The sequence below is a fragment of the Miscanthus floridulus genome, chromosome 14 (assembly GCF_019320115.1).
Source record: "Miscanthus floridulus cultivar M001 chromosome 14, ASM1932011v1, whole genome shotgun sequence".
In the NCBI taxonomy this organism is placed as follows: Eukaryota; Viridiplantae; Streptophyta; class Magnoliopsida; order Poales; family Poaceae; genus Miscanthus; species Miscanthus floridulus.
In genome coordinates, this window is record NC_089593.1 from 23,435,659 (window position 1) to 23,579,837 (window position 144,179).

The 144,179-nt window shown below is 46.2% G+C and overlaps 4 protein-coding genes and 3 pseudogenes across 8 annotated transcripts; 4 read left to right on the plus strand and 3 right to left on the minus strand.

The window, feature by feature from the left end:
* Positions 1–6,547: 6,547 nt before the first annotated feature.
* Positions 6,548–8,848, minus strand: LOC136506160 (wall-associated receptor kinase 3-like; annotated as a pseudogene).
* Positions 8,849–45,146: 36,298 nt separating this feature from the next.
* Positions 45,147–48,235, minus strand: LOC136505220 (alpha-(1,4)-fucosyltransferase-like). The gene is made up of 4 exons (XM_066500370.1): positions 47,525–48,235; positions 46,495–46,668; positions 45,410–45,983; positions 45,147–45,321 (listed from the first exon to the last, which is right to left on the minus strand). Exons 1-3 carry the CDS (start codon positions 48,098–48,100, stop codon positions 45,417–45,419), a joined length of 1,317 nt encoding a protein of 438 aa, XP_066356467.1. The 5' UTR covers positions 48,101–48,235; the 3' UTR covers positions 45,147–45,321; positions 45,410–45,416.
* A 5,105-nt stretch (positions 48,236–53,340) lies between these two features.
* On the plus strand, positions 53,341–54,489 carry LOC136504591 (glutathione S-transferase T3-like; annotated as a pseudogene).
* On the minus strand, positions 54,156–59,015 carry LOC136504589 (zinc finger protein STAR3-like). 5 transcript variants are annotated; one of them, XM_066499539.1, is made up of 4 exons: positions 58,861–59,015; positions 56,355–58,272; positions 56,011–56,265; positions 54,156–54,506 (listed from the first exon to the last, which is right to left on the minus strand). In XM_066499539.1, the coding sequence occupies exon 2, from the start codon at positions 58,217–58,219 to the stop codon at positions 56,786–56,788; it is 1,434 nt and encodes a 477-aa protein (XP_066355636.1). In that variant the 5' UTR covers positions 58,220–58,272; positions 58,861–59,015; the 3' UTR covers positions 54,156–54,506; positions 56,011–56,265; positions 56,355–56,785. The 5 variants fall into 5 exon arrangements, with proteins under 5 accessions (XP_066355636.1, XP_066355637.1, XP_066355640.1 ...); XM_066499540.1 differs by having other exon boundaries at positions 56,011–56,270; XM_066499543.1 differs by lacking the exon at positions 54,156–54,506 and adding an exon at positions 55,658–55,899.
* Positions 59,016–60,992: 1,977 nt separating this feature from the next.
* On the plus strand, positions 60,993–71,186 carry LOC136504592 (probable sodium/metabolite cotransporter BASS1, chloroplastic; annotated as a pseudogene).
* Positions 71,187–79,093: 7,907 nt separating this feature from the next.
* LOC136504588 (calcium-dependent protein kinase 28-like) lies at positions 79,094–84,038 on the plus strand. Its single transcript, XM_066499538.1, has 7 exons — positions 79,094–80,080; positions 80,556–80,699; positions 80,814–80,966; positions 81,066–81,181; positions 82,904–83,071; positions 83,181–83,405; positions 83,510–84,038. Exons 1-7 carry the CDS (start codon positions 79,471–79,473, stop codon positions 83,639–83,641), a joined length of 1,548 nt encoding a protein of 515 aa, XP_066355635.1. The 5' UTR covers positions 79,094–79,470; the 3' UTR covers positions 83,642–84,038.
* A 1,223-nt stretch (positions 84,039–85,261) lies between these two features.
* On the plus strand, positions 85,262–87,054 carry LOC136504590 (fructose-bisphosphate aldolase, chloroplastic-like). The gene is made up of 3 exons (XM_066499544.1): positions 85,262–85,563; positions 85,648–86,118; positions 86,202–87,054. Exons 1-3 carry the CDS (start codon positions 85,417–85,419, stop codon positions 86,748–86,750), a joined length of 1,167 nt encoding a protein of 388 aa, XP_066355641.1. The 5' UTR covers positions 85,262–85,416; the 3' UTR covers positions 86,751–87,054.
* The last annotated feature ends 57,125 nt before the right edge of the window (positions 87,055–144,179 follow it).

Consider the following 144,179-nt stretch of genomic DNA (forward strand, 5'->3'; position numbering starts at 1 on the left):
ACAAGAGGGAGCTAGGGCGTAGTGCGTCTCCATCGTCCACCGTGTGCCAGCACCCTTCTCCGGCGTCCTCGTCAGTCGAAGAGGCGAGCACATCGTTCTTGAAAGCATCTAGGCTCCTAGTTAGGTTTCGGTGATTAATGACAATACGTGATTACTGTGACTAACGTGTGTTTTGCAGAAACAATTAAGTCAGATCACGGTAATGGCGATCGATTGGGCAATCAAGGTGGTCATGCCCCTATGATGGAAATCATTTCGGTTTTCAAAGAATGGACGACAAGGTTAAGGATGGACTAGTTCTAAGTGTCGATTGGAGTTGGAGAGACACTTAGAGTAGTTTAGGACTTTATTTTTCCTTTGGCCGTACTATTAAGGGGGTATGAACGGGTAGCTTGACCTAGGTGAGTCTAGTGAGTTAGATGTGGTGCACACTTGTTAAAACTAGCACTAGGTAGCTCCAAAACAGCCCTTTGATCCAATGGAGCAAACTTCATTCACATATAATCGAGAGTTGGAAGTGAATGGAGGGTCAAATACTGATCGAACGCTGGCTCCAGTGTGACCGGACGCTGGTTCAGGGTCCGGTCAGTTCATTTGACCAAGGTGAAAGCGTCTGGAAGTGACCGGACGCTGAGAGGTCAAGTGACCGGACGCTAAGGGCCAGCGTCCGGTCGACATCAGTAAGGTCCCAGAGAGGGAGAATCCTGATCGGACACGTCTGGTCAATGCTGACCGGACGCTGATCAGGTTCCGGCTACTGACCAAACATTGCTCAGCAAGTGATCGGATGCTGGGGGTCCAGCATCCGGTCGACATCAGTAAGGTTCCAGTAAGGGGAAAACGTGACCGGATGCGGCTAACCACTGGAGTTCGGGGTGTACTGACCGGAGCGTCCGGTCACCCTGCAGAAGCACATAACGGTTCATTTTTCAGCCGGTGTTATAAATACCACCTCCACTCGTGTGTGGGGGTACTTTTGCTCATTCCAACAGCTGAGAAACATGTTTGAGAGTGCCAAGAAGAGCAAGGTCCTAGTGAGGTGATTGAGATTTAAGAATCCTAAAGAGAGCCCTCATTAGTGAGATCAAGAATAGCAAAGTGTGCATCCACCCTTCTCATTAGGCTTGTCGTGGTCAAGTGAGAGTTTGTGCTTGTTACTCTTGGTGATCGCCATCACCTAGATGGCTTAGTGGTGATTGAGAGTTTGGTGATCATCCGGCGGAGCTTGTGGGTGACCCAACTCAAGTTATGAGCGGTTGTGGGTGATTCACCGCGACGGAGTGTTGAAGAATCAACCCGTAGAGAGCACTTGATCCTTGCGCGGATCAAGGGGGAGCTACACCCTTGCGTGGGTGCTCCAACGAGGACTAGTGGGGAGTGGTGACTCTCCGATACCTCGGCAAAACATCGCCGCGTTCCTTCTCTTCTCTTTACTTTAAGCATTTACTTTGAGCAATTCATTACTTATCATTTACATTCCTAGAATTGCCATGCTAGAGTAGGATTGAAACTTAGGGTGCTAAACTTTTGTGCGTTAGATCAATAGAAATATTTTCTAGGCACAAGGAGTTAATTGGACTTACCATAGGTTTTGATTATTGCAAAGAAATTTGTAATTAGCCCAATTCACCCCCCTCTTTGGCATCTTGATCCTTTCAGTTCTCAAATTGTAGGGGCCCCAACGAGTGACGATGGTCTCTCATGGTTTAAAGTGGGGTATGTAAGTTTCAAAAATGGGGAAAACGAGCGCTAAGAAGGTTAAGTGTGTCGCGACTGCTGAGCCTATACAGATGGTTCGATGCGTCCAAATAGAAATAGGGCGGCCAGATGCCCGCAACACAGCATTATCGTAATTCAAATTCAGAATTGCTCAAAAGAAGATGGTCTACACCTTATCTATCTATCTCCGATCCTACTATTAAAGTCATTAGACTTTCTTCATGAGTCATAGTTACCTTATCTCTAACATGCAAGCCCAACATATCGAAGCACATTCCGTATATCCACACATGCATGCCGTTGTCCGTCACATCCACCGTTAGCGGCAGTAGCGGAGTTGGTGAATCTCGACGTCTAAAGCCACTATCTAAATGGCTATACTACCTAAGGGCCTATCTGGGATAGTTTATCACCTTCAAATCCACCTAGATCCACCATGGATATGAGATCTCACAAAGTGTTTGGTATAGCTCCAGCCTCCCCTCTATCTCACTGCCACCTAGGGCCCGTGTGTCAGCTCTTAGTCCTCTTCCTCCCTTCTACGGTTTGGTGCATCACATCCTCTTTCCTCCCCTTTGCATCTCACACGTAGAAGGACATGGAGCACGGCGGCATGGGACCGGGCGGGCAGTGTCTGTGTGGCTGGTGGCGGGTCAGCTTCCCATGCATAGGTCGGAGAGTGCTGTGGGGGGGGGCAACTCCTACTCAGAAGCCAGGGTGCACGACGCCAGGGCAAGCACATCGAAGGAGCCGGCCGTGCTTCATGGTTGTGGTTGGTTGGACGACGCATGTGAGCAAAATTGAGCGAGAAAGAGAAAGAAAAAACAAACCATTATTTTTGTGTAACGAGTGGCAGTGGTGGGTAATTTCGCGAACTCTACCGATCTTGCGTTTAGTGGAGCACCCCACCAATTTGGTGGATCTTGGGACAGATTCATGGTTTTGGTGGAGAAGATCCATAGTGGAGCTGCTGGAGCATGAAGTGTTAAAAAATTGAATTTGGATCTGTTTTTGTTGATCTGGAGCTGGTGAAGCTCTGCCAAACAAGACCTAAACCCAACCCACATGCCAATAGTTCATAAAAGTGAGAGATAAAATGCGTAATTAAGCCCAGATCTTAATTTCACGTACTAGTAGAGAAAAGCAGCTTTAGTCCCGGTTCACTGGGAAATCAAGACTAAAGGTCTCCATTTTTAGTTTCTGTTCCTACAACCGGGACTAAAGTTGTTTATTGGGTGAAGAAAGGTGCGTATATAGAGATTTGAACTCAAGACCTCCCACTTTAGCCCATGCACACATTGTCATCTCAACTCAACCATACATCTGACTTAGATAAGATATGTTGTCCTTTTAAATTCACTGTGTCGGTAACTTTCGTCCGAGTTTAAAACACAAACCAAGACTAAAGGAACCTTTAGTCTAGGTTCGTGTCCGAAACAGGGCACTTTTAGTCTGGGTTCGTGTCTCAAATCGGGACTAAAGCTTTCCGCACTGACATGCCTTAGTTTTCGTTATAACTAGGACTAAAGGGTGGAATTGGTCTCAGTCCTTCTTTTAGTCACGGTTGCAATTTTATACCGAGACTAAATACTTTTTGACCACGAATGAAAGGTCGTTTCTCTACTAGTGATACTTATTTTTGTATGACAAACTTGGTAAAAAAAATAATACAAAATTACATGAGATGGTGTTAGAGACACGGTGGAGAAAAATGTACTCACCGGAACTCTCCCATTGGGCACCGGACCTTAGGCTCTTCAACGGTCGACAACGGTCGTCTAATGGCTAGCGGAGCTCTCTTTTGTCTATGGGACAGGCACCGGAGCTCTCTTTTGCTCGCTCCTTTTGTGCAGTTCTAGTCATCCAATGGCTAGTTTTTGAGTTTGCGGCTATATATACCTCTTTGCCCGGTCGTACAAAGTGTGCTAGAGTGTATTGAAGTTGTGAAAAAATTGAGGTTTATATCAAGTGTTTTAGCCACCAAAAGTGCTTAACAAAATATTAGATGATTAGCACTATCACAGAAATTAAAAGATGATCACTGCAGTGGTGATAAAAAGATGGAAAATATTTGGTTTTCAAGATTCGAACTTGAGACCTCAACGTTCTCAAGACCTCACCACATGTGACTATATGGTTGACGTTATTCTTTTAACTACACATTTTTAAATCTTATATCTATATTTGACACTCTAAACAATCTTAAATGAAAAGGTTGTTATCTATAAAGTTATAGATCTCGTCGAATACTATAACTTTGATGTTAACTTTGTTTCCATTCGACATTGTTAATCGTGTAAATTCTGATCTGAGAACTTATATTGAATATTTAGACTTATAAATCATCTGTAATTAAAAAGTTGACAACTATAAAGTTTTAGATCTCTTTAAAATCTATAATCTTGCTATCAAGTTAATCTTAATCCGATCTCATATGAAAAAGTTATCTTTTTTGTTGCAAAACAGCTACCGGTGTCTGACAGTGATACTCTATAACTGTTGGTTCCAATACAACCAGCAGGTGACAGGCCGATAGTGAATATTAGTTCTGTAGTAGTGTAGCTTTATGCTTTTTGAAGTGTTTAGGCTACTTTAGATTACAAATAGCACTTGCTCTAGGCTTAGGCTTAGTGCTTAGTGAGGTTTTGCATACCTCCTTACTACCGATGCTTGCGTGTACCAAATAGCAGTGGCGAATCTAGGATTTTGTCTAAGGGTATGCCGCCCAAAAATTTTCTATACAATTCAGTAAATCTATTTCAGCAATTCGGTAATAATTATAAAATTGACAACATGATTCGATATATATGGACTAAATAACATAATAAGGCTTCAATTCATGGATCAAGTTTAAACCATCCCCTAAGTATAGTATAAATAGTTCAAAAGCCATATTGATAATTGAAATAAGGCATAAAAGAGAACCGAAAACTTACAATGCTATTCTTGTGACTATTTTATTCGACGCTTTCGAAGGGACATAAATGTCTTGATTATATCATCTTCATCAACTTCAAATAAAATACCCCGCTCAATCAATGGCGGATCTGCCACCGGGGGGGCTCAAGCCCCCTACCATGGCTACACCTATGGAGCCCCCCTCAGCCCCCAAGAATTTTTGGACAGTGGACTGGCAATGGAGGAAGAAAAGAAAGGGCAGGAGACTTGAAATACGATGCATCAGGTGTTTCTCCATGTCTTTGTTTCTCCCCACCCAAATAGGCCCAGTAAGGCAGTAACATCAATAGGCCAAGTGGGCCGTGGGCCTTTCTCCTTTCCCCGTTTACCGTTTTCAATTGTATTCTTTTACTTCTTATGAAATATGATGCACTTTCAATTATTTATCAAAGTTATTGTGTTATAAAATGCTTAAAACTGCTATATGTTAGTTATGTATGGGACACAACTGAGTTATAAGTTGGTCTTGCTCTCTTCAGTCCAGCCCCCCTATATATTTTTTCTGGATCTACCACTGCACTCAATCAAGATGGCTAGACAACAATCATAAAAAAGACTCTCTCCCATCTTATTTCTTAACTTTGTTTTTACAATAACCATTGCAGAAAATACCCTTTCAACACTTGTCGTTGCCATAGGTAGAGGCAATACCAATTTGAGGAGCTCATAAACCATATCATATACTTTGTGCCTCTTTGTTTCAACAAGCTTAACTGAGAGATCAACAATATTGTCTAGACCTTTGAAGCTATCATCATGTCTCATGTCATCAATATAATTATGTAGCTGCAGTTCAAGTTTGAGCGATTAGAAATAACAGCGGCTGCCGCTGCCTTCTTCTTTGCTTCATGCTTCTGAAAAAGAGATGCAATGTCCCCGTTTCTCTCCATAACTGCATAAATATTACAAAGAACACAGTGCCAAATAATTAAATAAATTGCGTTTGCACGATTGAACACTCACATGCAATTATGGATCACTCACATGATACGAGTACTAAACAAAAGATCAATCTTTATCGACTCTAATGTTGGGACAAATCCTCGACCTTACTGCGTGATGGATGATTTTATGATTTTAGCGCTAAGTAATTAGCAATTAAAGTACATATGAATTTTCTACAAAAAACCAAAAACAAGGATTGAATCTTACTTGAACGGCTGAACAATTCTGATCACAAATGCCGGTGCGGTCGTAGGGCAGAACGGGACGAGGTTAGGAGGACGACTGGACAATGACGGGCCGCGGGCAACAGCCGACGGTGGCTGACGGCGTGAGTGATCCAGGCGCGCAGCCACGCAGGACGCGTGAATCGTGATGAAGATGATTAGATGAACGAAGTATACGGCGGCGCTGTCTCGATCCGTATTGGGCTATTGGCGTCACCGTCGTTGGCCACATGGGCCGCATGCCCGCATGGGCCTGATGCTCGCTCGCGGCCTGCCTCTCGCTCGTGCTCAACGCTGGGACGCTCGGCCTCAGCTCTCAGGTACGCAGTACGCAGCAGATGAGTGTTTTTTCTTTTATATATATATATATAAATATGTATATATACGTTCTTATTTGCCAGAATCGCAGGGTATGCCAGTGCCAAATAGTCTGAGGGGTTTGTAACCTTACAAGATCACGCCAACCACGTTTCCGGGATTTTAGATAGGCTCCACTACCATTTAAATAGGCTCCACCGGTTGCATTGCATTTCAGCATCAAAGACTCCTCCATCTTGTGTCAACTAAATAAAATATATGCTCCATCCTACGTTTTTCTTTTCGAATTGCTTCATCCTACGTTTTTCTCTTTGAATTGCTCCATCTTACGTTAGATAGAAAATCCAGTAATTAATCTGCCTTTCTTCTGCTCTGCATATATGCCACGATGCATATCTAATGGTTGAGATCAGAAGGACATGTGCCATTGAGGGTAAAGTTTACTTTCTCATTAATCTGATAGTGATAGCGGTACCGGTACTCTGGGCCACTCTTAATTTTGCGTACTGCTGCTGCTGCTGCAAGCGTGGCATCTGATCCTATGGAGTTTGTCGGCGACCTCCTTCATGGTTGGCCTCTCATCGGCGACCATGCTGAGGCACCGCATCAGCAGCTCCGTGGCCTCGTCCAGCACCTCCGCTCCGACCTCCTCCATGACCTGCGGGTCCATGATCTCCCGTGCCGTCCCGCCTGCGCCGCCGTGATGAAGCAGAAAGCGAGGCCGCCTTCCTCTTCCTCTTCCTCGTCCTCCACCGGGACGAACGCCTTCCTCCCGGTGAGGAGCTCCAGCACGACCACCGCGAAGCTGTACACGTCGCTCTTGCTAGTGAGCTGGCTCGTCAGCAGGTACTCCGGGTCCAGGTACCCGAGGGTGCCCTGGACCAGCGTGGCCACCGCCGCCTCGCCCGCCGGGGCCAGCCTCGACGTGCCGAAGTCGGACACCTTCGCCGCGAGGCCGCCGTCGAGGAGGATGTTTGCGGACTTGACGTCGCGGTGGAGGATCGGCGGCGACGCCGACGAGTGCATGTACGCGAGCGCGTCCGCGGACTCGGCCGCGATGCGGAGGCGCGCGCCCGGTGGCAGCTGCACCTTGGCCTCGCCGCCGCCGTGGATGTAGCCGTGGAGGCTGCCGTTGGGGACGTACTCATAGACCAGAATGAGCACCTCGACCTCGAGGCAGCAGCCGAGCAGCTTGACCACGTTCCGGTGGTTGATCTGGGAGAGGATCAGCATCTCCCTGGCGAACTCCTTGACCTGCTTCGCGTCGACGACCCTCGACTTCTTCACGGCCACGGCGGAGCCGTCGGCGAGGACGCCCTTGTACACCACGCCGTGCCCTCCGCGGCCGAGGACCCGCGCCTCCGCGAAGAGCCGTTGGTGGCCCGGCCGATCTCCTCCTCGGAGAAGATCCTGAACGCCACGCCGGAGCTGGCCAGCGAGCCCAGCTGCTGCTGCAGGAGGACGCCGCCGTTCTGCTCGAAGAACCGCAGCTTCGCGTGGAGCAGGCGCCGCTTCTGAACCCACAGGTGCGACGAGAAGCTCGCCAGCAGTAGCAGCAGCAACACGCCCGCGCTGACACCCGTGACGATCTTCAGTGGCAAACCGAAGCCCTGTAGAGTGGCGTTCCCACTGGATCCCTTGGGGCACGTGCAGAGGAAGCTGCCCGGCGTGTTGACACACACGCCGTAGCACGGGAACTCGTCCCCGTGCCGGCACTCGTCGACGTCCGTGCAGCCGTCGGTCACGTACGGGTTGCCCTGGTACCCGGCGGTGCAGTTGCAGACGTACCCGGGGCCGTTGCTGGACTCGAGGCAGAAGCTGTGCGCGCTGCGGCACGCGTACGTGTCGCCGTCCCGCGCCGCGGCGGCGCAGCTCGGGGCGTCCCTGATGGCCCAGTCCAGGACGACGGGCACGGCGAAGTCGCCGGTGCGGTTGAAGTGCGAGCCGGCGAGCCAGAACCACATCGCGTCCACCATGAACGCGTAGGAGCAAGCGGTGGAGTTGGCCAGGAACGTCGCCTCCTGCTCTCTCCCCCGGCCGCCGCCGCGGCGCCGGCGGTCGAAGCTGCCGAGGTAGGGGCGGTAGGAGTTGAGGCCGAGCGGGATGTTGCTCTGGCAGCAGCCGTCGTCGCCGCGGCACGATCCCGGCAGCGCGCGGTCCGAGGGCCGGCACACGGACATGCACCCCGTGACGTAGTACCCGTCGCCGTCGTTGAAGTAGGCGAGGCCGGGGCAGCCGATGGACACGAACTTGCTCTTCATCGACGAGAAGAGGAACGCTCTGCCGTTGAGCGCCATGGGGTGCTCACGCAGGCTGACGACGCGGCCGTCGGGGTCCCCCGGGCGGTCGTAGCACGCGCGGCTCGCGTTGAGGAGCACGGTGGCCTCGGCCATCGCCAGCGAGATGGCCGCGACCTCGTGGCCGTAGCCGGCCACGGTGAGCCGCGGCCGGCGTCCGCGGCCGCTGGCGGCGGCGTCGCACTGGAGCCGGAAGCCCCCCGTGGTCGAGCCGCGGTGGCAGCCCGCGCCGATGCCGAACGGGTAAGGGACGGTCACGTTGCCGCACTGCTGACGGCATCCCCTCGCCGCCGGCTGCTGCGACGCTGCAGGTAGAAGTGGCAGAAGCACTGCTGCCAGTGGCAGCCATGGTAGCAGCCTCAACACTCCGACTGCTTACACCGCCATTCCTGCAGCTATAGTTTTCCAAACGTGCCGGCACGGCACTAGCCCGCCACGGCACGGCATGTCTGGGCACGGCTGATAAACCGTGCCGTGCCGTGCCACCGTGCCCGACTCCAGACCCAGGCACGGCACTATCATTCCTGGAGCGTGCTGTGTCGTGCCGTGCCGACTTCAGACTCAGTGTGCCCGTGCCGGCTCAGGCACTAAACTGGCAAAACCTCTCAATAAACTCAGCACAGCAATTCAAAAAGATCTAAAATGACTAAGTTCACAAAAGATTAAAAACAGATCAGAACACAGCACAGCAAAGAACACAAACTTTTGAAACTAAAACTAATTTAAGTAGGAGTTGTGCAATGGCTGCCTCATTAAAAATCTGTTTAGGTAAAACTCACCCTTGTGAGAAACCCTAAACAGAAAAAGAGTACAGTCAGCTCCTAGATTAATTGTTCATTACATCCATCACCACAAGTCTAAATCTTAGTTATTACAGAACCATTACATAAATGAGAAGTGGACTAGTCGACGTCAAGATAAAGACCAGCAAAGGCTTCTTCCAGCTCCTTGTCCTCCACCATGTGCTGCAGTCTTGTCTCAGTATTCTCCCAATCCTTGATGCAGGTAAGTGCCTCTACAGTTTTAGAGTTCAGCCTCCGCCTCAGAGTTCAGCTTCTGCCGCCGCTCCTCGATGATCTTGCTAGTTAAGGTAAAAGTAGACTCTGAAGAAATAGTTGACACAGGCACTGTCAAAATATCTTTAGCAAGAACAGAAAGTACTAAATAAGTAAGCTTGTGCTCATGACACCACTGCATGATGTCAAACTCATCATCCAACAGGCTTACTGTGTCACAGTCCAGGTAGGATGCACGCTTACTAGAGTTAGAACTAGCAGTTGCTGCCTGCAGCAAGGAAGTGGCAGAAACACTTCTAGAATGATCAAGACTAGAAGGGAGGGAAGAACAGCCAGCTCCAACATCCAACTCATCATCATCATAAATTTCAGCCCAAGCTGTTCTTTTCTTACCGGACAGGGATGGAAGAACAACCCTTTTCAGCCTATTAAAGCCATACATTACATCATACATGTTATACATTTAAACAGAAAAGCTCTGGTGTCTAGCAACTTATTAGTGTAGTCAATATTAAAAAGAGAATGTAACTTCCTAAGCACTTTGGTAAATCCCTTAATTTTAGCTCTTGGATCCAATATGAATGCAATAGAATAAAGATCAGGTATGTTCTTCAAGTACTTATTGTATTTGTCAATCATAGGTTGGATAACAGATCTTAGATGTTCATCATGTTGATACCTATGTAGGTGTATAGCAATCTTAACAAGATGATGAATCATAAGTGGAGAAGTGGGATAGTAAAGACCAGACAAATCAATAGTTGAGTCATAGAACAGTTCAAGAAATTCTAAGATTTTATTTGCCATAGCCCAGTGATCATCAGTCAAAAGGAAACCACTACCTGAACCTCTAGGGTAATTGGCCTCAATAAAAGTACTGAAAGTACTCTTGTGAGGCAGCAAGTGCTTAAGCATTGGTAGGTAGAGTTTTATCTAACATCCATGTCTAATCCAAACTTCCTAGGTCTAACACCACTAGCAATGCAATAACTCTTGTATGCAGCAATTCTTTGATTAGAGGAGTTCATAAAAGAGATTGCTGTTCAAAAATCATCAATGAGAGGATTCACAGCAGCCAGTGCTTCTTTCACAATTAGGTTAATAATATGACAAGCACATCGTTGATGCAAAAATAGATCAGAACCCAAATATTCTATAAGTATATGTTTCAGTTTATCCATAGCATTTTTATTTGCAGATGCATTATCTAAAGTTACAGAAAAAACCTTGTTAAGTATACCATACTCAGCAAGGACAGATGCAACACGCTCAGCAATGTTCTCAGCATTATGGGACACATCAATCAACCTTAAACCAAGTACCCTTTTCTCTAATTGCCAATCAGCATTAATGAAATGAGCCACAACAGATAAATAATCTTCTTTAGCCTTTTCAGACCATATATCAGAGGTAATAGCGACAGATGAAAAAGCATTATCCTTTAAATAGACCATCAGTTTATCACGTTTCTCATTGTAGTATTTAAACAGATCTCTACCAGTGGTTTGCTTAGAGACAGGTGAAAAATTAGGGTTATGAGCAGTTTTAATATAATCTTTAAATGCCTCAGTTTCACCAATCATAAGAGGTAGGTCCAATCTAGCAAGCATACGAATAAGTTCAACATGAGCTACCTCAGCACTGTACTCCCAATGATGAACAGAATCATCAAAATTAAAAGCAATATGAGTCTGAGTCATGCCTCGGGTCTTCTCAAGTTTCTTAGGACACTTAGCAAGATGTCGAGTAAGATGCCCAGTGCCATGAGCAGAATAAGCAGAGTAGCACTTATGGCAATGAAGGCAAGTGGCAGCAAACCTGATCTTTCTACCTTTCTTAGTTTTGTAGTGCTTCTCAAAGTCCTCCCAGACAACAGACGTGGAAGGACGATTAGAACCGACAGGGCTAACCTCGCTCTGGCCACCATCAGCATCAGCCACGTCGACTGGGGGGTCGTAGTCATTGACGAAAAGGGGATCAGCAGTAGAATGGCCGAAGAGCACAGCAGTGTCCTCGCGGACATCATCGTCCTCATCATCTCCGGCCATCCCGCACATACGTAGCTCGTTGTTCTGGGAGTGGTCAAACTCCCTGTCGTTGTGTCGCACGGCGCCTGGGGCCGTCTCTGCCGTCTTCGATTCCTCGATGGCTGCCACAATCAATAGATAAAAGCAGGGTTAGGTTGGGGATTAGGGTTAGGGTTTACCCTTACCTCTATGGCCGGAGCCCCATAAACGACGATGATGAGACGAACCAATTGCACACCCTCGGTACCTCAACGGAGATTGGAGCCCCGGAGGTGGCGGCAGCCAGCGATGTGGACGACGGACAGATGATGGAGATGCAGCGAGGATGCCGAGAACGAGGCTCAATCAACGTTCAGGGATGAAGAATAAGGGAACAGATGGAGATTGAGGGCGGGAACCACCGGATCTGAGGGAGAAGAGGGAGATTGAGGGCGGATAGGGAGAAGAGGGAACCACCGGATCTGAGGGAGAAGAGGGAGATTGAGGGCGGAGAGGGAGAAGAGGGAACCACCGACCACCGGAACTGACTCCTTACCCACCGGAAGACTCCATGGTGACAGAATGAGCTAGGGTTTGGAAAGGCTCCGAGCTCTATGGCCGGAGCACCGGAGACGCCGAAGAGGTCAACGACGCAAAGATCTAGCCCCCTGGTACCTTGATGGCCTCGCCTTGGCAAAAGGCCTATGAAAACAAATAAATCAAACCATTAAAACAGGCTTATAAGTCTCAAAACAACCGGATCTGAGAGAGATTATGGGTGCAACCCACTTACCGGAGCCCTAGAGGTGCCGGTGGCCGACGAGGTTGACGATGGAGAGGAGACTCTGATGTGGCCAAGATGCGGAGGACGAGGCTCAATCGACGTTCAGGGATGAAGATGAGTGGCAAAGATGGCCATGTCGTGTGCCCGTGCCGGCCACCAGTGGCTCAACCAGCCACCGGAGGGCGAGAAAAAAGAGAGAGAGGCTAGGGTTTCCAACGGCAGGAGAGAGGAGAGTGACGAGAGAATGAGCTAGGGTTCTAGCGTCGAGGGAGCAGCCACGACGGGGAGGATTATATAGCCCTCCTGCCCCCACGGGAGGATCCGATGGCTAGGAGCGGGGGGAGGGGATCAACGGCAGGTAGGCACCTGTGCCACCCCCGTGCTGCCCGTTGGAGCAGGCCATGCTCGTGCCGGCACTACGGGCCGGTGTGTAGGCCTAGGCACGGGCACGGTGGCAGGCCAGGCCAGGCACGGGCACAGGCCAAGCCATGCTGCACCGGGCCAGTGCCGTGTTTTTCGCACTGGGCCCGTGTCGGCTCAGCGGGCCTAGCCCGTTTGGAAATCTATACCTGCAGCTCTTGGCCCTCGGCCCTTGACCCTATTCGCTTGTCTCATGATCCACTTTTCAGCTTGTTTTTTAGTTGGAATAGTATTTTCTTCTCACGACAAATCAACCAAAACAGTAAGCGAACAGGCCCTCAGTCTCATGCGGATTGATTGGTCGGCAACGACAATGAAAGATCTACTCCTAGTCCTAGGCCAGGCCAAATTATGTTGCACCAACTATGGGGGTACGACCCCGGAAACCCACGGTAGACCACATGGGCTATGCCCCCAGGGGCGGCCCAGCCCACAAGATGAAGCCTTGCGGGGCATGATTCTGCTCGGCGCCTCCCGCAAGACATGAGGAAGATATTCTAAAGATATTACGATATCTGTTAGGATACGTATGATGCCATGACTCTTGTAATCTGTTATTACTTTCCGGTTATCTCTCAGATCTAACCGACTTGTAACCTTGCCCCCCGAACTATATAAGGCGGGCAGGGACCCCCTCCAAAATCATGGCATATCATACGATAGCTAATACAAACCAACAGACCATAGGAGTAAGGTATTATGTCGTACTGATGGCCTGAACCTGTATAACTCGTGTGTCTCTGTTGCCTTCTTGTTCTTGATTACACGCTCCTCTACCGATCAATCTACCTTTGTGGGATACCCTTGGAGGACTGTCGATGATATTATGTCGACAGTTGGCGTGCCAGGTAGGGGTGTGCGTGCTATTTCCTTGTCGAATAAGATGGCTTTTTCCGCAGGCACTTTGTCCCTCCTACAACCCGGCCAGATCTTCACGGTCAGATCCATCACATGGGTCATCAACGCTGACGGGGTCGAAGAGCTCCTCGAGCCGGTGCAGATCCATTCTGCGCTGACCACCCTCGCACCTACGACTGCCGATCTGATCTTGGAACTACTTCCGAGGTCATCCTCATCAGCTACTCACCACTCGCTTCCTCGTTACCAGAGGAGGCATGTCAATAACAACGATCTGATCGAGTCCACTGATCGGGTCGGCCTAAAGATCACAGATTGCCTCTCTATTGCTGAGTCGGCTCTGGACACCCTTGTTCAGCGCTGACCACCTTCTGATCCCGATCTGTCGAAAGCTGCTCGGCAAGCTTCAGGGGCCATAGCCCTGCCCTTTAGGCTCACCAACACCACTGCTATATATCAAGATGCCCTAAGGGGCAAATTCGCCGACCAGATCACCGACCAGCTCCCGCTGATCATCAACATGCTGCACGCCAGCCGAGGTCCCAAAACGTCCCTCCAAACCATCCTAGAGGAAAATCTAGACTCTGAATCACAAGGCTCCATGGAGACCCTCGTAGAGACCTTCACCGAGCAACCCCCTCTCCCGCCTTTCTAGGGTGGCACGATCTTCAACGTCAGCATTGACAACCCTCCTCGGAACGGCGAAACCGATGAGGAATGCGCCGCTCGTGAAAATAGGAACATCAACCGTGCGCAACACCATGATAATGAGCGCGCCCTTGCGATGGTCGAGGCCGCTCGTGATAAACAGTTTGACTCGCAAGGAAGGCCGCTCCATCGCAACCTCGATGATGAGTTCCTCCACGTTGATGGCCACAACGTCTTCAAGACTCTGAGCGCCAATCTGGCGGTGGCCGCCAATGAGCTCGCATGCCTCCTGCAGATGCCCGAGCTTGCCAAGGTCGCCGCTATGCTAAAAGCGGCGCATTGTCAATTTAATGAGATCTGAGAGGATCAGAGACCTTCATGCTCCACGAGCATGATTTGCCGATCAGCTGTGCCTAGATCCAATCGCCGCCCCAGTCAAAGCCATTTTGCCGACCAGTCAGTACCTCTCCAGGGAGAAGCCAGAGGCCACCGCTCCAAGCACCATCGCCAGCCCGACCAAGAGGTCGAACAGGATGCTCGAGTGCACCTTAGTAACCTCCGGGATGCACGACAGCATATCGATCAACGTCGCTTCGGCTACCATGAAGAAGAAGTACGTCGCCACCAAGAGTACGAGCAAGAGTACGGTAATCCGGACTCAGCTCTAGAGCTGATCGCCGCCGGCAATGCTGCAGACAACGGCGCCGACAACCTAGAAGGGCCCCCAGCGTTCACCAGGGCGCTCAGAACACTCCAGTGGCCCCGTGGTTTCAAAGTCACCGGGGTCGAGCCCTATGAAGGAAGGATGAACCCAACTCAGTGGCTGTAGGCTTATGCCACGGCCATCCGTGCCGTTAGAGGAGACACCAACGTTATGGCAAATTATCTCCCTATCATGCTCACGCCAGCCGCCATGAGCTAGTTCATAAGCCTTGCCCTGGACTCCATCGGATCTTAGGAAGAGCTGAAGAAAGTCTTCATCGACAACTATATGGCTACATGTAGGTAGCCGAGCACCAAGCACGATCTCAACCGCATCGCCCAAAAGCCGTCTGAGCTCCTCCGCAGCTACATCAGACGCTTTTCTGAGCCGAGGAACTCTATTCCCAACATCACAGAAGCTAAGGTCATCAACGCCTTCGTCCAAGGACTTCATCCTCGTGAGCTCCATTCCAAGTTCAACCGAAAGCCACCTACAGGCATCGGCGAGATGATCACGACCGCCAACTAGTACGCTGACGCCGAGGAAGCCGAGGTGCGTTTTAATGAAGATACGGGCACTAATCGCCTGCCTCGCCGCTACGACGACCGCACAGACAACCGATGGCACAATGACTGCCGCTACGACGACCGCAGTTTCCACCGGGACAACGGACGTGATTGGCCAGAAGGGTTCAAGCCTGGTTAGAATCGCCGCCGCTGACTAGACCACTTCATTGCCAACGTCAATGAGCCGCGAGCCAAGCGTAACTACAATGAGCAGTACAAGAAGATCCATGATGGCCCGTGCCCCCTGCACAAGAACGCCAAACACAAGATGAAAGACTGCCTTGGTTTGGCCAAGGAGTTCTAGGAAGTACGACGACGACGCTAATGGTGGGAACGGAGGCCGCCAACCACCTGGGGGTAATAACAATGCCTTCCAGGACCATGACAAGGTGGTCGCCACCATCTTTGGGGGCCTTGCCTCCAATGAGAGCAGAAGAGAGCAGAAGCTCGCCGCCTGACGGGTGCTCATCGTCGCTTCAGAGGAAACCACCATCAACCCTAGCTATCGCCCATGGTCTGAAGTCCCCATCACCTTCAGCAGGGACGACCAGTGGGCGGACATACCCTATACAGGGCGTTTTCCCCTCGTCCTCGATGCGACTGTCTAGAAGGTCCTCTTCAGAAAAGTCCTTGTCGATGGTGGGAGCGCTTTGAATCTACTCTTCGCCGGGGCCCTAAGGGAGCTGGGCCTCGAGGTAATAGATCTCACGCCCTCATACTCCTCCTTCTAGGGCGTGGTACCTGGCAGGGCATCCAAACCGCTTGGAGAGATTACCCTACCAGTACAGTTCAGCACAGCAAGCAACTACCGTGTCGAGCATATCAACTTCTACGTCGCCGACTTCGACACCGCTTACCACGCCATACTTGGTCGGCTGGCTCTGGCCAAGTTCATGTCCATTCCGCACTACGTGTATCTAGTGTTAAAGATGCCTTCGCCCGCAGGGGTCCTGTCTCTATGGGCCAACCTCTCTATCACTTACGCCTACGAGACAGAGAGTCTCGCCCTAGCCGAAGCCACCGACCTCTCCATCTAGATGGCTAGCATGGTCGCCGAAGCCAAGATGGCGTCCGCTGATGACATGGAGATTCCAGAGCCTCCCAGCGCCTCCGCCAAGTCCAAGGAAGTCAAGGAGGTCAGCCTCGGCCTCGCCGACCACTCCAAGACTGCGAGGGTCGGGGCTCATCTTGACCCCAAATAGGAAAGCACGCTCGTCTCCTTCCTACGTGCCAACACCGATGTGTTTGCTTGGAAACCTGCAGACATGCCAGGGGTACCGCGGGAGAAGATCGAGCACTCCTTGAATGTCTCGCCGACCGCTAAACCGATCAAGCAAAAACTTCGCCGATTCGTGCCAGACAAGAAGGAGGCTATTAGGGTAGAAATAAAATGACTCTTAGCTACTGGATTTATAAAAGAAGTGTATCATCTAGATTGGTTAGCTAATCCTGTTCTCGTTCGAAAAAAGAATAAAGAATGGAGAATGTGCGTCGATTATACTGATCTTAACAAACACTGTCCTAAAGACCCCTTTGGCTTGTCTCGGATAGACAAGGTGGTAGATTCCACTGCCGGCTGTGAACTACTCTCCTTTCTTGATTGTTACTCTGGCTATCATCAGATCTCCCTCAAGGAAGAAGACTAGGTCAAGACATCGTTTATCACGCCTTTCGGTGCATACTGCTACACCACTATGTCCTTCAGACTCAAGAATGCTAGGGTGACCTATCAAAGGGCCATCTAGATGTGCCTCGACCAACAGATCAGCCGCAACGTCGAAGCCTACATCGATGACGTGGTTGTCAAGACCAAGACCGCCGACAATCTTATCACCGACCTTGAAAAAACTTTCTCCAACCTAAACAAGTACCAATGGAAGCTGAACCCTTCAAAGTGCATCTTTAGAGTTCCATCCGGTATACTGCTGGGCTACATCGTCAGTGCTCGAGGCATCGAGCCAAACCCTAACAAGGTTTCCGCCATCACTAACATGAAACGGCCAACATGCGTCAAGGATATACAGAAGCTTACAGGCTGCATGGCTACATTAAGCCACTTCATCTCACGCCTCAGTGAAAAAGGGCTGCCTTTCTTCAAGCTCCTCAAGGCCTTTGAGCGTTTTTCCTAGTCGGAAGAGGCAGACACAGCTTTTGAGCAGCTTAAATCATTCTTAACAAGACCTCCGATCATGACTACACCGCAACCAGACGAAACCCTACTGATCTACATTGCCGCTACTTCTCGTGTCGTCAGCACTGCTATTGTCGTCGAGCGCGAGGAAGCTGGACACGCCTACAAGGTGCAACGTTCGGTCTATTTTATCAGCGAGGTTCTTATTGAGCCCAAAACTCGTTATCCTTAGGTACAAAAGCTGTTATATGCAATTCTAATTACGTCACGCAAGCTCCGACATTACTTCGAATACTACAAGATCGCAGTGGTCACCGAGTTCTCTCTGGAGGACATTCTCCGCAATAAAGAGGCCAATGGTCATATCATTAAGTGGGCTGTTGAGCTTGGCGCTTACTCCATTGACTTCAGAAGCAGACCCACCATTAAGTCAAAGGCGCTTGCTAATTTCATCGCTGAGTGGACCGAGATCCAAGAAACCATTGCCGCTACTTGCCCCGAGCACTAGATGATGTACTTCGATGGTGCCCTTAACATCAACGGTGCTGGTGCGGGCATTCTGTTCATTACACCGACCAAGAACAAACTCCAGTATGTTCTCCACATACACTTTCCGGCCTCCAACAACGTCGTGGAATACGAAGCTTGTCTCCATGGTCTCCATATAGCCGTCGAGCTCGGCGTCAAACGCCTCATGGTGTATGGGGACTCTGCGCTGGTTATTAACCATCTCAACAAAGATTGGTCCTATTCCAGTGAGAAGATGGACGCATACTGCGCTGAAATCAGGAAGCTCGAAGGGAAATTATACGGTATTGAGTACCACCACATGGTATGAGATCAAAACCAACCAGCTAACCAGCTCTCAAAGATAGGATCTTCTCATGCCACGGTTCCGCTGGGGGTTTTCATTCAAGACCTCCTAGCACCATCCATTAAAGAAGAGAAGGAAGTTGAAGAAGTTCCCCCTACCGAGCAATTGGTACTTGTGGTACCTTCGTCGGTCGCCGATTGGAGGGAGCAGTTCATCAAATACCTCACCAGTGCTGAAGTACCCGCCGACAAGATCGAAACCGAACGTCTAATTCGCTGAAGTAAGCATTACATGCTGGTAGACGGTAACCTGATGAGGAAGAGTGCCAAGGAAGGGATACTACAGAAATGCATCATCCAAGACGACGGTGTGAAGCTACTTTCTAAAATTCACTCTGGTTCCTATGGCAATCATGCGGCTTCGAGAACCCTAGTCGGCAAAGCTTTTCGAGTAGGTTTTTACTGGCCCACGGCCATCTCCGATGCAGAAGACCTCGTTCGACGATGTGAGGGGTGCTAGTTTTTTGCCAAGCAAATACATGTACCGGCACAAGAACTGCAGACCATCCCAACTTCCTGGCCATTCGCATGCTGGGGACTGGATATGATCGGGCCTTTCAAGCCAGCGCCAGGAGGTTTCTGATATGTATATGTCGCCATTGATAAGTTCTCCAAGTGGATTGAGTACAAACCGCTCGTTTCAGTTACTGCAAAGAAAGCAGTCGAGCTCTTTGAAGATATCATACACAGATTCGGTCTCCCGAACAGCATCATCACCAACCTTGGAACCACTTTTATCGACCATCATTTTTGGGACTTCTACGAAGACCGGTGCATCTTCGTTAAATACGTTTCCATTGCTCATCCTAGAGCTAATGGCTAGGTCGAGCGGGCTAACGGTATGATCCTTGACGCCCTCAAAAAAAGGCTATATTAGAAAGAAGAAAAGCATTCGGGCAGATGGCTCAAAGAACTACCAGCTATGGTCTGGGGACTGCGCACTCAAGCTAGTCATAGTACCGGCGTATCTCCATATTTTTTGGTCTATGGCTCAGAGGCCATACTTCCAGCGGATATTACCTTTTGGGCACCTAGAGTGGAAAATTATGATGAAGAGCAAGCCGCAGCTATTCGGACAGAAGACGTTGATTGGGCTGAGGAAGAATGCCTGATCACCTACGTTCGCATAGCCAAGTATCTAGAAGGTTTGTGGAGGTACTACAACCACAATGTCAAAGGTCGTTCGTTCACGATCGGCGACCTCGTCTTACATGGGAAACAAAAAACTAAAGGGCTGCACAAGCTATCTTCCCCCTGGGAGGGCCCTTACGTCGTCAAAGGTGTCACCCGACTAGGGTCTTATCGCCTATGTGACTTAGATGGAATCGATGTCCCTAACTCCTAGCCCATCGAGCACCTTATACGTTTCTATCCCTGAAACGGCACAGATATGTATTCTTCACTTTCTGATTAATAAAGTTCTGGTCTCCACAATTTGCCTCCATTTTTTCTCCATTATAATTTCCACTTACGATTGATGGGCTATACGCCACTCCATGACAATCTCCAATGGGCTAGCCAAACACGCCCAAATCGTCGAGCACGATAACTCCAAATCAACGAGCATGATAACTCCCAATCCAAATCGCCGAGCACGATAACTCCAAATCGCTGAACACAATTTGTCCAAAAATCGTCAATTATATTTTCTCTAGATCACCACAAATTTTTCTCCTAAAAACGACAATGATTTTGCGCTCCAAATCTCCTAACATAGCCCACCGATCATCGAGCAGCACACGTTTTCTTTTCTGTTTTCTATGGAGAAAACCTAGTCTCCGATCTCTTCCTACACGTGCCAGGGGCTCCGCGCTCTGCGTTATGGTTGGTCGGCTGCGGTTCCTTGGTCATGCCTATTCATCCTACACATGCACGGGCTCCGCACTTGATGTTATGGACTATAGGCTAGCCAAGGCCTAGATTTCAGGCATGAACTAACTGCTCGGACGCCACTTTAACTACTTTTTGTCGCCAAGTTACTCAATTGGCCGCTGAACAGCATGTGTTTTGCTCTGATCTTTATGGAGAAGACCAAGGCTCTAATATCCCCCTACACGTGCTATGGGCTCCGTGCTCTGTGTATTGGGCGGTAGGCTACGGTTCCTTGGTCACGCCTATTTTTCCAACACGTGCACGGGCTCCGCGCTCTGTGTTACGGACTATGGGCTAGATAAGGCATAGAGTTTAGTGAAAACTAACTGCTCGAACGCTGCTTATATTATGCATAATTGCATTGGGTTGTTAATACAATTATTCTTCATCGCCAAATAAAGCAAGTGGTACAGGTGATAATATCCGAGCAGGTCGTTAAGCTTCGCCAACACCGTCTGTTTTGCCAAACAGGTCTATATCGCCGACGAGCATTTTTTCTGCATCTTCAACCTCATCCTCCAGCAGCTGGGTTTCCGTGTTGTTCAACCCATCGGCAAACCCACCCCCTACCAACTAAAGATCGACAGTCGGGTAGTGGGACCGAACCACCGCTAGGGCATGAGTTGCGGCTGTCATGACGGCATCACAGTTGAAGTTCTTGAAATTCTCCCACGCTGCCTTGCACCTCTGGATGATGGTATCTGACCCTTGCCTCCTACCGTCAAGTTGGGGTGCCATTTCTGGGTCGACGCAGTCAAGCACTGGTTTTATTGCGGTAACTACAGCATTGAAGTTGTCTTTTTGGACCTGGGCTTCCTGCACCAGCACATCAAATTATGCCTTGGCTTTACGGCGATAACCTACAAACGTTACAATGTTCCATGATACCAGAAAAATACTTCAGCAGTAATTCTAACCAGGAGGTATTCACCTTTTAGCTCCTCGGCTAGTTTGTTTGCTCGCTCCGACTCTTTTGCTTTCTCTTGTTGGATTTCCTCGACGGTCTTGCGAAGCTGGCTGAGCTCCGCATCTCGCTCTGCAAACAAAATAGTTATCACCCAAAAGATGGTTGTTCAAACAAATACAAAGTATATTCGCCGATAATCATACCTGTGTTCTGATCGGTTAAGCTTTTGAGCTGCTGGTTTTTCTTTTCCAACTGGTCGGAAGCATTTTTTAGTTGTTCTGACGCAACGGCCAGCTGCTCGGATTTCTTCTGCATCTGTTCGGATGCTGCTGCCAGCTGATCGGATTTCCTCTGTAGCTGCTCGGTTGCAGCTGCCAACTGCTCGGACAGAACCCCCTTCTAATGTTCTAGATCCCGCGAATTGGACTCTACAAGGTCTTGCTCACGTCGAGCCCTCTGGATGTTCTTCTCATATAGGTTCATTGCCTCCCGGAGTTTCTTGTTCTCTTTGTCAAGGGGCTCCATCCTCTTTATCAGTTGATGCCGCTGCTCGGCTATACGTGTTATACCCTGTGGATGTACAATGCCAGTGATGAACTTCGATCTCCAACACCATTTATTAATATTATAGTTGCAGTACTAACCTTGATTTGAGTCATTACTCCAGCTACCGCGGATCTCAGCCTCTTCATCTCCTTGGTGGTGTTTTCTTCCTCGATAACTACCACTTCTTCCCTGCGTTTTTGGATAATCCGGACAGACTGGGGTTGAGGTTCGGCTCGCTCGATCTCCTCAACCTCGTCCTCTTCCATCGTCGTTCGAGGCACCACTAGGGGGCTCTGTGGTTGGACAGCGGCTCCGACCATTCCTAGCGTCGCTACGGGTGGTATAATTTGCTCCTCGGCCATCGTCGGAGTTGCTTCCCTAGCCTCCAGCGCATCAACAGCAGCTACAGCTTCCGCTCCCAAAGTACCGATGGTTTCAGTCGTAGCCTTGGTCGCTGTCGCTGATGTGCCTGTTGTTTGTGCCAATGGTTCGCCATTGCTGGGACCACCAGCAGCGGCAGCTGACCTCTCTTCTGGTTGCCGAGCACTCGAGGACTCCAGGACGGGAGCAGTCAGTGTTGTTTCTACCGCGGGTGCAGTCCTCGATGTTGCTCTACATAATGTCGGCTTGTCGGTATTCAAAAGAGGTCAAGGAACAACATTACTACTACAAGACAAATATACTCACGGTTTGGTCTTCCGGTTCAACTTCTTGAACCAGCGATACCTGTCTGATCCTCCAGGTGTAGCTACGTGGTCCACCTTAGTGCTCTGCTGGGGAGGTTCCCGCTCTTCTATAGAAGACCGCCGATCCGTTTGGTGTTCCAGAGCCCTCTCCACATGCTGCTCTGAGGTTACTCCCGTTTGTTGCTCGGGGACTCTGGTCGTCTGCACCACCGCGACTTCCATTGTTGGTTGTGCAAGAATCTCTTTCGCTCTCTGAACAGGGACTTTAGCATGGAGCGGTGGCTCCTTCGTGCTCAGCGGACGTGCTATCAGGTCTTCATCATCGTCAGACCACTCCAACACTACAGTCCTTCACGGTCGAGTAGCCTGGTCATCACCAAGCGAGATGCCGCCCGGGGGCCGTCTTTCTCCTCTTCCGAGCCGGCTCATCTACCGCTGGCCTTTTCCCATGGATTTTCTCTGATACTACGGATGGACTATCCGACGAGGTGCTCAGCCCCTCCTCTTCGGGCTGCGGCGGTCACCGGCTGTCTACTCCCGTCGACCATTCACTCCTCGGTACACCCAAGAAGTATACAGCTCTATCCTGCGAGTGGATCTTTTTATAGGTGAATGAGTCTAGATGTTTGGAAATGACAACATATTAAAAGGATCAGGAACATAATGCTGAGATGTTTACCTGGGGTGGCTGGTTACTGCAGTTAAAGGGTTTTGAATACCCTAGCAAGTTGAACGAGACATGCGAAGTGAACAGCTCTGTAGCTCGCTCTTCGATAACCTCCTTCAATAGCATATCCGATTTCTCTCGGGTACCGTTAGTTTTCCCTTTGAATTCAAAGGCAGCATGGGCTCTCTCCTTGCAGGGTTGAATGCGGCGCGATATAAAACTCACTGCTACCAATCCACCGTTGATATTCACACCCTAGATTAATTCAAGAAGCTCTTTCACTTGGTCCATATCAACATTTCTTGGCATCTCTGACCAGCTCTTTTGGTTCTCTGGGATGTGATCAGGGTCACAGCGGATGGCTGGGTCAGTCTGCCTTATGTAGAACCACCTTGTGTTCTAGTTTTTTAATGACGTGTTCAGTGGCATAGTAAGATATTCCCCTGCCATTCCGTCACGCAGTTGAAGGTATACTCCGCCGACCACCTTGGAACCACCACCGCCTCTCTTCTTTAGCTAGAATAGATAACAGAAAAGGTTAAAGTGGGGAAGGATACCAAGGAATGCCTCACAGAAGTGGATAAAGATAGAGATGTGAAGAATGGTATTTGGGTGGAGATTGCACAAACTGACTACCCATAGCTCCAACAAATCCCTAAGGAATGGATGAACAGGGAATCCCAACCCACGCCAAAAGTAATCTTCAAATACCACAACTTCGTCGGTATGAGGTGTTGGAAAGAGCTCACCGAGGGCCGGCCGCCATCCGACGGTCGCGTGATTAGGAAGAACGCCTGCCTCAACCAGTCTGTTCAGCTCCGCCTCTCCAGTGCACAACGACACCCACTCTTCATCCCTTCAGGCCTCGGTGCCCGCTTTCTTTGGGCTCGTCTTCTTTGATTTCACAGCTCCCTTCTTCGGTGCCATCCTTCAGATTCCGATTAGGGTTTGGCGGTGGAGGAAGATGTGCCTGTGAATCTAGAAATGCGGGAGTATTGGAGAAAGACGAAGTGGCAAGGGTGGGAGTGGGGACTGCGTCGGTGCAGTTATAAAGCACTTTCCCCACCCTTTTTCATCCGAGGGCTTTTGGGAAACCTTTCCCGCGATCTGCGCTGCTCCAAATTCTCAAACGCGGTTTAATGGGATGCAACCTGGTCTTCACGCAACCATAGCCCACGTCATTCATTTATCGCTGCCGTTTGTTGTTACTCGCCGAATAACCGCCGATTTCTCCGCAATTTATCGAAGCTCAGTAACTGTTACTGTACAACCATTACTCCAATTTTTTCTCCACGGTTTGATTTATCCGATATTTTCGCCTGAAACACGGGGCCTGGCTGTCTGCTCGGTTGGTTTTCGTTATTTCTTCATTTCTAACCCTGGCACCACATGACTATGTCATCTACTGTCAGGCTCGGGGACTAAGTGGGCACACTTCACCTTGCGGTGAATGTGCTTTCTCATATTCCAGGGGCTACACCCAGGGACTAGTTGTTTGCTCGGCTGTTTTTCTATTATATTTGCTATGGACCCTGACGCCACATGACAACGTCATCTACCGTCAGGCTCGAGGACTAAGTGGGCATGCTTCACCTTGCGGTGAATGTGTTTATTTTTTCTGAAAGACTCTGTGCCTCTTAAAGCTAAAGAAGGTTATTTTTTCCCTCGTGGTCGGACTCTAAGTGGGCACACTTGGTTCACTATGTAGAAATTTTCAATTCTGGACTTAAGCTCCTTACACCCATATGGCAAGTTGTGCTTGGAACATGCTGCTCGGCGATGGTGCACGCTGTTCGGTAGCTGCTCACAACTGCTCAGCGACTCATTGTGGTGGTCGAACCATGATTGTGGTGGTCGCACCTGCTCGGATAAGCTCAAGACGGCGTTGCACAACGGGTACAAGGCGCTCGAGGACTAGCTGTGGGGGGTACGACCCCGGATACCCATGGCAAACCACATGGGCTACGCCCCCAGGGGTGGCCCAGCCCACAAGATGAAGCCTTATGGGGCACGATTCTGCTCGGCGCCTCCCGCAAGACATGAGGAAGATATTTTGAAGATATTACGATATCTGTTAGGATACATACGATTCCATGATTCTTGTAATCTATTATTACTTTCCGGTTATCTCTCAGATCTAACTAACTTGTAACCTAGCCCCCAAGACTATATAAGGCGGGCAGGGACCCCCTCCAAAATCATGACATATCATACGATAGCTAATACAAACCAACAGCCCACATGAGTAAGGTATTACGTCGTACTGATGGCCTAAACCTGTATAACTCATGTCTCTATTGCCTTCTTATTCTTGATTACATGCTCCTCTGCCGATCAATCTACCTTCGTGGGATACCCCTTGGAGGACTGCCGACGATATTCTATCGACACCAACCTATGAGCCACGTCGTTGCCTAGATGGTTGACTTGACCTTGAAGCAGTCAGTGACTTTTGGCCAGCCATCGAGTCAATCATTGTACTAGGCATCGTGTCACCATGCGGCCATGCCCTTCCATAGGGTAACACAGCATATGGTGACAGCCTGACAGAAGGGATCGACACTGAATATCTGACACTACTGTATTATTTTATTATTTAACATCAAAAGAAAAAACTTGCATTGATGCTCAGGTTCTAGAAATTATCATGTCAAATAAAAGTCTCAATTTAATTATTGATGAAAAGATGAAAAGAACTTACTCCCCCCGTCTAGAAAAGAATGCAACTACGGGTTACGTAACAGAAAAAGTAGTTCATGTTTGACCAAGTTTCTAGTGAATATTACTCACATTTATAACTTTAAAATAATTTATTATGAAAATACATTTCATAATTAATCTGGTGATACTTATTTGAAACCATAAATATTGATATTTTTTTATTTATATTGATCGAACTTAAGATATTAAACCATGACACTGTGCTAGAATTGCATTCTTTCTTGGACGGAGAGTGTCGGTGTTTCGAGTAAACACGAATGAGTAAATTTGTATTATTGCGTGTCTGGCCTGGATGGTGTGCTGAGAAGACACAAGGTTTATACTGGTTCAGGCAGAATGTCCCTATGTCTAGTTCATGGCTGCTACTTGTGTTATTAGCACTAAAAAGTTCATAGTAGGAATTACAAATAGGCGAGAAAGGGACAGGTCCCAAGTCTCTGATGGAAAGATTGAACGGGTGCTGAAAGCTCGGTCGCTGCTCAACTATGTGTTCGAGGTTCGACGCTAGTGGTTCTGCTGTGATGCGGTGCGATGTGCGATGTGGTGAACCGATGCCCCTTAGTGGGATGCACTGCTTTCCCTTTTATAGGCAAGGGAAAGCACATGTTACAAATGGGAGAAGATAGGAGAAGAGAGGCGGAGGAAGTCCTTCAGGGTCACCGGCCTTTCTTTTCCTTCGTGCGGGCCCCACTGACATGGCAGGTGGTGACAGGGATGGCCCCACGCCGGGCGCCTGTCCGCTGACACTGCCATGCCCTGGCGCTTGTCAGCAGGTCATAACATCCCGCTCCGCCCTGACGGGTGGTGCAGTGAACCAGCATGCTGGTTAGCGGCTGTATAGGGACTAGGCGGCACAGTGACCACACATCCATCACTGTGAGCAATGTGAGTCCCCTGGAATGACATGTCGTGGGGACGGGTCAAACTAACACATGACTGCTCCCTGCATGATGCCTAAAGTTTGACCTAGGGTAGTACCTTCTGGCCCGTAGTGGTTGGCGGCGGCGTGAGCTTCTGTTAGGAACCATATCCGAAGGATCAGGCGAGGTGGAGCCAGCCCTCAGATGTTAGGTGAGGTGGAGCCTACCCTCGAGGGTCGAACGAGGCGAAACCAATCCTCGCGGGTTGGACAAGGCAGAGTCAACCCTTAGACATTTGGCGAGGCGGAGCCAGCCCTCCGACGTCAGGGGAGGCGGAGCCATCCCTCAGGGGTCAGACGAGGCGGAGCCAACCCTTGGGGGTCGGGCAAGGCAGAGCCCATAGCCTTAGTGTCTACCGAGGTGGAGCCAACCCTCGGGGGTTGGACAAGGCGGAGCCCACGGCCTCGGTGGTTGGACGAGGCGAAGCCCAGCAAGAGGTGTAGTCGCGCTCTTGTCTATTCAGATGAATCGACATTGATGGTTATTAGCTCCTCCTCTTCGGGTACCCTAGTATTGGTCCCTGACAGTAGCCCCCGAGCCCCCAGGTGATTCGGGTAGAATCGCCTGGGGGATTTTTCAACTTGCCAGTGGGTGCGCACAAGCGCACTCGGTGGGTGTAGCCCCCAGGTGATTTGGGTAGAATCGTCTGGGGGGTTTTTGACCTGCCAGTGGGTGCACGTGAGCGCACCCGATGGGTGTAGCCCTCGAGCCTGCGGAGGGGTAGAATACTCCTTTGGAGGTTTTTCTGAGAGGGAGGACTCTAAAGGCCCTGGCCTTCCTTTGTCGCCCACGGCGTGTCCTAGGGAACGGTGATTCCCTCTTACTGAGGTCGGACCCTTCATGGGTTTGACCATGAGATTCGGTGGTTTGTTAGCTGGATAGTTCGATCAGGGTCCTGGCATCCTGTTCGTGAGGATCCGGCTAGGGTCAGCCTAGCTGAGACTTGATCGTGGGCCGAGATACCCATGGCGCTTGTGCGCCTAGAGACTGGCCGCTTGCGGGGCCCATCCCTTTCCATCCCTTATCGTAGGGGTGATTGGAGTGGCTGTCGAACCCATTGATGGGCCAACCGTCGAACTCCTAGGCCTAGACGGACCATAGAGGCATTTTTTATCCGTATTTAATGAGTCATGGTCTGCCTGGGGAGGCAAAACGTTCGGTGAGTCTTTCAAAGGAAAGGATAGGGATTGCGTGCGCATATCCCGTGGCATGACGTTGTGACAGATCGTGGTAGGTATGGAGATCTTGGCGTACGATTGGTTTCCTCGCATCCATCGCCCCTATAAAACCAAAGGGTTTGTCCCCAGGGTTTCATACCTTGCCTCCTTTCCTTCACATCTACAACCTCCGCAACCAATTGCCTAGGCTTACTGCATCCGTGTCTCAACCGTCGTCAAGCTCGCATCCACCCATCCCCATCTTCCAATGGATCCGTGGTGCTACTCTGACATCACCTTCCAGCGCTTGGAGGGCTTTGTCCAATGTGGTCTGCTCTGTGCGCGGACCATGGCCGAGGAGTGGCTATTGTCTAGTGAGGAGGACGTCTAGTTGCCGCTCGACGGCTATGTCGTCTTGTTCGCACACTTCCTTGAGCGGGGGTTTGCTACCCCTGCTCATAGATTTCTTCGGGGGCTGCTGCACTACTACCAGATCGGGTTGCAGCACCTCAATCCCAATGGAGTCCAACACATGGTGGCGTTTGTCACCCTGTGTGAGGGATTCCTAGGGACAAGTCCCCACTTTGATCTATGGCGGCACTTCTTCCCCATCACCCTCTAGAAGAAGACAGAGAAGAAGCAGGAGATGAACATGCTAATGGGATGCGCCGGCATCCACCTCCAGAACAACATGGTCGGTGAGTACCCATTGATGCGTCTGTCAACCTCCAACAAGGGGTGGCATTCGCATTGGTTTTATCTCAAGAACGACGTAGCCACCCCCTGTCAGAGTTCACCGGGCGCCTAATCGAAGAGGCCTCGGATTCATGGAGGAAGTGGGGTGTCCTAGAGAAGGACAAGAAGAAGATCCAGGACCACCTTGCCGCCCTTCGCATCCTGAAGGAGAGGGGCCTAAAGGGGTTAGGTATCATCGGGTCCTACCACACGAGGAGGGTGGCGCCGCTGATGAGGCGCGCACTTCCATTGTACGCGATGGTGCCCGAGGCATCATTCGATGGGACGGCGCTTGCCGAGGGAGCGCTTTCCCCTCCAAAGTCGCACAACGCATCAAGGAGGCGATAGAGCCTTCACGGGACAACGCGGGTGCTCCCCTTGATTTCATGTACCCGGTGCCAGGGCACCCTTCGATGCGGTCGGAACCGGGCTACATCGTCTTTGTAAGTTTCCTTTCCTCCTGCCTCCTCTTCAATTGATCTCCTGACCCCTTGACACTAACATTGAGATGGGGGGACCAGCTGAGGAACCTCATCCTTATGGATCACCTAGCTCCGCAGCCAAGGGATCCGTCCGTGAGGGCAGCGAATCGTGCCAAGGCCGAGCGGCAGAGAAAGGAGAAGGAGGACAAGAGGAAGAAGAGGTAGCAGAAACTACGGGCACGGGAGTGAGGGGAAGACCTTGACAGCGATGACGACGATGATGAGGTAGTTGATGACACCGAGCGTGATGACCTAGAGAGCGAGGATATGCTGACACGTATCCGCTCATCCCTACAGGGGTTGGGACCCTTCCTGTTTCATGGAGAGGAAGGTGTGTCCATGAGGCCGACAGAGACGAGGCAAACCGTCGGCCTGCCCTAGGAGCCAGCAGAGGTGGGTGGATCTGCCGCTATGCCCGAGGTGCTAGCGGAGGAGGTTGGCTCTACCGCCATGCCCCAAGATGTAAGGGGAGCGAGCCCCTCTGTCCAGGAGCAGGGGTAGGCTCAAAATGGCCCTGCCCCGATGAGGCAGAGCAGGGGTCTAGGGGTTCGCCCCCCAAACATGTCTGCCGCCCAACAACGCCGATATAAGTCACTAGCTCCTCTATTTTTCTCTATTTTAATCGTGACTTATAATTTTGTTTCTTGCAGCGTCTTGAGGCGGCATAATCATTTGGCGTTGGCGCCAAAGAAAAGCGTTGCCCTCCGAGCAGGGTGGCAACCGTCGGTTGGCATCATGCTTATTTCGGGTGGGAGTGACACCGGTGTGACTACCTTGCCGGCCGGTCATGCGCCACCCATGGTGGCGCCTGTGCCCCTGGCAAAACAAGCGGGCGCTGGGGCTTGAGGGACGCCCTCGAAGGTCACTAAGCAGCCAGCGATGGAGGTGATACAGCTGCCGATGATGGGGCAGATAGAGCTACCGACTATGCTCATGGTGATGACCACGGCGGGCGCGACGCAGCTGGATGAGGCCCTGCCAACGTAGGCGGAGGTGGCGGTGGCTGTGATGGGTGGGCCACAGACAGACACTACCATGGCGGCGCTAAAGAAGAACTAGGACCTCCTCATCAAGGAGGCATGGCTGCATGGGGATGCAACCACCCAGCTTGTTGCCGCCTAGCAGAGGGTGGCTGAGCTGACTCCCCTTGTTGAGGAGGCAGGCAATCTCTAGCTACGGGAGGCTGAGGCCCATTAGCACACACACAAGGCCGAGAGGGTGTTTGAGGCCCTATCGGTGAGGGCGTGGTAGGATGATGAGGAGGCCGCCAAAGTCAGGAGGGAGCGAGACGAGCTGCTCTAGAGGGACACCGATACCCGCCAATGAATCCTCGACCTTCTGGCCGAGGCTGAAGCTAGGAGCCAAGGAGAAGCTCACGGACCTGGAGAGGAGGGCGAGTCTAGATGCCGAGGCGATTGCCCGGCTATGCAAGGAGTGGGATGAGCTGCTCCAAACCACGGCGAGGCTCCGCTCAGAGCATGGCGCAGCCCGCGGGGAGCACGACCAGGCCGTCCGAGAGCACGACGAGGCACAGCAGAAGATCAGCTCCCTCCAGGCCAAGCTAGGAATCATGACAACCAGAGGCTGGAGGCCCAGGGCGTCTCTGTCGGGCTGGCCATGGACCTCGCTGAGGTGAGGAAGAACCTTCAGGTGGAGAGTGATGAGCTCGGTATCCTGAGCGTCACCCTCGGAGTGGTCGGCAATGACCTGGAGGTGGTGCGGTCGGAGGGGACCAGTTCGCTCACGGCTCGTGCTATCGAGATCATGGCGTGGGTGCGCCGGCTCGAGAGGGACGCCCTTCATGCCAGGGTCAACCAAGCCTTCATGATTGCTCATTCTCATTACGCAGACAGCATCGACATGGAGACGATGAGCCTCGGCTTTGCTCCTGGCTATGAAGCCTATGAGCTGGATAAGATAGACATAGTAGTGGCTCCTCTTTCGTAGGACCTGGCGAACAGAATAGAAGACATAGTTCTCCCACAGAGGGTCTAGTTAGTCAAGTAGGTCGGATGATCATCATTGTAATTAGCGGACAAGTGCTGACCCTTGTGTATCCTAAAAACAAGCTCGTTATTTCATTCCATTTGATTGAAATTGTTTTCCTCCCTTTTTGTATGTGAAAAGGGGCTTACGCATTCTGACCCTTCTATACATTAAGACCGTAGGGCCCAAGGTGTAGGAGAGAAACTCTGTTTACGCTGGTGAGCAAAGATACCATAGCCGCCGAGGTGTAGGTTTCTTGTAGTCCAACCAGGCCTATTCAGTTGTTCGTTTCCGCAATCCTTGCCACTAGCTTTAACGTGAGGAAGAGGCCAGGCACGGTGACTATTTCAAAAAAGGGTGTATTTATACCCTTATCAGCCTCAGAGTGAGATCCAACCCCTTGCCATTGCTAGGGACAAATGTCACTGAAGATCAAGGAGATGATAGCGAAACTAGTGGGAAAAAGAATCCCTTGTACTCTCACGTACCCCCTCCCTAGGATATGAGCTATCATTCTATGGCTGCATGTTTGGTCTCCTTGCAAGTCCAACTTTCCTTGAGCCCCCATGTGTAGCAGGGGTTCAGTCGAGGGTTGGTTTGTCTTTGTGATTGTCGCCCCGTCCGAGGTTTCCACAACCAAAGGGGTTGAGCTAAAGTCACTTGTCCCGATGGCTTGAGTGACGCGCTCGGTGAGCTCGCTAACGGGCATGTTCAAGTGGAATCTGGGTCCATCGTTCATGATAAGATCAGCAAAGCCCTTATGTGGTATTCCACCGCTCCTTAACCCGCCTTCCAACAGATGCCCCCTCAATGGGGATTCTATGGGCTCGGGTAGAGGTTAGGATCGAACGAGAAGGTTGAGACAACCATATTCGCTTTTAGGTGGGGTGGGCAAAGGCCACTAGGGCTCATCTACATTTTCTCCCTAGGCTCTTGTTCGACACGAGGCGGCCTCGGGCCCTCCATGGGCCAGCCTTCGAACCCTGGTCTCCCAATTTAGAGTTGGGCGGATCGAGCCCCCGAGCCTCAGGGGTCTTGGTAGGGGTCGGTTGTGTTTCATGCATCACCTCATCCTCAGTTTCCGCAACTAGAGGGGCTGAGCTAACGACGCTTGCCTCGATGGCTCGAGTATCGCGCTCGGTGAGCTCGCTAACAGGCATGTTCGAGTGGGGTCTGGGTCCGTCATCCACTAACAGGGTTGGTAGAGCCCTCTGTGGCACTCCACTACTTCTTAACCCACCTTCTGGTAGATGCCCAAGCCATTTGATAGGCTCGGGTGGCCCATTGGCCTCTCCTTAATGGAGATTCTATGGGCTTGGCCCAAGGTTAGAATCAAATGAGAAAGGTCGAGATGTTTCTGTCCGCTTCTGAGCGGGGTTGGGCAAGGCCACTAGGGCTCATCTTGGTTTTTCTCCCCTGGCTCTTTTTGATGCGAGGCGGCCTCGAGCCCCTCGTAGGCTGGCCTTCAAACCTTGGTTGGTCACCCCTCATATCGAATGAAATGACTACCGCTTCATGACGTGACGTGAAGCGTTGTGATGTAGCAATTGCATATGCAATGCTTGGATGTATGGGATGAATGGATGAATGAATGAATGAATATATGAATGCGTGCATGAGAATGGATGAATGAATGATTATGTGATGGAAAAAAAAAGGTGGGGATCGGTAAAGTTACCTCAATGGCTCGAGTGACAGGTTTGGGGAACTCTTACCGGATTTGTCCATGTTGGGTTCGGGTCCGACATTTGTGATAGAGCTATCATAACATGCAAGGGACATCCCACAACTCCCTATCTGTCTCTCGATAGTGACCCAAGCCATTCGATCGACCTAGGCGACCTGCCGGCCTCTCCTCGATGGAGATTCCATAGGTAAGCCCCTCCAAACCCTTCCCAAGAAGGTGGAGGTTAAAGCTTAGGGTGCGGGGATAAAGACTCTGATCACGCTGGTGAGCAAAGACGCCGTAGCTGCCGGGGCATAGGGTCCTAGCAGTCTGACTAGGTTTACTCAGAGTTCGTGCCCATACACCCTACCTCTAGTTTTTTAACGTAAGGAGGGGTTGAGCCTAGAAAATGTCTACCGAATAGACACTCTAGCTAGCCCCCGAGCAATGTCTGACCCCTTGCCATTGTTGGGGTCAGAGACTCGATAGCGAGATTAATGCGTAAAGTAAGGGTACTTGTCTCTCGGCAGCGGCTTTGAGCCATTCGATCGACCTAGGCATCGGTTTTACCTCGATGATAAGAGTGATGGGTTTAGGAAGCCTCCATCGGATATGAGTGGGATCCTGTCTGCTCCCTACTAGTTTCTCGGCAGTGGTTAAGCCATCTGGTCGACTTGTGTTACCTACTAAGACAAGACTTTCCTATGGAGATAAAGGATGAGAACATCTCATGTAGGAATTTAGTTAGGTAGATAAGCCAGGTGGAGAAACTTGTAACAAATGGGCAAGCTTTCAAATTTCGTTATAGCAAACAGCTTTTTAGCTCTTCTCCCCTTTTTGTACAAAAAGGTTAGCGCGCTCTGACCCTTTCTGTCATTAAGGTCATAAAAGCTCGGAGTGCGGGTGAGCCAATTCTAATCACACTGGTGAGCAAAGACACCATAGCCGCTGGGGCGTAGGTTTCCCATAGTCTGGCCAGTTATACTCAGAGCTTGTTTCCGTAAACCTATCTCCTAGGTCTTAACATGAAAAGGGGGATAGACATAGAGAATGTTTGCCAGATAGATACACTCATATCAGCCCCCAAGTGAGGCCTGACCCTTTACCATTGCTGGGGTCAGATGTCATGAAAGATCGAGGAGTTTGATAACAAAACTAATAAGAGAAATTGTGCGTTTATTAGAGGTAAAAGTGACGTAGCTGCTCGATGTTCTAGGCATTGGTGAAGACCTCGCCGTCAATGGTCTTGAGCTTGTAAGCGCTTGGCCGGAGCACTTCTGTGATGACGTATGGTCCCTCCCATGGCGAGGAGGGCTTGTGGCAGTCCTTGCTGCTCTGAACGAGGTGGAGGACCAGGTCTCCGATGTTGAAGGCCCGACCCTACACCCGTCGGCTGTGGTACCATCATAACACCTACTAGCACTTGGCCACGTAGAGGAGGGCAACATCGCGCGCTTCATCTAGCTGGTCCATGGCATCCTCGAGGGATGCCTTGGCTCTCTGTTCATCATACGCCCTGATCCTTGGTGCTCCATAGTCGAGGTTGGTCGGGAAGATGGCCTCAGAACCATAGACCATGAAGAAGGGTGTGTAGCCGGTGGCTCAACTGGGGGTTGTCCTCAGGCTCCAGAGCACCATGGGAAGCTCGGCGACCCACCGTGCACCGAACTTGTTCAACCAGTTGAAGATCCTGGGCTTGAGGCCTTGCAGGACCATGTCATTTACACGCTCGACCTGCCTATTCGTTTGGGGGTGCGCTACAGAAGCTCAGTCGACATGAATGTGATATTCATCGTAGAATCAGAGGAACTTCTTTTCGGTGAACTGTGTGTCATTGTTCGTGATGATGGAGTTTGGGACTCTGAAGCGATGGATGATGTCAAGGAAGAATAGCACGGCCTACTTAGACTTGATCGCAGAGATTGGCCGAGCTTCTATCCACTTTGTAAACTTGTCTATGGTGACAAGCAAGTGGATGTAGCCCCCGGGAGCTTTTTTGAGAGGTCCAACCAGATCGAGCCCCTAGACCATGAATGGCCAAGTGATGGGGATCGTTTGGAGCACTTGGGCCCATAGGTGAGTCTACCGAGCATAGTACTGGCACCCTTCGTAGGTGCGTATGATCTACTCGGCATCGGCTACCGCGGTAGGCCAGTAGAAGCCTTGTCAGAACGCTTTTTCGACCAGGGTTCTAGGCGCGCCATGGTGACCGCAAGCCCCACCATGAATATCACTCAGCAAACACTTCCCCTGTTCGGTGGGGAAGCAACGCTGCAAGATCCCGGTGTGGCTCCGCTTGTAGAGTTCACCCTCCACAAGGATGAAGGACTTGGCGCGACACGCGAGCTGTCGAGCCTTCGTTTTGTCCATTGATAGCGCATCATGAAGGAGGTAGTCGAGGTAGAGCGTCCTCCAATTGACCAGAGGGTCAGGCTTTGTTGCTGGGTCCTCTTCGAGCTCTATGACTTCGGGGCCGGATGGAGCCGACAATTGGTCAGCCCCCGAGCCCAGAATGGATGGACCATCACCGGCTTGTTCCAACCCCTCTAAGCGAACCAAGGGCTTGTACTGGTCACTGGCAAAGACGCCTGCTAGCACCGGCTCTCATCTAGACGCCACTTTTGCCAACACGTCGGTCGCCTCGTTGAGATGCCTCAGGATGTGGTTGAGCTCGAGGCCGTTGAACCTGTCCTCCAGCTAGCAGACTTCTCAGCAGTATGCAACCATCTTGGCATCGTGGCAGCTCAACTCCTTTATGACTTGGTCGATGACTAGCTAGGAGTCGCCCTGGACATCAAGGCGTCGGATGCCCAGCTCGATGGCGATATGCAAGCCATTGACGAGCGCCTCATATTTGGCCACATTCTTAGAGGAAGGGAAATGGAGACATACCATGTACCTCATGCGTACCCTGAGGGGTGAGACGAAGACCAGCCCTACACCGACGCCTTTCTTCATCAGCGATCCATCGAAGTACATCGTCTAGTAGTCTTGGTCAACGACCGCTGGTGACATTTAGACCTCAGTACACTCTGCAAGGAAATCAGCCAACACTTGGGACTTGATGGCCATCCGAGAGGCATATGCAATGCTCTGACCCATCTGCTCGAGTGCCCACTTTGTGATTCTTCTCATGGCATCCTAGTTTTGGACGACCTCGCTGAGGGGGAAGGATGTCACGACTGTCACCGGATGTGACTCGAAGTAGTGGTGTAGTTTCCTCTTGGCGATGAGGATGGCATACAAGAGCTTCTGGATTTGGGGGTAGCAAATCTTAGAGTTGGATAGGACCTCGCTAATGAAGTACATAGGATGTTGCACTTTGAGGGCATGCCCCTCTTCTTCTCACTCCACTACTAGGGCGGCGCTGACCACTTGCGTAGTGGCCGCATTGTAGAGCAAAAGGGATTCCCCATTGGTAGGAGGAACTAGGATCGGGGCCTTCATCATAAGTTGCTTGACCATGTCAAGTGCCTCTTGGGCCTCAGACGTCCATTCGAAGTGGTTGGCCTTCTTCAGAAGTCAATAAAGGGGGAGACCTCGTTCGCCGAGGCGCGAGATGAAGCAGCTGAGCGTGGTGAGGCACCCTATAACTCGTTGTACCCCCTTCATGTTCTGAATCAGGCCCATCCTCAAGATGGTTGAGATCTTTTCCGGGTTGGCTTCGATGTCGCACTCAGAGACGATGAAACCGAGCAGCATACCACTCGGGACCCCAAAAACGCACTTCTCGGGATTGAGTTTGATGCCGTTTGCTCAGAGTTTTGCGAAGATCTGCTCAAGATTGGCTATGAGGTGGTGAGCCTATTTGGACTTGACCATGATGTCGTCCACGTTGGCCTCCATGGTCCGCCAGATGAGGTCCCTGAAACACTTGAGCATACAACGCTGGTACGTAGCCCCAGCATTCTTCAGACCAAACGACATTGTGATGTAGCAGAACGATCCGATGGGGGTGATGAAAGATGTCACGAGTTGGTTGGACTCTTTCATTATGATTTGATGGTACCCGGAGTAGATATCTAGGAAGCAGAGGGTTTCACACCTTGAGATAGAGTCGACTATTTGGTCTATGCATGGCAAAGGAAATGGATCCTTTGGGCATGCTTTGTTGAGACCCATGTAGTCAACACACATCCTCCATTTCCCACTCTTCTTTCATACAAGAACGGGATTGGCTAACCATTCTGGGTGGTACACTTCCTTGATGAATCCGGCCGCCAAAAGCTTTGTGGTCTCCTCACCGATGGTCCTACGTTTTCCCTCATCGAAGCGACATAGGCGCTGTTTCATCAGCTTGGAGCTCGATCGGATTTTCAAGGCATGCTCGGTGACTTCCCTTAGAATGCTTGGCATGTCTGAGGGTTTCCACGCAAAGATGTCTTTATTGGCGCGGAGGAAGTTGATGAGCGCGCTTTCCTATTTAGAGGAGAGTGTGGTGCCAATGCACACCGCCTTGCCATCAGGGCTGTCGAGATCTATGAGGACCTCCTTGGAGCCCTTTGCTAGCTCAAAAGACCCAGTCGACCTCTTGGGGTCAGGTGCTTCTTCGGTGACCTTCTTCCTGATGGCCACGAGCTCTCTAGAGGTGACGATTGCCGTGGTGTCATCGCAGCACTCGGCCTCGCACTCGTAGGTGCGCTAGAAGGAGGTGCCGACGGTGATGACCCCACCAGGGCCCGGCATCTTCAGCTTGAGGTAGGTGTAGTTGGGGACGGCCATGAACTTCGCGTAGCATGGTCGTCCCAGGATGACATGGTAGGTTCCGTGGAACCCAACCACTTCAAAGGTGAGGGTCTCTGTCCTGTAGTTGGATAGACCCCTGAAGATGATGGGCAGATCGATCTACCCAAGCGACATGGCCTGCTTTCTAGGCACGATGCCATGGAAAGGCGCTCTGGTTGGTCGGATGCATGCTCGGTCGACGCCCATAGCATCGAGCGTCTCGGCATACATGATGTTGAGGCAGCCGCCTCTATCCATTAGTACCTTGGTGTGCTGCTTCGTGCAAATGATTGGGTCGACCATAAGCGGGTACCTCCCCGGTTGCGAGGCGCTCTCCGGGTGATCGGTCTAATCAAAGGTTATGGCGGACTCTGACCATCAGAGGAAGGTAGGCATGGCCGGTTCAGTCGTATAGACCTTGCGGCTTGTGACCTTCTAGCGGCGCTTGGAGTCATAGGCCGCCGACCCTCCAAAGATCATGAGGCAGCCATCCGACATCAGAAAGCCCCCCACCATCCTTCCCCTCGGCGTCGTCCATGGTTGGGTTAGGGTCCTTCCCGTGCTCCCCTTTGTTGGAGCCTCCGGACAAGAACCGCTTCATGAGGCCACAGTCCTTATACAGATGCTTGATGAGGAAGGCATGGTTCGGGCATGGTCCCTCGAGTAGCTTTTTCGTAGTGGTTTGGAGTGCCCTCCATAGGCTTCTAACCACCCCTACGGTCGACGGTGGCCACGAGCGAGCCCTCGCGCCGCTGTTTGTTCTTCTTCTTAGCGGGATGATTGGAGGCGCCTTCGCCGGTGTCCTCGTCCTGCCTTGCCTTGCCCTTGAGGTGGTCGAATATCGCTTCGACCGCTTCTTTGCTTGAGGCATGGCTAGCGGCGATGTCAAGGAGTTCCTTGGTGGTTCACGGGCCCTTGTGTTCTAGCTTGTGAACAAGGGACTCATAGGTGGTCCCAGACAAGAAAGCTCCTATAACGTCGGCGTCGACGACGTTAGGTAGCTTGTCGCACTGCCGAGAGAAGCGCCGAATGTACCCACAGAGGGTTTCTCTAGCCTTCTGTCGACAGTTCTTGAGGTCCCATGGGTTTCTAGGGTGCTTGTATGTGCCCTAGAAGTTTCTCACAAAGATCTCCTTTAGGTCCACCCACCTTTGGACTCTGTTGGACGGAAGGTGTTCCAACCATGTTCGTGTCGAATCGGCCCAGAACAATGGGAGGTTGTGGATAATGAAATCATCATTATCCACACCACCGGCTTGGCAGGCAAGCCGATAATCCTCGAGCCATAGTCTGAGGTTCATTTCCCTAGAGTACTTCAGGATGTTGGTTGGTGGTCGGTACCTTAGCGGGAATGCAGCATTGAGGATGTGTCAGCCGAACGCCTGAGGCCCCGGTAGGCCGAGGCTCAGGCTTTGGTCCTCGCTGCTGTCGTAGCGTCCACCACGACGAGGGTGATAACCGTGGCTAGCTCCCTCTCTTGGGTCATCGTAGGTACGCCTACGAGCGTCGAGGGTGTTGCATGGGTCACGGTTGCGCCCAAGACGCTGATGCACTAGGACCACGGTGCGTTGCCTACCACCTTGTGGCACCTGGTGGACTGATGCATCCTTGACGGGGTGCTCTAAGGGCGTGCGCTGGCTGGCATCGAGCTCATGTCGCCGAGACAATGAGCTCTCGACTTGCAGTGCCGCTGCCCGCTCAAGCAGCGTGCGAATCTCATGGTGGGCCTGACAATCCTTGGGCGTTGCGGCCTCTAGAAGACCACGGAGCAAGACCGTCATAGCGGTGATGTTCTGGCTTGCCTAGGCTAAGCGAGGGAGGACTTCATCGTCCGTGATGATCCTCTGGTTCACGTCGTGGGCCATGGCACGTGCGCGCCCACTGTCTTCGTGGTGCACGATCTCCCAATCCAGCTCCGTGTGTTCCTGCTCGAGCTAGAGTCGTGCTTCCTCGAGCTCTTGGTGTCGGGCTTTCAGCTACTCCACCCGCATGCGAGGTGGGGCCATTGTCTCCCCCTCGGCCTCATTGTCGAGGTCATTCGTTGGGGTAGCCTCCTCCTCATGGATGCTTTCGACGTGTCCCTCAGGGGTACCTATCATGAAGCATTCACGAGAGGGGTGATGGCTCCCCTTGCTGGAGTCAGAGCCAGAGGGCGACCCCGGCTCCTCTACGAGGAGGTCATGGAAAGACTCCATGACGTGTTCGATCACCCCCACAAACTTGTCGTTCGCGGGGGATGGAATCATGCGTTGCGCCACAAGGTGCCCAACGGTCTCTGTGGCGTAGCGAAGACCGAACGGGAGCACTATCGGGGTGCTCCAGATGAGGTATTCCAAGGAGAGTGGCTCTCCCCTAGTGAGTCACGCCATGACATTGGTGAACGAGAAAGTGAGGTAGCGCAGGTCCTCCTAGGACGGTTGGGGTCCCGGGAATACACCGAGCTGACGCTCCAACCTCTCATAGTTGAAGTTGAGGAGCTAGCTGCTTCCGGGGGCGTGGGCCTCCAGCGCATGCAGCCGCAGCTCCTCGAGCATCTCGGTGATCGTGTCGAGGCTAGTGGAGTGGAAGGGTTGAACGACGACAGGCGCCCGCGCCAGCTCTCCCTCCATCGTGATGATGAAGTCCATGTCCCCGAAGCGCATGTGTGCGCCCGGAACCTAGCTGATGCTGTGACTAGCCATACGTGGCCTGATGTTAATGTTGGAACGCGCAAAGGCCCCCTACCTGGCACGCCAACTGTCAGTGTTTCGAGTAAACACCAACGAGTAAATTTGTATTATTGCGCGTCTGGCCCGGATGGTGTGCTAAGAAGACACAAGGTTTATACTGGTTCAGGCAGAATGTCCCGACGTCCAGTTCGTGGCTGCTGCTTGTGTTATTAGCACTGAAAAGTTCATAGTAGGGGTTACAAACAGGCGAGAAAGGGACAGGTCCCAAGTCTCTGATGGAAAGATCGAACAGGTGCAGAGAGCTCGGTCGCTGCTCAGCTATGTGTTCGAGATTCGATGCTAGTGGTTCTGTTGTGATGCGGTGCGATGTGCGATGTGGTGAACCGATGCCCCTTAGTGGGATGCCCTGCTTTCCCTTTTATAGGCCAAGGGAAAGCACAGGGTACAAATGGGAGAAGATAGGAGAAGAGAGGCGAAGGAAGTCCTTTAGGGTCGCCGGCCTTTATTTTTCTTCGTGCGGGCCCCGCTGACATGGCAGGCGGTGACAGGGACGGCCCCACATTGGGTGCCTGTCCGCTGACACTGCCATGCCCTGGCACTTGTCAGCAGGTCTTAACGTCCCGCTCTGCCCCGGCGGGTGCTGCGGCGAACTAGCATGTTGGTCAGTGGCCGTACAGGGAGTGGGCGGCACAGTGACCACGCGTCCGTCACTGTGTGCGATGTGAGTCCCCTGGAAAGACAAGTCATGGGGATGGGTCATGCTGAGACGTGACCGCTCCCTGCACGATGCTAGAAGTTTGACCTTGGGTAGTACCTTCTGGCCCGTAGTGGTTGGCGGCAGCATGAGCTTCCGTTAGGAACCGTGTCCGAGGGATCAGACGAGGCGGAGCCAGCCCTCAGATGTCGGGCAAGGCAGAGCCAACCCTCAGACGTCGGGTGAGGCAGAGCCAGCCCTCAGAGGTCAGACGAGGCGGAGCCAATCCTCGGGGATCGGACGAGGCGGAGCCAACCCTCAGACGTCGGGTGAGGCGAAGCCAACCCTCAGACGTCGGGGGAGGCGGAGCCATCCCTCAGGGGTCGGACGAGGCAGAGCCAACCCTTGGGGGTCGGGCGAGGCGGAGCCCGCGGCCTCAGTGTCTACCGAGGCTAAGCCAACCCTCGGGGGTCGGACGAGGCGGAGCCCACGGCCTCGGTGGTTGGACGAGGCGAAGCCCAGCAAGAGGTGTAGTCGCACTCTTGTCTATTCGGATGAATCAACGTTGATGGTTATTAGCTCCTCCTCTTCGGGTACCCTAGTATTGGTCCCCAACAGAGAGAGTATATTTTTAGGACGCCCTTAGCTACAGCGAACTACTTGATTGTAAGTTGGGCCATATATATTTAGTTTCAACTACTTGAATGCAGATTGGAACAACAAGAGGATTATGATAGAACAGATGCTTGCTAAGCACACCAAATTTGCATGGATTTTTGTTATAGAATTTTTTCAGAGAATTATTGTAGAAGTACTTCAAGCTCTCTACGTTCCAAACTGTGAAATGATGTAGGGGAGACGAGCCACACTTCAACGACTGTACTATCTTGTGTGAAATGATGTAGGAGAGACGTGCTACAACTTCTTCTATAGCTCCGCTAGCTGTTTTGTACGAAAGGAGATAAAATAGTTTCACATGTGAACTCCTTAAATCCTACTCTCACAAGGGATTAGTGTAGGACAAATGACGCCGTGTTTAGTTTCAGAAAGTTGGAATTTTGGGCTACTGCAGTACTTTCGTTTTTATTTGGCAATTAGTGTTTAAATATGGACTAATTAGGTTCAAAACGTTTGTCTCGCAATTTCCCACCAAACTGTGCAATTAGTTTTTTTTTCATCTACATTTAATGCTCTATGTACGGGCTGTAAACATTCGATGTGATGGCTACTGTAGCACTTTTTAGGATTTTGGGTTGGAACTAACATGTAACATGGGCTTAAGCTAAAACTAGCAGCTTCAACTTGCATGAGAGGGCCCCAATGCATGTGGAAGACGGATTTGCCCAAAGGAAGGATGACGGCACGCTGACGCGGAGAGCCGCCAAGCTGGGGCAGTCGGACTCTCCTCGGGACGAGCGCAAACTGCTGGGACACACGCGGGCGTAGTTGTCGACATCAGGAGGGAGAAAGAAAGAAGTGAGAGAAATAGGAGTGGAGGAGAAGAAAAGATAATGATATTTTAGACATTTTATCATTCCTATCTACTACAAGGAGCTATTATGTCAAATGTCCACTAAAACAACTTCAGCTTCACTAATAGAGCTACTAAAAAAACTACTTCATCAGTGAAGTAAAGTTGAGCTATGCCTAACGAGACATAGATGACGTATTCAGAAACATAACTTCAAATTAAACTACTAACTTTTGCCGTAACGTAACAATCATGGTGCAACTATACATTATGAAGCTATATATATTTTTCGGTAAAACAAACGCATGTCGTCATTTTGAAATATCCAAACTCAACGTATAGAAAGCAAACTTGATTAAAGATATGAATTCTTGGCTCTAGACATCTCAAAAATGTAACCGGAGGTGGCACCTAATCATTCTTGTGAGGAATAAATAGCATTATTCGATCACGCATTAGCTTTCTTGTTTGTAGCCTACGAGAATGACACAGTAATCATTTTTGTGAGAAATATCATTATGAGCTCACGCATTTGCCTTCTTTTTTTTTTTTAGCCTACGAGAAGAGTACGTGTCTGTATCGTGATTCGGAAGAAGAAGAAGAAAAGAATCAACTAACTGATGCCCATATAGGCCATAGCGTTGCTCGATCGATTGGGCGTTGCATGCAAGTCGATGAATGCAACGGCACGCATGGAACCCGGCCAACAAAGCGCATCAGCGATCGATCAGCCAACAGCTAGCCATGCCGTACATGTTCGTTGCCGCCCCGGTCAGCAACCGCCCGCGCGCACTGAGCCGGCGAGGATAACGCCGCCGCATCGAAAGCCTGACCGATCACCCGCACGCATCCATGCATCGTCTCAGGGCAGGCTATAAATGCGACAGCAGGGGCACGACGCAAAGTCAGGCCATGCCGCTGCAGGTCACGCGAGCGAGCATGGAGCTCACCACGTAGCTCGATCGAGGGGCGGTCTACTCCCCGACGAGCACGACAACGGAAACAACGTCGCCGCGCCGTCCACGTCCACCGGCGAGGACAGCCCAGGGAGGACAGGGCGCCGCCCTCCTCCGTGGCGCCGCCTTTGGCCGGCCGCCAACGCTGCTTATTCCGGATTGGTCTAAGCCTGTCGCCGCTCGTGTGGAAGAACGGATGAGAGCACCCACCCCCTGCTTTTCCTTCTCTGCTTCTCCTAAACCCCTCCAGTCCTCTTCTTCTAGCTGCAAGCCGTTGCCTCAGGAAATGACGCTAAGCTCGGTGTCATGTTCGACAAATATTACACCTCACATCTAGTTACTGCCAGCACAACACTGTAGACCATAGATGGGAAGTGTTCCCATATGGAACACTAACAGAGAAGGCCTATCAAGCTGAAAAGATAGCAGCTTCAATCACCATTCTTTCATCAAGCTACTTCGCAAGCCAGTTCAATATACAACACATGGTATCAATAATCACTGCAAAGCACGTAAAAGAAAGATAGAAATAGAAGATGCCATATCATCCAACACAATGAATGCCACGATTTGGAGGCTTCGGAAATTGACATCCAATTCGTGAGCGACCCCACATGTCAATGTGATGTCAAATCTTGAAAGTCTCACGAACTGGGTGTCAAATATCAAAATCTCTCAATGTTTTAATGCTGAGCTACTCTTGTGTCTATGTTGTTTTCCTTTGCCATAGTGAAACAAAACAATCAACTTTGTCCTAAGTCAAGCTTGTCTAACTTTGACCAAGTTTTTATCAAAGTTAGACAAGTTTGACTTATGACAAAACTAAAACGACTTACAATTTAAAACAGATAGAGTAGTTTTTTTTTTTTGAAAATTGAGAGAGTAGTTATATACACAGATTCTATGGAAGCTAAACAGTCCAGTAAGGTTTAGAGTAGCACATATCATCCTTCATTTTTTTTTAAAGATTGCTCTAGTACCAAACACAATAGCTGACTGAGCTAGACAGGACCCAGACCATATTTTAGTTTCAAGTTTCGGTCATAACATGGGAGATTCTTGTAATGGCCTGTTTGTTTCCATGGAATCAAATTTTATTTTAAGAATCAAGAATCACATTCCATTTCAGATGTTAATTGAAGTGTTGCCGCCTGTGAAAGCTTCATGGTAGCAGTGAGGATCCCCTGTAAGGAGTTTTCTTGTGTCCAGACTCAGAGCGAGAGAGAGTAAAGGCGATAGGGTCACGGAGGTTGATGAATCTCACTTTCTGTTTCTTACCATCTCTCTTTCCATTTTTTACCCTCTATAAATTCAACACAGGTCTGTACTTCAAATTTGGAAAGTGGTGGAATATCAAATTCTAAGCCAAATAGCCTAGTTCATGAAGTAGATTCCAATTCAACCCAAATGGAAGGAACCAAACGGGCCCTAAGTGTTTGACAAGGGGTTCACACTGTTACAATTTGCATGTCCAGAACTCCAGATTCCAGACTTCTTGTTACTTAATTGACTAATAGTTATGGTGCTTATGTAAAATGCAATAAAGCTTACAAAGAACAAATAGACAGCCATGGTATCTACACAAATTTAAGTGCAGAGCTCACACATGCAAAAGGACAGGAAACATCTAGAATTTTGAGATGGCATCATTTCTTTGTACCCATTATTTTCCTCAAAGGGATGTATATTAATGTACGACAGATGGTTATAGGGTTACCAACAACAGGAAAGTCCATTTGTATGCTTTTCTTCTACCTAAAAACATGAACTCTCTAGTCCAAAACTGTACACACCTCTTAATTCAAAAGATAAAAGAGAGATGGTGTCAAAAAATAATAAAGAAATAACTGCGCTATTTCTTTCGACAATGTGAGTGTTTGATCTCCACATGAATAGCAGTAGGCACTATTTTCTGAACTGAATAGCATGAGCTCTTCGACATACCATTTACATCTATTATGTCCGGATCAAGGTATATAAGCCATACAAAATCACCTAGAATCAAGAAAAGAAAAGGTTATATCAGACAGTGTTAGCAGTAAAGTACAAGTCGAGGGTCTAAGTCAGGAGTCAGGACACTGACCGATCAATCACAATGCATCTGCGCTCTTACCACCTCTCTTGCTAACTACTTCACAGAGTCGGCAAGGCAGTGTGTCGAGGCTCATCTCACGTGCCCTACCAAAGTTACCCAATACACCACAACGCCTCCATGCATGGTATTCAGCATAGGCTACAGGGTCATTTGCCAGCATTTTCACATATGATGCCAGTTCTTTGAGTGAGCTGAATTTTGAGGCATCTATGATAGAATTAGGAGGAACAAAATCCCAAACATTGGGTGCCCCAAAGTATATTGGCACTGACCCAGCCTCCAAAGCATAGAACAACTTCTCAGTCACATAACTTTCAGTCTTGGTGTTCTCAATTGCAAGAACAAACTTGTAATGTGACATTGCACAATGGAGGTGATCCCACCAGTGTGGTGTGCCATTATCATTGGAGCAAACTGGATACATGGATAAGGCCATGTCAGGACCACCAACATTGTTCAAACATCTTCCAAAGGAATGGTGAGGCACCAATGAGAGGAAGTCTTTCGCGAGCTTATCTCTATGAGGAAGACATCTTGAAGATGACCAGTAAATAAGTGCATCCTGGTACCAGACAGGAAATCAGCAGTTAAGAAGGTTAAACCGGCACAAGGGAGTATTACTACAGCAGAACTTACTATAGCTGAAACTGTACGACATTGATATGACAGAAGATATGCACAATTTCATCTCTGACAGCAAAAACATAAATTACACACAAATGAAAAGGTTTGATGTTGTGAACTGTTAATCATGGCATGTGACCACTCTTCTTTGCATGCAGAATTCAAAGCATTTCCCTATCTTGTGATCACTCTGGTAAGAATAAATTAAAACAATGTATACCATGTAAGAATATCCTGCCATACTTTTACATTTTGTATCAAACTATCAATTCTGTTCCAAATAATGATGGAAAGCAACCATAGAATGATAGAATCATGTGCCATACTCATGTTAAGAGAAACATAGTTGGAGCTAGGTAGCGCACAGAGCATCTAATTGATCAGGCATGCAAAATGTTGCCTTGTTATTATAATGCTATGGAATTTATAATTTGAGATTTTACACTTACATTTCTCTTCTCAGTTGATATATGGTAGCTACGGCTGGTGTGAAATGATTTTCCAGCATATGTTACTTGCAAGTCATCATTGGCATGGTAACCGATAAAAATGTCCTCAAAACCAGTTGGCTTCCTACTAGCCTCCAGATCCAGATAAACACGAAGAGGCAGACCTTTCATTCTCTGCAAAACATATTACAAAACACTTGAAAGTGAGAATGGAGATAGAGAATACAATGAAGTAAAAAACATTATTATTGAAAAGAAGGATAGTATTTGATTCGTAGGCAAGTCCAATGAAAGCTGGCAAAGTTTGCAAAGCCGTAGCTATGCCACTAACCTAATGCTTAGCTACCAAAATCAAATGTCCAATCAGAACAGCCAAATGAACTGACAGAACATTCAGCACTAGTAGTCTAAGTAAGGTGCAATTGGAAAAGGAGGCAAGCAATCTACAATACAGTAACCCCCCAATGGCCGAATTTTTATACAGACAGGTTAGAGGACCCAACTAACAATCAGACTTCTGGATTTTTCATTAATGAATTGAGGCAATGGGAAGCAACTTCTTCAGTGTTGTTTAGGAGAACTTGGATAACGAATGCATCCCTCATTTCAACAAGAAACCTAATATCCGATCCAAAAAAAAATTGCTGAACAGTATTATCAAGCATACACATGACATTTCAAAAACATTTTGTAACCTAACCAACATTTTGAAAAAGGTGAAAGAAGGTACCATCGACATTCGGTAGATACTCCTACCTCGTTCACCAAACAGAAATGCTCCCCCAACCAACCCACCTTTTTCATCATTTTTTTGGGTATACCAATTCTCTGGTTCCACCACACAAGCATTACTGCGCAAGGATCTGAATTCATGGCCAATTCGATCTCTCTGAGTGTTGAGGTACCCCAAATCTACCAGCTATCAGTTCATCACAAACAGCCACCTCGCAGCTATCGCCTCATTTCAACAACAGAAAAGATGATATTCTCATACTGCCAGGACCATAAAACAGGGAAAGAAGTCCGGTACCTGCGGCGGCGGCGTGGCGCCCTCAAAGAGCAGCGCATCGGGGCGGTCGACGGCGGCGGCAGATTTGCTCCAGACGCAGCTGACCCCGCACCGGCAGGTGTAGACGCCGTCGAGCGCGTCGGGGACCCACGTCCACCCCTTGACGAGCACGCCGACGTGGCGCGCCGCCAGGTCCTCGCACCTCGCGGTCGCGGCGCCCCGCCACGCGGCGCCGCCGGTGACGGACGCCGCCGCCGCCGCAGGGTCCTCCGCCGCGGTGTCGTTAGCGCCGGCGCTCGGCGGCGGCGGCCCCAGCCCCGCGGCGGCGGCCGCGGCGAGCTTGGCGCGGATGCGGGGGCAGCCGACGGCGGCGTCCCAGGAGGCGAAGGCCTCGAGGAGGGAGGTGAAGGGGTCGCGGTCGCGGGAGCCGACGGAGTCGAGCGCGGTGGGGAAGCGCGCGGCGAGGAGGGGTACTGGCGTGGAGAGCGAGGTGGAGGAGATGGAAGGGAGCTCGAAGTAGCCCGAGAGGAGGAGCAGCAGGATGGCGGCGGAGGCGAGCATCGGGGCCACGTAGTTGATGCGCTTCCGGAAGAGCATCGGGGTCGGGGGTGGGCACTTCGCGACCCTTGGAGCGAGGTGCCTACCTCCACCGGAGCGCGAGATCTCGGAGAGGTGGGGACGAGGCTGGTCGGAACTCGGTGGAGGGGAGTCGGAAAAAGGGGGCTTGTCTGCAAAACTGCCAGGGGCTTCTTCCGTTTCATCTTCGGGGGTGCGCCGTTGTTACCATTTTTCTCGTGACTTCCGTTTCGTCTCGTGTCGTATCCAACTGACCATTCTTCTTCTTTTTCTTTTTTTAATTTCATTTCAGGAACTGACTGGACTTTGACTTTCCGATATAAAAATGACCATGGAGATTAATTAAAGTTGTATAACAGGTTTTCGCGTCCATTTGTCATTTCTTCTGGACAGAGTTTGCAAACAGCCAAAGTGTCAAACAAACATGTTCACACAAGTTACAAATGTCACTCTCTCCGTGGCTTACATGGTGTCTGACAAAAGCTAATTAACATAGAACTACCAAATCGATTCTAAATAAAATACTCCCACCGATAAATTGTATGTCGTTGTAAATTTTTTTTTTTTAGTAAAGTGCACCGACGCTCCCTAAACTTACCGCTGTGTCATCTCGGTCCCTAAACTCATAAATCGACTGTTTAGGTCCTCATCTTTGTCATCTTGGTCCCTAAACTTGTTCGGCTGTGTTATCCTGGGCTCTAAACTTGCAAATCACCCGTTTAGGTCATCGAACTTGTTCAGTTGTGTAATCTCAGTCCCTAAACTTGGTTTTGAGTCAAATCTGGATCAAAACAGAGTGATCTAAAAACTTTATATCAAAAAATAATTCATAACTTTTTCATATGAATCCGAACGAAGACAAACTTTATATCAAAATTGTAGCCCTCGATGCGATCTACGACTTTGTAGTTGAAAAGTTTTTGAATTAAAATTGTTTAGGGTCCCAAAATATTATTGTATGTTTATAGATTTTGAAATTTAAAATTTAAAATTACCAAACAATCTTAGATATTGATATGGTCTATATGAAAGTTATAGTTCTCAATACTATCTACAACTTTATAGTTGAAATGTTTTTTGTTTGAAGTCATTTAGTGTCCTAAAATATAATTTTAAATTTCAAAATCTATAAACATATAATAATATTTTAGGACCATAAACAGTTTTAATTTAAAAACTTTTCAACTACAAAGTCGTAGATCACGTCGAGGGTTACAATTTTAATATAAAGTTTATCTTCATTCGAGTTCATATGAAAAAGTTATGAATTATTTTTTAATATAAAGTTTTTAGATCATCTTGTTTTGACCCAGATGAGACTCAAAACCAAGTTTAGGGACTGAGATTAAACAACTGAAAAAGTTTGAGGACCTAAACGAGCGATTTGCAAGTTTAGGGACCGGGATGACACAGTCGAACAAGTTTAGGGAACGAGATGACACAGATGAACAAGTTTGAGGACCTAAACGGTTGATTTGCGAGTTTAGGAGCCGGAAAACGATGTATCTTCAAAAGTGAACGTCTTATAATTTGAAATGTCTGAAATAGAAGTATTTTTTCTTGTTATAAATATTTATTATACAACTAAGGCTATGTTTGGCTTACCCCATATTTGACTTGTTCAGCTTCTTTTTTCAGCCGGAATAATATTTTTCTCTAACAGTAATTCAGCTGGAACAGTATTTTTCAGCCAGTTTCAGAGTTTCAGACCAGCGAACGGGACCTAAAAGAGATGGAGAAAAATCTGGTTATTGCTTATCAAAGATAGAACGAACTCAAATGCACCCTGCCATCATCTTTTTTGTCCTCTAGTAGTTAATGTCTTGGTATTGTAAGCTTTTTAGAGGGGCATAATGTTAATAGTTTTAAAGTTTGTAATGTAAATTTTACCGTAACGGAGGGGTAGGATTTAGCATTGATTTGTGAAATGGGAATTCTAGGTTTGCTCGTGTTTTGTGCACATGCAGGGCATGCCCCTCGCCTTTTCAACTTGAATGAAAAGCCTTTTGTTTATTTTATATTCGGGGTCAGTTTGGACGTTTGCCATATACTTAGGGTCTGTCACATCGAATGTTTGGCACATGTATGGAGTATTTAATATAGACTAATTACGAAACTAATTGCACAACTTGTGACTAATTTGCAAGACGAATCTTTTAAGCCTAATTAGTCCATAATTTGACAACATGGTGCTACAGTAAACATATACTAATGATAGATTAATTAGGTTTAAAAAATCGTCTCGCAAATTAGCCTCTATCTATGTAATTGTTTTATAATTAATCTATATTTAATGTTCCTTATTAACATCTAAATATTTAATATGATATGAATTTTAGAAGCGACTAAACAACCAAACACGCTCCGCCCAAGCACGTGGACTCGTGGAGCAGCTGCCCCGCCGCAGCCCGCAGCCGCAGGTGAGGACGACGAGTCATCCGCCTGCCAACTACACTCTTCGCGTGCTGTACTGAGAAAAATGAACTGCGGCGGGCGGCGCCTCTGGCAAGTTCTGGCGGCGCCGTATCTCCAAGACTCCAACAGCCAGCCATTAGTCTGTCTAAACTAGGGCGTCCAAATCGTCCCACAGTTTAGCAATGAACCAAATAGAAGAGAGCATGTTTGGTTGATGTCGTGGCTTGATAGTTGTTTAGTCTAACCTTAGCCAAACCGTGGTTGTCACAGTAAAACGTAAAAGACACACTTATGGTAAGTTTGTACAAAAATGAGTATACAACGCGAACATGGTGCTAAAAAAGTGTGGCGTATCGGATTTTTGGCAATGAACCAAGCGGCTACCGAAAAAACAGTAACGTGACTAACTTTTGGCGTAACAAGTTTTGGTCGAGAACCAAATAGGCCCAATTAATCGTGCTTGTTTAAGATTTTCAATGATATGACTATATGCCATCACGTTAGCTTTAAAGATACCAATTTTTAAAGATGCTCTTACAGAAATTCTAGCAATTACCTTGGATGGAATACAAACACTAAGATCTTATTTTGATACCTCAATACATGTGTATTGAAGTGGCAATACATGTGTGATGAAGTGGGTTAAGTTGTCTAACAATTAGCCATACGCATTTAAACAAACCGGCTATTTCATTTCCTAGTAAGCATAATAAGTCATAATTAGCCTTGGGCAAGTGTGTCAAACCATAAAATGTGTGGCTAGAAAATCTAGATCCACACTTTACCATGTCTAAGCATATTTTGTCACACTTTTTTATTCTATATGGCATGTGGAGTTTAAAAAATCTTGTTTAAAATTACTTGCCAACCAAACACTTAGGGGCTGTTTGGATCTCTTCATTTTGGAGGAATTGAAATCTACATAATGGATTAGCCTATTTGACTTGAAATTTGAAATTCCATGACTTTTCCAAACTCACAGATAAGCCTATCTCAAATTCATATGGTGGAGATGGAAATGGATTCTAGAGATTACCATGCTATAATTCTATTCTCCAACTTATAGCATACTCTTCAATTCACTTCCCTATAATAGAAATACAACATATAAGTATGTCTCTTGTATGCCTAATATATAAATATATTCCATATACAACTATATTAGCTTAACTGATCTATGCCTAAATTGTAATTATTAGAATGAATTCAATTCTAAGGATCAAACGGGCCCTTTACTAACTTTGGTCAAACTAGTATAGTTGAGCGAGCAGAGAGCTTTTCAGCCATGCATGATCAGCAATCCTAATAGCTACATACATTTGTCATCCGCTTTGTGCATCTTATTACTCATACTATGATTATGCTCGTATGTTGCAACGGGAATGAAGTAATGCCACGATTATTTTGAGAGTTGCTCTTGTACCAATAAAGTTTTTTTTAACCTTTGCGCCCAACGTTATTTATTCTAGGGTCGGGCCTGATCACCTATTTTTGGGCTAAAAACAAGATGGACTTTTTTTCGGCCTGCTTAGCCCATGCTTCAGATCAAGCAATCTCCTCATGGGCACAGGCGCACAGCAGACCCTATCTCCCAGTAGGAAACATCAACGGCCCACCCCGCCCCGCCGGCTCGACGCAACCCCCGTTCGCTTCGGGGGAGGCCCCTAGCTCCGGGGCCTGCCATCGCGGCGGCTCACCGGCTGCGGCGGTTCCAGGCCGGTGTTGCCCAACCCGGAGTCGCGCAACCAGCAGTTGGCGGTGCGGTGCCTTGTTCTTCCGTCTCTGGTCGCGGCCTGCGCGAACCCCTCGCTGCGGGAGGTTGAAACCGTTCCCCTCCCGCGCGCTAACCGTGGTACAGCTATTACTGCGTTTCCTTATAATGTAACTTCTCACGTTAGTTTGTACAACTTATTTACTATCTCCTGTTACTAGTCCTTTTTTTGTTACAGCAACTGCATCTTTGTTTGACAATTCACTTGTTCTCCAGGGGTGTGAAATCTGCATATACAGAATTACTAGCAATATTACTGCTAGCATTGATATACTGTGGTCTAGGAGAACATCAAGTGTGAAACTTTTTACTGTCCAAGATAGGGTCCAACGGCAGTGAAAACTAAAGAGGTGAAAGACAGCCTTGGCAAATTTGCCATTGGATACAAAAATGTCTTGATGGAAGTATCTGCAGAATATAAGTTGTGACAGTTGCTCCCTTCGTTCACCTTGGATTCCTCAATCTTTTGATCACATCAAATTCACACAACTCGTAGCATTTTTCTTTAATTTGGAATGTATCCTTGCCCTCCTAGCGGTCTCAAATCGTAAGGGTTATCCAAGTGAACCATAGGGAACTCCTGCTCCTATGAACTTCCACCACCCATAGTTTTCACACCATCTGTCATTTTCGCAACCATCGTATACCATGACTTTCCCCCAGCAACAACTTCCGCAGAAACACCTATACCCACAGCATGTCCAATATCTTGTTGTTCAACCACAATATGCTACTTCTACCACGTTCACCAACTCCAGCTTCTAAGGTTGTGTCAACACGACCACCAGCTGGAGCTCCGCCGTTACCAGGACCGCATATCCCACCTCCACCTGCTAGAGTGGTACCATTTATGCCAGTGTCAGAGTCGGTCAGCCCACATTCAGTAACTGGTCTGGATGAACAAGACATTATTAGTGTAGACAATGATGGGAATGCTGAATTTGATAGGACTGCTAGGTGATTGAATTGGACAAAAGTGGAGGACTTAAGATTGGTATGAGATTTTTTATGCGTAATTTCATCTAATGTTGCTCAGACCTTATATTTTCGACCTTAATATATTTTTTTCCGGAATATGCAGATTAGTGCTTGGTTGAACAGTTCCAGGTTGAGTAGTTCCAAGAAGAATGAGGTGTACTGGGCGAATGTTACGGGTGTGTACAACAGAGGCACCCCAAAAGATCGGAAAAGGGCACGGGTGCAATTGGAGTACCACTGGCAGAAGATTAATAAGAAGGTTGCCCACTTCTATGATTGCTGGTGCTGAGTCCTGGCAAAACATTCCAGTGCTCAGTCTGAGAAAGTGCAAATGATGGACAAAACATGGGCGATGTACAATGAGGAAGCACGAGAGATGTGCCTTGAGGAGACGAAATCACGAAACATCATTTCACCTTCGGAAAGCTGGAAAAGATACATCTGCTCCAACCAAACCAAGTTGTTTGAGTCTGGGGATTGCACGTCATCCTCTGAAGATGCGCCTGAAATAGAAACAGGTGAACAAGAGCATGTCTGCTAAGAAGAAACAGGAAGGTAAAGGTCCTTCATCACCTTGTTCAGAGTTGGAAGAAGACATTCAGTGCCCAGGGGATCCTCAAAACATGGTTGAGAAGAATCATGAGGAGACAACAGATGTAGTGTTTCAGTGCTCAGACCAAAAGCTTCAGCTGACCAGATTGAATCAGCTGGAAACAGTAACATCAGGAAAGCAAACAGATACGTTGATGGCTGACACGTCCAGGTTCCAGGAATTTCAGCATGGGCAAGCAGCAGTGAGGGAAGATGGACCCAGCAAGGCACTAGAGAACGCAAGGAGAGTGAGAAGTGGTCTTCCTGAAAAAGAAACAAACCCACAAGGTTCCAAGACGTCGAAGTCCAAGCACAAATGTTAAGGGAACACATCAACCTCTTCCTCAGAGGTGCAGGAAGATATTACGTGCAGTGATTCTGCAGACCATGGTCCAGAAGGACTGTGAGAAGATGTCGGAGATACAGCTTCGCCTCTCGAAAGTTGAAAGAGAAGCTCAAGCTAGCCAGGCTGAAGCAACAGGAGGCTAAGGACCAGAAGGAAACAACGCTCTATGAGAAGTACACGGAGCTGTTGACGGCCGACACCCAGAGGTTTGATGAGTTTCAGAAGGAAGAGTATCGGAATGCAGTGAAGCGCATAGGGGAGATGTTTGGTAAAGATGGCACGCCACTTTCTTCTAATAGTCCACCTTAAGCGCATGTAGTGAATGCCTGAAATTGGTAGTATAGGAAATGTTAGTACTGCTATATCTCAAGCACTTACACTTGACTCAAAACAATATTCAATTATTATTATTATTATTATTCATACATGATGCCACATTTCCAAGCTCTTAGACCAGTCTCAGCGGGGGATTCATGTCACTATTTTCAAGACTCCTATGTGTTTGTAGAAGTTTCATCCCTATGAATCCCATTTCATTTTATAAAGCTTTAATACTATGTCACATCTGATTATTCAATGCTCATGAAACTGCATTGAGATTGGCCTTAAGATAACATTTCGCTACAGATGCTTAATGGCCCCGTTCGCGTGCCCTTAAATCCGGCTTGATCCGCTTCTTCTCCGGAACAGTGTTTTCCTCTCACAAATTCCTTCAGATTCCTTCAAAATTCTTCCAAGCGAACGGGGTGACACCTATCCGTAACCCTGTTTCTTCTGGCACACTGAAAAATGTGCACGCATCAACAGATCACAGGCTGGAGGAGCAGACCAAAACCAAGTGCTTGTGCTTCCGTAGTGCTTAGTGCTTGCTGCTTATCATCATGGATGACAGCAGGCAGACGCCACATGTTCTATTTGTCTGTTTCTCAGAAGAACATGCAAACACCTTGTTCATTTCTATTAACGAAAAAGAAGACTGTTCATATCATTTTTCGTCCGTTTTTTCAGCTCGCAGAACGCTATGGCAGCTCACAGCCACACCAGACAAGCGTTTGCGACTCACACGGCTCAAAAACAATTAGGATTAATCTTGTCATATATGCATATATTAGTGCTAAACATGCGTGTATAGGTCCAGAACTCCAGATGACTCCTGAATGGGAGCTACATGAAGACAACTTTTGAAGTCTCTAGTACTAGCTAGTTTTTTTTTTTTTTTTTTGAAAGCCTCTTATCTGGGTATAGTTATACTATCTGTTCATTAGTACTAGCTAGTTGTTAGTTCAGCTAATCAACTTAAAGTTTACCATTGCAAGAAGCAAGTAGCTAGGTTGAAAATGGAGCATAACTGCATATTGGTTTTTACTTCTAAAAACGTGCCACGGCACGGTCGCGAAAAGATTGGTTTTTACTTCTAGCTGTACCTTCAAAATCCGAGAAAGTTTTGTAATAACTTTTTTGGTGCAATGAAAATTGATACCTAGAACAAAGCCATGCTCTATTATGATATGATATTAACTTGGATCTGATTATACAATGATCCTGCAGGTCATAGGTATGCAAAGCTCCTCCAGCTTAGAGGTCAGAGCTACGCGTGGAGTAGACGATCATGCTCCTGCAGGTAGGAGTACATTTACTCTGGTCTCTTAGCAAATACTACGGAGCTGCTTGTTGCCCGTGGGCTCCGCAAAGGCCCAGAACCAGAGTGTGAATCACAGCCTGACTGACACAAGATCATGTGTCATTGATCGACCCATAAACCCCGATAATTTGCACGCAGATCGACAGATGGCATGTGATTCCGTGGTTACTTAACATGATAGTACTTACTTGTGTGGTCCCTTCTCTCACTAGCATGGTGATCCCTGAGTCCTTGATCTTGTCTGTCAGTCAGTGACTAGCAGAATCCCAGACGGAGGTCAACAAATTGCAGTGATCAGATCATACCGAAGGAAACTGCAGACTAGCTGCATAGTGCCTATCATGCTTTCCAACTCCAGCATCAGCATGTGCTTCCCAGCCAGTTTCTCAGCAAAGAGATGCTTCATGTGACCATGTCCCCCCGTAATGGTTCGCATGAAGGTACTGTCCTTCCAGCCATGAAAGTACAACGTAGTAAGTGCTTATACCTGTTGAAATAAAGAAAATTACTTATCACCTTTCTGCACACATACCTTTGAAGATATCAGCAGTTATTTCATGGACTGATACTATTTTAGTTTGTGCAAACTGATGACATGGGGATGCCATCACCAATCACCATCACTGTAGCTGCTACCTTAAACACAATATAGCCACACTGTTGTATCTAGCACCAGAATACAGGTAGCAATCCATTGATCACTCACTCACAATGAGGTTGAGGCAACACAGGAGAAGCTCAATAGTAGGCTTCCAACAATAAAGGTGTACGTAGGATGCAACAATCTCAAGCTGGGACAACTCAAGCAGAACTTCCCAGCAAAGTACAATGCAATGGAAACAAAGGCGATGGGTGCTATACTACAGAGAGAGGAATTGAACAAAGAACAGAGATGATGGTGCATCTGAAGCTGCCCAAGATCGACCCAGCGATACATCTAAAGCTGACTGAGATTATCTATATTCAGTTCTGCCCCTTCTTTTGAGCACTCTGAAAGTGCTCAGAAGGTAACATCGAGAACGAACCACCAGAAGGCTCTCCTGTAAATCCATCAGCTGGCCCAAAACTGAGATTGAAGGAACCAAAGTTCGCTGTCGACAGGAAGTCATCATTACAGCCATCAAACCCTTTGATATCCAGCGCATTGTTATCCCCTGAGGAGGCACCCCACATGAAGCTGCTTCCCATGGAGTTTGGGACTTTTGTTGATTCCTGATGGCTCCCTGCATGACTGCTCTGGTCTGAGCAAGTCTTTGGCTCTTCTGGTGGCAATGCCGGCGTATGGCCTTGGAACAGAGCTACATGTGCGAAAAGCTTGTCCTTCCTTGAAAAACTTGTTCCACACGAGCACAGCCACTTGTCCCGGCCACAGTGCTTCTCATGCGTCTTGAGGTCAGCCATGATGGAGAACTTCTTGGTGTGGCACCGGCTGCAGGTGTAGCTCTTCTCGCAGTGGCTCCGCTTGTAGTGGTTCTTCACGCACAGGATGGTCTTGAGGGGCTGGAAGTTCTTGTGCAGCTTGTTCCGCTTGCAGCCGACAGACGGGCACGAGTACCTCTTCACCAGTTCATGCTCCGCGCTTGCGTCTCTTGGTGGCTTGGCTAGTGCAGCTGGGCTCTTGTACTCATCGCCATGCCCTCTCATGTGCATCCGCAGATTCGCATCCCTCTTGAAACCCTTTCCACAGATGGAGCAGAAGTGTGTGTGCGGAGCCAATATCTCATCCTTCTCCAGCTGCAGTAACTCGTACGAACCTGGCGGTAGGTTCTCTCCATCTATGCCTTCATCGCCATCCTTCATATCCTGCTCCTCGACAAGAACATTGTCGATTTCAATGCCTTCTTCGATAGCACCATCAGTCCATCCCTTGAAAAGTTCCTCATAGTCTTCAGGGCTACACATGTCCTCCTTGTTCTCTTCAGAAACGGTCATCGCATTAGGAACTAAGCCTGAGCTTGGGCCAACATGGTTAGCCATGTCCATGTGCCCAGCAGCAGGATGGCTCAGAAAGGACGAGTTCTTCAGTGACGGGAGAAGGCTCCCGGCGGTAGAGATGAGCTGAACTATAAGGCATGTCAGGTCTGCATTAACCACCGGCTGCTTCTGAGCGAGCTCGCCTTGGTGGCACGAAAGCTGCCCCCCACTGTCCACCATTGTACGGATGACATCCTTCACTTGCCGTATCTTCTCCTCGATGAAGGTGAGGTTGTCTAGCATCGTAGCAGGGTTCCAATCCATGTGTGGGATATTGGTGGATGGAGAAGCATCGAACGGCGGCGAGGTGAATGGTGGAAACTGCTGCTGTGTCCCCATGCTGGGGAAAGGATTGTCTGAACCGAACTGGTAGTAGAGGTTGGCCGCAAATTGATTGTGGATGTGGTTCTGACTGAGATCCATTGTTGATGAACTTCCAAAAATCCACGTGTTTGAATTCAGACGAAGACTCTAGTCTGCAAAAGAAGAGTTGAAACCCAACGGTTCATCAGAACCTGCAGATCTGAATATTCATCGTTTGCAGATATTTGGGTGCATATAAAAGCACGAGTCATTAGTTGATTAATAATGGATGTAAAATAGCACCGCAGAGAAAATTTCAACATATTCCAGCCTTCCAGGAGGTTTTTTCAAGCATGACACTAGGATTTGGGCACTGCTGTCACGAAGCAGATCAACCTTTTGCCCTATAGTGTAAAACAAGCATGACCTTATATTATGATAAAAAAAAGTAGTGTAATCTTTAGGTAAAGGGACTATGTTTGGTGTTGAGAGAACAGAGCAGCCACAAATTTGACAGGATTTGACGCAAATACAAATAACCATGGATGATAAAATAGGGGGAGAAAAAGGCCATTATCGCTCACGTTTGGATGAGTCTCTCACGTTTGTTTGACCCAAGAACGCCCGTCCCCTTTCCCTTCTCGAGAGATCTCAAAGAAGAACGCCCTCGATCCCCGTCAACAGTACGATGATGCGATATCCAGACAGAAACTAAATTCTTAACGGCTTTATTCAAGAAAATCTAGCAAGAGGGCACATACCAGAGAGGAGGAGGAGGAACCGGCGGCGGCGGAGGTCGCCACCATGCGGCGGGCAGGAGGAGGACGGCGGAGGAAGGAGCGGGGAAGCAGGCAGGAACCAAGAAGCATACTAGACCATGGAAGGAGGGGGTGGGTGGGTGAGGGTCAAACTTATGGGAGGGAGGAGACGGAGCTCCCCAATCCAAGAACCAATCAGTCGCGAGTATACCACTAGTTTACTCGGTGGCCTGTGAATAATAGCGTAAACTATTGGTTCCTGCGTGCGCCCCCTGCCTCGAGTTCCGATCCATCCTCGGAGCCTGCTGCCTGCCCCGCTGAACGCTGATGCTCATCGCCCGCGTGTCATGGACTCGTGCGCTCTGTTCTCTTGGCTTAGTATTTTTTTCAGTCAATGACCCTCCGCTTTGTTCGGTTTATTCTATATTTGATTTATTTAGTTTTTTTTAAGTTAAAATAATATTTTTTTTTCTTACAATAATTTAGTCAAAATAATATTTTTCAATCAAATTCAATTAAAATTCTATTAACCGAACGGAGCCAATAAATCAGTCGATAGAACCAGACGGGGAGAGACTAGACCATGCCCATGACCATTGGCATTGGCGGCAGCATAACAGGCATCACATCACATGATTGATTATACTTTTTTTATCATACATGATCGGTTATACTACTAGTGCTAATCCAGCAGTACAGTATTAGTGATACGGTTTATCAAGCCCCACTCTGCTTTTTATATAATAATATAAAGAAGTATTGCTACGTACGTACAACTCTTTTGATAAGAAAATTTTAACATCTCAACCAATGGAGAAGGCAAGGTAACTGCCTGATTGGTTGATAGCCAAATTTTGATTACCAAAACTCAAGCCAAAATTTTGGCAGCCATTTGATTTGCTACTAAAGTTTGCCAATATTTTAGGATTAACATACTAAATCTATGGCAAAAAGAATTTGCCTAGTCTTGGCAACTTTTTTTTTGCCAAATCTTTAGCATGACAATTTTTTGTAGTCAACCAAGTAGGCCCTATAGACCAAAGGTGACTATGACCTCCCTAGTATTTGAGATTACTTTTGGAGTAAACAGTGTCTATTAATGTCAAATATTAATACCCTTTTTGCATGGTTAGCGCTATTGACCCCTCCTAGATCTCACATCAAGCTCTATTTGTGGACTTGAGAATCACGTACGTTAACAACAGTTTATGTCGTTGTAGTAATTAAAATGCACTATTATCCGTATTTTCAATAAATACAAAAGGAGAGTTTTGAGTAAAGTGCAATATAATAAGCATAGAGTTCCAACTTAATTTGAGAAAAATAGCTGAAAAAATTAATAAGATTTGAAAGTTAGAATCTAGATTCATGACGTAATGAAACATGGGCTACCACAAAGAGCCGCCATAATAATTTAACTAAATTGGATTTAGTTAAATTATTCTATGATTTACTCATATGGAGTTCAACAAAATTAGATTTTTTATTTTATAAATTTTCTATGATTTTTCAAAGATTTAGCGGAAATAAATAAAAAAAGGCAAAATCACCGTCGCTGTAGCAAAACCACCATCCAAAACTAGATTTGGGGGGTTATTTGACCGGTTTTGAAAAGTTCATGGGTATAAGCATATATAGAGTTGCAACGGGCCTAATACGCATAGGAATTGGACTCCGTATCAACGGTATACGCGTGTTGTTCTATAGCTTGTATGAGCGCGGATCATGAGTCCAGCACACGACCCAATTTATATTGGAATCGGACTCTATATCTATGATTGTTAGACGCGGGTCGTTCTAACTTTATAAGTGTGGGTCATAACTCAAGTAAGAAAACGGGTCGGAAGAACTCGTCACTGTCTGGATAGTCAGGGGTAGATGGAAAAATGGAATGAAATTTTGACACTTAATATTATTATTAGGTAATAGATAAAAAAGCCAAGAAACCAGCCTTCTTCTTTTGAACAAAATAAACCTGCCTTCGATAGGTGAAGGCGTATTTTTTTGGAACTCCGCCTTACAACGGTAACCGCCAAAAAGATCTGCTCTACGACACTTCACTCTACAGTACTCGTGCGCGCACGCGACAAAAACCAACCACCGCGCGCCGGGAGCCGGCCACGCCATCGCCCGCCATGGCTCCACTCCTCCTCCCCCTCCCCCTCTGCCTCAGCCCCGTCCCCGCCACGGTCCCCTCGTCCCTTCCCCAGGCGGCGCCTGCGTCTTCCGGCCCTCCTCCAAGTCCAATGCCTCGCGGCCCCCGCGCCCGCGCCCGCGCCGCGGTGGCACGCGGCGGGGATCTACCCGGCCCCTACGCGGCCGGCGCCTCCGTGGCCGTCGCGCGGCCCGAGGTGTTCCGGTGGTTCGTGGCGCTGGCGCCGGGGTCCTACACCGCCACGCTCGGCTTCATCATGCTCGCCATGGGCCTCACGCTCCAGCTCAGGGACTTCGACGCCCTCCTCCGCGACAGGCCCCTCGCCGTACGTGACCGGACCCGGATCCGGATCCTTTCTCACTCGATCTGCAGATTCAACAAGGTGTTTTCCTACTGCAGATTTTGTTCGGGTGTGCCGCGCAGTACACCATAATGCCTGCGTAGCCACGCGCTGGGGCTTCCCCCGCTCCTCTCAGCTGGACTCATCCTGCTGGGATGCTGTCCTGGAGGAACTGCATCCAACGTGGTAAGACTGTCAACGGAACCCAGCTTGTCACACTCCCAATTTCTTTTACAGAGTGGGGATTTTTTGTCCCCTTCTCTTTTATTCCTATGGCCAAAATCACTTTGCTGGATATGTACTGAAACTGAAGTGAACTGAAAGCTTCAAGGGCCAAACTAAGAATAGCTATGCAGTTCAGAGTTCACACTCTTGTGTTCATTGAACAATGGAATTGAGATGCCAATAGTAGTAGACTACTTGGTGGTTTTTTTTTTAACTTCTGGAGAAGCTAGCTGCTTTTGATGTTCCTATACGCACTAAACGCAGAAATGTACACGTCTGAGCTATTTACATGACAATGCTACACAACGTTTTATATTTTGGAGAAGAAAAAAACTGTTGCACGTTGTTAACAATTATAAGCAGTTCTGTTTTCCTGCTTCATGAGTCTTTTTTTATCCACAGATGTATTGGTAGTCTATTGGACACACATGGTCAGCCGTCAGGCAGCATTTTTTTTTTGGATTTTTTTCCCAGGATTCTCTCTTACTTAACTGTTTCATATAGTGGTTCAGGTGACTTTAGTTGCTCAAGGTGATGTTCCATTATCCATCGTGATGACTGTCTGCAGCACTCTTGCTGCAGTGTTCCTTACTCCTCTGTTAACGAAAATTCTTGCCGGTGCTTATATTCCTGTGGATGCTGTGAAGCTCTCTCTCAGTACTTTGCAGGTGAAATTTCTGATGCTGTCATTGCATAACAAAAATTACTCCTATTTTATCTAACCTTTTTCCCCTTCAGGTGGTGGTTGCCCCAATTCTATTAGGTTCATCGATACAAACTGCATTCCCATCAGTAGTTCAATTCGTGACTCCTTCTGCACCTCTGATTGCAGTCTTGGCTTCATCCCTTCTGGCATGCAGGTTCAGATCTTTCAAATTTACCATGTCATATTGGCTTGGGAATTGCAGAAATTCTGCATCCTTTTACCCTTTTATTAATGTTACAGTGTCTTCTCTGAGAACTTTGTGCGCCTAAGATCGACAATTGCTTATGCATCCTCTGTGAATGGAAACTTCTTCTCTGAGGATATCAGGGTTGTCATGCTCTCTGTCTTCTTGCTGCATTTTTCTGGTTTCTTTGTTGGGTGAGCACTAGAATGCTTACTATACCCTTTATGTGTAATGTGATTCACAAATTTTGTGTCAGAAGTTGTGGCCACTTGTCATAGATTTCTAAATGTTTACATGATTCTGACAAACAGGTATGCAGCAGCAGCTCTAGGTGGTTTCAAAGAAAAACAAAGGAGAGCAATATCTATTGAGGTATGGATCCTGACCAGATCTAACTACATTTCCCAATCAATATGGCCAGTAAAACGGAGGATTTATATATCCAGTTTTGAAACCATGTATAGAATACTAAAGTAGGACAAGACTGCATTTTTGCAGATCATATGTTGTCTGAAAACAACACTTATTTGTGACTTCCCTCAAAAAAACAGGTGGGGAGCCTCCCCCTCCCCCGGTTGACAATAAAAATAAAACTTCCCTAAAAAAACACTTATTTGTGACCATAGAGATTAGTACCTGTAGACTATTATATTGTATGTAGTGAGTGAAGCTCATAAATTCCAAGCATGGATAAGAAACCTTGCAACAATAATTATGTCTCTTTGACCATGTTTTTGGTACAATGCTTTCTACTTGATTGTCTTTCAGAACTGCAATAAAAGGGCGTACCCAGTGCAGAGTGTTAGACTGTAAATGTATATATGCGTGTGTATATGGGCCTGGGCCTTGGTATAGCCGACCAGTCCTCTATTTGGTTAGAGAGATATGAGGAGGTCTCGGTTTGGTCATGTTTCTATAAACCATGAGATCTCCTCTCCCCTATATATATGTACATAGGCCTCTCCAATCAATCAATCTATTATTCCACACAATCATTATTGCTTTCATGGTATCACGAGCTTAGTTTTTTTTCCTTCCTTTCCTGGCTGTCGCCCGCCGCCTCCCTGCCATGGCCGGCGCCACCCCCACCACCGCTTCCTCCACTGTTGCTGTCGTCGATCCCGACGCCGCTGCTGCCGAGTCCAGGGAGGAGCGCGGCCGCGCAGGCCGGCCCCGCTGCCGCTGCCCTCTAGTCCACGGAGATGCTCGTCCGCGCGGCCGAGCAGGCCGCTGCTGCCGCTGCCCTCCAGTCCACGGAGGCGCGCGCCTGGGCGGCCGAGCAGGCCGCTGCGGCTCGACTCGCCAAGGAGGAGCGCGCCCGAGCGGCTCAGGCCGCTCGCGACGCCGCCGCTGCTTGTGCGGCTGACGCCGAGCGCGAAGCCGCCGTTGCTCAGCAGGAGTGGGACGCGGCTGATGCGCGACTTCAGGCCGCCCTTGACCGCACGGCTCATGAGCACGCCGCGGCCGCTCCGCCTCTGGAAGACGACGCTGCCACTGACGACGCCGAGGATGCTGAGGATTTCGCCTCTGCCAACGGCGGCGATCCCCATCTTCGCGCCGTTCTGCTTCAAGACGAGGCCGCAGCCCTCCTTAACCTGCACGCCCAGGCTGTGGCCGTGTAGAACATCCGGCTGCTCGTCCTGCTTGTCCTCGACGTCGCCTCCGCCTTCTATGGCCGCTGGCGTCAGTCGTTCCTCCTCGTCGTCGGCCGCTACTCCTTGGAGAGCCATGTCCTCTCCGACGCTGCCGCCCCCAACTCTCCGGATTGGGCGCGCATGGACTGCGTCGTGCAAACTTGGATCACTGGCACCATCACCGATGCCCTCGCCGAGGCCGTGATCGAGTTCTGCACCACCACCCGCGCCTCCTGGCTCGCCATCGAGTCACAGTTCCGCGACAATCGCGAAACTCGTGCTCTCCACCTTGACGCCGCCTTCCGCAACTTCAAGCAAGGTGACCTCGACATCACTACGTACTGCCGAAAAGTCAAGGGCATGGCAGGACGCCCTCCGTGACCTCGGCGAGCCCGTCAACGACATGACTCTTGTCCTCAATCTCCTGCGCGGTCTCAATGGCCGTTTCGAAGGCATTGGGCTTCACCTTCACCGCGGACGTTCGTTTCCCACCTTTTTGCAGGCCCGCAATGATTTGCTCCTAGAGGAACTCACTATGGCGGAGTCTGCTCCGCCTCCTTCGGCTACGGCCCTGACTGCCACCTTCGGCAGTGCTCGGCCGCCTGCGCCCGCGTCCGTCACTCCACTAGCAGCTCCCCAGCAGCTGCTGCCGAACCAGCAGCAGCAGTCCGGGGGAGGCAAGCGCGGCGGGGGCGGGGGCAGCAACTCCAACAGCGCCTTCCCCAACGGCAGCGGCGCCCAACAGCAGCAGCAGTGGCCTAATCTTCATCAGCCATGGACCGGATCCATCAACATGTGGCCTAGACCTCAGCCCTCGACGCTGCCACACCCACACGCACTTCTCGCTGGTGTACAGCAGGGGCCCGGTGGACCGCAACAGCTCCCTCAGGCGCTTCTGACTGGCGCTCAGCAAGGCTGGGGCGTCAATCCTAGCGTCCAGCAGTGGGCGCTTCCTCCGGTTGGTCTGTACAGCCCAGCCATCGCGTCACCCGGCTGGGACGCTTCCAGCCTCGCCGTGAACTTTCAGACCATGTCGCTCCAGCAGCCTACATCGAGCAACTGGTACTTTGACTCTGGAGCCTCCAACCACATGACTTCAGACACTGGTATAATCACCATGCCTTCCCCTCCATATACTTCATCTCCATCCCATATTGTTGTCAGTAATGGGAACCTTCTTCCTGTTACCTCCACTGGCGTGACATCTTTTCCACATAATCTTCGTCTTAATAATGTCCTTGTTTCACTTGGCCTTATTAAGAACCTTGTTTCAGTACGCCAGTTTACCTCTGACAACAATTGTTCTGTGGAGTTTGACCATTTTGGCTGTTCTGTGAAGGATCTTCCCTCTCAGAGAGAGATCGTCAGCTGTGACAGCTCCGGTCCTCTCTATCCGCTACAGTCCCCGGAGTCTGCGTCTGCTCTCCTCGCCACTACCAACCCTTCACTTTGGCACCTGCGTCTTGGTCATCCTGGCCATGAAGTTTTGTCTAAGTTAGCACAGTCATCCGCTATTCCATGTAATAATAGTGCTAGCCAAACATTGTGTCATGCTTGCCAGTTGGGTCATCATACTCGTTTACCCTTTCATGCGTCCTCTTCCGGAACCACTCATAATTTTCAGTTAATACATTGTGATTTGTGGACATCACCTATACCTAGTGTTTCTGGTTGCAAGTATTATCTTGTCATACTTGATGATTTTTCGTATTATCTCTGGACCTTTTCGCTTCGGCTAAAGTCTGACACTTTTCCTACCCTGTCTAATTTCTTTGCCTATGTGGCTACGCAGTTTGGTGTCCCCATTCAGGGTATTCAATGCGATAATGGACGCGAGTTCGACAATCATACTTCCCGCGCCTTCTTCCTCTCCCACGGCGTCCAACTCCGGATGTCCTGCCCTTATACCTCGCCTCAAAACGATAAAACTGAACGCATTATTCATACCATCAATAATGTTGTTCGCTCCCTCCTATTTCAGGCCAGTGTCCCCCCAGCCTATTGGGTTGAGGCTCTTTCCACCACAACCCTCCTCCTTAACATTCTTCCCACCAAGACACTCAACTTCTCCACCCCACACATGGTGCTCTACAAGTCTCCACCCTCTTATGACCACCTCCGTGTCTTCGGGTGTCGCTGCTACCCCAATCTCTCCGCCACTGCTCCCCACAAACTCGCCCCTCGATCTTCCTTGTGTGTCTTTCTTGGGTATTCCCCTCATCACAAAGGCTACTGCTGCCTTGACCGGTCATCCAATCGGATCATCATCTCCCGACATGTGGTCTTTGATGAGGCGTCCTTCCCGTTCTCTGAGGATCCTGGTCGTCCCTTACCCCAGGATTTTGAGTTTTTGAGCTCCATTGACCCTGTGATGGCTCCCCCAGCACCGTCATTTTTTTACCTGCAGGCACTCCCGGTGACTCCGCACAGCCACGTGCGGCCCTTCTTCCAGGGAGCAGCGCCCCTTAGGTCATTGCTGCTCCCTTGGACTCCGGCGGCCTGCCAGCCAGCCATGTCTCGCTTGCAGCTGCCTCGCCGTCACCAGCAACTGGCCTGGCTGCTCCCCCGACGGCTAGCAGCAGCTCCCTGTCGTGGCACCCAGCGGCCGGCAGCACCTCCCCAGGGTGCCCGATGACCGGCTGCTCACCACCTCCAGCCGGTCGTGTCGCGCCCACCCCGGTCGGACCACCACCTGGCTTTCAGCGCTGGGCTGGCCTCGTCTACCATCGACGCCCACAGCCTCCTCCGCCCGATTTGGCTGTCCTGGCGCCGGTCCCTCCGGTTCGGCTGACGTACAGCCGACGTCCGCGATCTGCTTCTACGCTGCCAGTCGCTCCAGCTACTGCGTCTCCGGTCGTTGCACCACCATCACCACAAGTTCCTCCTGTTCGCCTCCCCACCGGGTGAAAGCTCTAGTTTGGTTTTGGTGAATTGATGAAGCCCTAAGTGCTAACCTAGTTTATCAAGTGATCATGAGATAGGTAGCACATTCTAAGTGGTGAAGCAAATGAAGATCATGACATGATAATGGTGATGCCATGGTGATGATCAAGTGCTTGGACTTGAAAAGAAGAAAGAGAAAAACAAAAGGCTCAAGGCAAAGGTATAAATGGTAGGAGCCATTTTATTTTGGAGATCGAGACACTTAGCGAGTGTGATCATATTTAGGTTCGATAGTCGTACTATTAAGAGGGGAGAAACTCGTATCGAAATGCGGCTATCAAAGTGCCACTAGATGCTCTAACTCATTGCATATGCATTTAGGATCTAGTGGAGTGCTAACACCCTTGAAAAATGTTTGTGAAAATATGTTAACACATGTGCACAAGGTGATACACTTGGTGGTTGGCACATTTGAGCAAGGGTTAGGAACTTCACCGGCGGAGTATCGGCCTGTAGAGTGTGGACAGTCCGGCGGTGCCACCAGCGCCCTAGACAAAAAAGACGGAGGTCACTGTAAGTGACCAGATGCTGGTCTCGATTGGACCGGCGCGTCCGGTCAGTGGCAGCAGAGGGCGCGCAGCGTTGGTCTCTGACCGGACACTGGGTCACTCAGTGATCGGATGCTGACAGGGTGCGTCCGTTCCTGCTGACGTGGTAGTGGACAGAGGAGTCATCAAGTGACCGGACGCTGGGTGTGTCCGGTCGAGCATGGCCGGACGCGTCCGATCGTGAAAAGTCATCTCTAGATGCTTACTGGAAACGACCGGACGCTGGGGTTCAGCGTCTGGTCACTTTGAGCTGCTGCGTCCGGTCGTCACTTGACCATTGAGATCGGGCGGTCAACATTTGAAGAGAGGGGACACGTGGCCCGGTTAATATGACCGGAGCGTCCGGTCACCCCATGTTGTGCCCAGTGAAGAGGTACAACGGCTCTATTTCGTGGAGGCTTCTATTTAAGCCCCATGGTCGGCTCAAGCTCATCCTCTTGGCCATTTACATTGACATAGCAACCTTGTGAGCTTAGCTAAAGTCCTCCCACTCATCTTCATCATTGATTCATCATCTTTGTGAGATTGGGAGAGAATCCAAGTGTATTGCTTGAGTGTTTGTATCTAGAGGCACTTGGTGTTCGTGTTTTGCTGCGGGATTCGCTTGTTACTCTTGGTGGTTGCCGCCACCTAGACGGCTTGGAGCAGCGAGGATCGTCGAGTAGAGAGTGGTGATTGTCTCTGGCTTCGATCGTAATGATTGTGAGGGGTTCTTGACCTTTTCCCGGCGGAGAGCTAAAAGGTACTCTAGTGGATTGCTCGTGACTTGTGTGATCCTCATCTTGTGTTGGTTGTGCGGCACCCTATTGAGGGTTTGGCGAGTGAAGCCAATTAGCGCGTGAACCTCCAAGTGAGTGAATCGCCACAACAAGGAGTAGCTTGCCGGCTAGCAAGTGAACCTCGGTAAAAAATCATTGTGTTCATCATTTGATTCCGAGGCGATTGGTCTTCATTGGTATTCATTCTTGTGATTGATTGGTTCTTTCCTCGACACGGCGGTATAAACAAATTACTCACTCTCTTTACTTTACCGTAAACTAGTTGTCAAGCTCTTTAGTGTAGCTAGTTGTGAGAGCTTGTTAGTTTGGTTATTGTGGCTCTTTAGTTAGCCATTAAGAGCACATTAACTTAGTGTAGTGTCATAGCTTTTGTGTGGATAGAAACTATACAAACTAGAATTGTGGTAGGTGGCTTGCTATTTTAGTAGGCTAGCGCAACACTTGCTTTGTCTCATAATTATCTAACCGATTTGTTAAGTGTTGTTGTAGAAATTTTTAATAGGCTATTCACCCTCCTATAGCCATTAGGACCTTTCACCGGGGCGGTTCCCATTGTCCCTGTGGTTAACCAGCATTCCATGCGGACACGTGGGAAGGCCGGTTTCCAACAACCGGTCACTCTTCAGGCGGTTTCCCTATAGCCTCTTCCGTGGACTTATCGCGCCGCACTTGCTGATCCAAATTAGCGTGCCGCTTTGCAGGACGAGTTTTCAGGACTGCTTTCCAACCACAATAGGGATCTTGTACCACGCCCATCTAGATCCAATGTGGTGACGGGCAAGTTTGTCTTCAAGCATAAATTCAAGGCAGATGGTTCTCTCGAGCGCTACAAGGCGCGCTGGGTTCTTCGTGGCTTTACTCAGCGCACTGGCATTGACTATGATGAAACTTTCAGCCCTGTTGTGAAGCCTGCTACCGTCCGGACAGTTCTGTCTCTGGCTATTTCTCGCAAGTGGCCGGTACACCAGCTCGATGTGAAGAATGCTTTTCTTCATGGGCATCTCTCAGAGACAGTGTATTGCGCTCAGCCTTCAGGTTTTGAGGACTCCTCTCTCCCAGATTATGTGTGTCGTCTGAATCGCTCTCTGTATGGACTCAAACAGGCGCCACGTGCATGGTACAGTCGTTTCGCCAGTTTCCTTCTTCAGTTGGGTTTTGTGGAAGCCAAGACAGATACATCACTCTTTGTATATTGTCGTGGCTCTGAGACTGCTTATCTTCTGCTGTATGTGGATGATATTGTGCTGACAGCTTCTTCTCCAGACTTGCGTCATCGCATTATTGCAGTCCTACAACGTGAGTTTTCTATGAAGGATTTAGGCGAACTTCATCATTTTTTGGGCATGCAAGTTCAGCGCAATGCTTCTGGGTTATTCTTGTCACAACACTAGTACATGTTGGACATCTTGGAACGTGCTGGTATGGCTGATTGCAAGCCGTGTGCCACTCCAGTTGATATCAACCCGAAGCTCTCTGTCGATGGTGATCCTATTTCTGATGCTACAGATTACCGCAGTCTTGTCGGCGCATTGCAGTATCTCACCTTCACATGGCCTGATCTTGCTTATGCAGTATAGCAGGTGTGTCTACACATGCACGACCCGCGGGAACCTCATCTTGCAGCTCTGAAGCGAATTCTTCGCTATGTTCGTGGTACTTTGGACTTGGGCCTTCATATCCGTGCCTCCAGTCAGTCTGATCTTGTGGTCTACTCAGCTACAGATTGGGCTGGTTGTCCTGACACTCGTAAGTCCACCTTGGGCTACGCTGTGTTCCTCGTGACAACTTGGTCTCCTGGTCCTCCAAGCGCCAGAACATTGTCTCCCGCTCCAGTGCTGAAGCTAAGTACCGTGCTGTAGCTAATGCAGTTGCAGAGGCTTCCTGGTTGCGCCAGCTATTGTCCAAGCTACATACATCTCTATGTCAAGCAACATTGGTGTATTGTGACAACATCAGTATAGTTTACATGTCTTCCAACCCCGTTCAGCATCAGCGTACCAAGCATATTGAGATCGATCTTCACTTCGTTCGAGAACGAGTGGCTCTTGGTGCTGTCCGCGTTCTTCACGTCCCGACGACGTCCCAGTTCGCCAACATCTTCACCAAAGGCTTGCCTTCTTCTGTCTTCACGGAGTTTCGGTCCAGTCTCAACGTTCGCAAACACGACGCTGTGATTGCGGGAGGGTGTTAGACTGTAAATGTATATATGCGTGTGTATATGAGCCTGGGCCTTGGTATAACCGGCCGGTCCTCTATTTGGTTAGAGAGATATGAGGAGATCTTGGTTTGGTCTTGTTTCTATAAACCACGAGATCTCCTCTCCCCTATATATATATGTACATAGGTCTCTCCAATCAATCAATCTATTATTCCACGCAATAATTATTGCTTTCACAGAGAGCTCCCGTTCTGTGCGGGGTCTAGGAAAGGGTGTCAGTGGCAAGCCGTACCCTCGCCTGTGCAATGCGAGGAGACCGTGACTCGAACCCGGGACCTTCCGGTCACAGGCGGTAAGACTCTACCGCTTGCACCAGACCCGCCCTTTCTTTCAGAACTACAATGAAGAGAATTAATTTGTGCATGGTGTTATGATAAATGTTTAATAGGTTTTCTTCTTGGATTGCAGCTAGGAATGCAAAACTCATCCTTAGGGGTAGTTTTAGCAACTGCACATTTCTCCTCACCCTTGGTCGCCCTGCCTCCTGCACTCTCAGCTGTTGTCATGAACATGATGGGTAGCACACTAGGTCCCATATGGCAATCTATCAGCCCTTCTGTTTCAGAGAACAAAACCACTGACATAACCAATGCATGATCTACTCTTACTGTCGTGTGCTTAATCTCCTCTGCATATCTACTACTCAAATATGTGCAGCGTTGAAACCCTGAACGTATACCTTTTGAGTACTTTTGATCGTTTTGGGGAACTGGGGTCACACTGATGACTCTGGAATGTTGGCTTTGTGAGCCTCGGAACAATCTTGCTATCTTAATCATTGGAGGACCCAGGTCTGGTCTACAGACATCCTGTCTGAATTATATGAGTGATTTGTTAAAAAAAAAGAATTATTTGAGTGAATGCCCAGCTCTGGTCTACGGATGGCGAGGCGGTACCTTCAGCCTCGTGCACTTCCTTGGAGGTATCGCTTTGGAGTTCCTATCTTGTGTTGGATGGCCATTCCAGCATAAATCAAATGGTGGCAACGATGAGGCCTAGTTTGAGCTAGGTAGCTTGTCATTTGCGGTCATTTCTTTAGCCCAGTTTCCCCAAATTTACTGAGCATATTAGGGTTTTTCCATGTCTTCCCAAAAAATGACGTTGCATTAATTTAGTCAGGAAAACATTGTAGAATAGTTCAGTAGTCAATAACTTGAGAAGGTATGCTGTCATATAGTATCACCCCAAGCTAGAAGTCCAGAAACTGCATTATGCGTATCTACAAGGTAAGTGGAGAAATAACTCGCATTATGTTTGTAAATTGATGTGCAGTGTCTCATGAAATTACTCTAATGTGCCCTGTCAAAAAAAACCCCTCCAATTATCAATTGGAAGGTAGGCTAAAGCCACTGTTTTCCATAACCATGTTTCTGAAACAAGCTATGGTGGTGTTCGCTGGTCTGAAGCCGTTCAGCCAGCTGGTTGGTTTCAGGCATGCGGTACTGTTCATCAAACCAGCCGAACAGTGTTTTTCTCTCACAACAAACCAGCCGGAACAGTGTTTTTCAGCCAAGTTTCAGACCAGCGAACAGGGCCTATATGTTTCTGTTGACATACGCCTAGCTTAAGGAAAATTGACTTGCAAATTTAGTACTTTACTTAAAAAAGGTTCGTTCTAAAACGGCAAGCTTAGTCTGGGATCGTTGCATCCACCAATATTAGATATTATTTAGAGCCCAAGAACCTCTTTCTTAAATTGGATATCTCCAAAGCTTTTGATTCGGTGTCGTGGCCGTTTCTCTTAGAAGTGCTGCAACATTTGGGTTTTGGAAATTCTTGGCGCAATTTGGTGGCCAATCTTTTATCCTCTTCATCAACTCAAATCTTGTTGAATGGAGAACCGGGAGATCTAATACATCATCAGCGAGGTCTTCGACAAGGGGACCCTTTATCCCCCATGCTCTTTATTTTAGTGATGGATGTGTTGAACATTTTATTTGTAAAGGCAGCAAGTGAGGGGTTGTTGCAGCTGCTATCCCCAAGGGTGGTTGGACAAAGACTTTCTCTGTATGCTGATGATGTTGCCATATTTATTAAGCCAATTGAAGAGGAGTTGCTGGTCACTAGAGATATTCTCAAGGTATTTGGTGACGCTTTAGGGTTGCATACCAATATTCAGAAAAGTAACATCATCCCCATCGGTTGTGCAGGAGAGTCCTTGACAGCTATTCATGATATTCTGCCATGTACTATCTCGGTGTTCCCATGCAAGTATTTGGGCTTACCACTGTCAAACAAAAAGCTTCTTAAGAGGGACCTTATGCCATGGATTGAGAAAATAGCTGATAAACTCCCGTGCTGGAAGGCAGCTCTCAAGAACAGGGCTGGTCGTGCCACATTAGTCTGGTGTGTTCTTTCTGCCATGCCTATTCATTTGTTAATTGCCATCAGCGTCCCGAAATGGTTCATCAAGGCAGTAGACAAAATCAGAAGGGGCTTCTTATGGCAAGGAAAGGATAAGGCTAATGGAGGTTGTTGTCTGGTGGCTTGGGAGAAGGTCATGAGACCATTGAATCTTGGTGGCTTGGGCATACCCAACTTGGAGGTGATGGCCTGGGCTTTACAAATCAGGTGGCAATGGTTTAAAAAGACTAAAGCTGATCGTCCATGGTCTGATCTGGAACTGCTTTCGCACTCTAACTCGCTAACCCTTTTTGCCATTGCAGTCATGACTGAGGTTGGGAATGGTCAGAATACTCTTTTCTGGACTGATCGGTGGCTTCACGGGTGTTCGATTGAAAATCTTGCGCCATCTGTGTATGCTTGTGTTTCTCCTAGAATTCGCAATAGCCGGACTGTGGCTGCAGCTCTCACCAATGTGCAATGGCCAAGAGATATTCGAGGAGGCCTTTCCTAGATTGGTATTAGAGAATTCTTGCAGCTATGGGATGGCCTCTTGGGATTTACCTTAACTGACCAAGAGGATCGTCACACATGGAGGCTAGATTCAAGTGGTTGCTACTTTTCCAAATCTGCCTATAAAGCGTTTTTTCTGTGGTGCTGTGACCTTTGAACCTTGGCATCGGTTATGGAAGTCCTGGGCCCCAAGCAAATGCAAAATGTTTCTGTGGTTGGCAATCCGTAATAGATGTTGGACGACAGACAGGCTCGTTAAGAGGGGCCTCTCTCATCCGGATAAATGCCCCCTATGCGATCAAGAAGATGAGACAATACAACATCTGTTAACATCTTGTGTGGTGGCAAGACAAGTTTGGTTTAGATTATTTTCTATTTTGAACCTAGCAGATTGTGTCCCCCACCATAACGAACTAAGCTTTGCTGATTGGTGGCGCAAGACTATTAACAGAGTTAACAAGGAGCACAGGAAAGGAGTGAATTCTCTAATTATTCTTGGGGCCTGGATTATTTGGAAACATAGAAATGCATGTGTATTTGAGGGGGCCTCACCTTCGATTAACTTGATTTGGAGTGAGCTGAAGAATGAGCACAGCCTTTGGTGTTTGGCTGGTGCGAAAAAGCTAGAAGGGCTAGGTTTGTTCAGACTAGGTCCTTCTAGTTAAGGTCGTGTCGGGTTTGTTTTTATGGGTCTTATTCTTGTGTATGTGTAATCGCCTCATTCATATTTGGTCCCCGTATGAGTGAGGATCCTGTTGGGGACCCCCCATTTTTCATTCTCTATAATACAATAAAACGCAGCTCTCCTGCGTTTTCAAAAAACAAGAAGAGCTTCTTTAGCTCTATTCTGATATTTCTTAGAGCTCATGATGAGCCTATTTACCTCTATTTTTTGTTTGTTTGAACGAGGCCCATTTCAGTTCAGGGGTCCAGCACCAACATATATGGGTCCCTTTTCAGTACTGAAAATAGAGAAATAATTTTGCATGTGACCTGGTACAACGATGTGCCTGCAAACAAAGCCCTGTGCTGTGCCACTGCTTCGATCTGTATGTTGTTCTCGCTTGTCAGTGCACTAGGAGGCACGGTGCAACGGCATCAGTCAAGGACATGTACCATTTGCATCCATGCACTTGTGCGGCTGTGCTAGTGCTAAGGATTAATGATGACCAAAGCTTGCCACTGCCCCACAGAGAGGTGTGTTGGTTGGTGAGATTCATGGAACCATGAGAGCAGAGCAGAAAGGCAGATCTCATCCATCCACACATGACACAGGAAAAATCTGATGACTCAGAGCAACATAAATCTGTTGCACAGCTGTGGAATCATGATAATCACTTGCTGTTATAAATTCTGGGAGCTGAATCATGCTGTTCTGGAATGCTTACTTTAAAGGTCTGATCAACAATAAACCAATGTTGTAGGATCATGGGCAACACTATTTACCAGCTTTTCTTCTTCTTCTTGGAGTTCAACAATGATGACCTGGAATGTTTAGCTTTGAGTTTGAATGGTCAGCACTGTAGCATGTCCAGATCAGGCCTCGTTTTTTTCTGAATCTTGGTTAGTGGCTATCACCTTAGTATGATATGGTCAAAGGAAGCTATCATGTGAATGAGTCGTCAAGCATATAACAAGTCAAGTTTGTATTAAAATCCTCCACTTGGATTGCTCAAGAAAAATAAGAGCATCCTCCACTTGGCCATTATTATGCTGAATGCTTATCTGATGGCAAACTGCATTGTCAAAACATATGAAAGATATATGAATGAACATGCATAAGGTTGCAAACTGCCCGCTCAAATTTGCGATGTTTCTCTTTGTTGTACTGTTGAGGCATGTGCCCGAAGGAATTTGTCATTGATATGGTTTGGCATATGATTCCTGAGGGACAAAGAGATGCATGGCAATCTTTCTTTTGCAGTGCCTCGTAAATCCCTGAGACCATTCATATGGCCTGCTGCGAGCTCCAGTAAGAAATAGAATACAGAAGAGGTTGCGTAGGATAGGAGTGGGTGCTGACTTGGCTTCCCTTTGTCTATGTTACTTTGCCGAGGCTGATGTCTCCCATCCTTGTTCAAGTGGAGATTAATAAAGTTACTCACACTGATCGGGGAGGGATCAAGTATATATTTAATTTGGTCATATGGTCTGTGAATCATGTGCTGACTGTGATTTAACTAGTATCTGCCTCCCAGTTGCGGGTGATGCTTCCCAAGATCAAAGAGAACAGAACTGGTAATACTTAAATTCTACTGTTCTTACGTACAAATCAGCTAGCGTCTTCCTACTAATTGTTCAGTCATGGCTTTAGCAGTGATTACTTTCTTATGTTCTGAAAAAAAAAATGTCAACAACAATCATACTCCTTATTTGTATGATCACAGCAACAATATCAGTACCAACCATACTGATGAACAAAGCGATAGATTGTGTGTGAGACAGAGAGGGTAGTACAATTTACTCTTGAAGAGACAGTGATCAAGATGAGGTCCAAATGTCCGGCATCAAGATTCATTATTTGCCCATGCCGCTTGACTATGTAATAATGATGGAAATAAATGAAATCATGACTAATGGAACATGGAAAACCAAAACACGGTGGATATGAACAAAACAGAAATAATGTGCTCTGCCCTTTTCTTTATATATATGCTTATTCTCGCTATTTGGCATTAGAGTTTAATTTTCAGGGTTAAAACAGAAAAAAGGCATATTACAAATGAATAAGAAGGCAACGGCAGGAATTTCAGATTCTCAAAAAAAAAAAAAAAAAACAGGAATTTCAGAAACACAGTTCCGACACCTTAATTAGTGGAAGAACAAGAAAGCAACGGCGGCAGTTTCAGAGAGCCATGAAACACTAGAAACTTTTTCTACGATTTGTTTTTGTTGATGTTGAGGAGAATCTAATGCTTTTGGGTTCATCGTAAGACTTGCCCATAGTTTGGTGCAAGAAGTCAAAGATGACAAGGAGACGTGAACGTGATTAGTGGGGACGCACGTTCTCTTTGAAAAATTAACGGCTTTCACTGTCATTTCCTATTTTATTTATTTTTATAAGCTTCCATCGTGTCCTTGTTTAGTATTATTGTTCATTCCATTGCACATCTTGACACATCTTCCTCCTCATGCATCTTTGCAAAACTTCTTTTATTATTTTTGAGCATATATGTCAAGAAAGCTGGTAGGCTCACCCTGTGTTGCAAAAAAAAAAAAAAAAAAAACATAAATGAACCCATCAAACGCGTAAATGGGGATATCAAATCATTTTATGTAAGTCACAAGAAAAATATATAGTATCGTACCTATCGAAGTAAAATTTTGATGTAATTCAGGACTTACCATTGGTATGACACATATGCTTTCTCTTTTACACAACTCACACAAGTAGCTTCCATTTTTCTTATAAAAAAAGTAGCTTCCATTTTCAAAAGTAACAATAATAAAAATAAGAATTTAAAGACATTGTTGAAAACTTTATTTACTTAACTGGCCAACAAGATTATTGTTGTTTATTACCCAACCACTTCCCTCTTCCCCTCCTCCACCCCAACCACAAGAAAAATACAATTTATGGTGTCCATAGAGCATCTCCAAGAGTCATTCTCATATAGGGTGCATCCTAACTCAAAACATTTCCCCTAAATATTTCTCCTCCAACGGTTTCCTTATCTCAAATAAATACGAAAGACAACATGTTCTCTCAAACTTGAGAGAGAGGGAGTATGATTTAGGATAGCACTAAATGTAGGATGTTGAATATGGGACCTTTGGGGGGGGGGGGGGGGGGGGTGAATTTTGTTGACAAACCTTAATTTGACTTAAAATTGGATAGGGGAACTCTTGAAGATGCTCTTACATATTAAAAAACAATAAATGATCATAAAAAAGTTCCATTTTATAAGGCTTCTACCAGCTCTAGCTTCTTCATTGTAGTGGACCTAGAGCAAAAAGAAGATAAGTAGCTTCACTAGATTTCAATTCATTTTAGAGGGCCAGAGAAATAGCATTACTATAGTAGGATAATAGCATCGCAAATACGGGCGACAGGTAAAGCTGGACCTTAGTAGGTGAATAAGATGTAATTGAAGATGTTAGTATAATTAAAAGAAATGTCCATATTATAGCACTAGTTTGGGCGCAGAAAAACCAATAATTGATTGATGGAATATTGCATTTGAATAACTTGTAAATGGAGAACGGTATCTATTAGACAAAAATGCACATATTAAGGCACTACATTACCATCATCAATCAGGAGACAAAATTATGGGCCCCGAATTGCGGAATTGGCATGATTTTAACATTGTGTTCTCAATTTAATTTAACATAGAAAATTATCCAATCTGGATAGTGGCTTGCAACGATGGCTCCTAGCAATAGTCCATGAGCCTCGAATTGTATAAGCTAATGAATGAAGGGAATTAGTTGATCGATGCCTACCATCATTTATTAACTGTTCATACCAGTTCACACTAGAATTGGATTAGGGTGCCAATTTATCACCTTAGCTTTGTAAACAAATTATTTGAGAATATATAGATTTGAACTTTCCCATGACGTGCCAATATTAGTTTGTCAAGGCATCGCAATTAGATTAAAATGTGGCTCTTGTGTTCTTACCCTTGCTTTAAAGTCTAATTGTGATTTTGCTCCTATCGTATCAAAACAAAGGAGAGCTTAGGCTTGTTCTGTTTAGTGCCATTTTGCCTTCAAAAACTACCTTTTCCATGTGAATTTGCCCCCATGTGTTTTGAGTTCTCTGTGATTTTAACCTCTATTTTAATATGAAAATTTGGACAATATTTTTGAAACATTTTTTTTACAAAAGAGCTCCTTCAGGGATTGATGTTGGACGGGAGTTGACTCAACATGAAATCGATTTACAGATATTCCAAATCTAAGTAAACTTTAACTAGTTACACATGCGTAATTAAGCATTGACGAAAGCCAGGAGAGTTAGAATAAAATCATGGGTTCGTATAGTCTTTTATTTCTTTAATTATTTATTTGCTTTTAGCTAACTAAGTGTGAACTATGGCAAACGGTGGCTACAAATTAAAAAAAAATCAACGGTAAAATCACAAAAACAAACAAGAGTAAAATTGCGGTTAGTCTTAAAGCAAAGGGTAAGAACACTAATATCCTAATTAAATAGTGAGGTAAATAGACCATGAGTTTCAAAGTTAGTCTTTATTAATACTTCTAGATTGAATGGGTAATAAAAAAAACTACAAAGCCATCTCATCATAAAGGATATGCAGTTAAAAGTTTTATATAGGAGGAGTATATATATTTATTTAACAGATCCAGTAAGTGAGTGGCAAGAGATACTAGTTGGATAATAAAGGAAGGAAAACAAATTAAATAATAATTAAAAAATAGGAAAGGGAAGTTTCCGACCACGTTGTCTTCCTCCTGTCTCCTCCCCTCTCCTCCGCCTCTCGCCAAGGAGGCGAAGACGATAACCACCGACGTGCTCCCCCACATGCCCTAGCGATCCGTTCCCATTTGCAGACCCAATCCAAGCTCCGAGCAATCACCAAACCTGGCCGATTAGATTTCCACCCTCACATGGAGGAAAAATCCAACCTTCGCATGTGACCTCTCTTTAAATCCCCGCAAGAATCGATCAATCAATCCAAAAGGGAACAGGAAAACAGAGCAACCCCGTTGCTTAGCGTCTTCGCCTTGCCGTTGTTGGCTTCTCGCCTCCGTTCCTCGGCACGCGTAGGCCCATAAACCTCCGCTAAAGCTCCTTTGTCGCGCCCAATTCGTCAGCCATTCCCCCAGATTCCCCATAGGCGAGGGTTCCCCGCGCCGAGATCCAATCTTTTCAGTCGCTCGGTTTGAATCGGTGTAAATCCCTCTGGAAAGTAACCAGGAATCGTCCCCCGGAGTTGGAAAAGGTTTCCGTTTCTGACCGGTGGTAGAGCCTTGCCACACGTTTTGCCGAGGAAAGCCAGGGCGTCCGTTCGGTTACGGTTCTTGATCCGGGGAGGGACCGCCGCCGCCGAAGGCAATGCAACCGGACCCGCAAGGCCCGGGCAGGGGCAAGGCGGGCGGCGCCAATGCGCACGTGCGGCTGCCGCCGCCGGTGACGGCGGGGTCGGGTGGGCGGCCGGCGTCGGTGCTGCCGCACAAGACGGACAACGTGCGCGACCACTACCGCATCGGGAAGAAGCTGGGGCAGGGGCAGTTCGGCACCACGTACCAGTGCGTGGGCAAGGCGGACGGCGCCGAGTACGCGTGCAAGTCCATCCCCAAGCGCAAGCTGCTGTGCCGCGAGGACTACGAGGACGTGTGGCGCGAGATCCAGATCATGCACCACCTCTCCGAGCACCCCAACGTCGTTCGCATCCGCGGCGCGTACGAGGACGCGCTCTTCGTCCACCTCGTCATGGAGCTCTGCGCCGGCGGCGAGCTCTTCGACCGCATCGTCGCCAAGGGCCACTACTCAGAGCGCGCCGCCGCGCAGCTCATCAGGACGATTGTCGGGGTGGTGCAGGGGTGCCACTCGCTCGGCGTCATGCACCGGGACCTCAAGCCGGAGAATTTCCTCTTCGCGAGCACCGCCGAGGATGCCCCGCTCAAGGCCACTGATTTTGGGCTCTCCGTGTTCTACAAACCCGGTGCGTATCTATGCAATGTTTGTGGCTCTATTTGGTTTGAAATTTGTGCTTTATAGTGTTGCTATTTGGTCCCTCATGCTCTAGTGATATGTGGGCAAACGGCTAGCATTGCGTTTGGTAGGGAGTAGTGCTCTTATTAGTTGTTTTTGCCTTTCTGGTACATCAGCAAGCCTATTAAGTATTAGTGTCATTTGCATAACATCTTATTTTGCTAGCATAAAAAAAATCTATCACAGACATCGAAACTATAATAACATCTCATACTTAATCCTTGTTAATAGTAATAAGGCTTTCAAGGTTGATAGCAAGAGCTGTCTTTTCTTGTACACATCTAATACAGTTTGTGTTAAACGTCAGCTGCTATTAACATAGTGCATAGTGATTAATGAAGTTTTCAGTTGATTTATTGTTCTCTTCTGCTTGCTTAAGTGATTAACAGAACACACACTGAAAGCTATCCCTTTCCATTCTCCAGGTGATAAATTTGCTGACGTTGTTGGGAGCCCCTATTATGTTGCCCCAGAGGTGCTTCAAAAATGCTATGGCCCAGAAGCTGATGTATGGAGTGCTGGAGTGATTTTGTACATTTTGCTATGTGGTGTACCCCCATTCTGGGCAGGTAAACTGTTTGTTATTCCAACCATCAAATTGCTAGGTCGTGATCCATTTCTGTTTATCGATATTTGCATGTTTACATGTGTAGTTTTTTTTCCTATTTTTCCCCTCCCTTCAGAGAGTGAAGCAGGGATCTTCAGGCAGATTTTACGAGGCAAACTTGATTTGGAATCTGAACCATGGCCAAGTATCTCTGATAGCGCTAAAGATCTAGTCCGTAAGATGCTTACCCGGGATCCTACGAAGAGATTGACTGCTCATGAGGTTCTATGTAAGTTTTCTGCCTTCATGCCTTCCCTCCCTCTCTGTCTTAGATTTCATATGCATGCTTGTGCTCCTGTGCCATTTTTATTGACATTGACTATGCCAGGTCATCCATGGATTGTTGATGATGCTGTTGCACCTGATAAGCCTATTGATTCTGCTGTTTTGTCAAGGCTGAAAAACTTTTCTGCAATGAACAAGCTCAAGAAGATGGCATTGAGGGTAAGATCTTTTTATCCCATTGTCGATATGTAATTATGTTGCAAATGAAATTCAGAACTTTGTTTAGTGGCGATGTTAGGTTCATGCTTCATTTCTGTTATAACACTCCCTTGCAACCTACTACTAGTTTTGTGCAATAAGTTAACTTCGCATGTATTTTTCCTTTCTCTTTCTCCTTGTTTTCCATGTTAACTAGATTTTTTTGTGAACATGTAAATCTATATTACTCCCCTTTATTTTTCAGAAAGGCCAATGTATACACATCTGCTTAAAAACTGAAACTTTTGAAGCAAGGCCATTTAACCTCCTATTGTTATTTTTTATGGTGGGTTGGTGGTTCTGCCAAAAAGCTGGCCTCCATGCCACCTGCACCTCTCTTTCATAATTCATGGAACCTTTTTTCTTTCCAAAAGAACAGTCCCCGCGTACCCAAACCCTGCTGTCTCCAATCCCTTCAGCTGCACTATGGCCAGACCTGGATGCCAGCCACGGTAATCTATGACTACCGATCAGCAAAAGCTATTGAACCCATGATTAAAGGCCACCTAACACTAGCAGCAGGATGCCACGAATGCCAGCAATGGTAACTTTCAAAACAGAGGTTCAGAAAAAGGAAAAAGTCTACATAACCCCCTGCTGCCTGCCTCTCTCTGTAACTTCTTTTTTCTTTTCTTCTTATTACTCTTGTTTATTGGTGGTTTGGCCTCACAGGCTGTGTGTGAAAGAGCTAACATCTGTATGTCGTGTATGCACTCTGCGAGTTCGGCAAGATTGGTAGGTACTAATGTACTATCCCTTGTTGAGCGCTGCTGCTGGACCCCTGGGGAGTAGTCATAGACGACGAGCATCTCGCCGTGGTCCGTGCACCACCCACGCAGCTGCACGAGGTTCTTGTGCCGGGGCTTGGCCAGGTTGTAGAGCTCCGTGGCGAACCGGACGTGCATCCGGAGTCGATGGGGCCGCAATTGGTGCGACGGTGTTTGCCCTGCCGCCACCGCCTGGGGCCAGCACCACCACTGCTGCCGCAGGGGCTGATCCACCGAAGGACTGCCCGCAGCCGTCACCCGTCGCAGCCCGCCACCCAGCCCCTGGCCGCGGCCGCCGCCTGCCGCCCCCGACCTCAGCTGCTGTGTGCCGCAGCAACCAACCGTCGCAGCTGGCTGCTGCCACAAGGAAAGATGCGCAGCCGCTGGCCGCCGCACAATACGCCGTCGCCGCTCATGCTCTGCCACCGCCTGCCTCTCACGGTCCCGCCCAGAAACGAAAAACAGAGGAAATTTTCCATCCCGCACGCTGCCAGGAGCCTAGAGGCCTCGTCATCAAAGGTAGACAGCGTGGAGCGCCACATATGCAAAACCACCCAGGGGGTTATTTGTCCGGTTTTACAAAGTTTAATGTGTACAATACCTGGTTTTATAGTTCAGGGGGTTATGTAGACCACCCTCAATACGTGAGGGGGTTATGTTGACTTCTTCCTTCAGAAAAATGTGTTGTCCTTTCTTTTTTCTTTGAAGAGAAGGGTGCTTTTGCTTAATTGTCTGACACATACTAGAACAAGTAATGCTCAGGTTCCCACTATGGGTTGTGCAATATTGTCTGACACAATAAGCATGTCATGAAGTTGCAAAAATGCTTGGTAAATGATAAGTGACAGACAGCATGTGCAACATGCAATGTCCATCGAAATTGATCTTTTCAGAGGCATTTCTTTGGTTCGTGCAGGTGATTGCTGAAAGTCTATCTGAGGAGGAGATTGGGGGTTTAAAGGAGTTGTTCAAAATGATCGATACTGACAACAGCGGGACGATAACTTATGATGAACTGAAGGATGGTCTGAAAAGGGTGGGCTCAGATCTGATGGAACCTGAAATCCAGGCTTTGATGGATGCAGTAAGTGCTACTATTATATCAAGTGTTTCCAAATAAAATAGTTCTACTGGAGCATCCTTTGGTTGGATGAATCATTGAGATTGTAATCTGGGCTTGGCCTCTGTATCAGGCTGATATTGACAACAGTGGAACCATTGATTATGGAGAGTTCTTAGCGGCTACATTGCACATGAATAAACTGGAGAGGGAGGAAAGCTTGGTGTCGGCATTTGCATTCTTCGATAAGGACGGGAGTGGCTTCATAACAATTGATGAGCTCTCACAAGCATGCGAGCAGTTCGGTCTTTCTGATGTTCATCTTGAGGATATGATCAAAGATGTGGACCAGAACAATGTTAGTCTTCTTCATCCTTCTTGTTTTTCGTCTCCATCTCCGTACTTGTCTGTTGTCTCATCTTCATTTAATTGGGTGCTGTCAAATTATACATCACTTTCCAGGATGGGCAAATTGATTATAGTGAGTTTGCTGCGATGATGAGAAAGGGCAATGCTGGTGGAGCAGGAAGGCGAACCATGAGGAACAGCTTGCATGTGAATCTTGGTGAACTCTTGAAGCCCGCTGAGACCTAGTTTTTATCAGAGGATTCTGCTTTCCAGATGCTTCCATCTGAAGTTCAGCGTGGCTCATCAACTTTCACAGATTGATTAGTTAATCTAGTACCAGTGCCACAGAAAAAGCTGTTTAAATTTTCTCAGTGGTACTAGTAGTTAGTGGAAAGCATTCTGTGGTATCAGTGACAAATTTTAGGTGCTGAAGATGACATGCTATGCTACTCTGTTGTCTTGTCATGATTGTTGTTGGTAATTTCAGGTTTGTACCATTACTGATCTTTGTTGTCAGTGTAAAATGGGCTGTTGTCCCATAATGTAGGCACCTAGGTCTCCATTTGAAGTATCGACGGATTTGTAAACATGTTCTCATGAACCTATTTCTTATTGATGATTTGACAAAACTCATTGTTTTTTCCTCGTCACAGTATTAGGAATGGTTACATCATTTGTCTCCCTTCATCCTTGCCAGCTGCTGTTCACGTATCACTTGCTTTTCCATCTTTCTGAACTCTCAACTGATGAGGAAAGGCGCTTCATATATATGCTGTGGATGATACTATGGCAAATTATGTGTGTGTTTTTTCTGTGTGCTCCTATGTTTGGCAGTATTTTCATGTGGTGAAGGAACATGATAGGGATTCAGAATCTGATGATACCATGTGCAGAGCATTTGTTCAGACATGGTTAAACCAGTGTTGTGCTCCAGGTTCTTGCAGAGATATTTACTCTTGTCTTGTTGCCAGGAGCAAGTTGTATGTGTTGCCATCCAGTGATCTCTTGGATGTAATGTAATCAATGATCAAAGATAGGAACAGTTCGGCTTCGGCCTCTCCCCGTACATGAAGATCACTGAATCATTTGTCGTGACCGATGATCTGCAGGCAGGAGTCAGGACCGCAATCGGACTGCCCTGAATGTCCATTCTTGTTCTTCAGTTAAGCACCACAAGAAGCCGCACGCAGCCTGGTGCGAGAGAGAGGCCGTCCGTCCGTCCCTGAGTGAGTGAGTCACATGAAGCACAGGGCATGGCAACAAACAACTCGCAGCAGCAGGCGTTGCCATCGTCACAAGCCCCCAAGAGACCCTCATTATTCGACGAAAACTACGGCGGCGGCCATTGCCAAGCGTGCGAATCGATCCACGGACGATGGGAGATCACCGCCGGCACCTACGTACGGGTGACACTGGCTGGCGAGGTGCGTCCACAGAACTTGCTGCAGGTCTCTGTCCGTCCCGGCGATCCTTTTTTAGGTGAGCAACTCCCATGGTTGAGCTGCATGCAGCAGGGTCCGTCGTTGCAGCTTTATTTAACCTTTTTGGTTTAACCATACAAGGCACAGATGGAAATGGATAATGGGGATGGAAATTACAGAAAAGAAAAGATGGTGTGCCAGCAGCTGCCCCAGAGCATGAGGAATCAGGACAAAGGAAAAGCTGGTGATTGGTGATGGCTACAGGATTGGATTGGAGCCAAGGCAGTGTGAGAGGCAGCCAAGCATGACGCGTCAGCCACCGAAATCCAGAGCGCAACCTCGGCCTCACAACTCATATCCCCTTGTGCTCTTGTGCACCCTGGTTACCCCGGTGTGCTGCTGGCTTTTTTCTTGTTTAAATATGGGAGATGATTGCAGCTCTCATCACTAAGGAAGCAGAAGAAGCTAAGACGGCTGTGAAGTGTGAACCTGAACCTTGTCTGAGGTCAGTGAGCTAGTAGCTGAGTTCCGATCCTAGGCAGCTAGGATACCGCCATACCAGTAGTCTTCTTCACAAGTTAAGAGAGACAGCAACACGAGATGGTCGCTGCTAGCCTGCTCAAGTCCTCCTTCCTTCCCAAGAAGTCCGAATGGGGCGCCACCCGGCAGGCCGCCGCCGCGCCCAGGCCCACCGTCTCCATGGTCGTCCGCGCCTCCGCCTACGCCGATGAGCTCGTCAAGACCGCGGTACGTACGCTCCGTCATAGCACTGGTCAATCTCTTCTTCTTCCTCCTGGCTCCTGCTGCTGAAGTGCATGCATGGATGCTCAGAAAACGATCGCGTCGCCGGGGCGTGGCATCCTGGCGATGGACGAGTCGAACGCGACGTGCGGGAAGCGGCTGGCGTCCATCGGGCTGGAGAATACGGAGGCGAACCGGCAGGCGTACCGCACGCTGCTGGTGACGGCGCCGGGGCTGGGCCAGTACATCTCCGGCGCCATCCTCTTCGAGGAGACGCTGTACCAGTCCGCCGTTGACGGCCGCAAGATCGTCGACATCCTGGTGGAGCAAGGGATCGTGCCGGGGATCAAGGTGGACAAGGGCCTCGTCCCGCTCGCCGGCTCCAACAACGAGTCCTGGTGCCAGGGCCTCGACGGCCTCGCCTCCCGCGAGGCCGCCTACTACCAGCAGGGCGCCCGGTTCGCCAAGTGGCGCACCGTCGTCAGCATCCCCAACGGCCCCTCCGAGCTAGCCGTCAAGGAGGCCGCCTGGGGCCTCGCCCGCTACGCCGCCATCTCACAGGTTGGTTGGTTGGTTCTTTATTTGCTGCCATTATCGGCTGCATGCATCGCATGACCAGCTGCTGCATGACGACCTTCCTGCAGGACAACGGGCTGGTGCCGATCGTGGAGCCGGAGATCTTGCTGGACGGGGAGCACGGGATCGAGCGCACGTTCGAGGTGGCGCAGAAGGTGTGGGCGGAGACCTTCTACGCGATGGCGGAGAACAACGTGATGTTCGAGGGCATCCTGCTGAAGCCGTCCATGGTGACCCCGGGCGCGGAGGCCAAGGACCGGGCGACGCCGGAGAAGGTGGCCGAGTACACGCTGAAGCTGCTCCACCGCCGGATCCCGCCCGCCGTGCCCGGGATCATGTTCCTCTCGGGGGGCCAGTCGGAGGTGGAGGCGACGCAGAACCTCAACGCCATGAACCAGGGGACCAACCCGTGGCACGTGTCCTTCTCCTACGCCCGCGCGCTGCAGAACACCTGCCTCAAGACCTGGGGCGGCCAGCCCGAGAAGGTCAAGGCGGCGCAGGACGCGCTGCTGCTCCGCGCCAAGGCTAACTCCCTCGCGCAGCTCGGCAAGTACACCTCCGACGGCGAGGCCGCCGAGGCCAAGGAGGGCATGTTCGTCAAGAACTACAGCTACTAATCAGCCGGCCGGCCGGCCATCACCGGGATACCGACGACCCTCCGAGATATGTGTACTGATCATGCATGGTTATGCACCTACACCGATCCATCCCCGTGAAGCCATGATATGATCCATGGACGACCATGCATCATGGTGCTGATCGATGCAGTGTCCTGTTACATAATACATACTAGCAGTACTGCTAGTTACTGCAAGGATCAAGCTCGCCACTGCAAAGTCTGGGATAATGTATGCGTGGCGCCGAGATCCGAGAGAAAATAATAATAATAAGTTTTGAGATGGCTCCTTAATTAATTAATTACCGTGTGCTGATTTCTTCTAAATATAATGAAGAAGTGCAGTTCTGCTACGTTTCCGAGAAAAAAATTACTGTGCACTAGAGTACTGAGATACTCCCTCTGTCCCAGTTTATTTGTCGTTTTTGGTTTTCGTGTCACAAGTTTAACTCGATTTATAGAAAATACTAGCAACATTTGTATCTCCAAATAAATTTATTAAAAAAACTAGATTCAAAGATCTTTCCGATGATACCAATTATGTATTATAAATATTATTATTTTTTAATATATATTTTGTTAAAATTATTTCTCGGGAAGCAAAAGCGACAGATATTTTGGGACGGAGAGAGTATGTTAGTAGATTTTATATAAATGCTATGGCTGCAAAAAGAACGAACAAGACCTGAGAAAAAAAATGAAACCACAAGAAGCACCAAACCAAGTTCGCAGTGAACACCGGCTGATATACGGTGAAGTGAGTAACTTGACGTTTCAAGCTTTCTATAAAAGCTGGGTTTACCTCTGTCACAAAAAATATATGGTGGAGTGAGGATAAATCCACTTGATCACACGATGATAACCAGTGAGTGACTTGTACGAGTTATAAAATTGGGTGAACAAAGTCACGGGATCGTTCGCCGAAGAGAGAAGAGAAGACCACTGGATTATACAATGACAATTAGAGAGTGGCAATGCCAACCGTCCGATACTGTGAAGGGAATAGGAGACCTGTTGTATCATCCGACAATGATTAGTCATTTTCTATCACTACAACAGGAACAATTTCAGAGGTGTCTCATTTTTCCCTAGTCGTGTTGTTATTAGATAAAAGAATGACCCTAAAAGTGGTCTAAGAGACGGTTCATCTCTAAAATTTCCAGAGGCGATTGGTGTTTCTAGACGCCCTAGAAATGTTGTCCACTTTTAGGAGCACTAACCGACTATACTAGATTTGAAATTGTTATTGGCTGAAATATTTAATATAAAACTTATAGTAGTTTATATTATGGCACCTAGCCTGGAATTACTTGAATCTCATATGGTCTTCTTTTGTTTCTTATTTGCTAGTGAAAACGCTCGTTATTTGTTATAATTGGTCTACATTGACTACCCAAGTTCAAGTGACTTTGATGGCTACATAAGTTTCATGTAAACATCTTATACTTGATCCTATTTAGTATAGATACAAACTCGACACCAGAAGATGGATATAGCTATAGCATTTTCTAGTTTGGTTGGGAAATAAACAATCTAGCTACCTGGTTGATGTAGACTCGATCAACGTATTGCAAAGAAACATCTTATACCTAGTTCATGCTTTCTGTTTCTTGTTTATACAAACATGTAAATGAATTTAGTTTGGTGAACTTTGAATTACTAGCACAAAATTGACACATGAGGTTTGTGTGCTTGTGTTCATACTAAATAAGATCGAGTGTATGAGGTAGTTACATGTCACTTGGAGTTGTGGCCGGTGTCCTCGAAGTCACATAAACTCTTACATAGTCTAGGTCATAATTATAGTCTAATTATAACAGAAAAACAAGAGCATGCACGGGAAAAAAAGACACCAAAAGACCATATAATAAAGATAAAATAATTCTAAACCAGACCAACCACAAGATAGAGCATGATTTAATTAAGAAAAGATCTTAAACTTGTTTCATATTTCTCTGAGCTAAAACAAATTTTCTAAAAATTAGGGTTTTAGTTGCATAACTTTTCTGAAGTATTTGGATTTTGTTTTGATAGAAAAAAATGTATCCATACGTTTTTATTAATAAGTACAGTCAGCTGTCAAATTATCGATCTAGTCCAATCTACTTCTCTTGTGACTGAGGTTGAAGAGATCAAAAGATATGGTTTTTTTCCATGAAAAATCGAGCTTTTGAGCAAAGTTGACGAGAGTTTTTTTTTAATTAAAAAAAATCCCGCTAAGGACTTTAGGACCTGGCGTAGACAGCCGAGGAAGGCTCGGCCCGGCCAATGCTCGGGTTTAAAGGTGTGGCACCGAGCCACTGCTGACCTGACGATGTTTCTCAGGCTCGTGATCGTCCGGTACTGCGGGTGGGATCGCCACGTGCTCCTGATTCCTGAAGCCCTGCTCCCTTGTCGTGTCGTCGCTTGGCCGTGAAGATTTTTGTCCCATCCTCTCCTGTCGTTGCTGTGAGACTGTGCCTGACACAGCAAGCAAATAGCATGCATGCCCGGACGGGGATGGCACCGCGGTGGCACCAGAGCCACCCGTGTGCCCGTGTGTTCCGTTTCTTGGACGGGGCCCCACACACATGCACGAGCACGAAGTTGCCACTCATCCCGCATCCGACGGCCGGTGGGCGATCGAGTGGCGAGTTGTTGACCTCCATTCATCTCAATTCTTCTACTTAATACAATAATGCTTTGCGTGTTCGAGAAAAAAAGAAAAAAAAAACTGCGAGGACCCGGTGCACCGTCACGTACGTGTGTGCGAACCTGTGTCACGTGAGTGCATGAATATTCCCTGAAACAGTACCGATTTGGTTGCATGTTATAGAAAGTGATCACCTTTGCACTAAAAAAAAAATTCCAATATTCCATTTTGGACAAGAAAAAAAGTCAATAATCTTTCCATCCAACTTACTTTACTTCCCATAAATTGAGTAGCATAATCCTAGCAACACCTCCTCAATCTTCCTTCCGCTAAATCAAGTTCGGTACGATCATAAAAGAAACCAAGAACATAATAGTTGCTGCGGCAAAAATAGAGGAACGTCGTGGTCTCGATCCTAATCAACTAAGGGCCTGTTTGGTTGCGTTATGGTGGTGGGTAAAAGCTGCTCTGGGCCTTGAGCTATGTGTAAGGAAAATGGACCTCGACCCATTAAAATTGGATTTTGGTATTTGTGATCAACATAACTAAATTGGACTAATAAATTTGCGAGTGTTTATTTTGTAGTCCAATAGTGTGCAAACGTCACACGAAGGCAATGAGATGATCCGAAGATCAACACCTCAAGCAAAGACCTTAGAAGCACAATGGCAGACCTAAGAAATCAAGCAAAGTCCAAGCACGAAGATAAGAACCAAGATGGATGCAAAAGTCACGAAGAAACGAAGGAAAGGAAGGGTTAAAATGAACCGGACCCCATGAATAGTGATCAACAGGACCATGCTTTCCACCAGTTCAAGGCTGTATAGCTTTTCATTAGCTTTCCAAAAAAATCCAAGACCATTAAAATCAGAGTTCAGAGCTAAAAGTTATGCCCAAAATACGAGCACCGGACCCTATGAATAGTGTCGGTCCGGTTGCATCCAGAGAGCGCTGATTCAACGGGGCCAAGTCCGGTTGGGTGAACATGACCATCAATGGTGTAACACCCCAGTATTAAGCATTGCATTTGACATCTACATTCATGAGCACAAGCATCATCCGAGCATTCATGAACAAGAGCATATGAAATTTCATATCATTCCTATACCTTGTCACATGAAATGTTGATATATATATATATATATATATATATATATATATATATATATATATATATATATATATATATATATATATATGCTTGTAATCATGTATGACCAATGTATGAGATGGTGGTGAGGTCATGAAATCACCATAGTCACATCTAGGATGGTAAATGGAATAATGTTTGTATTCATGACCTAGACCAATTTTGCTCCTAAGTGTTGGTTTCATTGGAAATGCTATTTTCATGATGCCAGTTTGACTAAAGTTGAACAGTAGCTTAGAGTGTTTGCATGGTTGCGTGACCTAAATAAACGTTGTAGTACTTGACTAGGGTAACAACTTTTATTTTTGGGTCAATGCCTAATTCAGTGCATAGCATGTTCAAAAATAGCTCACAAGTATCAACAAAATGCTGTGTTTGAGACTTGCAAAAATTTCTAAGTATTGAAACGATTTTTAGTTTCAAAGTATCTTACTTTGGAGCAATGTAGTTTGTTGGCCAGTGAGAATTAGATGTTTGTTCTTAAAGCAAAGTTGGAGATCTCATGTAGCTCTACAACTTTTATTAAGGAAGCTTTTGCTAATTCACAACAGACTAGGACACATGTAGAGATGTTCTAGTTTGTAAGTATCGTACGTGACAACGTGCACGAAATCTTCTGAAATTTTTATCATAGCCTCCACATACGATATCACGACATCTCAACAAGTTTCATGATTTTCGGACTTCGTTTGCTTTTTATAGAATTTAAAAACACTTCGCACGCAAGTTCACGGTCATGTTTCGTGAACAAGATGTCCAAAATTTCAGGTCCGTTCCTGGATACGGCCTTACACTACACTCAGTAACATGACTATCATTTTTTGAATCTTTAAATTCCATTATTCGTACCACATGTAGTTCAAATTTATATTTTTCGAAAAATTCAAGTAAACAAAATAAAGTAACTAAATATATCAAAAAGCCAAAAAAATCCCCAAATTCTAACGAGGAGTTCCTAGTACTTTAAAAGAGCTGCACAAAAAATTTGGAGGCCAAAAACAAAAAAAACTTTGCCGAGCGCCGGGGCATGGCACTCGGCAAAGGGGGTCTTTACCGAGTGCCAAGAATAAGGCGCTCGACAAAGAGGATTTTTGATTTTTTTAGAAATTTTCTCTTTGCCGAGTGCCTTCATAGGGGCACTCGGCAAAGGTATTTAAAAAAAAGTAATTTTTTAAATTCATATCTTTGCCGAGTGCCGAATCAGTGGGCACTCAGCAAAGACATTTCAAAAAAAATATTGAATCTTTGCCGAGCGCCGTGTCAGGGGCACTCGGCAAAGTATTTTCCAAAAAAAAACTTTGTCGAGTGCCAGATCTAGGACACTCGGCAAAGAATTTTTTTTTAAAAAAAATCTTCTTTGTCGAGTGCTAGGCCAGGTGACACTCGGCAAAGAGGTGGTTAAAAAAATTAAAAAAACCTTTACCGAGTGCCAGATCGGGGGCACTCGACAAAGGGGGGATTTAACCCCGCCGGCTGGGCCGGCCCACACACCCCGCACACATGCACGCGCCGCCTGCGTGCCCACGCCACCGTGACGCCAGGCCGCCCGCGCGCTCGCGCCGCCACCGCCCGCGCCGCCCGTGTGCCCACGCCTCCACGACGCCAGGCCGCCCGCGAGCCCGCCAGCCACCGGGCCGCCGCCGCCACCCATCCCCGCGCCGTGCGCCACCCGCCGCAGCCCCTCCCCGCGTGTGGCCCTGCCCCCGCGCCCGCGTGTGGCCGAGCATGGCCAGCTCGCCCAGGCTGGCCCACCAACACCGGCAGGTGGAGGAGGGGAGGAGGAGGAGGAGGAGGAGGGGGAGGAGGCGAGTTGGAGGCGAGGAGGAGGAGGAGGAGGGGGGGAGGAGGGGAGGAGGAGGAATAGGAGCTGGCCCTGCCCCCGGCCGTGCACCGTGGTCCGCCCGCCCCGACGCCGCCCGTGCCCGACCCCGTTCCCAACTCTGGTGACCCCGACCCCGACCCCGACCCCGACGCCGCCCGCCCCTACCCCCAACGCCCATCAGGTATGCCCTCTCTCTTGTTGTTGTCATGGTTGTGATAGTTGTAGTAGTATTAGTTGTAGTAGTAGTGCTAGTGGTAGTAGTAGTATTAGAAGTAGTGGTGGTAGTAGTAGAACTAGTGGTAGTAGTAGTAGCAATAGTGGAAGTAGTAGTAGAAGTAGTGGTACTACTTAGATATATTCTTCTGTATGGATTGATATCCAAACTACATGGCTTCTCTTAAGACATATGTGCTTGTCGGCCATCGTGCCGTTGTTTTTTGCAGGTTTTGGAAACCTCACCGTGCAGGGGAGGTTCTACCGTTTTTTTAAATGACAGTTTTTTGTTCCATTTTTGTAGAGAAGAGCCCGTCGGAGCCGAGTCGGAGTTCCCATCGCCGTGCTGGTCTACCTGCACCGCGTCGCCTCACCACTGCACCGACCCACCATGGCCCTGCTAGCCTGACTCCGCCGCCACCCTAGGTATAACCCCTCTTTCCGTATCATGGTCATAAATCGCGTAACTCAGTTAGGCGTCTCCCGTTCGAAAGAGATACGGTTGGAGGTATGCAGATCTTTGCATATCTATGACCGTATCTGTTTCGGATTGTCCACGGTTTTTGGATAGCCCACAAATGCGTAGACGGGTTAGTTTCCATGGTCTGCTCTGGTCCGAGACAGAGTTTTGGCATCACCTCCCTATTGTTCTCCGGATACGCACTCTTCTTTGGTAGGACGTGTATCTGGAGAACAATGGGGAGGTGCTGCTAAAATTCTATCTCAGATAGGAGTAGAGCATGGAAACTAACCTCATCTACGCATCCGTGGGTGGGATTAGGACCTATCCTCACCTATTAGACAGTAGGAACACCATATAGATGCAATTGATGGTTACATTACTCGCTGATACATATGTTAGAGGATGGATGACCGTCAGTGGATGCACACGGGCTGGAGAAGTCAGAGTGATTACACCACGGATGGATGAACAAGACCGATGCTTTCTTGAATAGTGCATTTGGCAAGGCTGCTAAAGGACATTGCCTAGTTTTGTGTCCCTGCAGCAAATGTGGAAATAGGAGAAGGGTAAACAAGGTGGAAATGGGTAAACATCTTGTGAAGAATGGATTTACGCCGGACTACACCCAGTGGGTCCACCATGGTGAAGCCCATCGTATGAGAGAGGAGGTGGTGAGGCCATGGGTGGAGGCTTTTGATGCTGATGCCGGGGTAGCAGACATGTTAGATGACTTTCACAAAGGATAGTTCGATGAGGAACGTGAGAAGGAGGAGATGGAGGCAGCCGCACAGACGTTCTACGACATGATGGACTTGGCACAGAAACCCCTTCACGATAGGTCAACGGTCTCAACTGGATGCCATTGGACGCTTAATGGGGTTGAAGTCCGAGTTAAACTTGAGTCGAGAAGGCTTTGATAAGATGTTGGCCATGATTGGCACCCTGCTTCTAGAGGGCCACATTCTACCAAAGAGCATGTACGAGTCATAGAAACTCCTTCGTGCACTTAAGATGCCGTATGAGCAGATACATGCTTGTCCGAAGGGGTGCGTTCTATTTAGGAAAGAACATGAGCATGCAAAGTTCTGTCCAAAGTGTAAATCCTCCAGGTACCTAGAGGTAGACTCTGATGATGGCCAGAAGAGGCAACTTACAATCCCCGTGAAAATCCTACGGTACCTTCCATTCCTACCGAGGATCCAACGGCTATACATGACCGAGGAATCTACGGAACAGATGACATGGCACAAAAATAGCAAACGACACAATCCTGACAAGATGGTACATCCATCCGATGGTGAAGCTTGGATCCGCTTTAATGACAAACATCGTGACAAAGCAGATGAGGCTCGTAATGTACGTGTCGCGCTGGCAACAGATGGGTTCAATCCTTATGGAATGATGGCTGCCCCATACACATGTTGGTCCATCTTCGTTATCCCCCTTAATCTCCCCCCCGGTGTCTCCTTTCAATGACATAACGTATTCTTGTCATTGATAATTCCTGGACACCCAGGGAGTAATATGGGTGTGTTCATGGAGCCCGTGTTTGATGAATTGGTCTGTGCTTGGGACGAAGGGGTATGGATATATGATCGAGCTACAAAGACAACCTTTAAAATGCATGTTTGGTACCACTACTCCCTGCATGACTTCCTAGCATATGGGATATTCTGCGCCTGGTGTGTTCATGGGAAGTTCCCATGCCCAATATGCAAGGAAGGTGTGAGGTTCATTTGGTTGCAGAAGGGTGGCAAGTATTCATCGTTTGAAAACATTATCAATTCCTACCTCTTGACCATCCATTCAGACAAGACATCAAGAACTTTACGAAAGGTGTCAAAGTGATAAACCCTGCACCGTGGATGATGACTGGTGTCGAGGTTCATGCTTAGATAGATGCTCTCGTGGCCAATGAAGAAGGTGGTTTTGTGGGATATGGTGAGCAACATATGTGGACACATATCTCGGGCATGACGAGGCTCCCCTATTTCAATGACCTTCTTCTGCCACATAATATTGATGTAATGCACACTAAAAAGAATGTCGCCGAGGCACTTTGGGCAACACTCATGGACGCTGAAAAGTCTAAGGACAACCCTATGGCTAGAGTGGACCTGGCAATGTTGTGCGATAGACCAAATCAAGAGATGTAGCCTCCTAGTCGTGGCAAGACCTAGAGAAGGCCTAAGGCTGATTTCATCTTAAAAAAGGACCAAAGGAGGGAAGTACTTGAATGGATCAAGACGCTAATGTTCCCTGATGGGTATGCAGCGAATCTAAAGAGGGGAGTGAACTTAGGCACTCTGCGAGTCAACGGGATGAAGAGTCATAACTACCACATATGGATTGAGCGGCTTCTTCCAGCGATGGTTCGAGGCTATGTCCTAAAGCATGTCTAGCAAGTGCTAGTAGAGTTGAGCTACTTATTCTGCCAGCTTTGTGCCAAAGAGCTCTCTTGGACCGTCATTGATGACTTGGAAAAAGCGGCACCCGTGTTTCTCTGTAAGTTGGAGAAGATCTTTCCACCCGGTTGCTTCTTGCTGATGCAGCATTTGATTGTGCACCTCCTGTATGAGGCACGGATGGGGGGCATGTAGAACCGTTGGTGCTATCTAATCGAGAGATGTCTGAAGACTCTTCGCAAAAAAAATGTAGAAATAAAGCCAAAATTGAGGCTTCCATTGTAGAGGCATACATTCTAGAGGAGGTGTCGAACTTCACAAAGAAATACTACACTGAGAACCTTCCTAGCGTTTATAATCCATCCCTCGTTACAATGCTGGCGAAAATGAATCGAACCTCAGCCCTTTTCCAAGGGCAACTTGGAAGCGCAAGTGCATCGACCACTAAGCAATTGAAAAATGAAGAGTGGCACAGTATCATGCTATATGTGTTGACCAACCTTATCGAGGTGCAACCGTTCATTGGGTAAGTTCTAAACGAACTTGTTTTATTTCGCCGTATGTCCTTGTTTCTTCATCCAACCCCCTTGTTTCTCGTTGGTACTAGGAATTTCTTTGTCAATCCTAGCATGGATCAAGGCAACCTACCCCGCAAGAAAATGATACCCTTCTTTCATAGGGTGCGGGACCAGAGAGCCTCGATTTCATTTGTTGGTTCAAACAAAAAGACCAAACTGATGCGCCTATAAGTGACGAGCTAAGACAGGTTGCAAATGGCTGTTCCATTAGGGTCAAGTCATTTACCGGTTATGACGTGAATGGATATCATTTTCACACAGCAAGCTACGAGCAGAGTCGGCCCAATCGAAAAACCACAAACAACGAAGTTGTTACGCCCGGCACTAATGGACTCGACTATTATGGAAGAATTGAAGAAATCTATGAACTATCATTCTATGGTTCCAAACCTCTTACTCCTATCATATTCAAATGCTACTGGTTTCATCCTGGAGTAACGAGACGGACCCCTAAGCTTGGGCTAGTCGAGATTCGATAGGATTCCATCTATCCAAGAAAAGATGTCTACATTGTGGCTCAATAGTCCGTCCAAGTTTATTATACGTCATATGCATGCAAAGATGCCAAGCATCTTAAGGGTTGGTCTATTGTGCACAAGGTATTACCACACGGTAAACTACATGTCCCAAATGATGAAGATTACAACTTCAACCCAAACACATATGATGGAGAGTTCTATCAAGAAGAGGGGCTACAAGGGAGGTTTGACATAGACTTAACCAAAGAGATAGGAATGGAAGTAGACAATGAAAGGGATGATGACAAGGACGCTGGAGATGAGGTGCGAAATCTGAAGGACATACAAATGCTTGAGCAATTACGTTTAGGCAATGACAATGAAGACAACATTCCTCCTTCGGATAGTGTTGATGAGTTGGACAATGTTGATAGTGATGACGAGACCTATGATCCAGCTAATCTCAATCATGAAGGTTATTTCTAATACATGTAATACTATGTTTTTTGTAATTATGTTTTGTTCATTTTTGCATATATTTCTAATACATGTATTACTATGTTTTTTGTAATTATGTTTTGTTCATTTTTGCTCCTATTTCTAATTATGTCTTGTTTTTCTTTTTTATTGTAGGTGATTGAACAAAGATGGCGGGCGACCATCATAGGTCTGTGAACTCAATTTACCAAAGACCACGCCGGCTACAGGAGGAGGTGGAGGGGGCAGCGGAGGGATCATATAGGAGGATGAGGAGGAGGAGGACCGCCAGCCACTGGAGGGGGCCATCTCCTCCCATGCCGCGTGAGGAGGAGCTAGAGGAGGAGGTGGCACCCATGGACGAGTCAGATGAGGAGCTGGTTCAGTAGACGAACGAGGAGGAGGAGGAGGAGGAGGGGGAGGCGATAGTCATGGGTTCTGCTTCCTCTGACTCCTCTTCGAGTGTCTACTTGCGAGGTCCCATGAGCCTCCCACATGTTTCGCTTCCTCACCAACGCCTAGTGATTCGCCCCGAAGGGCAAAAGTAAGTAACTTTATATGTTATCACCACTACTTCATATGATATGATGAAAAAACTAATAATTTTTCTTAATCACTTGTGCAGGAACTGGGTGGTTGTGTTGGGTGGTAGTGCACGGCTAGTCAACGGCATCCTAGGTCTTCTGTGCAGGCAACACTTCCCCAACATTGTCATGTACGCATCGAAGACAGAGCCAGCCTACTCGTTTGACCACTATGCCGTTGCCCTCGATGCAGAGTACAACAAGGCGGCGCGGGTGAAGGCAGAGTTTTGGGTAAGTCTCCCTCGCACAACATTGCTCAATACGTTGCATTCATTGGACTTTTCTTGAAATAATGAATGGATACATTGCTTTTGTATGCAGACTTATTACAGATGCGAGGAGGGATTTGAGGCTAGGGCGAAGCAGGTGACTACCAAAGCCTGTAAAAAACTCATCACCGACATGAATCACGAGGTGCGCATCTAGGCCATCGTAACCTACTATGGGTCAAAGCTTGGAGAGAGGAAAACCAAGAAAGACGCAAGAGAGATGCAGCTGACCCAGGAGCAGTACCTTGAGGTAAATGAAGAACATCAATATTGATTCGTTTTGAGATTAAGTTGGTTGAATTTGATCTTCTTATACGTCCAATACTTGATGACATATAGATGATTCCCTGGTGGTGCGAAGCATATCCCGAGTGCTGGGCAATGATGGTGGAGAGGTGGTTCACGGAGGAGTACCTCAAGATGCACAGGGATGCCCAGAACCATCGTTTGCAGATGCAAGGTCCAGCACACCATCAAGGTAGCCGTAGCCTCACCGAATACAAACAAGTATGGGTACGCAAATTCATTTATCTATTTTGAGGCCCAGTTCTGCCTAATTTCTAATCATCATGCTATCTTTCTCACAGTTGGCGTCACATAGTGGCCAGGCTTGCTTAGACTTCTAGGCATGGTGTATGGCCCACAAGGGCAAGGCGACGTCTGACATCTCCTTCAACCTAGAGGACTCACCCGAGGTATACATGAACCCAAGTGTCCACTCCCGCATCAGTTAGTACACTGAGGTGGCAAGGTTGCTCCATGGGTCAAACCATGATCCGAGCACCCAGGACTTCGATGGAGAGGCCATCATGAGGATAGGGCAAGGCAAGAAGCATGGGCGGTTCTGGCTTGGCGACGGCATCATCGACGTGGCCTCTACTCCCTCTCTCTCCCAGATCTGAGCACGGAGCATGAGCGAGAGCCTGACCATTCACACACGGCTGACCACTGCACAACACTGGGTCGACGCACTCGAGGTTGTTCCTATTTTACTCATCATACATTGATCTTTACACACCTTAATTAGCTTTGCATTACTGAAACATTGGAGTGAAATATTGCAGGCCCGGCTAGAACAAGAAATGAGGCAACGTCAGGAGCTGGAGGCCAAGTAGCAGAGGATGGTGGCCCAGCTGGAGGCCGAGCGGGCCGAGCGGTAGGCCTAGGCATAGAGGCTAATGAACATTACGGAGTTCCTACAAGGGCTTGGGCAACATGTGGGCTTCTCTCTACCAGCTAGGCTATTGGTTCCACCTCCGCCTCCGCGTCCTGCAGCTGTAGCTACTCCTGTGAGTATGAAAGTTTTTTACTTTCACTTGTGCTTTGCTTGTATGGCCTCTACCTTCCTAGATTAGCTATCCAAATAATCTTGTCTCACATGCAATCTTTTCTCCTTTGTGCAGTCTCCATCTGACGGTGGTTCGAATAATCCACCTCATGCACCTCCGAATGATGGAGCTGGGTCTTCACCACAGTCGTAGTGGCCAAGATGAGTGCACGTTGTATTTTTTTCATTTGTTGTTCACTTGGTGATGGACTTGTGATATACTTGTGATGCACTTGTGGACTTTGATGGACTTGTGGATTTATTTGGATGGACCTGAGCACTTATTATTATATATGTTATATATATTGTGATGGATGTGATATGTGCGAATGGATGAGATATATATGTGATGGATGAGATATATATGTGATGAATGAGATATATATGTGATGGATGAGATATATATGTGATATATGTTTGTATGAATTTATTTGTCATGATGGAATGTAAAAAAATTTTAAAAATTGTCGTTTTGGGACACTTTGCCGAGTGTTGCACTCGGCAAAGGACCCTGTTGCCGAGTGCCATGGTCACAGCACTCGGCAAAGCTGGAAAAATGGGCGCTCGGAAAACCATTTTTCTAGCTTTGCCGGCAAAGATTTTTTTTAAAAAAATTCAAACTTTGCCGAGTGCCGGCCAGAGGGCACTCGCAAAGAATTTTTTTTAAAAAATTCAAACTTTGCTGAGCGCCGACCAGGGGCACCCGGCAAAGAATTTTTAGAAAACAAAATAAAACATCTTTGCCGAGGGCCGGATAGAGGGCACTCGGCAAAGAATTTTTTAAAAAAAAAATAAAATTTTTTTTGCCAAGTGCCTGCAGGGTTGGCACTCGGCAAAGCGACCGTCAATGGGGCCGGCGCTGTGACGGTCGCTTTTCTTTGCCGAGTGCCCCCGGGGCTCTCGGCAAAGCTTTTGCCGAGTGCCCGAGAAAAGACACTCGGCAAAGAGGGCTTTGCCAATCAATTTTTGTCGTGTGTTCTTTGCCGAGTGCCGCACTCGGCAAAGAACCTGAATCTAGTTGTGCGGTGGGCGATCGAGTGGCGAGTGGTTGACCTCCGTTCATCTACATTCTTCTACTTAATACAATGATGCTTTGCGTATACGAGAAAAAAAGAAAAAAAAGCTACGAGGACCCGGTGCACCGTCACGTACGTGTGTGCAAACCTATGTCACATGAGTGCATGAATATTCCCTGAAATAGTACCGATTTGGTTCCATGTTATAGAAAGTGATCACCATTGCACTACAAAAAAATTCCAATATTCCATTTTGGACAAGAAAAAAAGTCAATAATCTTTCCATCCAACTTACTTTACTTCCCATAAATTGAGTAGCATAATCCTGGCAACACCTCCTCAATCTTCCTTCCGCTAAATCAAGTTTGGTATGATCATAAAAGAAACCAAGAACATAGTAGTTACTGCGGCAAAAATAGAGGAACATCATGGTCTCGATCCTAATCAACTAAGGGCCTGTTTGGTTGCGTTGTGGTGGTGGGTAAAAGCTACTCTGGGCCTTGAGCTATGTGTAAGGAAAATGGACCTCGACCCAGTAAAATTGGATTTTGGTATTTGTGATCAACATAACTAAATTGGACTAATAAATTTGCGAGTGTTTATTTTGTAGTCCAATAGTGTGCAAACGTGACTTGGACGAAGGCAATGAGATGATCCGAAGATCAACACCTCAAGCAAAGACCTTAGAAGCACAATGGAAGACCCAAGAAATCAAGCAAAGTCTAAGCACGAAGATAAGAACCAAGATGGATGCAAAAGTCACGAAGAAACGAAGGAAAGGAAGGGTTAAAATGAACCGGACCCCATGAATAGTGATCAATAGGACCATGCTTTCCTAGTCCGGTTGCTAGGATTTGCTCCAACTTGATTTCCATCCGTTCAAGGCTATATAGCTTTTCATTAGCTTTCCAAAAAAAATCCAAGATCATCAAAATTGGAGTTCAGAGATAAAAGTTATGCCCAAAATAGGAGCACCGGACCTTATGAATAGTGTTGGTCTAGTTGCATCCAGAGAGCGCTGATTCAATGGGGCCAAGTCCGGTTGGGTGAACATGACCATCAATGGTGTAACACCCTAGTGTTAAGCATTGCATTTGACATCTGCATTCATGAGCACAAGCATCATCCAAGCATTCATGAACAAGAGCATATGAAATTTCATATCATTCCTATACCTTGTCACATGAAATGTTGATTTATATATATATATATATATATATATATATATATATATATATATATATATATGTGTGTGTGTGTGTGTGTGTGTGTGTGTGTGTGTGTGTGTGTGTGTGTGTGTGTGTGTGTGTTTATGCTTGTAATCATGTATGACCAATGTATGAGATGGTGGTGAGGTCATGAAATCACCATAGACACATCTAGGATGATAAATGGAACAATGTTTGTATTCATGACCTAGGCCAATTTTGCTTCTAAGTGTTGGTTTCATTTGAAATGCTATTTTCATGATGCCAGTTTGACTAAAGTTGAACAGTAGCTTAGAGTGTTTGAATGGTTTTGTGACCTAAATAAAAGTTGTAGTACTTGACTAGGGTAATAACTTTTATTTTTGGGTCAAGGTCTAATTCAGTGCATAGCATGTTCAAAAACAGCACACAAGTATCAACAAAATGTTGTTTTGAGACTTGCAAAAATTTCTAAGTATTGAAACGATTTTTAGTTTCAAAATATCTCACTTTGGGGCAATGTAGTTTGTTAGCCAGTGAGAATTAGATGTTTGTTCTCAAAGCAAAGTTGGAGATCTCATGTAGCTCTACAACTTTTATTAAGGAATCTTTTCTAATTCACAACAGATTAGGACGCCACGTGGTGGTGGCACGCCAGCGTTAGCCCAGCTAGTCAGGCCAGTGCATGTGCATAAATGTTGTGCCCCTGCTGCTCACTTCACTCACCTGCCCTCGCCTTCTCCCTTTCGCTCTGCCTCTCCGCAGTGTCGTGCCGAGCTCACTGCAGCACCACCGTAGCTCCACCGCAGCCGCTCGCCACCGACACAACCTTGCTGGCCGATTCATCTCGGCCACAGCTGCTATGCCATCACTTCCACCTCCTTGAGCCCACAGCACCACCTACCAACCTCGGGTAGTGTGGCATTTCGCCTTGCTGCGGCCGCCGCCATCACCAGAGCGCCACCGCACTCGTGGCTCCACCGTTCCGCCACACCGCATGCCTTTGTTTTCTTTGGTCCAACACCGCACTAGAGTCTAGCAGCTTAGGTTGGAGTTAGGGATGACATTACCATGTGACGGCACTGGAACAAGTCGCCGCACCACGCTCGCCCGCCATGGCCGCTATGGCATTTGAGCTCGCCGCCGTCGAGTTGGTTCGCCGTCTCACTCCTTTCTCGTGCACCTTAGGTCGAGTAACCCTAGGCCTCGCTAGTGGCATGACGGAGACCCACCTTTCACCGCCATTTATCCAGAATAGCGTGAGCATCGTTGTGCTCCGTGCGCCGCCGCACAGCCATGCACGCGATCGAGCTCACCGACGCCACCCGAGCCCTCAACTGCGACATGTAGCTTCAATAGGTCACTAGGATGGAGTAGCCATCCTTGCCTGAGTGTGTCATAGCCAGACATGGTTGGCATACTGCCGCCAACCTTCATCGTCTGCCATGGCCGCCGTCGAGCTTACTCCGGCGAGTCTCTAGACCAACCAAGTGCACCCATCGATGTGGGACATCGAGGTGAAGCTATCGGTGGTGACCTTACCACCGGTGACCTCATCGGTGATGAGCTATGGCCGGTCAGTGCCGTGTTCTGCTCTGTGTGTCTGACGTGTGGGTCCCCGTTGACCGCGGGCCCCAGCTGTCAGTCTGTATGATGTTGATTTTTTGATTTATTTTTCCAGATTTGAATGCATGTTTCAAAAATTCATATCTAGAGCTAGGAGTGTCCAAATGGGGTGAACCAAATTTTTTTAGTTTCATATTGAAGTGTAGTATTTGATAAAAATATGAGATGCATTGTTTCTAGTATTTTTCTAGGAGAATAAAATGTAGCTAGATAAATGCTTTTTAAATAGTTTCTATCTTGTAAATTGCATTACTTGAGCTAGATAGGTGATAAAATTATGATTCCAATTTTGATGGTCTTGTGTTGACATGCTCTAGCTAGGAAAAATATTAAACATATAGTAAACATACTTTTAATATGGTCTTCATATTTAATCCTAATTAATTGCTAGTTTCTAGTGAAATTAATTGAGGTAAAAATACATAACGTATGATCATGCAGATTTTTACACAGTATTCTTATGCTTGAAGGAATGTAATAAAAATGTTGAATCTATTGTTTGACATGTTTCACTTTGCTAAACTATTTTTGCTAAAATGAGCCTATGTAACTAGTCATTTTTAGAGGTAGTTGTGCTTATCCAAATAGCATGAAATTTATACAGTAGACTATTGAGGTCATTTGGAGGCTATTGTAATTTTCTCAGAATTTATGAGCTTTAGAAATATTTATCCTTTAGATCACCTTATTATCTAAGGAAATTAATAATTGATATAAATAATTTAGTTATGTTTAACCACAATATTTTCTATGGTGATTGAGATGCATATGATCTGTTTATGTTATTGGTTAGGCTTAAAAGCAATGGGTTGTATGCAACTAGTCAATTATTGCTTTATAATTCAACTAGATGACTGCATATATAGTTTCAGTTGAGTTGATAATTTCATGATGATAATGGTCTTTTCTGTAAAACTTGTCAATAACAAAGTTGTAGATAACTTACTGATCTACCTTGTGTTAAATTGTCATAGTCATAGGACTTATGATTTAAGAATTATAGCTGTTAGAAGTCTACTATTAGAAATGCTTGCTCTCCAGACAGATTTGAATGATTGAATTGTTTGACCTAGTTAGCTGCGGAATCACATTAAGGGTATTAAAATAAAGTTTTAGGCAATTTTTTAAACTTTCCATAATGTCCACAACCATATTATTTTGATGCGTATAACTCTAGTTATGGTTAAAACAAGTAGCTACTGTCTTGTAGTCCAGAAAATGATTTATAGAAGTGTTTGCTTAAGTAGTAGAGAAGAGATATGCGCTTACTCTGTAAAATAAGATGCAACTTGTTATTACTTTAATGCAAAGCTATTGAAAACACTTATGAGGATGCATTCATTACATCATATCATATTATACATGTCATCATATATGCATTCATGATATCTTAATTCATGCTCATGCATATAGGACCGTCTGAAGAAATAACTCTGTTGGAGTTCAACAAAGAAGAGGAGGAGGATCAGCATGAGACGCCTCAGGCCGTAGCTCTAGGAGAAGAGGAGTAGACTCTCAAAGATCTCCCTGAGTGCCTAGATCATTGGCCAATCTCTTTCCTCAAAGGCAAGCCCCGGAGCATTCTAAGTCTCCCATGTTTTTACAAAATATTACTTGAGTCCTTTATATTGGATGCATTAGGTTATAAGAGTTGATTGGAAACACTTGATGCATAGAACTACCTTGTCTAGTTACATATACCTTTAACCCTGTGTAGGTCTAGGATCGAATATATGCTTACCCATGCTTAGACCGGTAGAAGTCGGGTGATTTCCTATCACCTGTGAGATATATGTGGATACTAAAGCACAGTTGGCTATATTTGCTATCATAGAAAAGAACCATGGGATAATGTAAATAGAGGCTAGGCGAAGTCTATGTGTAGGTTGACTCATGTGATCCTGTCTGTGCCAATTAAGGACCGTACCGTTGTTAGGCGCTTTTGACAAGATTGAATGCATGCCTATTACTTAGCTGGCCGGATAACTCGTTCTGACCGCAAAGCTGAGTAGCTCAACTTAGCACAGGCCTCGTTCTATAAAAGTGCGCCCTCTGGATGGTAGTAAGGATGTGCGGGGAGCCAGACATGAGCCCAAGGGTAGGCCGGGCCTGAACGTCCTAGCTTTTGGTTGTCTTTGATTGTGCGACGCTGGGCGAACCAGTGAAATGTGGATCTGAGTTGTACCAAAGGTGATCGTTGATCTGGTCTGCCTAGGTTTGTGTTAGGAATAAATTCCTAGCTGGTTGAAATCAATTTGAATCGCCGTCTCTCCCAGACAGTGAGAAACTTGGCTAGTACCAACATCATAGTAACTGTGATATGGAACATGATGGTTCGGATGAACATAGAATTACTACACCGGCTATGATTACTATTGTATGCTACACCGGATGAACATGGAATTTGCGGGAGGGTGATCACGAGTTGGCACTGTATCTGAATTATGATGGCAAAAGTTAGCTTCAAACTTTAATTTGCTTCTGCTACTATTTACTAAACTTGGTTTGTAATAACCTTAATTAGTACTTTGATGAATGAACTATATTTATGAACCTTATGTAACATGTGATATGTATGTTGAATCATGTATGATCTTGGTTGTATGTTGATGGTTAATCGAGACCCATCGTGGTACTCGACGGACTACCGGATTTATATGGGTTCAAGTATGACTGTGCAACCACTTGCGGGCTGCCATTGTACTTGTGCTCTTATAAATTAGTCGGTTCTGCTATAGCTAGTATCAAAGCAAGATTCAACATTAATTATCATATGTGTATTTAAAACAAAGGTTTTTGTTTTCCAAAACCAATTTTTAGCAACTTATAGCTATATATATATATGTGTGTGTGTGTGTTTTGAAACCTAGAGTTTGAATCTAAAGTGTGCCAGTGATCACTTCCTTTATGCCCAATTAAGGACTTTAGATGGCTAATTAAGTACTAACTTTGGGGTTTTTTTTTTTATTTTCATCGTCTATACGGCGTGCTATTGTATGGATGCCATTCACTTGAGTGGTAATGTATGGATCAAATGCCTCTACGCCCAACATAAGATGCCAATCATCATCATAGTGGCATGATCGCAAGTTGTGGGCGTGCGGTCTATGGGGAGAGCTAGCTTTGATACTAAAGTATATATATATATATATATATATATATATATATATATATATATATATATATATATGTCTCATATATATACGAAGGTATTTAATTATATATATATATATGTCTCATATATATACGAAGGTATTTAATTATGGGTTAGCTTTGATGCGACTGTGTATGCATATTTATATGTATATATAGGACATATTTACTTTTGGGTAGCTTTGATATGGAAGTATATATATATATATATATATATATATATATATATATATATATATATATATATATATATATATATATATATATATGGGTATATATATATGGAAGTATTTAGATTGTAACTTAGAGCCTAGATTTACATTCTGCATATATAATTGTGGGGTTGGGCTGAAATGAAATTCTTGTGCAGGTGCACTAACAACGAAACGTGTAGCCCGACTAGTTACACTATATATGAGAGAACATATGTATGCCACCATGTATGCCATTAGAAATAATTTTCTTAAGTTTGTAAGGACGTACGAAATGTGCATGCATCATGATAAATCATTATTTCATACTTGCATTGTTCTTCTCCTTATAAATCTCATACTCAGTTATGTAACTCTTATCTATTATGACTTTGTCTCTAGAGAGTTGCACCATGTTGTTGGTACAGATGGCAGCACCGGCTGGAAGTGAGAATTTCCTGTTGATGTTTGGAACTCCTGCCCTACTTTGGAGAGTCTTGCATTATGCGGGGTATAACAAACCGTCCCTCTTTTACTGGAATGAAGTATACCTAGAGGGACAACCATGGTATGAAGTACAACTAACCATACCAGCTCATAACCAAGCACCCTTCTGCCAGGAGTCCTATACCAATTGCATGGATAAGCTCATGAGAGCTAAAGCTGCACAGCGTAAGCTAAAGAAGCGTGTGCGCAAGCACAAAAAGACAGCAAGTGAGGCTCGATGGGAAACTGATCAAGCATATCTAGCTCTAGGAAATCTTCACACCCAAATGGAGCAAGTTGATCAGCAGAGAGCTATTGCCCAAGAGGTAAGAGCGGATGATTAGGCCATGTTAGCAGGACTGCGGGAGCAGCTAGAGGTCGCCCGTGTTGAGGCATTCACAGCTATGCGCCAGCGGATCCTAGCAAACAACCATGCAGCTATGGCAGAAGCAGAGCGAGACAGGACCCAAGCCTTGAGCGTACAGCAAGACCGTGTCGAGAGAGACTTGCGCCAGCAGCTTGCACAAACCCAGAATGTGGTGGTTGATCTTCAGCATGAGGTGCATTTCCTGAACAACCAATTGCACCCGATCCTTAATGAGGAAGAAGAAGATCTAGAGATGTTGATCGAGGATGATAGTTGGGAGAAAGAAGAAGTAGAACTAGATGATGAGGACGATCCTATCTCCGACCTCGACAGTGAGCACGTAGAGGATTAGAGTCGCCTAGTGACTAGTTAAAGCGCTAGATGTATCCCTGTTATTTATGTAATGAACTTGTAACTTAAAGTTTGGTAGTAGTGGTTTGACTTCCATGTAATATTGGCACTCTGCATGTTGTTTCACTATGGGATGAATTTTAATGAAATTCTAGTTTTGTTTTACTAGTGATTATGACATGCATGTTAACGCTCTGTGAGCACGATAAGTGATCAAATTGGTGATGTCATATTGCGAGAATGAATTATTATGCCTCTATTTTATTGTATGAATTTAAGATTCTCTCCAGTAATTTTAGTATGGTATCATTATACAATTCATTTGCAATCTCTTGACATCATCCAATAATCACTTATTGTTGCAACTTTGTAGATGACTCGCACTCGCGCCAAAGCCGGCAACAGCCAGGGTGGCAATGACAGTGACTTACCACCACCACCACCACTGTCTGCGAATGAATTCTTTGCATAGTTCTTGGGTAGTCAGAGAACAATGGAGGAAACCCTGCACCTCATTGCGTAGAATATTGCGCGCCCATCAGCAACAATAGGGGCCTGAGCCAAATGAATACAGCTCTTTTAAGGATTTCCTAGACACCAAGCCTCCTATCTTCAAGGTTGCCAAAGAATCACTCTAGGCGGATGAATGGCTTAACACAATCGAGCAAAAGTTCCATCTATTGAGGGTTATGGAGCATTAGAAGGCAAAATATGTGTCTCATCAGCTGCAGGGACCGACCAGGATATGGTGGACCCATTTCCTGTCCTCTTTACTTGCCAACACATAGGTCACATGGGAGCAATTTAAGTTAGCCTTTAGGGGACATAACATTCCCCTAGGGCTAATGCACATGAAAGCAGCCAAGTTCATGCGACTCACACAAGGGACCAAGACTCTTACGGAGTACATACATGCATTCAACAATTTGTTTTGTTATGCCCCAGATTTCATTGATACAGAAGAAAAGAAGATTGAAAGCTTCAAGAGAGGCCTTAGTACTAAGCTAATGAAAACTATGGCCAACTCGAGGTGCACCACATACAATGAGTTCATCAGTGATGCCTTGACTCAAGAGAACCAGAACAATCTGCATGCAGTAGCAAAAGGCCACAAGAGAGCAGTTGAGGCAGGTGCCTTAGGATCTTTCTAGTCCAGAACTCTAGTGGTGGATCAACCATAGTTTTGACCGCCAATGCCCAAGTTCAGGCCTCCTCCACCAAAAGCCTAGGCCAACCAAACTTAGAAGGTGTTTCATAAGGCATTAACCATTGCCCTACCTAAGGGAAATGGCTGGCAAGGAGGCTCAGCAGGACCCAGGAGCAATTAGCCATGCTTCAACTATAATCAGTTGGGTCATTGGGCCAAGAAATGCCCCTATCCTATGAAGAACAACAATCAAAACTAGGGAAATTAGAGACAGGCAAATCCTAAAGCACGTCCTGGATACGTACATTATACCGCTGTTGAAGAAGTTCCTATGGGAGAGGTTGTCACCGCTTGTATGTTTCTTGTTAACAAACATCTCGCCATTGCTTTATTTGATTTTGGAACTTCTCATTCATTTATGAGCCAAGCATTTGCATCTAAGTATGATGAAAAAGTAATTGAGGTAAACAAGGGAGGTTATAGTCTAAGTTTGGCTAGGGCTACTATCTCTACAAATAAGATAGTCAGAGATGTGCTCATGTCTATACAAGAGAGGGAGTACATGTTGGATCTGATAGTATTGCCCGGATTAGCCATAGATGTGATCTTAGGCATGAAATGAATGAGTGACCATGGTGTTCTCATTAACACCTCCACTCGAACAATTATGTTGAGAGAACCAAAGGGAGGTAATGCTTTTCTAGTATCACTTCCCCAAAGTTTTGATCTCCAAAACTTGCCTTGCGCTATCCAAGCCACTACCCTTTGTGATATTCCAGTGGTTTGTGAGTTTCCTGATGTATTTCTAGATGAGTTGCTAGGTTTATCGCCTGATAGGGATGTGGAATTCAAGATTGAGTTAGTGCCAGGTACGGCACCTATCTCAAGAAGACCCTATAGGATGCCACCAAATGAGTTAGCTGAACTTAAAATTCAGTTACAGGAACTGTTGGACAAAGGTCTCATTCAACCTAGTTTGTCTCCATGGGGATGTTTAGCTTTGTTTGTAAAGAAGAAGGACAAGTCCTTGAGAATGTGTGTAGATTATAAGCCGCTTAATGTTGTGACCATTAAGAACAAGTATCCTTTGCCTCGTATCGATATCTTATTCGATCAGTTGGCAAAAGCAAAGGTATTCTCTAAGATTGACTTGAGATCAAGCTATCATCAGATTAAGATCAGGACAGAGGATATTCCTAAAATAGCTTTCTCCACTAGGTATGGCTTGTATGAGTATTTGGTCATGTCTTTTGGACTGATGAAAGCTCCTGCCTACTTCATGTACTTGATGAATTCTGTATTCATGCCTGAGTTTGACAAGTTCGAGGTTGTGTTTATCAATAATATCTTGATTGTGGGGGTATGGCCCCTCGGTATCCACAAGACAAGACATGGGCTGCACCATCAGAGGTGGTCCAGCCCATAAGATCAAGGCGTGCACGGCGCTGCTCGGTGTGCACCGCAAGCTATTGTATACTACCAAATAGGATACTTTCCTTGTAACCCTGCCCCTCCAGACTATATAAGGAGAGGCAGGGGTCCCCTAGTGGACACGATTGATACATCTCAATGCAATACATCAGAACACATGATGTAGGTATTACATCATACTGACGGCCAAACCTGTCTAAATCTTGTGTCTTGGTGCTTGTATTACCATCTCGCTCCTAATCTCGCTCACCACTACAACAAATCTACAATCATGGGATACCCCTTAGTGGACTACCGAGCATGTTTTGTCGATAGTTGGTGCGCCAGGTAGGGGTGTGTGCTTGATCCCATGGCGAGCCAGATGGGCCTCAAATCAACAACGCGTTCTCATCGTCAATCTCATGGAGATCCATGTCGGTCCACAATGCCGATTCATTGCTGGCTACACCAGCCCCTGAGATAGCAGATCTGATCTCAAAACCACATCTGAGGCCAACAGCTCACCACCTGCCAGGTGCTCACCATCAACGCCAACCAGATAACACCATACATCACCGACCAGACTTTCTGTCTAAAGCTAATTCATGTTTTAATATTCTTCTAAATATTCTACAATCTCCATATATCGCCATGACGTTTCTCCAAGCTATTTTCTCCATGTTTGCTCTCCAAACGATTTTCTGAACCTCTGAACAGTCCTGTTGATGCTCGGACGCCTCCAGAGATGGCCCTGTCTCTGGCTCCTCCATACACGTGCACGGGCGTCTACCCTCTGTGTTATGGGTGGTCGGCAACAGCTCCTTAGCAACGCTTGTTCCTCCTACACGTGCACGGGCCCCGCGCTCTACGTTATGGTTAACAGGCTAGCTAGGGCTGGAGACTCAGCTACACACTAACTGTTCAGGCGGTTTATATTAAATACATCTTCGCTCCAACTGATCGCCAAGCTACATATGCTATTTTTTTCTCTGGAGTTCGTATATTTTTACATCATATACTACCTGTTCTACATGTTTGTATTGTAGGATCATCGTACAGGTGATTGGACCACCTAGTGCTCAGACTTCTCCACCGATCAACTGGTCGAACCGCTAGGTTCATGGACTTCGTCATCGACCAATTGATCAGACTGCTCGCCGGTTGCTTCTACTCAATGCTCACTTTGTTACCGACCAGTTGACCAGACTATTCATCGCACGTGCTTCATCACCAGCTACATCAATTACTCCTTGATGCTCAGATTCTTCATGCTCGAGGACTAAGTGGGCACACTTCACCGCACAGAATCGCTAGCTACACCAGGGACTCCTCGGTGCTCGGACCTCACTAGCTACGCTGAGGACTCCTCATTCCTCGGTGCTCAAACATCGCCAGTGACGCCGGGGACTCCTCACTCCTCGGTGCTCGGTCATCGCCAGCGATGTCGGGGACTCCTCGCTCCTCAGTGCTCGGACATCGCCAGCGACACCGAGGACTCCTTGCTCCTTGGTGCTCGGACATCGCCAGTGACACCGGGGACTCCTCGCTCCTCGGTGCTCAGTCATCGCCAGCGACGCTGGGAACTCCTCGCTGCTCAGATGTCGCCAACTGTGCTAAGGACTCCTCGGTGGTCGGACGTCGCCAGCTACACTAGGAACTCCTCACTGCTTGGACGTCACCAGCTGTGCCGAAGACTCCTTGGTGCTTAGACCTCGCTAGCGACGCCGGGGACTCCTCGCTCCTTGGTGCTCGGTCATCGCCAGCGATGCCGGGGACTTCTCGCTCCTCGGTGCTCGGTCATCGCCAGCGACGCCTAGAACTCCTTGCTCCTCGGTGCTCGGTCATCACTAGTGACGCTAGAGACTCCTGGCTCCTTGATGCTCGGTCATCGCCAGCAACGCCTGGGACTCCTCACTCCTCGGTGCTCGGTCATCACCAGCGACACCGGGGACTCCTCGCTCCTCGGTGCTCAAACATCGCCAGCGACGCCGGGGACTCCTTGCTCCTCGGTGCTCGGCCATCACCAGCGATGTTGGGAACTCCTCGGTGCTCGGACATCGCCAGTGATGCCGGGGACTCCTTGCTCCTCGGTGCTTGGACATCGCTAGTGACGTCAGGGACTCCTCGCTCCTCGGTGCTCGAATATCACCAGCGACTTCAGGGACTCCTCGATGCTCCCTTGGTGGTTGAATCTTGCTACGTCTCGTCGGTGTGCTATCAAGCTGCTCCATGTTGTTCGGATCAGGGTGCTGATCTTGGGCAGCATGTCTGGGGTCATGATACACGCATGTCAGATGATGTCAGCAAGCTTTCAAACTTCTTTTTCTTTGACCTTGCTACAAGATTCATTCTTCATCTTCCAGCAGGCTTGGGGACTAAGTGGCCACACTTCACCTTATGGTGAATGTGCTTGTTCTCATCTCGATGCTATGCCTGGGGATTGGCTGTCTGCTCGGCTGGTCTTCTACTTTTTGACCCTAGCACCACATGACTACGTCACCTACTATCAGGCTCAGGGACTAGCTATGGGGGTATGGCCCTCGGTATCCACAAGACAAGACATGAGCCGCACCATCAGAGGTGGTCCAGCCCACAAGATCAAGGCATGTACGGCGCTGCTCGGCGTGCACCGCAAGCTATTGTATACTACCAAATATGATACTTTCCTTGTAACCCTGCCCCTCCAGACTATATAAGGAGAGGCAGGGGTCCCCTAGTGGACACGATCGATACATCTCAATGCAATACATCAGAGCACATGATGTAGGTATTACGTCATACTGATGGCCAAACCTGTCTAAATCTTATGTCTTGGTGCTTGTATTACCATCTCGCTCCTGATCTCGCTCACCTCTATGACAAATCTACCATCGTGGGATACCCCTCGGTGGACTACCGAGCATCTTTTGTCGACATTGATTTATTTGGAGAATGAGGCAGATCATGCAGAGCATCTAAGAATTGTTTTGTCCAGATTGAGGGAACATAAGTTATATGCTAAATTTAGCAAGTGTGAATTCTGGTTGAGCAAAGTACCTTTCTTGGGTCACATCTTATCTAAATATGGAATTTATGTAGACCGATCTAAAGTACAAGAGGTCATGGATTGGAAGGCCCCGACTTCGGTTCATGAAGTTCAGAGTTTTCTAGGGTTAGTAGGCTACTATCGCCGTTTCATTCCTGATTTCTCCAAGATAGCTAAACCCATGACCATACTACTTCAGAAAGATGAAAGGTTGGACACTAGAGTGTGAAGCAACTTTTCAAACCCTAAGGACCCTGTTAACTACAGCTCTTGTTTTAGCACAACCCAACATTGAAAAGCCTTTTGATATGTTCTATGATGCATCGGGTATAGGTTTGGGGTGTGTGCTCATGCAAGGTCAAGTTTTTGCCTATGCTTCTCGATAGTTGAGAAAGCATGAAGTCAATTACCATACGCACGATTTAGAGCTTGTAGCAGTTGTTCATGCATTGAAGATATGGAGACATTTTTTGTTGGGAAACATGTGTCACATATATATACTAACCACAAAAGTCTCAAATATATCTTCTCTCAACCTAAGCTGAACATGAGGCAGCAAAGATGGTTAGAGCTGATCAAGGACTGCAATTTAGAAGTGCACTACTATTCAGGAAAGACCAATGTTATAGCAGATGCACTTAGTCGGAAATCTTATTGCAACACTTTGGAAGCATTGTTGGAAGATGGATTTAATCTGTGACATCCTGTTATGCTGCATAATATCACTGTCAGTTGCTCACTTGAGAGCAAAATCATAGAACTGCAAAAGACAAATGTAGGTGTATTTCACATCAAGAGAAAGATGAAAGAACAAGAAACCAAGCATTTCTAGTTAGATGAAAGAGGTGTGCTATGGTTTAAGGACCGACTTGTGGTCTCGAAAGACCACGAGCTTAGGAATGAAATTTTAGATGAAGCTCATTTATCCAAGTTGTCTATCCATCTAGGTAGTAGCAAAATATATCAAGATTTGAAAACCCATTTTTGGTGGACCAAGATGAAGAAAGAGATCGCCGCCTATGTCGCTAGATGTGATAATTGTAGTAGAGTAAAGGTCATTCATTTGAAATCTGCTGGATTACTTCAGCCTTTGCCTATTCTAGGCTAGAAATGGGAGAAAATAAGTATGGACTTTATTACAGGCCTTCCAATGACACAACAAGGTCATGATTTCATATGGGTCATTGTAGATTGCCTCACCAAGTCAGCACATTTTGTACCAGTTAAAACAACACATCTAGTTGGAAAGTACGCCGAACTATATGTTTCTCAGATTGTGAGACTACATGGAGTACCAAGGACCATAATCTCAGATAGGGGACCACAGTATATAGCTCATTTTTGGGAGAACTTGCACCAGGCCTTGGGAACTAAACTAATCAGAAGTTTAGCATACCATCCACAAACTTCTAGATAGACTGAGCGAGTAAACTAGATCTTAGAAGATATGTTGAGAGCTTGTGTTATATCTTCCAAGGGTTCATGGGAGAAATGACTACTGTTAGCTAAGTTCTCCTACAATAATAGTTATCAAGCGAGCATCAAGATGGCTCCTTTTGAAGCCTTGTACGGTCGGAAATGTAGAACTCCATTGAATTGGATTGAGCCCAGCGAAAGAAGATACTTTGGCATTGACTTTGTCACTGAAGCTAAAGAGCAGGTATGCATTATCCAACAACATATGAAAGCGGCTCAATCAAGATAAAAGAGTTATGCTGATAAAAGAAGAAGACCACTAACTTTTAAAGTGGGAGATTATGTATATTTAAAAGTGTCACCCATGAAAGGAGTGTAGAAATTTGGAGTAAAAAAAAGCTTGCGCCTAGATATGTAGGGCCATACAAGATTATTGAATAGAAAGGAAATATCACCTACAAGTTACAACTTCCTCCAGAAATGAGTTTCTCAATTGAAAAGATGTCTTCGTATACCTGAGGAAGTCATTGCACCCACCAATATTAAGCTCCAATCGGATTTGATGTATAATGAGAAACCAATCCGAGTGTTAGAAAAGATGGAAAGAGTAACATGGAACAAGGTCATTAAATTCTATAAAGTTGTGTGGAATAACCATAGTAAACAAGATGTCACGTGGGAACGGGAGGATTACTTACGTGAGGTTTATCCCATCTTTCACGAAGAATTATAGGTCTTGCAAATCTTGGGATGAGATTTCTATAAGGGGGAGGGGCTATATGTAACACCTCTAGTGTTACAAGCTCGTTTAACCCTGAGATTTAGGCCTAAGAAAAGTTTATGGAACGAGTTTCTCAGATTTTAAAATTTAAAATAATTGAGCTTATGTTTAAAATGCTATTTTTGGCAAACTATATTGAGCAAAGTAATTAAATAGTGCTTAAATATTTTGTCTCTATGGGTTAGTGTGAAGTATGAACTTTTGCATGAAATAATTATTGGTGGAAGTTAATTGGGTTAAAACTTAAAATAAAATAAATAGGAATGAGAGTGATATGTGGAGGAAATATTTTTGTGTGTAAGGTGGGGCACGCTTCTTGGCTTTTTGCTCGGCACAGGAATACCCAGCAGCCCACGCCCTACTACTGTCCTTGCCTCACTGCCTTCAGGCCACTTGAATATGATGGTGCACCCCCTGCTCTGAATCCGTCAGTCATCCAATATATTTGGGTCGCACCGCATTGTCGAGTCATTGTTTGCTCTTTCTTTTTCTCTGCTTGTCTACGTCGGCTTGTCTCTTCTCTGTGTACTGGACGAGCACAGTAGCTCCATTTACTTTTCCTAGCGTGGCGTACTACGTACTTGCCTTGCGTTGCAATTATTCACAATCTCGTCTCTCATCATGGCTCTGCATTTCTCTGCATTGCAAAGTCTTCCCCATCCACCCGCATCCGAACTAGTCCACTGCGCCGGGCGTCAGGAAGGGGAGCACGTGGTCCTACCCCTGCCCATGCCATGTCTTTTCACTTCCTGTGTGTGCATAGGCACGTTGCTACCGGCCAAGCTACGCTGTCCCATCCTATCTCTCCCAATTGTCGTGCTTATGTGGTTGGTGGCGATGCGCACACGGCTCCATCCACTTTCCCTTTTATCTGCTACCAACCACTGACGCTGCTGCCCGGCCACTGCACACATAGGTGCACCTAGGCCCATGCGTGGCTCCTCGCTCTTCCCTCGCGCCTATCCTTCTCTCCTGCCTGCTTGTCCATAGTGCCCTGCCACGCTAGCCGAGCCATCTAGTGGCAACAGTCACCTTCTCCCTCGCCTACTACTACCACGCTCGACGCCTTGGTGTCTGCGCCCCTTGTCCCTGCACGCCCGCCACTAACATTACCACACCATACGTGTCCGCCCGCTGCGCTGCCGCATGACCCATGGCCTCGCGCTGCATCCTTCCCTGCTCCTCCACCGCTCGTAGCTTTGCCTCACCTCACTCCTTCGTGCCCACCGTGGCCGCATCCATCGCCGCCACTACGCATGAGCGCGTCAGGCCCGCCCGAAGCCATGGAGCCGCCCTGCTAGTGCCACCCTTCTGTGCTCCCTTCCTAGCCCTGCTACGCCCCATAGCGCCGCAGCCACCGTGTACCGCATCGCTCCGCAATAGCACCACCGCCGACCGGTTCCCTGCCTCTGTGCAACTCTATTTTAAGGTAGAAAAAGGACTCATGCGCTAATAGTAATTTTTACCATGTTCACTTTGCAAAAGCGCTAGACTCGTTGATTCGCAAAAAGGGGCTTAGTTGATTTAGAGAAAACTCAAGGGCCTCATCACTAAAGTGCTGTCGCTGCACCGCACGTGGTTGGCTTGCTAGGCCACCGGCCACACGTCCCGCTTGGGCTATCCACTGGCTGCGCGCCTGTGGGTTGTCCTGGCTGCACGCCTCACCTGGGCCTCTAGCCGCACGCGCACTGTGCCCCGCCTGGGCTGCCTTGCCGCTCGACCAGGCCGAGCGGGCCGCTGGCCTTTAGTTTCTAAAGCAATTGCTAAATTAGTTTAGAAATAAATTGTAAAATCAAAATAAATTTGTGTAGTTGTCCAAAAATTATGAAACTAATTTTGTTAAGTTTCTAAAATCATGATCTATCTAATAGTGTATTTTGTTCGCATAGGTTCTGTATGTTTTTAGGATTTCTCTAATTATTTTAACAGGCTTAATATTGTTAAAATGAGAACTTATAGGAATTTCCGTGATAAATCAGTGATAGTGTTAGCTCTATAAATGTTACAGTAAATTACTAATATTATTAGCTACTCACTGTAATTTTTGTAGCTCTAGAATAATTAGTTTGATAGGTAGATAATGATGCCCTATTTTGGATAAAGATTAAATTGGTAGGATGGAATAACGAAACAACGGGGTTTGTATAACTGAAATACTATTTGGGAAATGACGCCTTTCTCGATGATGTTGATATGTAGATTAGTACGTTAGTCATTAGAGCTAGCTTGTTAGTTCGCAGTATGTACTCTGTTTAAGAGTTGATGTTGTCGTGTTAATTAACTATTGCATCATCTTTGCATCGCATTGCATATCATAATAGGAACAACAATGGGTCGTGGAGATGACCGAAGTATCAGAAAAGATGATGCTTTGATGATCATGTCATGAAGATGGAATGCTAACTTTTGGTTATATTTTACCTAGGCAAGCCCCGGTGCATAATCCCTACTTTTCTACACTTTAAACTTTATTTGTGCATTAAGTTCTAAGGAGTTGAATGAAACCCACTTGTATATATATATATATATATATCTTTATCCTAGGAGTCTTACTAGTATTATAGGATCATGTAGATTGCTATGCTGCATGACTCCAGTAGAAGCCGAGTGATTGCCTGTCACTCGCGAGAGATAGAAAATATATTACTGTATTATTATCACTTGGGAAATATAAATGGTGGAAATGAAAAATGGTGACCGGGCAGGGATATAGTTTGGGTATTTGTGGATGTAAGAGGTTGTGTCCTGCGGCCAACGGGGTATAACTTGGTTACACTGCTTTCCCTATCTATGTCGGTTAAGGACCGGCCATTGCATAAGACTCTAGGCAAGTCATAGACTTATTATCCCGAGCACATACTTTGGTATGGACGCTTGGAAGACTTGTTACTCTCTTGTCATGGGTTCTGGCTGTTTCTGGACCGACTGTCAGGGTGGTTTTTGGGTTAGGAGGTCCTTGCAGCGCACTGAGTCTAGGACTCAGGGGCGGGGGCTTGGAGTCCTAGTTTGGATGGGGACCTAGACCCCATGACAGGAGGGTAGTGGGTTGGTCCTACTTGTGCCTAGAGTACAAGCGGGACGTGTGTTTTTGGGGTACCCAGCTAGGGGCATTGATTCATGAATCGCCGGGCAATCTAGTATGGCTTGTCTGCGGTCTAGCACCGTAGTAAGAACTGAAAGATGAAAGATGGAAAAAGGAAATCTGATTGCTTACCACCTACTTGAAGGTAGCACAAGTGCTTACATAGAGTGGTTAGTTAATGAACTAATGCACTGCTAATAAAATCAAATATAAGGACGCGCTTTTAGTAATGCTCCTGCAGATGCAATAAACCCATAAGCCAGATAGCCTTGCATATCCTTGGAGTCTTTTCTTTCCTCCTATTGGGTAAGTCTTGCTGAGTACAATTGAGTACTCAGGGTTTTATTTCCCCCTATTATAGGTAACAGGTGGAGGCTAGAGCTGACCTTTGTGTGTAGATTCCTCCTGGTGGGCTCAGAAAGGATTTCCTTTACACTACGATCATAGTTTTCATTTATAACTCTCACTAAATGTTTTCTAAATAAAAGTTTTTTAATCTATTGTTATAGTTTATATATCAATGCTTTATCATGTCATGACTAGATATTTATTTCCACTGTAATTCTGATAACATGTTTATATTCCACTGTTACCTTAAATTGTTCATAACTCTAATAATATGATTACATTCAGCTGTTATAACAATACATATTATTATCTGATGTTGTATTAAAGTGATGTAAGAAATGGTTTAAGAATGTTGTAAGCTTTATTCTCTCATTTGTGATCCTGATGGAAAATGTGGATTTTTGGGTTCTCCCTTGGGGTGTGCTCGATGGAACTGCATGATTTGGTGTCCTCCCTTGAGTACTTAGTGTCTAATGGAAGACGAGTACTCCTGGGATGCATTAGATTAGATGGTTCTGCCAACACCCCAGTGTTAAGCATTGCATTTGACATCTGCATTTCATGAGCACAAGCATCATCCAAGCATTCATGAACAAGAGCATATGAAATTTCATATCTTTCCTATACCTTGTCACATGAAATGTTGATTTATATATTTGTTTATGCTTGCAATCAGGTATGACTAATGTATGAGATTGTAAGGGACCATGACGTCTAATAGGGGGGTGAATTAGGCAACTTGAAAATCTAACTCTAAACTATGGCCTCTTGTCCTAACCTTAGCAAAATCTATGCAAAAGATAAACTATCTAAATGTGTAACTACGGTTTAGCCAATGTGTTGCTATCTCTACCACAAAAGGAATTATGCAAACAATGTAAATGCGGAAGCTAAAGAGTAAGGTAGAGATATGCAAACTCCCATCGACGACTCTGGTATTTTTATCGAGGTATCGAGAAGTGCGCAAGCTTCCCCCTAGTCCTCGTTGGAACCCCTCACAAGGAATCCCTCGTAAGGGCCAAGCTCCTGGTCAAGTAACTCTATGGATAGCCCCAGGCCTTCCCCATGCGCAAGTGGGTCTTCGATGTGCCTCTCCCGGACCGCTCCCCGCCGTCTTAACTATCAAGCTTTCGGCCAAAACGCCGTGGGCCTTGTTCTCTCCGGTACATGGTGGCGGCCACACCACAACCACGGTTGGTGTGACCTCATAAGACTACAAGCCCCTCTGATGTACAACAATGATGTGCGCAAGCACCGAGTGGTAAGAGGTATGCAGACCTCACTAAACACTAGGCCTAAACCTAGAGCAAGTGCATAAGCGGTGGTCTAAACAACCTAAGCACTTCGTAAAGCACCTACGCTAATCACCTAATAAATCACTAAGCACTATGCAAGTGGAGATCACTAAAATGGTGTATCAACATCCTTGGTATGTTTCCTCAACTCCACTCCTGTCAAATGGCTAATTGGGGGGTCTATTTATAAGCCCCACTGAGAAAGTAGTCGTTGGGGACGAAATCCCGCTTTTCTGCTACTGACCGGACATAACTTTCATTCTGACCAGACATGTCCGATCGTCCTGACCGTTAGAGCACGCGATCAACTGATCGGACGCTGATGGCATCTAGTTACATGCCACCGGATATGTCCGATCACAACTTCACCACTTTGGAACCTCTCTATACTTGATCGGACGCTGCAGTTCCTGCATCCGGTCGATTAGCCACCAGCGTCCGATCAGTGTTGAGTGTGTTGCTGAGATGATGAATAGTGCCATCGGTGCATCCGGTCACTTTTAATCCTTAGTATCTGGTCGCTGCTGCTGACGCCTGCTCTTGTCGAGCCTCTTGATCAGAGCGTCCGGTCGCTATGCCGCTAGCGTCCAGTCAGTGCTGTGAAGCTCGTTTCTTCATAATCTTGCATCCAGCTTGGTTCCTATGTTTGTGCTTAGACTATGCTTGATATCTTAGGTCTTCTCTTGTGCTTCTATGGTCTTGCTTATGGTGTTGATCATTGGATCATAACGTCGCATTTGTCCAAGTCACGTCTTGCACCCTATTGAACTACAAAACAAATACTTGCAAATTCATTAGTCCAATTTGGTTGTGTTGGTCATCAAACACCAAAATCCAAAGTAAATAGGCCTAAGGTCCATTTTCCTTACAATCTCTCCCTTTTTGGTGATTGATGACAACACGACCAAAACAAGCAAATAATAAAAATTTAGAATTTAAAAACTATCTACTTGCTATGATGCAATGCAAAGGGCAAGGTTATATAATGCTAAAAGATACCAATTGAAGACTAAAAGATACCAATTGTAAAGCTAAAAGGTACCATACGTAAACATCTTTGGAAACTTATCTTGCCCTTGCAAATGTCCCCATATGGCATTATGGATTTAAACCTTGCTTTTTGGTCCTATAAGTTCTTCCCATTACATAGACTCATCCATAATCCACTATCCTCCCTCTCTTGGACCATTACCACTTATACATTATTATGATCGGGCTTGCTTTTGGTCCAACAAATTCTCCCCCTTTAGAATCAAACACCGAAAAGAAAGACATTAGTAGCACAAGGGAGGGTCAAACTTTGTGATCCTTTGTATGTGGAGTAGAATAGGTCACAAAATTTGACTCTCATATTACATAGACTAAGCTCCCCCTAAATATATACATACATATGATGGAGAATATAGTTTATGCATAATTGGAAAATTAATGCTCAAGGGAGTTTAATCTATATAATGCATGGAGAAAGCATATAAATACCAAAGTGAAATCAACATGATGATATTGGTTTAGAAATACCACATGTGGAAACCAATTTGATTTATACCACTTGCAATAAATGGTGGATATTTGAAGTATGATGCTTAACTCCGGGGACTCCATTTTCCTTGCAATGAGACTACTACACACATGATAAGGTTGAAAAGGTGTTAGTCTCAAAGCATCCAACTTGTAGAGTAACCTCCCCCTAAATTTGTGCACCCAAGTATGGAATACTTGTAGGAGACATGCACATTGATTTTAGAATAAAAAATACCATTTGAAAGATGACATCACATGAATATGAGAATCATTTTCGAAAGTGATATTCAGGAGAAATTATCTACAATTTGGACTTTGGCACATATTAGATGAACAATTGTAAAACAAGCTATGTGCCATGCTCCTAAATAATTTGAACCATGTAGGTTTGCTCCAAGGGTCAAGAGTGAAACCGAGCAAGCCTACCATATGATTTACCTAGTGTATGCATTATAAAAGATTAAACATGCAAATGCAAACCTAGGCATGAAAAGGAACTAGATGCTAATTGAGATTACAAGAATTGAATCTTGATACCAATTGTAAGAAACTACATCTAGTTACCTAACATGGGAAGGGGAATTTGGGTCTATAGTATTCACTAACCCACTTGGCAATTGACATGATCTAATGTGATGCACCCCATGAAATGCACCCATACTTTGCCAAGTCTTCAAATTCCCCGAAGTCCATTGGACTTCTTACTTCCCTTTCGAAATCCAAACCTTCTTGGTGCTCTTCATATTTGAAATCATTTTCTTTGGCACCCAAAAGCATTGGACCCCATTGTTGACTTGCTTGTTCACCTTGATGGCCACCACCTTGTCATTTTTCTTCTTTTTTAACAAGTATGGTGTGGAGGCCTTCTTGTCCACCTTGTTGGTGTAGGTGTTGGAGAGCTTGCTTGTTTGTTTTTTCTCTTTCTTCTTAGCTCCTCCCCCATTCTTCACCTTGCACTCATAGGATTTGTGGCCTTCCTTGTGACATACATAGCAAACCACAGTTTGTCCTTCATCAAGCTTCTTCACTCCCTTAACAGTGTTATCTTGATGAAGTTGGGCTTGTTTCATCTTGCCTTTTACTTGAGTCAAGTCCTTGGTGTGGCGAGCCACTTCTTGCTTGAGTTGCTCATTCTCTATTGCAACCTCTTGTGTACATGTATCTACAAAAACTTTCTCAACACAAACTTGGTTGCACAAGAGTGAATCTAAACATAAATCATTGCAAGAAGTAGAGGCATCCCTTTTTAGGTATGTCAAAGATAGAACTTTTCTTTTTAGGTACCTCGATGGGGGTTGTACCGATGGCTTCAAGATTAGTAACTTTATTAGTTAGTTCATCATAATGTTTGCACATAGTTTCCATTTTAGCAAGCAAACATTTATAAGCATCTTGTGAGTTAGCTAACTTTTTCTTTAATTTTTCATTTTTCTTTACAAGTTGCTCATCATTGATTATGCAATATTTGTGTTTGCACTAGTCTCAAGTTGCTCAATTTTAGTTGATAGCTCCATATTAAGATTGGCAAAAGTTTCATATTGTTCAAGCAAAGTAGCATAAGCTTGTTGTGAGCTATCTAGTTTTTCTTTTAAATTTTTAAGCTTCTTTTGTTGACTAGTGCAAACTTTAGCAAAGTTAAGATTTTCTTGCACAATTTCATCATAAGAAGGTAGCTCATCATCACTATCACTATTATTGTCACTATCACTAGGGATAGGCTTTTTGTTACCTCATGCCATAAGGCGCACACGTAAGGTGCTTGATGATGAGTGCTTGTGCCCTCGCCTCTTATGATGGTCTTCTTCTTCACTTGAAGAATCATCCCATGACCTTATTTATGTGAGGGCTTTGTCCTTACACACCTTCTTCTTTGTCTTGGGTGTGGGCTTGTTTGGACAAACTTCCACCCCAACTCGCCGCATCCATAGCATCCTTTCTTTCTTTGCTCATTTCTTTGATTAGTGAAGATGAAATCTTGAATTTAGATGGGCACACCCTTGACATTGAGCCTTTGGATCATCTTATCCACCTTGTTGATAAGTTTGATTGATTCTTCATCAAGGCCAGAGGTGGAGGAGGAAGATTGATCATCATCACTTGAATCATCATCATCATTATCATCCTCATTTTCTTCTTCATCTTCACTTGAGGAGCTTGAGCTTAAGCTTGTCTCAACTTGCTTGCCCTACATCTTTTTCTCACTACATGCGAGAGCTTTGCCTTTGCTTGATGAAGAGGCTTCTTCTTGACCCATCTTGAGTGACATTTCAAATGCCACTATCTTGCCAATGACTATGGCCAGGGTCATGGTGCTCAAGTCCTCCATATTGTGAAGAATGGTGATGATGCTTGCATATTTCTTTTGTGGTAGCACGAAGATGATCTTCCTCATGATATCCGCATCATCTAGCTTTGTTAATACTATTGAATGGAGCTCATTGATAATTAGATTCAAAGGAGAATACATATCACGTACAAACTCATCGTCATTCATTTTAAAGGAATCATAATTTTGTTTAGCTAGACAATGTTTTTACTCATGGACATTAGTTGTGCCGTCATGGAGCTCTTGGAGTTTTAACCAAATTTCATGTGCCATATTTAAAGTGAATACTTGGTTAAACACATCCATGCTAAAAGACTCAAACAAACAATTTTTAGCTCTAGCATTGAACTGAATTTCTTTTTCTTCACTCTTTGTGGGTTTATCGGGATTCTTAATGGGTTTCATCCCGTCACGAGTGACTCTCCAAACACCCAAATCTACCACCTCAAGGTGACAAGTCATTCTAGCTTTATAGTAAGGGAAGTTAGTGCCATCAAAGTGTGGAGGCCAAAAGGCATCCACCCCAAGCACTCTAAATAGCGTCAGCTCAACGACGGTGAAGCCAAAGGTCCAAATTGAGCCAACCGGCTCTGATACCACTTGTAAGGGACCGTAATGCCTAAGAGGGGAGGGGGTGAATTAGGCAACTTGAAAGTCTAACTCTAAACTATAGCCTCTTGTCCTAACCTTAGCAAAACCTATGCAAAAGATAAACTATCTAAATGTATAACTATGGTTTAGCTAGTGTGTTGCTATCTCTACTACAAAAGGAATTATGCAAACAATGTAAATACGGAAGCTAAAGAGTAAGGTAGAGATATACAAACTCCCATCAATGACTCTGGTATTTTTAATGAGGTATCGAGAAGCGTACAAGCTTTCCCCTAGTCCTCATTGGATCCCCTCGCAAGGAATCCCTCACAGGGGCCAATCTCCCGGTCGGGTAACTCTGTGGATAGCCCTAGGCCTTCCCCACATGCAAGTGGGTCTCCGGTGTGCCTCTCCTAGACCGCTCCCTGCCATCTTCACTATCAAGCTTCTGGTCAAAATGTTGTGGGCCTTGTTCTCTCCGGTACACAGTGGCGGCCACACCACAAACACGGTTGGTGTGACCTTGTAAGACTACAAGCCCCTCCAATGTACAACAATGGTGCGCGCAAGCACCGAGTGGTAAGAGGTATGCAAACCTCACTAAACACTAGGCCTAAACCTTAAGCAAGCACATAAGCGGTGGTCCAAACAATCTAAGCACTTCGTAAAGCACCTACGCTAATCACCTAATAAATCACTAAGCATTATACAAGTAGAGATCACTAAAATGGTATATCAATACCATTGGTATGTTCCTTAGCTCTACTCCTATCAAATGGCTGATTGGGGGTCTATTTATAAGCCCCACTAAGAAAGTAGCCATTGGAGATGCAATCCCACTTTTCTGCTAGTGACCGGACGTAGCTTTTGTCCTGACCAGACGCATCCGGTTGTCCCGACCGTTAGAGCGTGCGATCAACATATCGGGCGCTGGTGGCGTCCGATCGCAACTTTGCTGCTCTGGAACCTCTCTGTACGTGATCGGATGCTGTAGTTTCTATGTCCAGTCATTTTCTTTGGTCCAGCATCGTGCTAGAGTCTAGTAGCTTAGGCTAGAGTTAGGGATGATGCTACCGCATGACGGTGCCAGAACGAGTCATCACCCCACGTGCGCCCGCCATGGCCGTCATGGCACTCGAGCTCACCGCCGTCGAGTTGGTTCGTCGTTTCACTCCTTTCACGTGTGCCTTAGGTCAAGTAACCCTAGGCCTCACTACTAGCATGATGGGGACCCGCCTTTCACCACCATTTAGCCGAAACAGCATGAGCACCGTCGTGCTCCGTGCGCCGCTGCACGACCATGAACGCGGTCGAGCTCACCGACGCCACCTCGAGCCCTCAACTATGCTGTGTAGCTTCGATAGGTAACCAAGATGGTGTAGCCATCCTCGCCTGAGTGTGCTATAGCTGAATATGGCTAGCTTACCACCATCGACCTCTGCCGTCCATGATGGCCGCCGTCGAGCTTACTCTGGCGAGTCTCTAGACCAACAAAGTGCACCCATCGATGCGGGACGTTGAGGCGAAGCCGTCGGTGGTGACCTCACCATTGGTGACCTCGCCGGTGATGAGCTATGGCCGATCAGCATCGTGCTCTGCTTCTGTGTATCTGACGTGTGGGTCCCTGTTGACCGCGGGCCCCAGCTGTCAGTCTATATGATGTTGATTTTCTGATTTATTTTTCTAGATTTGAATGCATGTTTCAAAAATTCATATCTAGATCTAGGAGTATCCAAATGGGGTGAACAAAATTTTGTTAGTTTCATATTGAAGTGTAGTATTTGATAAAAATATTAGATGCACTGTTTCTAGTATTTTCTAGGAGAATAAAATATAGCTAGATAAATGCTTTTTAAATGGTTTCTATCTTGTAATTTGCATAACTTGAGCTAGATAGGTGATAAAATTGTGATTCCAATTTTGCTGGTCTTGTGTTGGCATGCTCTAGCTAGAAAAAAATATTAAACATACAATAAACATACTTTTAATATGGTCTTCATATTTAATCCTAATTAATTGCTAGTTTCTAGTGAAATTAATTGAGGTAAAAATACATAACATATGATCATGCAAAATTTTACACAGTATTATTATCCTTGTAGGAATGTAATAAAAATATTAAATTTGTTGTTTGACATGTTTCACTATGCTAAACTATTTTTGCTAAAATCAGCCTATGTAACTTGTCATTTTTGTAGAGGTAGTTGTACTTATCCAAATGGCATGAAATTCATACAGTAGACTATTTTGGTTATTTTTAGGCTACTGTAATTTTCTCAGAATTTATTACGCTTTAGAAATATTTATCCTTTAAATCTCCTTATTATCTAAGGAAATTAATAAATTGATATAAATAATTTAGTTATGTTTAACCATAATGTTTTCTATGGTTGTTGAGATGCATATGATCTGTTGATGTTATTAGTTAGGATGAAAAGCAATGGGTTGTACGCAACTAGTCAATTATTGCTTTATAATTCAACTAGATGGTTGCATGTATAGTTTCGGTTGAGTTGATAATTTCATGATGATAATTGTCTTTTTTGTAGAACTTGTCAATAACAAAGTTGTAGATAACTTACTAATCTACCTTGTGTTAAAGTTTTATAGTCATAGGCCTTATGGTTTAAGAATTATGGCTGTTTGAAGTCTGCTGTCAGAAATACTTGCTCTGTAGATAGATTTGAATGATTGAATTATTTGACCTAGTTAACTACTGAATCATATTAAAGGTATTAAAAGAAAGTTGTAGGAAATTTTATAAACTTTCCAGAATATCCACAACCATATTATTTTGATGTGTATAACTCTAGTTATGATCAAAACAAGTAGCTATTGTCTTGTAGTCCAGAAAATGATTTATAGAAGTGTTTGCTTTTGTAGTAGAGAAGAGATATGCGCCTACTCAGTAAAATAAGAAGCAACTTGTTCTTACTTTAATGTAAAGCTGTTGAAAACACGTATGAGGATGCATTCATTATATCATATCATATTACACATGTCATCATATATGCATTCATGATATCTTAATTCATGCTCATGCATATAGGATCGTCCGAAGAAATAACTCTGTTGGATTTCAACGAAGAAGAGGAGGATCAGCAGGAGACGCCTCAGACCGCAGCTCCAGGAGAAGAGGAGCAGACTCTCAAAGATCTCCCTGAGTACCCAGATCACTAGCCAACCTCTTTCCTCAAAGTCAAGCCCCGGAGCATTCTAAGTCTCCCATGTTTTTACAAAATATTACTTGAGTCCTTTATGTTTGATGCATTAGGTTATAAGAGTTGATTGAAAATAATCGATGCATAGAACTACCATGTCTAGTTACATATACCTTTAACCCTGTGTAGGTCCAGGATCAAATATATGCTTAGCCATGCTTAGACCAGTAGAAGTCGGGTGATTTTCTGTCACCTATGAGATATTGGTGGATACCAAAGCACGGTTGGCTATATTTGCTATCGTGGAAAAGAACTAGGGGATAATGTAAATGGAGGTCGGGCGGAGTCTATGTGTAGGTTGACCCATGTGATCCCGTCTATGCCGATTAAGGACCGTACCGTTGTTGGGTACTTCTAATAAGATTGAACACATACCTATCACTTGGCTGGTCGGATAACTCGTTCCGACCATGAAGCCTAGTAGCTCAACTTAGGTCAGGCCCCATTCTATAATAGTGCGCACTCTAGATGGTAGTAAGGATGTGCGGGGAGCCAGACGTGAGTCCAAGGGCAGGCCGAGCCTGAACGTCCTGGTAGCTGGTTGTCCCTGATTGTGCGGCGCTGGGCGAACCCGCGAAATGTGGATCTAAGTTGTACCAAAGGTAACCTAAGGTGACCATTGATCTGGTCTACCTAGGTTTGTATTAGGAATAAATTCCCAGCTGGTTGAAATCAATTCGAATCGCCGTCTCTCCCGGACAGTGAGAAACTTAGCTAGTACCAACATCATAGTAACTGTGATATGGAACGTGATGGTTCGGATGAACATGGAATTACTACACCGGCTATGATTACTATTGTATGCTACTAAATGATATACTACATGTGTGGCACATATTAGTTGCTAATCTAGAGATGAATAGCTATAATTAACTTGATGACCGAATTATAATTATACAACTGAGTTAGTCGCTTTTTATGAAAAATATTGTCAACCTACCTCCACTTATAAAGCCTTGCATAATCCTTGGAGTCATATTATTTTTGGTTTATGATGGGTAAGTCTAGCTAAGTACCTTCTCGTACTCAGGATGAGGAGTGAGCCCTGGGCAGGCATCTATTATTAATCCTTCTTACATGCTTTTGTGGGAGGGTGATCACGAGTTGGCACTATATCTGAATTATGATGGCAAAATTTAGCTTCAAACTTTCATTTGCTTCTGCTACTATTTACTAAACTTGGTTTGTAATAACCTTAATTAGTACTCTGATGAATGAACTATATTTGTGAACCTTATGTAACATGTGACATGTATGTTGCATCATGTACGATCTTGGTTGTATGTTGATGGTTAATCGAGACCCGTCGTGGTACTCGACGGACTACCAAGCTTATATGAGTTCAAGTATGACCGTGCGACCATTTGTGGGCTGTCATTGTACTTGTGCTCTTATAAATTGGTCAGTTCTGCTACAAATGGTCCAGTCCAGTTGCATCCAGAGAGGTTCCAGAGAGCGCTAATTCAATAGGACAAGGTTGGGTGAATAGGACCATCGAGCATCGGTCCGGTTGGTGGCCCACATGGCAGTCACTCAGACGCATGTAACGGTCGGCTCAAGTGACTATTGGGAAGGAAGCCAGACCCCATGAACAGTAACTCTGGTTCTGGTGAATAGTGATTGTTCAGTTGGACACAAAAATGTCCATTCAAGGGACCGACGGCTCTATTTGGTTAGTTCTTATAAATACCGCCTTGGCCGACAAAATGAAGGGTGGAGAAGCTATGGGAAGATGCTAGAGTGTTGATACACTATTTTAGAGTTCTTCATTTGCATAGGGCTTAATAGATCATAAGGTGATTAGCGTAGGTGCTTTGCGAAGTGCTTAGGTTTGTTTGACCACGCTCATATGTGATTGCTCTAGGTTTAGGCCTAGTACGTGTTTAGTAAGGTTTGCACACCTCTTACCACTTGGTGCTTGCGCGTACTACTGTTGTACTCGACGAAAATTGTAATCTTGCAAGATCACACCAACCATGTTTGTGGTGTGGCCACCACCGTGTACTGGAGGGAACAAGGCCCGTGGCATTTTAGCCGAAAGCTTGATAGTGAAGACAGTGGGGAGCATCTAGGAGAGGCTTGCCCGAGGGCACACCGAAAACCCCCTTGCACATGGGGAAGGCCTGGGGCTATCCACAGAGTTACCCGATCTAGAGCTTGGCCCTTGCAAGGGGCTCCAACAAGGACTAGGGAGAAGGTTGCACCCTTCTCGATACCACTATAAAAATACCAAAGTCATTGATGGGAGTTTATGTCTCTACCTCATCTTTAGCTTTCACGTTTACATTACTATCTTGGTTGTGTGCTTTACTTTCCTAGCTTAGTTCATAGGCTAGTTGATAGGATTGGAACCTAGGGATGCATAACTTTTGACTAGGTGAAATTAGAGGCCATAGTTAGAAGTAGAATTTTAAGTTGCTTAATTCGCACCCTCTCTTAGGCGTCATGGTCCCTTACACTATGGAAAAGCGGTTGTGGACTATGAGTTGTGAAAAAACTAAAAGTTGTTTGGTTGAACAAGTATACATTATACCATCTATCTTTCTCTCTCTTGAAACAACTATGAAAGAGTACTTTATTTCACTCATTTGAAAAGCAAAAAGTCAAAAGCTAAAGGCAGGGTCTTAGGTGCTTTAAAAAATATCTAAAAAAGCACCCTCCAAAAGCAGTCCCTCTAGTTGGGCTTTTGGCTTTTGACTTTTGGGAAGCAAAAACAACCCCAAAAGCCCAACAAAACAAGCCCTAATAATAGTTTACCAGATTCATGATGTCTGTTAAGACTAAAGGATTAAAGTCAAGAATAAGGCACACTAACAATATTTAGTAGGAGAGGCATCAGGTTCTTGGCCATGAGGATCCAACACATTGGCTCAGGTAATTGTTGGTGTGGAGAAGACATGTTGTGACGTCTGCCTAGTCAGTGGCTATCGGAGTTGTAACCTCAGGGTATCTCAAGGCATGGATTAATTAGCAGGCCGCGTGGCCTGCAACACAACAAGGGCCCAAATGACCGAGGTCAAGTAGGAGCCGAGCGGAGCGGGCAAGACACCAAGATCGGGGTCATCCCCGACCCCTTTCATCTGCCTTAGCACACAGCGCATGCAAGACGCATGACCTATCCTCGTCATGACCCCTAGGAGGGATGGAAGGAGGTTGAGCGTAGCAAGGCGCACCTACTCTGACAAGAACAAGCATGCCGCACTGGCCCCACAAGGATCGAGGGAACAACAGTCACCTTGGCCCAGTCAGACACCATCCTTGTGCCATGCCACAATGACGAGACAAACACCGCATCATGGTGGCAACAGGTACGATACCCACCGTCCAAATATGGACCGACCAGATGCTTGTACGATCCCACCCACTATGGGATGGGATCCATGACAAGGGACTTGACAAAAAGGCCATCCATGTCGGCTGAGTGCCCCAACCCCGACAATCGAGGTCATGGCCCTCGGCCCCGCAAATCGACCATGTGATCAACGACCTAGGTCAGCTACCTAATTTGGGTATGATGCCTCTAGGAACTAGGAGACGATAGCGAAGGCCACGACGGACACCATGAAGGAAAGCTAGGCTGGTGGTGCTCTTATTACTCTTGGTGATTGCTGTCACCTTATTAGCCCAGAGCTTATGGGATCATTGAGCGGCTTTGGTGATTGTTGCTAACTCCGATCATTCCATTGCAAGGGGTTCTTGTGCCTATTCCCCATGGGAGATTCATGAAAGCCAACTCTAGTGGAATCATGGCTTGGGTAGTGTCTCTCTAGTGGTTCTTGCGGCGCCCTTGTGGTGGGCTTGGCATATGATGCTAATTAGTGCGCGAACCACTTAGTTTGGACTCGCCACAATGTGGGCGTAGGTTGTCGGCAAGCAACTGAACCACAGGATAAATTCTTCATGTCAATTGGTATTCTTATTGTCACTTGCCTGGTTTGGTATAAGGCTCTATCTCTTACGAATTATATTCCAAGTATAATTGTGTCGAGCTTGTTTGCTTGCTTGTGTAGCTGTTGATATTTGTTAACGTAAATTGAGAAATCCGTAAGCGCACGGATACCATTGTAGCTTTCACCCAGGAGTATTCCAGGGTATCGTATTTATCTTAAGGGAAGCAATGCTTAAAGAAGTTGATAAATAACCATCATGTATCTACTAACTAGTATACCGACCAGACTAATGTGGGGGTAAGTGATAAAGATAGAAGTTTTTGTATAATGACACACAGGAGAACTCCATAAAAAGATAAAGTAGACAAACTAAGCTAGGAGAACAACGGGTGAGTTCATGGTTCTTTTATACTTCTCTATTATTATGGTTCTATTCTAGAGCAGACCAAAAGGATTAACTAAGCAAAGGTCAAACATACGGATCACATAAGAACACTTTGGAGCAACAGTTCATTTCCGATCCTTGAAAAGACTAGGAAGGGGTGATCGGGGTCAGGCTGCCAAAAGCTCTATGAAAACACCAACCCGAACGTGGTGGGCTACAAAGGTCTGGTCGAAGCTATTACCTACAGGGCTACCACAACTATCTATGGGGTTGAGCGCAAACTCAGATAAGCTGTTACCTCTAGGGCTACCACAACTATCACAAACTCAGATAACCTGTAGTCTAGACACGATTATTACTCTAGTTTCACATAAAAACACGATTACTACTCTAGTTTCACATAAAAACACAATTACTACTCTAGTTTCACATAAAAATTAGAGCACTCTATCGAACGAAGATTCCATGCCAAGGTGTGAAACAACTACACTAACCTAGCTAAGTGGTTCAACTGCACTAACCCAGCTAAGCTAAACCACTGATAACCATGAAGAACATTTCAATAATTAGATAAATATATTAAATATTCGAGTCCCACAAAGAAATGAAAAATTGTCCATCTCTCCCTAACTTCCCACAAAGCTATACCCCTTGTGTTACAACTAAATGTATGCCCCTTTATTTATAGGATGCTACAACCATTCGTCAGTGGTCGATACGGTACTAATCCAAACCGCCTTGGTGGGCTTGTACTGCCGTCGGCCAGCTGGGCCTGCCTCCCGCGCCTCTGAATGGCATGCACGCCTGCAGCTCTGCTAGCTGCTGGTGCTGGGCTTCGAGGAAATAGCTGGGCTGCCTGCGCCTGGTTGGATGGACGTCAATGTCCAGCTGCGCCCGCGTGCTATTTCCTGGGCCGGCAGGCCCTGCCAGCCCTGCTGGCTGCTGCACCTTGCGTGCAGCTTGGACAGGGCCCAAGCAACTTGCTGCTAGCTGCATGAGAGGCTTGTGGGGCCCAGCTGCTTCATCAAAAGCTTGGCACGGTGGCCATGCACCTCCTGCTGGTGTCGACATTTGCTTCCTTTTTAATTTGTGAAATTAATATCCTTGTTATCTTAGCTCCAAAAATATATGAACAATATGTCCATTTTGATCATCTCCACGAGCTCTTTGCATTGGTGTCCTCCAAATATTTTATTTGACATTATTTGGCAGCATCAAATATTTGAATTTGTTTTCTTGCCCAATTTCGATCGAGCTCTATATGTACTATATATATTATCTTTTGATGCTCATTTTTGGTAATCCCTGCAGAACAACTATAGAGCACCAAAACTCATGAAATTGGTTAGAATTAAACCATATTACTCATTTTGGTGTTTATATGAATAGATTTATATATGAGGTTTGGTGGTTAATTTTCGGAGTTATGGACCACCAACGGTAGCTAGTTGAGTAGCTTAGTTGTAACTACTTGTAATTAGTTCTCTTGCTAGTTCTCTAGTGGTAGAAGTAGTTGCTAGTGTGCTTGTTTGAGTGGAACAACCTTAGAGATCATAGCAACTAGCATTGTGTAGGTGGCTTGCTTGAGGTGATGTTGAGCTAGAGTGAATTGCTTAAACACTCTCTTGTTGTCTAACTAGTTTGCTCTAGTGATTTTGCAAGAGATTTTTTATAGGACATTCACCATCACGAAGCCACAACCACGTGCTGTCACACGATTTTTCGCACAAAAAACGCGCGCTTCGCGGCCGCCGGTGCTCGAACCCATGACCTTAGGCTTCGCGTGTTCGTCCCCTAACCACTCTGCCCGTAAGACACTTGTATTCATTTAGGATATTCGTCCTCCTTATTTTATGCTCATCTTATTTTTGAAATGAGTATTTGAGACCCTAAACAAATTCAAATAAAAAAGTTATCAACTACAAAGTTTTATAACCTTTTCAGATCTACAATTTTTGGTTTTGGTCATTTCTCTATCTGAGGTCATTTGAAGAATTTGGATTTCAAATGTGAGGAAATTTAAATGTTATTTTCCTTGGATAGATGATTTTAAATGAAAATGTTGTCAACTGTAGTATTACAATTTTGTGCTAATACTCTCTTTGCTCTGAATATATCAACCCCTAAAGTTGTCTTAAATCAAAATTAATTGATGAGTTCCTTACACAAGCTATACCAAGTTCTATTCATATGATTACATGGGTTGGGGTGACTCACTATGGGGCGAAGGAGAGGTAAGAGTACGACGGCGTTGGGGACATGGAATGGGGGCGGTGCTCCTCAGGGGTGGCATGGTGCTCCTTGAGGTGACGGGGATAAAGATGGCCATGCTCCCGGCTGGCGAGAAGGGGACATGGCTCCTTGGGGCAACGGGGATGAAGACGACAGCGCTAATTACCAGTAGAGACGGAGACGGTGGTGGTGCTCAACAGCGACAAACAGTGGCGGGAGATGAAATGTTGGCGACTAGGAGATAATGCTCGAGGCGGGGAGATGAAATTTTTGTTATATAGAGAGGCACTTCACTGCCGAATGACAACAAAGCCCGACAATGATGCACGATTATTACCTTCGGTTTGGTTTTGACCTGGCAGTGATAATAGAGCATTATTGTCAGATTGTTCTTTGACTTGGCAGTGATTCAGTGGCATCACTGTCGGGTTGTGAACCAGCGTTGACCTTGCATCCATTTAGACAGTTCGATGCACCTACCCAGAGTACATGCATGAATCGTAGACCATCTGATCCAACTACCGTCCATCACAACCATATATATAACTAGGTTCGTGTCTGTGCGTTGCTACGGAATAACTAAAATTTTGTGCTAAAAATACGTGGATCACACGATAAGATAATAATACTGTGAAATCAAATACTGACATTAAAGTGATATTTAATCCAAAAAGCAAAGTTCGTGAAATTAGCATAGTCACGGAGAGCGTGGCGTCGCAGACAAAATCTACTGTATAGACCTTTCCATAATGTGACTAAGATATGTTTTATATCGACGGGAAGAAATATCTGATATCTCACTACTACAGAACTGACATCTAGTCCCGGTTGGGAACTGGTTTTAGTCCCGGTTTCCTAACCGGGACTAGCGTTCCGGGACTAAAGGTGGTGTTCTTTAGTCCCGGTTTACCACAACCGGGACTAAAGATCCTCCCAGCTTTAAAAAAATAATGCCTCCCACCGCTGCGTCCTGTGAGATTCGAACCCAAGACCTCATGCACTGCCTCGCGCGGAGCTTACCACCCCACCTACACAACATATCTAACAATGGATGGGATGCTTTCCTTTTGAACTAACCCATCGGGGGACCTTTAGTCCGGGTTGGTGTTACCAACCAGGACTAAAGGGTCCTTTAGTCCGGGTTAGTGTTACCAACCGAGACTAAAGGGTCTACCTTTAGTCCCGGTTGGTATTACCAACCGGGACTAAATGTTGGAGGATTTTTAGTCCCGATTGGTGGCTCCAACCGGGAGTAAAGGAACCTTTAGTCCCGGTTGGTATTATCAACCGGGATTAAAGAACCTTTAGTCCCGGAGGCAAAAAATACCGAGGCTAATGCCAAATTGGGACATCGTTCTAAAGTCTGTTCTCTAGTAGTGTCTATTTCTTTGGTGTGCCAATAAATCCACAAATAAGTTCCACCGCATCTTCATACTATCCTGTACACAGGTTCGAGTATATATGTAAATATTAGTGCCTATCACATGGGTCACATGGGTAATACTGCACATCTCAAAAAATCTCTCACAAAACCTTAAAACAAAGTATGTTATACTATGTGGCTTTAGGTTTATTTCACGCAGACATATACTATAGAATAAGCTATCCATTTGAGTGTCTGTGGCAAGATTCACCATTAGCAATATATAGAAATAGTTAAATCATAGGTATTATTATTGCAAGCGACGGTGACTCTGAGTTAGTTACGCATCTATGTCATCTGCAATGTTTTTTTCACAGATGAATTTCCATTTGAAGATATCCTTGTTCCATCTAGGAATATGTATATTCACTACGTCTGTGTATTGCAAGTTAAATCTAAGAGTTTGCCTGGCATACATCAGCTCTGGTGTGTCTTTACACCACTTTTCAATAGGTCTAGAGTCAAACATGATAAGCGCCTTCTTCTGCTGATCGAAAATATAAAGCATATATTTTTTTTAACGAGTAGCCATGGCAAAAGAAGCTTCAAGCATGGTAGCGATTAGAATAATATATAGGAAACAAGTAATAAAAGCAGGAGCAAGCAACTTACGTATCTGCACTGTGGTAAGTTGTATTCCATATTCTCACATATACCAATCGTAGCAGCCATTTCTTTCCCACTGTATCATTTACGACATTGTAGAATTTTTGTTAAAGCACATATTTTTTAGAAGAGAAGGATATCGAGAGTCAGGATTAGTATAACTTAGCCTATGTTATATAACTAGAAGAACAAAAAATAAGACAATATAATATAACACAATAATAATTATAAAAATGTGCTTACACAGAAGCTCAGATCCATGTGATGTTTCATAATACTATTATATATTTTTTAGTGTTATATACTCTCAAGCTGTCTGAAAGCGGACACCTATGCTGAAATAGTTCTCAGAGATGCCTCGATCGTTCATTAACAACTCTTGTAGGTTCTTGACACTTAGCGTAATCATGGAGGGATGAAAACCTGAAAGGATCTAAACAATGTCTAGAGGGGGTGTGAAAAGGCGTATCTAAAAAATTCTACACAAAATCAAAGTCAAATGTCAACAACTATCGGAAGTCCTGACAGTTTGAGTCGGAACTTCCGGCAGCCGGGAGTTCCGACTCCTACGTGGATTTTACTACAAGTGCAAAAATGAACTTTGAGTGCGAGATTTCTTACAACCCCACTTCCAAGTGATTAGGTAGACAAGTAGAGTCACTCCCTTGATGCCAAAAAGCTTCCACTCCGTATATCGAGTCCAAACCCTAAGAGGTGCTTTCGAGAGAAGAGAAAACAACCAAGAACAAATATGATAGCACAAATCACAACAATAGTAAGCACGTGGGACATAAGGATTTATCCTTAGGTTCGGCAAACCCACAAAGGAGCTCCTACGTCCTCGTTGTTGAGGTGACCATAAAGGTCGGAGTCTCTTCCACCTCCTTGCCTCTCTCAAGGAAACCACAAAGCTCACTTTAGCTTTCCACTAAGAAATCAAGGGTAATACAAACTTCCTAGGACTCTTCTACAAGATGGAAGCTCTTGGGCGACGCCTAGCTGGCTAGGAGCAAAGCTCCAAGAGTAATAGACGTAAATCCAACTGGCTTGACGAAGAAATCAAGTGTTTAAGGTTGCCAAAGTGATTCTCTCACTCAATCCACTCTCCTTTCACTCAAATCCTTAGGAGAATCAAAGTTAGGAGCAAAGGGGAGAGGAGATGGGAGGTTTGAATGCTTGGGAGCTCTTTTGGACAGAGTTAGGTCGCAATGAATGAGTGGGTAACGATTTGAAGAGGGGAGAAAGCTATTTATACTCATACAGAAATCCAACCATTTAGATCTACGTCGGAAGTTCTGACACAGATCGTCGAAAGTTTCGGTGTTACTGAAAACTATTGTTCAAACGTGTAGACCACTTGGCTTGTTCGACTATCGTCGGAACTCCCGGCGGCTGCTGGGACTTTTGGCTTCCGTCGGGACTTCCGACGGTCAGGCGAGCTAGATGTCTAAGTCCAAAGGCACCGAGACTTCCGTCGGAAGTCAGGACTTCCATCTTGCGCTGGGACTTTCGACTACCAAAAGTCCACAAACTATATCTAGGTATTCGTGAGGTGATTTAGTGTCACTCTTTTGATTTTATTTTTATGCTTGAGCACTCTATCTTCCTTAGACCACCTAAACTTGCACCCTATTTATAGTATGGCAAAACCTAAACTCAAAACAAAGGATAAAACTTTGGAGAGCGCTATGAGTTTGTCCGCCTTTTCAACTTCAAGAATTGAGGGATACCATTTCATCTTAGATCAACTCTTTAAAATTTTCATGGGACTAAAAGCTACAATATATCTCATTAGTCTCTAATTTGGATGTCATCAATACACCAAAACCCACATAGGGGGCAATTGCACTTTCAATCTCCTTTTTGGTAATTGATGACAACCAACTGAGTCTTTTATCAGAATGAAAGAATTTAAAGCTTTTGAACCCCAAAATTTATGGAGAGCTCCCCCTTAGTATATGCAATGAATTTGAATTTCAATGATGATCCTTTATCCATCATTTGCACATATCAAGATACAAAAGCTTCCCCTAAATTTTGCAATTCATGGGGTACAACAATTGTATGTGAACAATATATATCCGTAAAAAAGAGATGCAACATGGCATGTTATATTCACAAACAAATAAGAGAAAATGATGACCAAGATTACAAAGCAAAAACTTGGATAACACATGGCCATCAAAATATAACATTCACCAATCACATGTAGAAACAAGCACAAGCTAGTAAGATAGATAGATAAACATTACTTGTCCTACAATCATTCATCACACACAAATAAATAGTTGTCCATCATGAAGTGCCACCACATGACATAGTTTATACAAGCTAAAAGTTTTAAAGTCTTGAACCAAGCCAACTAACTTATTACATAGATAGATCAAAGCCTAACATGAGTTTCGGCGTTAGCCGGGAGTTCTGGCAGTTAGGAGTTACGGCAAGGAGACAGGACTTTCGACGGTCAGGACCTCGGGCAGGTGTCGGGACTTCCGACGCACAAAGTTGTAAATCCATTCACATGGCTTCACATCAAGACACACATCCACACAATGAAGGTAGAGGAGGAGATAGGAAAGAAGAATAGAGGCAAAATCAAAGGTACATTGGAAGCTAGGGTTAAGGCAATGTGGTAGTACCTTGAAGAAGGGAAGAAGAGGAGAATGAGGATGAACTCCAAGCACAAGCGCTGAGCATGAGCAGATCCACAACCACAGACTAGCCATGACCTTCATGAATGAATCCACACCACCACAAGATGACTGGCTTCAACTAGAGAGGAAGAAGAATAGGGTGATGTTAGGACTACCGGGGAAGGAAGAAAGGAGCGGTGGAGCTGGAGCTCCCAGTGAAGAGAAGGGCTAGAGGTCATAGGGTAGGCCAGAGCCCCTAGCAGGGGCACGATAGGCGGCAGCGACGGTGCGGGCGATTGTGGCTACAGGAGAGAGAGCGACAGGTTAGGTGGGTGGGACGGAGCGGTGAATGAGCGAGTTACTGGGCTGAGCCAAGTGAAAAGAAGTTAACCCTAGGATAAAACACGTGGTCAAAATGTAGTCAAAAGTGGTGGATCTAGATCTACATTAGGAGTTCCGACACTGAGCCGAGAGTTCTGGCAGTCAGGAGTCTCGACAGAAGCCAAGACTTCCGCCTATCAGGACTTCTGGCTTAAGCCGAGGCTTCCGACGCTGGAGGATAGAAAAAATTCCTAGCTCGAACTCACCACGCCATGTGGGGCAAAAATATGATGGACACTAGCATTTTTAGGTGTGACTAGATTTCAATCAAACATCACAAAGCAATAGTCACACATGAAAACTATAAAATAGTTTTTGAAAGGATCACACAACATTTTCACAAGTGTTTTCTCCTAGCTAGATCAAACAAAGTATGTGCAAGACATCATGCCACGTTACAAGAATCAATGATATTTAGCTCACTCCTCAAAGCATAAAATCTTGACTCATCTAGAGGCTTTGTAAAGATATTGGCTAGTTGCTTTTCGGTGCTCACATGATGAATTGCGATATCTCATTTTGCTTCGTGGTCTCTCAAAAAGTGATGCCGGATGTCTATGTACTTTATTCGAGAGTGGTTTATGTGGTTGTTTGCCAACTTAATGGCACTCTTATTGTCACACAAAAGGGTAATCTTGGTAAGCTCACAACCAAAGTCTTTGAGAGTTTGCTTCATCCAAAGTAGTTGGGCACGGCATGCACCGGCCGCCATAGACTCGGCTTTAGTGGTGGACAAAGCAACGGAGTTTTGCTTCTTAGAGCTCCAAGACACCAAAGACCGACCAATAAATTAGCAAGTCCCGATAGTGCTCTTTCGGTTTACTTTGCAACTGGCATAGTCCGAATCGGAATAGCCATGTAACTTGAAAGTGGAGCCCTTAGGATACCACAAGACAAGATTAGAAGTGTGCATTAAATACCAAAAAATTCTCTTAATTGCCAGAAGGTGACATTCTTTTAGATTAGCTTCAAATCTTGCATGCATGCACACACTAAGTATAATATCGGGCCTAGATGCACAAAGGTAAAGGAGGGATCCAATTATGGTGTGATATACCTTTTGATCGATGTCTTTTCTACCTTTATCAAGATCAAGATGTCCATTGGTTGGCATGGATGTCTTGATGGGCTTGGCTTTGTCCATGTCAAACTTCTTCAACATATCATTGGTGTACTTGGTTTGGCTTATGAACATGTTATCCTTGAGTTGCTTGATTTGAAATTCAAGAAAGAACTTCAAGTCTCCCATCATGGACATCTTGAACCTATTCATCATAATCCTACTAAATTTCTCACAAAAAGCCACATTAGTACTACCAAATATTATGTCATTGACATATGTTTGGCAAACAAAGATATCATTATTGACTTTATGAGTAAATAAAGTAGCATCAGCCTTTCCTATCAGAAACCCTTGTTTGAGTAGGACATCCTTTAAGAAATCATACCAAACTCTAGGGGTTTGTTTTAGCCCATAGAGCGCCTTGTCGAGCTTGTAGACATGGTTGGGATATTTGGGGTCTTCAAAGCCTAAAGGTTGCTCTACATACACCAACTCAGATAGGGTGCCATTGAGAAATGCACTCTTCACATCCATTTGATATAGCTTGAAATCATGATGAGCAACATAGGCAAGTAGAATGCGAATTGATTAGAGCCTTGCCACCGGTGCATAGGTCTCCCCAAAATCCAAGCCTTTAATTTGAGTGAACCCATGAGCCACCAACCTTGCCTTGTTACTTGTCACCACACCATGCTCATCTTGCTTGTTGCGGAAGACCCATTTGGTTCCAATCACAATTTTGCTTGGGCCTTTCCACCAAGGACCAAACTTCATTCCTAGTGAAGTTGTTCAACTCCTCTTACATGGCTATCATCCAATCTGAATCATCAAGTGCATCTTCCACCCTATGAGGTTCCAAGGGAGAAACTAACGAGTAATATTCATAAAAACTTGCTAAACGGGAACGTGTTGTTACCCCTCATTGAATCCTCCTCAATATATTATCAACGGGATGATCCCGTTGAATCAAATGATGAACTCTTGGATGTGGCACTTGAGTTGATCTTTGGATAGGACCATCATCTTCATCATGGTCTTGATTGGTTGGAGGATCAAAACCATGGTCTTGTGGAGGGTTGTCTTCACTTCTTTCTTGATTGTTGAGTTGAGATCGATCTTGCTCATCATCATTGATAGCACCATCTTGATGTGAATGACCTTGTGCATCATTTGGTCTTCCATCATGATTGTTTCTTAAAGCGAAAGCTTCACCATGTTTACTGGATGAAACATGATGAATGGTAGGATCATGATGAACATGCACAATGGTGTCTTCATCTTCATCTTGTACTTTGATGGGCTTTACCTCAGTAATGGCAAGCTTCTTGATAGCTTTATGAGGAGCTTCTTCATTACCTACAATCTCAACATTGACTTACTCTTTTTGAGAGCCGTCGGTTTCATCAAAAGTCATGTCTACCGCGATTTCAATTAAACTGGTGGTCTTATGGAAAACATGATATCCATGTTTATTAGTACCATAACCAAGCATGAAACCTTCATCAACCTTTGGTGCAAACTTTGAACTTTTGGATTTCTTGTTAAGTATGAAACACTTAGATCCAAAAACTCTAAAGTAATGCACCTTGGGCTTTTTACTGGTTAGAAGTTCATAGGTGGTCTTTTCTCGTTTTTGTGAAGATATAAGCGGTTGATAGCTTGACATGCCATATTGATCGCTTCCGCTCAATAGTTGGTTGGAGTCTTGTACTCATCCAACATTGCTCTTGTAGCTTCTATGAGCGTTCGGTTCTTCCTCTCCACAACTCCATTTTGTTGAGTGTAGGGAACCAAAAACTCATGTTTGATTCCTTCTTCATCAAGGAACTTTTCAATATTGGTGTTCTTGAACTCTGTCCCATTGTCACTTCTAACTCTCTTGATCTTGACATCAAACTCATTTTGTGCTCTTCTTGCAAATTTCTTGAAGATGCCTTGCACATCACTCTTATCACATAAAAGAACACCCAAGTGGAATGAGAATAATCATCAACAATTACAAAACTATATTTATTACCACCAATGCTTATATAAGCGACGGGTCCAAATATGTCCATGTGTAGCAACTCTAATGGCCTTTTAGTTGTCACGACATTCTTGGTGGGATGTTTGGCTCCAACTTGCTTTCTGGCTTGGCATACACTACAAATTCTATCTTTCTCAAAAGAAACATTTGTTAGTCTAAGGATGTGTTTGCCTTTTTGAAGTTTAGCCAAGTTCCTCATCCCAACATGGGCAAGACAACGATGCCATAGCCAACCCATGCTAGATGTTTCCATTAAACAAGTCTTGGGATTTACTCTATTTGATGTGAAATCAACTAGATAGAGTTTCCCTTTTAAATGACCCATAAATGCAATAGAGGAGTTCTCCCTTCTATAGACTTCTACACCCTTATCCGTAAAGAGACCCATTGTAACCCATCTCACAAAGTTGTGAAATAGACAACAAATTATATCTCAACGAATTCACAAGTAAAACATTGAAAATAGAATTATCATTTGAGATAGCAATTTTACCCAAACCGACAACTTCTCCTTTTCCATTATCACCAAACACAATGTTTCCACTTTGGTCATGACTAGGTTGGAATGATATGAACATGTCCTTCTCTCCGGTCATATGATTGGTGCATCCACTATCCAACACCCAACTTGTTCACCGGAGGAGTATTCCTACAAAGACAAATCAAGCTTTTGTTTTAGGTACCCAAAAAGATTTGGGTCCTAGGGGGTTAGTCACATAAAACTTGGGCAACCAAACACTCCTCATAATCTCCTTCCTCTTGTGGGCACCAACATACTTCACCATGATCTTGCCATCTTTGCCCCAACAACACATGTAATCACTAGCATAGCATCGTGGGAGTGGTGCTTGTGGCTTGAGGGCCTCCGCTTGCTTCTGTCTTGTTGGTCTTGTCATTTGTAGATGGAATCTTGGGAATATAGACCTTGTTGTTTACCTTGCATATGAGCTCATCAAGAGCAACACCTTTGTTGAACTTCACACAAGGCACACCATTTACCATGTTCCTTTCATTGGCTCTTCCATCATACCTATTGTAGCCAATACCTTTCCTGATTGATGGGTGCCTTTATGGCTTGTATATGGTCTTGTTGGATTGCTCTTGACACTTGCACCCATTCTTCAAGATCATCTTCAACCTATTGATCTCCTTGTCTTTCTTTTCTAGCTCAACAAGGCTAGTTGCATATGCATTTACATCAATTTTATAGCATCTTTTATAACCATTGCTAGTGGAGACATTAGAGTCTTCAGTTGCCTTAGGAGAAGTTGAAGTGCTAGCCCAAAGAGTGTTGTAGTTTAGCTCAAGAATTCGGTATTTTTCTTTCAAGCTTGTGAGGCTTTCTTGAGCTATACTTTTCTCATTCTTGAGGCTAGCTATTGTGTCATTAACCGAAGAATGTTCCTTAGTTAATTTCCCAATTGTGTCATTGGCTAAAGACAATTCTACGGTTAACTTCTCCACCTTCATCTTTTCCTTGGTGATAGATGCTTCAAGTGCAAGGTTTTTGTCTCTCTCTTGAGTGATTATTTCTCCTTACATCTCCAAGCATCTATCTCTCTTCTCTAATTTCTTCATTAGCATTTTTATTTTAGTGTAGCCCTTTTTACCAAAGTTTCTTATCATGCTTTCTTCAATTGCTTCTATGTTCTCATCATAACTACTATACTCATCACTAGAAGGAGTGAGTGAGACATGCACCATCTTCCCCTTATCCATGAGGCAAGTTGGAGTGTGGTAGTCGTTGTCGATGTGGTTGGAGAAGAGCCTTGGTAATGAAGATAGGTTGGGAAAGAGTTTTGGTGGTGAAGCCAAGTTGAGGAAGATCATGGTTGGCGATGAAGAGTGATGGATAGCGATGTTTGTGGCTCCT

Bases quoted from the DNA above. Each gene is read 5' to 3' on its own strand.
- LOC136505220 (XM_066500370.1), bottom strand. From the start codon at position 48,100: ATGCTCTTCCGGAAGCGCATCAACTACGTGGCCCCGATGCTCGCCTCC. The intron at 46,669-47,524 runs GTACCGGACTTC...TATGTTTTGCAG, and splicing joins GCGCCACGCCGCCGCCGCAG to AGAATGAAAGGTCTGCCTCT. The intron at 45,984-46,494 runs GTAAGTGTAAAA...GTCTGGTACCAG, and splicing joins TATCAACTGAGAAGAGAAAT to GATGCACTTATTTACTGGTC.
- LOC136504588 (XM_066499538.1), top strand. From the start codon at position 79,471: ATGCAACCGGACCCGCAAGGCCCGGGCAGGGGCAAGGCGGGCGGCGCC. The intron at 80,700-80,813 runs GTAAACTGTTTG...CCCTCCCTTCAG, and splicing joins TGTACCCCCATTCTGGGCAG to AGAGTGAAGCAGGGATCTTC. The intron at 81,182-82,903 runs GTAAGATCTTTT...TGGTTCGTGCAG, and splicing joins TCAAGAAGATGGCATTGAGG to GTGATTGCTGAAAGTCTATC.
- LOC136504590 (XM_066499544.1), top strand. From the start codon at position 85,417: ATGGTCGCTGCTAGCCTGCTCAAGTCCTCCTTCCTTCCCAAGAAGTCC. The intron at 85,564-85,647 runs GTACGTACGCTC...ATGGATGCTCAG, and splicing joins ATGAGCTCGTCAAGACCGCG to AAAACGATCGCGTCGCCGGG. The intron at 86,119-86,201 runs GTTGGTTGGTTG...ACCTTCCTGCAG, and splicing joins GCTACGCCGCCATCTCACAG to GACAACGGGCTGGTGCCGAT.
- LOC136504589 (XM_066499539.1), bottom strand. From the start codon at position 58,219: ATGGATCTCAGTCAGAACCACATCCACAATCAATTTGCGGCCAACCTC.